General features: G+C 38.0%; 1 long non-coding RNA gene across 1 annotated transcript; it reads right to left on the bottom strand.

Moving 5' to 3' along the window:
• Positions 1-46,218: 46,218 nt before the first annotated feature.
• LOC131902304 (uncharacterized) lies at positions 46,219-115,819 on the bottom strand. Its single transcript, XR_009377057.1, has 3 exons — positions 115,708-115,819; positions 111,514-111,579; positions 46,219-46,542 (listed from the first exon to the last, which is right to left on the bottom strand). It is a non-coding gene; the product is annotated as an uncharacterized LOC131902304 (long non-coding RNA).
• Positions 115,820-144,179: the final 28,360 nt, after the last annotated feature.

The raw sequence follows: 144,179 nt of genomic DNA, 5'->3' as shown, positions 1-144,179 counted from the left end.
TCCCCTCTCTCCTTTCCACCCCTTTCCTCCCTCTCTACCCCCTCAGACTCCCATCTACCCCCTTCCCCATTCACTTCTCCACAGTCTAAATTCAGAAAGGGGCAGAAATACCATAGGCTCGAACAAAGTATGGCACAACAAGTTGAGGCAAGACCAAGCTCCTCTCCTTGCAACAATGCTGGGCAAGGTAATCCAGCATGTTCCCAAAATCCAGCTAAGTACCAGGGACAGGTCCTGATCTCACTGCTAGGAGCCTTACAAACAGACCCAGCTATAAAACTGTTACACATATGCAAAGGGCCTAGTACCCCTGTGGGATTCTTTGGTCATGACCTTGATACTCCCCCCCCCCCCCGAGCTCTTACAATCTCTCCTCCCTTTCTTCAGCAGGACTTCCAGAGCTTGGCCCAGTGCTTGGCTGGGGATCTATGCATCTGCTTCCATCAGTTACTGGATAAAAGCTCTCTGATGACTGTAAGACAAATTACTAAAAAAAAACAAAAAACAAAAACAGAGCCATTGTGTACATGTACCACATATTGTTTATCCATTCTTCAGTTGAAGGGCATCTAGGTTGTTTCCATGTTCTGGCTATTACAAACAATGCTGATATGAACATAGCTGAACAAGTGCTCTTGTGGTATGATTGAGCATTCCTTGGATATATGCCCAAGAGTGGTATACCTGGATCTTGGGGGAGATGGATTCCCAATTTTCTAAGAAAGCGCCATATTGATTTCCAAAGTGGTTGTACAAGCTTGCATTCCCAACCAGCAGTGGAGGAGAGTTCCCCTAGCTCCACATCCTCTCCAGCATAAGGTGTCTTCAGTGTTTTTGATCTTAGCCATTCTGACAGGCATAAGGTGGTATCTCAGGAGGGTTTATATGAGTGAGAATTGTTGAGACCAAGGTCGGATAAAGCACAGGGATAAATAACCAAATGAATAGAAACACATGAACTATGAACCAGTGGCTGAGGGGTCCCCAACTGGATCAGGCCCTCTGAATGGGTGAGACAGTTGATTGGCTTGATCTGTTTGGGAGGCATCCAGGCAGTGGGACCGGGTCCTGTGCTCATTGCATGAGTTGGCTGTTTGTAACCTGGGGTCTATGCAGGGTTGCTTGGCTCGGCCTGGGAGGAGGGGACTGGACCTGCCTGGACTGAGTCTACCAGGCTGATCTCAGTCCTCGGGGGAGGCTTTGCCCTGGAGGAGGTAGGAATGTGGGGTAGGCTGGGGGAAAGGTGAGGGGGGCCAGAGGGGGGAGAACAAGGGAATCTGTGGCTGATATGTAGAACTGAATTGTATTGCAAAATAAAAATAAAATTAAAATTAAAAAAAAAACAGAGCCAGATATTGGGGTGAAAGCTGAGAGATCAGATGAACAGAACAAGTCACAGCCACAAGTTCTTACCCTAGGAAATCTTAAGCCCAAAAGAGAGTTACTTCCTGTATACCTATGCCTATATGCCTTTCTGTCCTTACCATCTTACTTCCTCTCTCTGCACAGCTACATCCCTTCCTCTTTCTGCCCAACTCTGTCACTTCCTGTCTGTCTGTACAGACCTCCAGACCTTTATGGTTAACTAGTATTGGAATTTAAAGGCATGTGACACCACTTTGAACTCACAGAGACCCTCCTGCCTCTGCCTCTTGAGTGCTGGGATTAAAGTTACGTGCTTATTGTAATTTATTATGCCATGTTTGGTTGATATTCTTGGGATACCTGCTCTTTTCTGAAGGGAAACAGAGAAGAAGTGGACCTGGGGCAGAGGGATGGGGGTGGTGAGAGGGACTTGGAGGAGAGTAGAGAAAAGAAACTGCAGTTGGGATGTAAAGTATGAGAGAAGAATATTGGAAAAAGAAAAAAAAAAGCTCCTTCAAAGAGTAGCTGGATTACTTGAACCTGTGGGATTTGACAATGCATAGGACAGCAGACTTCAAAACATAAATAAATTACATGGTATGAGTTCAAGGGCAGCCTGGTCTACAGAGAGATTTCCAGGACAGCCAGGGCTACACAGATAAACACTGAATCAAAAAACTGAAATATATATATATATATATATATATATATATATATATATATATATATATATATCTCATCAAAAATCTCTACAAATAGATGGATGTCAGAAGGGCATGGTGGCTCCAGTATATATTCTAGTACTTCCTTGGGAAACAGAGTTGCAATGATTATAAGTTCAATTACAATTTAATCTGTATAGCAAATTACAGAGCATCTTGGGCCTCATGACAGATATCATGCACTTTGCTATTTTGGTTCATAAATGTGGCTGGATAGAACTAGTAATGACTTCCCTCCCTTGTCAGTCAGAATGATATTTTCTAATACCATGAACACTGGAGCTCAGGAAGAAAGCTTTCCTATAATATCCAGATCTATCATCTATTGTATAATATTATTTCAAGGTGTGTTATATTTGTTTATGCTATGGAACATTTGTTTAATGATACAAAGATGTATTGCATTCTTTTATGTTGCATTTGTTTAACTCTGTGAAGCTGTGTTACTTTGCCTGTCTAAATCACCTGGTTGGTCTAATAAAGAGTTCAATGTCCAATAGCAAGGAAGCAGAAAGGATAGGAAGGGTTGGCAGGCTGAGAGAATAAGTAGAAGGAGAAAAGGTGAAGAGGGAGGAACAAGAAAAGGAGGAGAGGAGGATGCTAGGGGCATCCATCCAGCATTATCTATTTGGATTTTCAAAGTGGCTATACCAATTTATATTCCTAATGTTAGTGAATGAGTGTTTACCTTTTCACAACCTCCCCACAATCATTAGCCAGTTGTTTTATTGAACTTAGCTGTTACATACTGGGGTAAAATGAAATCTCCAAGTTGTTTTAATTTGCATCTTCCTCCTTACTAAGGATGAACATTTTTGGGGGATGTTTCTTGGCAATTTTTTGTTATTTTCATTGAGAACTCTGTTTAAAAGCCAACCCATTTTTGATTTTGTCATTTGTTACTTGACTGTTTTTTTTGAGTTCTTTGTGTATCTGGCTATTAGTCCTGTCAGATGTATAACTTGTAAATATTCTCTCCCATTCTATGGATTTATTCTTCACTTGATGATTGTTTCCTGACACAGAAGCTTGTTTTAGATTTATGAGGTCCCACTTGTCATTTGTTGCCTTTGGTTCCTAGGCAAAGGGAATCTTGTTCAGAAAGTCCTTTTCTATATCTATATCTTATATGGTACTGCTTATATTTTCTTCTAGCAGTTTAGTGTTTCAGGTTTCAAATTGAGGTCTTGGATCAACTTATGTCTAATTTTTGTGCAAGGTGATAGTTATAAGTCTTATTTCACTCTTGTGTATATGGCCTTCCAGTTTCTTCAGCACTGGAAGATGTTGCCTTTCCTCCAGGATGTGTCATTCTCTCTTTTCAGTTATCAGATGGCTGTATTTATGAGTACTCTGGTTGTACTCATATTGTCTTCTGATTGCTTCTGATTGCTTCTGTTGTTCTACCTGTCTGATTTTATGCCACTACCATATTCTTTGTGCTACAATAGCTCTATAATACATTTTGACATCTAGAAGAGCAATGCTTCAAGTATTCTTTTTGTTCAGGATTGCTTTGAATATCTAGGAACTTTTCTGGTTCCATATGAATTTTAGTTTTTTTTTTCTATTTCTGTGAAGAATGTTGTAGGTGTTTTTTATTTTGATCTTATTGAATCTGAACATTGCTTTTGGTAGAATATCATTTTCACAATGTTAAATCTACTCTTCCATGAACATGGGATGTCTTCCCATTCTCTAATGTCTTTCTTTAGAAAGTGAATAAATAAATACTGAAACATATATTCAACTAGCAAATATATGTGTGTGATACATATATATCCATCAAAAGATATATGCTATTTGTCTTTTTAAAATGTTGTGGCACATCTTACCTGTGAAGGTAAGCCACTGATCAATTTGAAGCAGAAAAAGATGGCATTTGATTTTTTTTTTAGAGAAGTATGACATGACAAATGATTGCACAAAAAAGAAAATGATGTATTAGTTGGAGAAGTGCAAATTAAAAGCAGAATAAGATACCACTTTATAGTGTTTTAGAAACTTAAAACAAAATAGTTGATGTATTAGCAAGTGCATACACTGGTATCTACCTACATGTAGTGACAGAAATACAAAAGTTGAAGTCACTCTATAAGGCAATCAAGTAAGTCCTTCAAATGATGAATAGATAGTAAAAATGTGGTGCATACATGCAACTGAATTCTACTCAGCTACAAAGATAAATGAAATTATGCATCCATAAGTAGACCAGCCTCTGTTGTTAACTATATTGTAACGTGTTAAAACAATGAGCAAGAAGAGAAGCAGTTGAACCTCAGCCAAAGCCCTCAAATCAGGGAGCCATTGTAACTGGGCGGCATGACCTGAGGTTCAAAAACTTGATTCCAGACACTTGTTCTTTTCATTAAAACAGAGACTAAACGAAACTGTCAGATTGTAGCTACCACTCTTCCTGCTGTAAAGTCAAAGGAGGAGAGAGGGAGAGGGGGAAATTGCTGTCCAGCTGTGAGCACCAAGAGTAAAGGATATCACAGGTGGCAGGAGCTGGTAACATGGGAATGGCAAATATGGTAAGAAGTACCCAGCATTAAGTTCTGCTCCCAACAAGAACAGCTGACACTTGCACAGCTACCATTATGAGAGAGAACACCAAGAAAGACAGCATTTCTCACGCGTGTACTCCTTCTGCCTTTCTTCACAATTCACTTACTTTCCACATAGTAGGAAGAAACTCAGTAAAATATCTTTCCCACCCAAACATCACTCTCTTCTATTAAAGAATAGCAACAATGTATCTTTTAAAATAAATTTCATTTTTGAGATTTCATAAAGCTACACCATTTCTCCCCTTTGTTTTCCTCACTCTAAGCCTTCCCATATAACCCCTCTTTCTGTTTAATTGTTGCTACACACACACACACACACACACACACACACACACACACACACTACAGATTGCTTAGTCCATATAATGTCACCTACACACATATATTTTCGGGGCTAAATATTTGAATGGATAACCAATGGTGTGTGCTTCCCTGTGAAATATTTTTTTCTCCTGCTCTCAGAATTCCTTAGTTGACTGTAGTTATTTGTTTGGAGTTGAGACCTTGTGAACTTTCCCGCTTCCGCATGGGCATGTCTATAGATGTCATCTTTATTTGAGTCATGTTTAGGCAGCCATGTTGGTGAAATGTCATCTGACCTGAAAGCCTGCTCCCCTAAAGACTAAGTTTCATGGTGCCAGACATAGTCATACAAGCCTCCACCGGAAGGAAACAACCAACAATCCTACCCAGCTATGATGCCTATGGATTATCTTTTGAGTGAATAATTGAATAAAGAAAGAAAAGAAATAAATGAATGGAAAACTTGAAGTTTAGAACAAGAAATGCCCTCTCACAACAAGGGGAATAGATGTTAGGGATTTAAGACTTAAGGAATCAAGTATGACAACTCTCCAACTAGTGGGTTCTTGTAAATCCACAGTAGAGACAAATGGCAGTTTCTACAAGGACAGATTTTGTTAATGGGTATAATGTTAAATAACTCTAAATTCGAAATATTCAAATACTTTTATCAGACATAAAGGAAATGAATAAGCTAAATATTTAAATGTTAGTTATGTTTTAATCATTAGGTGTTTAAATTTCCTCTAAATGAATTAATATTGTGTTTTTAATTATTTTTCTTCATCATTTGTTTATTTAGGAGATTTTCATTGTCATCACCATTGTTGCTGTTTGAGAGAGGTTCTCATTTTATAGCCCTAGCTGGGCTCAACCACACTCTGGAGCCCAGGCTGGTCTTGACTTTATCGCACTCTTCTTGCCTCAGACTCCTGAGTGCTAGGACTACAGGGACCAGCCACCGTGCTTAGCTAGTCTCTCTCTCCATCTCTTTTAAGATATATTTGTGTGTGTGTGTGTGTGTGTGTGTGTGTGTGTGTGTGTGTGTGTGTGTGTCTGTGTGTGTGTGCACATGTGTATGCAATTGCATGTGCCTGTGGGTTCAGAGGCACCCTAAAACAGGAGTTACAGGCAGTTGTAGGCAGCCTTAACTGGGTGCTGGAAACAGAACTGTGGTCCTCTGGAGGAGCAGCAAGCACTCTTAACCTTGAAGCCACCTCTCTATGTCCTAGTCTCTTCATTTTTAAGTGTTATTCACAGCACGGATAAATACACAAGGGCATAGACCTCCTCCTTCTTAAAACAATGATTGCATTTGCACTCCTGGTTACTACTTCTTAAAAAAAAAAAGTAGCTGTGTTAGTGCAGGAGATGTCACCTGTTTTATTTATTTTTCCCCATTCCTAAGAAGAATTAGAGATGAAGTGAGCTTCCTTGTGGAAGAATATTCTCTTTGTCATCAAGCTGGCATTAATTTCCTGTTCAAAAGGGGCTACATTGTCAATGTGACACTTTAATCAGCCACCAATGTGACTGGGAAACAGCGACTTCACAATCAATGTCAATGTATTCCATGTCGTCCCACTACCTCTTGTCATTCTGCTTCAGAAGCGTGTGGAGGGTCAATACGTTTCATTAGTTTGTTTCATCTAGAGGAGAGCACAACATGAGAACTTTGATTATATTATAAGAATCGCCTTAATGTGACACCAATTCTCTGATTGTGTGATCCTAGGCATTCAAGTGCTGGAGGGCAACCAAATTATCCTTCACCCAACTGCTCATGGAGCTGCCAGCTGCAAAATGTGCTGCAAATGAAAGAGGGAAAGAAAACCCAGCTCAGGCCACACAGTAGAGTAGATACATGTTGCACTGTCATAAACCCAACACCCAACAGAATCACAGAGGTTAACTTTGAAGGCCACCAGTGAAAAGTCATAATTCCTTCCCAGTGTCTAATTATAGTAGTACACATATTTATGACTCTGAATTATGATAGCTATTTTCATAGGACTGCTATATAATTAACTGCAATAGAATGTTTATGTGATTTTTTTCCCTCAATGGGTTTATAGCTTCATGAGCATGAAAGAAACTCAAAGTAAATGCTGTCTTTCCTTCTAAACCTTCATCTTAGACTTCTTCCACATTGCTTTCATGCAACATTGGCTGTGTGCTCTTTCCTGGGATGTCCCACTAAGGTGAAGAGGCTTCAACTCCATTTCTGGGTAGCAGATCTTTCTGAACACTTATTCATTTTGACTTTCATTATAATGATAATTTTGAAATTTATTTAATTACATTTGTCATGGATTTTTTTGCTTGTCATTTTGCTTTATTTTTGTAATAGTTTCAGCATTTTGGAGAGCAGTATAGAGTCCAGGATTTAGGAATTATCAATGAAGCACATTTCTCTTGTTAGGTCCATTTCTGTATCAAGATGTATCTTCTACTCAGAATGTGTTATTATTGCAACTCTGTAGGGGGAAGTTTCTGTCCCACCACTTACACAACTTGGCATATTCAGTGGCCAGCTACTCACCTATAGTTGGAAAACTCACACAGTGAACATTCATGATCCACGTTCTCCTTTCTGGCCCATTCTCCCACTAGTCTGATCTCAGCTGGCCTCTCTCCTCTCCTCTCAGAATTCTGAGCCCCTTGTCCTTCACGATTTGTGATGTTTGTTGTGCAGTTTGAATAATTCTTCTCCCAGAGACTTGGCTACAGTTTGTCCTGTCAGCTCTCCTTGCTTTTGCCATTTGCTGGACAGCACCTAGCCACAATTTCTGATCCAAACCACTATTCAATATTTTTCAGAGACTTGATGTTGAGAAGACAAAACTCAGTTGTACTTTTGCTAAAATCACATTTGTCTTTCTTGAGGAAGAAAAAGAAGCAATTTCTCTAAAATACTAAATGAAACCTATAAATGCACTGCATATTGCACATATTGATGCATAAATATTGCAAAATATGACTTTATATAACCACATGCCATTAAGGTATTTTCTGACTAGTCACTTTCATAAATAAAATCAGCATTTTTGTGAAGAAATGGGGACTATTATAGAAAAATAACATTTTATGTAATAATACTTTATGTCATCTAAATATAATTATATATTATAGAGTCTGTTATGAGAGTCTTTAGTGTATGGCTAATGATGATTGTTTATATTTGGCTACTGAGACTAAATACAAACATCATTCACTGATGATCAGAATTCAGTGTAACTAGCCAAGTGTGGTGGTTTAAAAGCAAATGGCCCCCAAATGAAGTGACACTATTAGGAGGTGTGGCCTTGTTGGAGGATGTGTTTCACTGTGGGGTGGGCTTTGAGGTCTTCTATGCTCAAGCTACACTGGGCGAGACAATTCATTTCCTGTGGATCAAGATGTAGCTTCTTCTCCACTCTCAGCTCCTTCTCCAGCATCATGTCTACTTGCATGCTGCCATGTCCCACCATGTCCCTCCATGATGATGATGGACTAAACCTCTGAAACTGTAAGTCAATTAATTAGATGCCTTCCTTTATAAGAGTTGCTGTGATCATGATCTGTCCTTACAACAATAGAAACCCTAACTAAAATACCAAGTATTTTATCTTATTTTTTAGATTTATTCATTTTGTTTTATGTCTATGGGTATTTTTTGCATGTAAGTATGAGCACCACGTATGTGCTTCATGCCCTCAGAGGTAAGAAGAGAGCATCAGATACTCCAGAACTGAACTAGAGTTATGGGTAGTTGTGTGCCAAAAGTGGGTGCAGGATACTGAACCTGGGTCCTCCAAAAGAGCAATAACAAATGTCTTTAAATGTTGAGTCATCTCCCCAGCCCAAAATTTTAACACAGAAGTCACGAAAGTTGTGGGTTAGTCACAAAGTATAGAGCTACAACACTGATGTACACCTGTATGGATGGTGTTTACCTTCCCCAAATATTCAGAGGGTAACTACTTAGTCTTCTATGCATAGAACCTAGTTGTGTGTCAGAGGTCCCAACAGGGCTGCTAAATGTCTACATTTAACACACTGCAAGAATTCTCTAGGTAAGTGTCCTTGGTATGCACTGAGGTAGAGGACAACTGTTCCTCTCTTTGCTTGGGCCTGCCTTTTGAGCTTCTGCCCCAGGAAGATTCAAGAAGTCCCCCACACAATGCATCATCATACACCCCTGTTCATCCTTCCTTTTTTGTAGAAGTATTTTCATTCTCAGATTCTCCTGAAAGACATTCTTTCATAGGGACCCACTCAAACAGCTGGCCCTTGCTCAGATGATACTGAAGTAGAATAGCTAGATTTTTCTATTTCTATCGTTAAACAAAGAAATAAGAAAGACACCATTAGGTAGACAATAAACAGCACATTCAACAAAATAAAAGTTTATGCTTAGTAAGTATGATTCTATGAATAAAATGTAAGCATTGACTTATGATATGTAGGGTAATATTCTCTTCAAAGATAAACACAATTAGAATCTTAAGAAAATTGAATTTAGGGCAGGAGAACATTAAGTGGAACAAACTAAATCACTTTAAAATAATGAAATTATACAATGCAATGCTTTGTCAACTTTAAAAAGAATTAGACAAATATCTAAAGTGAAGACTTACAGGGAAAATTCTCCAAATTAAATGTTTGTGATTATACACTCACGTATTATTGAAAACTATATAATGCTTGGAAGTATTTATATAAACTTATGCTTACAAATGCACTGGAAGTTCCTCAAAAATTATAGGAGAGACCTGCAACAGCACTTGGATCTAGATACATTAGACTCTAGATGCTGCTAAGTATAGAAAGACATTTGTTTTCTCTTTGTAATGTTCTGTGCATTCTGAATTTGATACTGTATAACCATACCATCTATAAACATGCAGTTAATTTCTGAGTACACAAATATAGATAAGAAACAAATATTATTGGTATACATATCGTCAGCGTATGGTAAAGTGAGAGAGAAAAGACATGTAACAGTAACAGGAAGGAAGCCTGCAGCTTCGTACTGTACAAAATCAGAGTAGGAGGCAACCTTAGCTATGTCTAGGTCTCAATGATAGAAATGTAGTATTATCCCATGTGTCCTTTGAATGAATAAGTGGCCTAGAACTGATTAATGGGGTATTTCTTTCTTGACCTCCCTTTCTGCGGAAGGCAACCCCACTATAAACTTGTTATATCATGATGTTAGCATCAGTAGAGACAACAACTCTCAGATACAAGATCACACACAACTTTTTCCCACCAAGAAGAATTTAAAGCCAGTATGAAGATTCTGCCAAGGAACTTGATCTCCATTCAAAGTTTGAATAGTTATTTCACCAAGGAACCCTGGGACTTTGGCATTATTTTAGCAGTTTAAACAAAGGAAATAAAAAGTACTCTACGTCCTCACCCACTGGGAACACACTCCCAGGGCAAGATCTGATATCATAAAATAGTCTCAACAACTTCATTCCATTTTACTTTTGTACAGTGTGTTCTGATCATATTCACCACCTCCACTTTTCTTCCAAATATAACTTTGTGTCCCATTTTTTTTCAGTCCTCAAATCTAATATATACTTTGCTTATATTCTTGGATGCACAGCTGCCCACTGGAGCTTGGTTGACTTGCATGTGACAGATGTTTTAGTGCATCAAAACTATACTTAGTGATAGCTACAAAACATAATGAAATGAGAATGTAAAATGACTATTTTTTATTGCTTCTCAAATGCTGATTGTTCAGCTGCAAAACTCACTCATTCCCCTCTTCAGTTCTCAATTCGTTATTGTTAACATAACTTCATTTCTACTTAGCTTCTCTAAGGTCAGCAGTCTCTTGAATCTCGAGAAAAAAAATCCTTTGGTTTCTGGGGCTTCACAAAAGTAATTTAATTGACTTAAAACTTGACCTCAAACTAAAGCAGTGAGATGAAATTGAAGAGAAGTACAAACCATGTGAAATTCCCTCAGTCCTCCACAGAAACCAGGTTTGCTGGTACCCATGCCCTGGGTGAGTGTTCTCCTTCCTGATGAATGTGAGGGATTGTTGAGTAGCTTTAACAAGTCACCAGGCACAATGTGCTCATTACAGTAATATCATCCATCTGAGCCAATGGGTTTGTTTCTTCAGCTAAGAGGATGATGGGAATCTTCTTCCTGGAAAGACTTGAAAGTTGTTACATGCTCTAGAGAAAATTAGATTTATTATTTATTAATAGGCTGAAACTTATGATGAATGAGAGTAATTAATATGCTCTTCTGGTTGGAATGAAGGCCAGGGAGAATTAAGCAAGAGGTTACAAAACAAAAGCTTGCCTGTGTGTAGTAACTCAGGAAAAATCTTTACTTTTATTCTGCCTCAATATAATTTCACAAATGAAGTGTAACTTTTGGATAACAAATAACTATATCCTTTATATTTATTTTGTCTTGATAGGAACATTATTTGTATCATATGGATTATATATTTATTATTTTAGACAGGGTCTCAAAATGTAGCCCTACCATTCTGGAATTTGCTGTGTAGACTGAGTTGCTCTCACATTCACAGAGCCTCACCTACCTTTGTCTCTTAGGTGCTAACATTAATAATGTGTGTCACCACACTCAGCTTATAGATTTGTTAATAGAATGATCTGCCTAGCATATGATTTTTTATTTAAAACAATTTTATTCATTTTACATACCAACCACAGATCTGCTTCTCATCCCTTCTCCTGCTCCCCCCACCTCCAACTCACCCCTCATCCCCTCCTCCAAAAGGGTAAGTTTTCCCATGGGGGGACAGAAAAGCCTGGTACATTCACTTGAGGCAGGACCAAGCCCCTCCATCCTACCTCAAGGATGAGCAAGGTGTCAGACCACAGGTAATGGGATCCAGAAAGCCAGCTCATGCATCATGAATAGATCCCAATTCCACTGCCAGGGGCCCCTCAAACAGACCCAGCTACACAATTGTCTCCCAAATGCAGAGAGTCTAGTCCTGTCCCTTGGAGGTTCCATAGCTGTTGGTCTAAAGTTCATGAGTTCCTATGAGATTGGTTCAGTTGTCTCTGTAGATTTCCCCATCATGATCTTGACCCTCCCTGCTCCTTGCTCATAGAATCCCTCTTTCCTCTCTTCAACTGGACTCCTGGAGCTTGGCCTGGTACTTGGTTATGGATCTCTGCATCTGCTTCCATCAGTTACTGGATGAAGGCTCTATGATTACAATTAGTATATTCACCAATCTGATTACCAGGCTAGGCCAGTTCAGGTACCCTCACCACTATTGCTAATAGTCAAATCTAGAGTTATCCTTGTGGATTCCTGGGAATTTCCTTTGCACCCAGGTTTCTTCCTTACCCCATAATGTCTCCCTCTATCAAGATATCTCTTTCATTGCTCTCCCATTCCATCCTTCCCCCAGTCGGCCATCCCAGTTCCCTCATGTTCTTATCCCCCATCCCTTCCCTTCTATTGCCCGGCTTCATCCCCAGTTTACTCATGGAGATCTCCTCTTTTTCTCCTTCCCAAGGTGATCTGTATGTCTCTCTTAGGATATTTTTGAACACCAAGGAATTAAGTGCATTGATATAAAGGCTACTGCTGAGCGTAGGAGTGAAAGAGCCTTGTGCTAATTCATAGAGCATCTTGGTATTAATAATCATTAGTTGTCTTGACCTACTCTGAACATGAGTCCCCTAGTTTAAGTCTCCCTGGCTCATCACTACTATTTGGGATTATTTTCATGAGGGAATTCTGCACTCTGTAGAGGAATGGCACCTTATAAAGTCAAGGTCAGGTTTTATTGTATTTGTTATTACTGTAAATCCAGCCATCCCGGATAGTTTAGTTAAATTGAATTTTCTTCCAAAATGCCTTTAAAAATCTTTTGTTTAGGCCTATATTATCTGCATTAATATCTTTCTGGTCATAGAATTAAAGACAAAAAAAAAACCTCCAAAGTTTTTAATTACTCGTTATTTTATAAAAGCTTTTTTTTTTCTTCTGGAATAAATAGCATTAAGGAGAGAAAGGGAATAGAAACAGAAGACTGATTTATCCTTACTGTGCTAATGACTTGTCCTATGACCTTGACTCTCCTGTCCTGTGACTCTACATGTTCTGTGGCAGAGAGGGCAGCACATATCTTACTCATCTTCCCAGATTGCATTGGACACCACATCTGCAAGGGAAAGTGCTTGTACATTGGTGCACACAAAGCACAACTGGAGTATTAAGGATTCTGTGGTTAGAGAAAACCAATGAGCTAAATATATACCAACCTAGATTATAGCCTGAGGGTGCTCGTGTTTGATTCATTTTAGAGTTTTGCTATCATATTAAAATTTAATAAGTTACATCTGTAGCCTAAAAGGCCGATTTGAAACTCATATCTGCCAATAATCAAAGTTTTACCTTAGGTTCTAGGGTTTTTTTTTATTCTGATAGATGCCACATAGCAAAGACCTTTCATATACTAAATGTCACATTACACAAACTACAGTCCTCATTCTCATAAAGATATCAGCAAAAACGCCAGCTTATTGCTTCTTCCTAATGATTCAGAACTTTCTTCTTGTTTTACACTTGTACCGGGGAGATGTGTAAGCCCCTTTAAAGTTAATATTTCCTTTTTTCCTTTTCTCTTCTAGAAACCATTTTAGCCTATCAATTTTATTGTAGTAATAAACAAACACTGATGATAGAGTTTAATTTTAAAAGGGAAGATGAACTCTGATCATAACTCTGGTTATGATCAGACATGAGTTCGATCAATGAAGATAAAAATGAAATTCATATCGTTTACGTAGCTGAGTTTTGCCATGAGGAGAAAAATGAGAGAATAAGTAAACAGAAGATTATGAACAAATAGTTCTGTCAGAGTTGTGAGCATTCTACTCACATATCACACACACACACACACACACACACACAAAAAAAAAAAAAAAAAAAAAAAACTGGCAAAGTCAGCCTGCAGCAGTGTGGAAAAATATATCTGAAGGATGCAATGACATTTGGCAGTTGAGAAAAGTGGGGACACATTTTGTTTCATGTGGGTGGAAGAATGTCCATGAAGATATGAATGTATATTCTCCTTATTTTTCCAGTTTTTGAAACACTCCATGTACGTGTATGTGTGTGTTTGTGTGTGTGTGTGTGTGTGTGTGTGTGTGTGTGTGTGTGTGAAGAAAAGAGAAATGATTCCTACAAGTTGTCCTCTGGCCTCCCAAGGATCAAATTCAGGTCATCAGTTCGGCAGCAGTTCCCATCACACACTGCACCATCTTGACAGCCTGTGAATGACTTTTCAAGAGGATGCTTCTCAGAGCTGTGGAGATGAAAGAGATGAAAGATGCTCTGGAATACGGTGTGAAACACATTTTATGACACTCTCTCAAGTACAGTTTAATAAGATAATGGCCATAAAAAACTTTCAAGACTTGAAGGAGGAGAATGATATGACACGCTTCAGAGATTTGGTTTGTATGTGCAATTGACAGTTAAGATGGAGAAATAACCCTACCAATAGAAAACTTTCAGAATCAGTGTCCGGTTAAGTGAGCCTGAAGTCTAAATTAAAAAGTTAATGCCCATGGTCTAAATAAGCCAATTAAAAATTACATATTTCAGAATGGATAAAAGCAACATTTAATTATATGTGACCTACAAGATCCATAATAAAAACAGGCGAAAGTTAAAGGATGGAGGAACATGCAGTAGCTAAGTTTAATAAAAAAAAAAAAAGAAGCTGGGGTATTTATATTAAGTTCAGAAAAAACAATTTTAAGAGGAGGGAAATTGGGGGATAGTGATAAAGGGGTTGGTATGACAAGAAGACACTAGTCCTCGGAGTGTATACAACTAAAAATAGTAGAACATTAAAATACCTAAAGCCAAAAAGCACTTGAGCTACGAGGAAAGCTGAATAAATCCATTATTAAACATGGGGACTTTTAAACTCCTTTAAACAAATGAAGCAGCCCTTAGAGACCAAAATTTATTAAAGATATCATTGAAATCAGCTTGCATAATCAACACCTATAGGTTATTTCACATAATAACCACTAATTACATATTTGTCTTGGAATAGTCGCCAAGATAAGCCATAAAAATAGTCCTAACCAGTTTCAAAAACTGGAAATCAGACAGTTTCTGCTCTCACCACACAACAGAATTAAGTAGCAGCCAAAATTGAAGAGGAAGAGGGAAAAGAACATATTTCTATTTAACACATGGACAAGAGAATAAGTCTCAGATCATAAGAAGCATATTTTCTTTCTTTCTTTCTTTCTTTCTTTCTTTCTTTCTTTCTTTCTTTCTTTCTTTCTTTCTTTCTTTCTTTCTTTCTTTCTTTCATTCTGAGGCAAGGTTTCTCTGTGTAGTTTTGATGCCTGTCCTGGATCTCGCTCTGGAGACCAGGCTGGCCTTGAACTCATAGAAATCTGCCTGTCTCTGCCTCCTGAGTTCTGGGATTAAAGGCGTGCACCACCACTGCCCAGCAAAGCATATTTTCTAAGTATTCCCTACAAAATCATACTCAAGGAAACAGAGTTGACCAATGATTGTCTAGAGTTAGCAAAGATGTCTGTACTGTGGAAGAAATGGGGATAAAGTCAAAGGGTATACTTCCAGTCATAAAATGAGTAACAGCAAATTCACTTACAGACTGTTGACTGTAGTAAAGGACAAAGTAGTGAATACTTTGAAATTTGAGAAGAAAGAAGATCTTGAGTATCCAGGTACACTCACATACAAAAGAAAACTACGAGTAGTATTGGACTTGCAATTAGCTTTACATAGGGAATCATTTCAAAATATACATGCACCAAATTGTTATTGTTCACAAGTTATATATCAATAAATCTGGAGAATACTGTAATATATTTTGAACCAATATAAAAAAAATGCAACTAATCAAAAATTGTCTGAGGCAATGAATTCAGTATTTATGGAGAAATAACATTCAGTGCTTTTTATAAGAACAAGGAAATGTTGAAGATCAATAGCTTAAGTTTCAACTAAGGTAACTAGACAAGGAAACCACAGTAATGAAACTTCAAATGGCGTGCAGATACAACTCACTGAATGGAAGAAGAGATATGAAAACCGCATACCTGACAGGGATTCTTTAATGTAAGAAACTCCAAAAATTCTCTCTCTGTATAAAAAAATGGGATTACCATTAAATAGTCGTATGTCTCCAAAGGAGACAGTGTTCACTAACAATCAAATACATGCATATCAAAGCCCTAATAAGCTAAGCTTCCAGCCCCTTAAAAAGCAGCCATTATCAAAACCACAAAGAAATCAATTGCTAGCAATGATACATAGAAAAAACTTAATACTTGTCCAACTTTTTTCTTATTGTAAATTATTAGAGCCATTAGGCAGAACAAGGTAGAATAGACTTCAAAAGACTAAAAACACAATTGCCATATGGTCCAGCAAGTTCACTGTTGGGCAAGTATCAGAAACAGAAGCCTGAGTGTGGCAATACGGCACATACAGGCTCATGTGCATGCAGCGCTAGTCTAAGTATTCAAGAAACAGAAGCAATGGAAAGTGTGCCAAGATGTGGGTGGTGCAGATCATGTGGCTTCCCATTTAGTCAGAAGAGAACAAAACCTTGTCCTCTGAAGCAACATGGACATTGCGTTAAGGGAAATAAGTAGGCACAATAAATGAAGAACCATGGGATTTTACTTGTATGTGCAGTCTGAAAATAATAAATGAATGATCATAGCTGTCGAAATAGAAACAGTGATTATCAGAGAGTGAGGGGAGAGATGGGAGTTTGAGGCCCAAGGGAAAGTTGATCAATATGTCCTAAGTTGTTGAGGAAGGAACAATTGTGGCATTTTATCAGTCACCACAAAGTGACTACAGAGAACAATATTGTACTGTATGATTTAAGATTCTAGATAAAAACTCTCTGAGCTTTTAATGTAAAGAACTGATAAATGTGTGAGAAGATAAATGTATTTAACATGATTTAAATGTATATTATTTGCATGTATTGAAATATCACATGATAAACTAAGAGTAAACAGGCAAACCTTCATATTTCTTATGTGCCAGTTACATTTTTAAAAACCCAAACACTACCCCAAACTAAATCTAAATTAATCAGAAGGAAACAGAAAAAAAATGCAGAAACCAATGACATTTTTTTGAGGAAAACAGAAAATCCACTTAGTTAAAAGCTTCCTCTTTGGAAAGATTAATAAAGTCAATAAGCTTCAAGTTGGATGGTAATGATAGACAGACAGACAAATTATTGATACCAGAAGTGAAAGGATATGCCAACAAAGATTTTATAGACATTAGAACATAATCAAGAAATATTATGAGTGAACTTAGGTTAAAAATTTATAATAAGATAATATGAACCAAATTACTTGAAAAACACAATCTACAAAGATTTTCATGAGAATTATAGATAAACTTAATAGAGCTATATTTATTAAAAAATTCAATTAAAATATAAACTTCTAAACAGAAAGCACCCAAAGATTATGTGAACAAAGAATATTGTAAGTTTTCATATTTTGTGATTATGAAATAAAGGTTCAACAAAATATAAGCATGTTTAATCTAATAATGCATAATTATTTACAGCTGTTCATTATAATTATTTATCCCAAGTATGTAGGCTAATTAAACATTTAGAAGTCAATTATGTAACTAATTATCAACAGACCAGAGAATTTAAAAAGGTCAAGAATCTGGTCAATAGATACACAAAAGCAATGAGAAAGAAGGAATAGAAGTGTCTTTGTCCATAGCTGGTGTGATCATGAATATAGAAAATCTGAAAACACACACACACACACACACACACACACACACACACACACACACACCTAGTATTTATAAGCATTAGTAAAATTGCAGAATGCAAAATTCATATCCAATTTTTTTCCTGTGTATCAACAGTGAAGAGATGGAACTAGAATTTAAAACAGTATCATTTTGGTTTGTACCATAAAATAAAATAGCTATAAATCTATCAAGATATGTACGACAGTTTTTAAAATTTATTTGTTTTAGTGTTTTTGTCTACATATATGTATGATCCCCAAATGTGTGCCTGGTGCCTGTGGAGGCCAGCAGAAAATGTCAGATCCTCTGAAAATGACATTACAGTCTACTGGGAGCCACTGTGTGGGTTCAAAGAATTAAACTTGGGTTCTCTGTAAGAGCAGCAAGTGTTCTTAAACACTGAGACTTTTTTTTCCAGCTCCCATACATGTACAACCAATTTTTCTGGGAGAGTTCCAAACTTTGATGAAAGTTATCAAAGAATAAGTATAGTCCTTGACTAAAAATTTAGTTTTATGATCAACACAAACACACACACACACACACACACACACACACACACACACACACACACACACGTGTGCACGCATGTGGAAAAGATATGCATTCCACTGAAACCTTGCTTCAAACACTGAATATGATTTTGTCACTGAGCTAATAATATATGTCATGAGACTCTGGGACAGTGCTGGACCATGTCAGGAAGCTGCAGCTTCAGTCAGCTACAATATCTACTCCACACTCTTCCTACGATGTGAGGTTCTTGGGTTGATAGAGTATACATATTAAACTCATTTTCAACTTGCATTTTCATTACTAAGATGCAAGTCAAGAGCATTTTTATGGTGAGAGAGCCTGTATTCATGGATATTTAGAGTCATTTTTGTCAAAGATGTTGGTTCTCCCCAGTTAGATCTACATATTCAACACAGGTCCCATCAAAATCTCTGCAAATTTCTAAGTTCATTGTTGTTCAAAATGTTCAGAATAAGTGACCGTGGAGTGCTCAGCCCTAAATGGAAGACCTCTATCATTGCCTCTAAGGCTCAGAAAAGATCTCAGAAGAGGGGGTGAAAGGAATTTAAGAACAGTAGTCACGGATTTAGTGTTGTGAAATGCTGTCTTCAGGGTATGGCAAGGTCATCACACATTTAAACCATATAAGCTATAATTACCTGCACAATGCCCACACTATGTTGGAGCCTCCAACATTCCTTCCTGAAAGTGAGAGAAATTCATAAGACTCAAGCCATCCCTTAGATGATATTGTCAGTTCATAGTTTCTAGGAAAGAGGAAAAATTTTCTTTTCAGTGTTCTAGCCACTGGAAATTGTCCGTGTTGTGGTAAATACTCAACCCCACACTCATGTAAGCAATCATGATGAAATTCATGAAATACATGAATGTATAAGGGGGAATAGTTAAGAAGAAGAAGAAGAAGGAATTCATTGAGGAGACAATGATCCCATGATCAAAATATATTATATACTGTATTAAATTGTTCAAAACTAAATAATTCAATAAAAATTAAATTTTAAAAAACTACAAATTTTTTTCTCGATTTTGCGTATTCCAGAGTTCATACAGAGAGAGCAAGTACCCAGAATAACTGAATCAGTAGGAATGCAAAAGCAGTACTGGATGACTGACACTACCTGGCTCCATAACATATTGTGAAACTCCAGTAATCAACAGAATGCCCTACTGGGGGAAAAACAGGTGGATGGAATAATAGAGTCCAGAAATAGTCCCAAATATAGATAAGTGGCCTTTGAGGAAGAGCAGAGACAATGTGACAGAGGAAGGCTTTTCAATGACCAGTGCTAGAACAACTGGACACTTATGCATTCAAAGAGTATGATAATAAAAAGAATTCAGACCCAGACCTTATACCTCTCACAAGAATCACCTCAAAACAGAGCACAAATGTCAGCTAAACTACAAAGCTATAGAAGTGTTGGAAAGGAAACTTTACTTGAGCTTGGCATGGTGGTGATTCTTATAGAAGTAATAGCAAAGATACAAGAAAGAAGCAATTGACGATTTGGGAATTTAAAAATAATAAGATAAATTGTAGACTGGACACAACTATTTTGTAAAGCTATCTGATAAGGGACAATTGCTTGAAATGCACAAAAAGCTCTTAAATTTCTATAATAATCCAAAAAAATGAAAACATGGAAGGGATATGCTCAGTTGTTGCACCAACAAAGATACATAGGTGATCAGTGAGAGTCTGAAAATATGTTCCACAGCATAGACCATTAAAGAATTGTAAATAAAAATTAAAAAGAGATACCACTTCACTTCACACCCGTGAGAAGGGTCTATATCCAAACCACATCCTTTCTAAATGCTGGAGAGAATGGGAACCAATATTCATCCTCTTTCATTTTTTTTTTTGGCAGAAATGAAAAATTGTATGGTCACAATTGAAGATATTTTGGTAATTCCCTACATAATTAACCATAATCTTACCTTAAAATCTAGGAGTCATGCTTCTTGATATAAGCTCAAATGAAAGGAAAACGTATGTTCACACAAAGAGCCATGCCTGGATGGATGTTCGTAACAGCTTTATTCATAATTATCATGGGTTGATTGCAGCCAAGGTGCTCTTGAGGAGGCAAATGATGGGCCATCTTACAGTGGCACACTTAAACTACTCAACAGTAAAAAGAAATGAGTTATCAAACCAAGACCAGAGATGGTTGGAATCCCAAATGCCTTGTTAAGTTTAAAAAAAATAAAATAAAACCTAATTTGATAAATGTACAAACTGTGAAGTTCCAGCTTGAGAAATGATCAATGTCTCCTGGCAGGAGGAGTGTTAGAGTACAGAACATGTCTGAGACAATAAAATGTTGATTCATATACTGTTGTGGTTATATTCATTGTAGATTTGTCCAAACCCATAGGAAGTACACCACTAAGTACAAAGCCTGCTAAATCCTTCAGGCGCAGTCATTAGTAATATGTCAGCAGTAGTTCAATTGTAATAAATGTGCCATTGTGGTGCGGGATGTCAATACTAAGAGAGGTTATGAAAGTGTTGGGCATGTGGCATACTGGATCTCACTATACATTCTGTTCACTTTTTCCTATGGTCCTAAATCTACTCAAAAATCAAGTTAGTAAATGATAAAAGATCATTGATGTTGTTTTATGTGTGTTAGTACTTTGCAGGCTACCAAAAGAGAAAGGTAGAAACTAACCCAGCCACAAAACCTTTGACCTACAATCTGTCCTGCATGCAAAATATGGTAGGGAAATGGTGGCAACTTGTGGGAGTAGCCATCTAGTATCTGATTTGGCTTAAGGCCACTCCACGAAATGGAACCCAGGCTCAACACCAAGACCCAGAGATTAGATAGCCCAGAGACCTAGGGTAAAACCAAATATTACAGGTCTAAAAAAAGTATCAATAAATTGACTTCTAATGATATTCTGCTGTACTCATAGATCAATGCCTTATCCAGTCATCATCAGAGACGCTTCATCCAGGAACAGATGGGAACAAATACAGAGACAACACACAGCCAGACATTGCATGGAGAGAGAGTTTAAATGGAATGTCTCCATTAAATCTCTCCCCTCAGAGCTCAGGGAATGCATGAAAGAGGAAGCAGAAGGATTGTAAGAGTCAGAAGGGATGGAGTATACCAGGAGGCCAAGGCTCACTGAATCAGCTAAGCAAGGTGCATATGAACTCACAGAGACTGAAGCAGCAAACACAGGGCTTACATGGATCTGCACCAGGTCCTCTGTGTACACATTGTAGCTATTAACTTAGTATTTTTATGAGATCCTAACTGTGAGAACAAGTGGGTCTCTGTCTCCTTGGCCTGCTCTTGGAACTATTTTTCTCTTGCTGGGTTGCCTTGTCCAACTTTGACATGATAGTTTTGGCTTCATCTAAACTGTATTTTATTTTCTCATGTTTGTTATCTCTTAGAAGTCTGTTCTTTTCTAATGAGAGACAGAAAAGAGACAGAAAATGGATCCAGAGGGGAGGGGAGGTGGCAAGGAACTGGAAGGAGTAGAATGAGGGAAACTATAACCAGGATATATTGCATGAGAAAAGAATCTCTTTTCAATAAAGCAAAAAAAAAAAAAAATGAAAAAGAAGAAGAGACACAGATAAGGGCCAAATACAGAGAGAATCTTCAGTCATAACTTCTCACATCTCCTTCTGAGCTCAAAGTCTAATAAGAATGATACTTTAATGAGGTATAGATATAGATAATCAGTCACTCCCCAAACTCTTAGTATTAGCACCTTCCTCCAATTAGAGGACTCTAAGGCAACTGGTTCCCAAAAGCCGCACAGCGAAAACAGTCAATATGAGTTCAACAGACTCTAACACATGTGTCCCAAATTGATGGATTTACTCAGCTTATTTTCCCAGGCAGCTAATTTTCCCCTTTGAAGTGCTCACCAAAGGTCAGAAGCAGTTTAAGCATCAAAGCTTTATGAATTAAACAGTTTCCTCATGAAAGAGGAAGTCGCCTTGCCTGAAGAAACACTATTGTGAGCTAGTCTGGCTAACCTTCAACTAGGGTGTGTTCCACACTGAAGAGATCAATACTACCCACTATCCCAGCACTGACCCAAGACACTGTATAAAGCAGACCTTTTCTAAATAAAATGCTCACTTTCCTAATTCAGTAGTACTGAGAATTCCAACTGTTTCACTCTGCTTACTGGCGATCCTGGAAGATGAATAAAGTGAGGGGATGAAGAAAAGTTCCCAGGGATATGGACCTGAGGCTGTTTTCTTAAATAGCTAAACACATACGTTGTAAAGTCCTATGAAATCTATTGTGTTCATTCTTTATGACAGAATCAGTTCAGCACAACGTATCCTCCTTCACACTACAGCAAACAGTATCTCCAATGTGAGCCTTGTTTTGGCTTGGTAAATATCCTAGAGTATTACATAGCGTTTAATAAGTGCAGGCGGCTTTGTCCATATTCTGGAGATAATAGATTAAAAGTCAATGTTTTATCGTTCTTAATTAAATGTTAATATCTCTACTGACCATTAATATTTTGATCATACAAGAAAATTAATTCTTTAGTATAAAATAGTTTGTTTTTCTTCTGTTTTAGCCTTAGATTGGAGCCCATGATAAATCTCTTTCCCAGCTTAGGTAATCTTTTCTCAAGCTTTCCAAGATATACTTTGGTATTTTCTCTTTCCACGTAACTCCTTCGTCTTCAATCAGCCTTTCTTCTTAGGTATTTCTTGAGGCACTCATCACCGAAGACAGCCACTAAATAGCAAGGCATTGGATTTGAGACATAAATGGTTTCCATTCTCACAATATTCTTTTTGGGTAGCCCCAGGCAAGTCTCTGGTGCTCAGGGGTCTGGTTTCTTTATCTCTTAAGTGGAGTGCTGTGAAGATTAAATTAGATGAAGAACACCATATTGCTCAATGGATATTATCATTATTATCATCTAGTTTAGCCCTTATCAAAGTCTTTAATCTACTCTTCAAAATCTCTAGCAAATGTTTCCCTTACTGTAATTGGATTGCCTGCACTGTTCAGTTACCCCCAAAGCAGTTCATAGTAATTTGAAAAGATTTTCTTTCTCACCAGGAGAGAAATCATGTCTGGTACTGGAAACCTAGCCAACTCTTCAGGGCCAGTGAGGTGGTGGATCTTAAAGGAGAACCTACTATTGCCACTTCACGACACCACCATCATTCTAACTACATCTTAAATACTTACCCTTATACCCATAGATAAGTGTACCTCTCACCACTCATCAAAGGAGCTTCTCTTTGTGCAAGATGGAGACAATTACAGAAAACCACAGCTGGTCCAGCTGCAGAGAATAAGTGAACGTGTGGAATACAGCCCCAGTACGTACATCTGCAACATAGCTCCTGCAAATAACACTCACAAACATCCTGGAAGAGGGGGCAGAAAGGTGGTAACTGTCAGAGAAACAGGAGACCTGATGGGAGCTTGCATCTTCTAGAAATGACAGGGAAGCTTCACTCATGATACTTTAACAGTATGGCTGCTTAAAAGGACATGAACAAAGGCAATAACAATGAATGTGTGCTAATGTGGAAGGGGAAATGTCATGGTTGCTCCACTCCTAGACAAGGGACTTCAGACAACCAAAGATACTGAGAGAGAGAGAGAGAGAGAGAGAGAGAGAGAGAGAGAGAGAGAGAGAGAGAGAGAGAGAATTGGTTTTCCCTAGGGAAAACTAGTTGGTTATATAATACCACTTAGTCCTGAAATATATGCATACAAGTAAAACTAAATAGGCTCAACATATATATATATGTATATATATATATATATACATATATATATGAATATGAAAACTAAGCCATGAGTTTGAGAGGGAGCTAGGAAATGTTTGACATGAGAGAGGATGGAAGGAGAATCAGAAGGGGTGTAAACAATGTAGTCATATTTTACTTTAAAAATACAAGACATTGAATAAACATTCTAGTTTGCTTAGTTGTATGCAGAGGAGAGGTGGGTACAAAGGCTCATCCCTAGCAAGGGTGTTATTGGCGATTGGTATAGCTGCTGAGAAAGGTAAAATTGGTTTTGTTTAAGGCTATCATCCCTGGTAACTAGACCATGCTCCCAGTGGATAGATACCCACCAAAGAATATATGAATGACACAAATTGGACTTTATGGGGGGAAAAAGAAAAGAGACACAGAGTTGTGGGGGAGGTGGTGTTGTGGGTCTGGGAGGAAGTGAGGGAGGGAAGTGAATACGGAAAAAAATGAGGGGTTGTAGAGACGGCTTAGGAGTCAAGAGCACCGGCTGCTCTTCCAGAGGACTCAGTTTTGAATCTTAGAACCAACACGGGAACTGAAACTGTCTATAACTCTAGTTCCTGGGAATCTGATATCTCCTCTGGCTTCCACAGGCACCACCCGTGCAAGTGATGTAAATACAATCATGAGGGTAAAGCATCCCCACACATAAAATAAGATTAAAGGACACTGTATGAAATTCTCATGAAACTAACAGCAAATTCAAAACCAAATGAAACTAAATAATGTTTAGCTTAGTATAAGATTCAGAAAAAAGACCTTGTAATGACATTACAGAATTTTACTGTTTGGCCTACTGTTAAGAGGTTACTCTGGTGCGTTTGTAAGAACTAATGAATTATGCTTGCTGTGTTACTGCCAAAGAAAGTCTAGCTTTTATAGATTATCTTGGCTTTTAACTAAAGAGATTTGTTTCCATTCTGTAATCTCATCTGTGATATCATGTTACATTTATGCTTGATCATTTTTGGTTTTCCTGCAGCTGTGAATTTCTTTTTTTTTTTTAAGTTGGGGTAACAGTAACACTTTTGAGTAGTGCTTATCAGGGATTTGATAGAAGGACACTCATGAGTTGTTTCTTTTTTAATGAGTACAGAGGTGTGCTGGATAGTTTTGTGTCAACTTGACACAAGCTAAAATTATCTGAAAGGAGAGAACCTCAGTTAAGAAAATGCCTCCATAAGACTGGGGTGTAGGCAAGCCAATAGGACATTTTCTTAATTAGTGATTAATGGAAGAGGGCCTGGGGTGTGTGGTACCATCCATGAGCTGGTGGTTCTGGGTTCTATAGGAAAGCAGGTGCAGCAAGCCAGTAAGCAGCACCCCTCCATGACTTCTGCATTAGCTCCTGCCTGTCTCCATATTTCTAGCCTGCTTGAGTTCCTGCCCTGATTTCCTTCAGTGATGACTACAACGTGGAACTGTAAGCCAAATAAACCCTTTCTTCCTGATGTTGCTTTGTTCATGGTGTTTCATCAAAGCAATTATAACCCTAACTAAAAGAGATAAAGCAACTCTTTCATCATATTATATCAAGCATGGGCTATGAGTACAACTTCTAACTAGATGCTGGGCTTACTCACAAGGGTGCAGTTTCCCATTTGCAACTGCATTTTTTCTTTGTTCATAAAATTTACTCTTTGGAGAAGTTAATACAGTTTAGAGTTTAGGGGCAAATGTCTACAGAGGTTATTTGATATTCTCTATGAAGGGTCTCCTTAGTTATTTACTTGAGCATGTGAGTGGTCATATCTTTCCTTGCCTTTACTTTGCTTGCCTCCCGTGCAGTTAGTAGCTCTTGCTCTTAATCTATGGTTTGCCAGGGGATTTTCCTAGTTCTGTTGACCATGAATAGTTAGCTGCTCTTGTAGGTTTCAGAGAATAATGTGGGAGACAAATACCTTTATTTCATTATTCTTCATTATTTTCTTGATTAGTAACAATTTTGGTTGTTATTTATTTATTTATTTATTTATTTATTTATTTATTTATTTATTTATTTATTTATTGAGACAAGGTTTCTCTGTGTAGCTTTGGAGCCTGTCCTGGAACTCACTCTGTAGTCCAGGCTGGAAGAAATCTCTCAAATGCAAAAACATGTAAATTACTGTTCTAGATGACATTATGGCAACGATGAACCTTGGACTCACATTGCTAGGTGGGTGGGTTTGGGTAGAATGTTTGAAATCAGAACACCTCTCTTGTTTGCAAAGTGAAACAGATAGATGTGAACACTCAAAGACACTCATTACATGATTGGACTAACTGTGTGGAAGACCCAGATGCTAGTGAGCTCCAGTTTGTGCAAAAGTCGGGGTTATGTATGGTCTTAAATGTGAGACAAGTACATCCCACCAGGATAATCATACTTTCACAGCTGCAGAGACCATTCTAAATAATACCCTGTCTCAGATGTGTTTCCTTGGTGAGATGAATAGGATGAATAGATCTATTATAGAAATGGTAATGATCAATGGTTTTTTTTCATTAAACATTTGAAATGGTTTTCTGACCTGAATATAAATTTTCTTTCAAAATAATTAGCTCACAATTTACATAGTATCATATGTTTATTTTATCTGTGAAAAAATTTACCTGAGATGTGTTCTGATGCATTATAAACAGAAGTCTCACTTTTGGATCCTTTGGCTAATAGTTTATTTTATAAATGCAATTTAATTTATCATATCTCTTACTGATGATTCTTTTGGATACCTTCCAAGTATTTTTCCATTATAAACATGTAAAATATAGCTTTGTAATATATTTTTAAATTAGGATTAATTCTTAGGCATGGAAGGGCACACACATTTTGAAATTTATCTTCTTGAAATTGAATTGTACTAAACTGACCCCAAACTATAAATGAGAGTAAATATCAATTACCCCATGCTTTTCCCCCAATATAGTGTGTAATTAGTATTAGTATAGTATAGTAAAACACTATAGGTTGCTACCTTTATTATCATCATATATTATAGATGTCATTACACATTCTCTTCACATATTCATTGGCTGTATTTAACTTTTCCCCTTTGGGTTATCTGTTCAGAAACATAAGTCACCTAGCACAAAACCATCCAACTGTATATTTTACCTTATTTGCAAAAACATCCAAGCATATCTAATTAAATTGGGGGTTGTGGAATGTGATTGTATCCTGAAGTATCCAGGGGTAGTCAGGTCCATTATGATAAGGAGCTAGCTTTGGAGTGGATTCACAAACATAACACAAAGAGAACAGAAAACAGAGGTGGGGAAGGGGAGAAGGCAACAGTCAACAAATCCTGGTAGCCAGCAGGAGGTAGAAGAGGCAAGGACCGGATTTCCCACTGTCTTGTCTAGGGCAGCACAACTATGAATCTGTGCTGACAACCTGATGCCTAATGATATTGATTTTGAGTTTTGAGAGTATCTAAAACTGTGAAAGAATAAATTTGTCTTGTTTCAAGTCATCAAGTTTTTGCTATTTTTTTCCTTTTATGTACACTGAGTAAAACAATAAACCATAATGTAGACATTCAATGGAACATAATTTAATACTATAATGGTAAAAAAAATCCTAATAAATTGAATGGATCAAAAAGGCATTATGCTAAATAAAGAAAATTAGTCTAATAAGGTAACATGCTGTATAGTTCTATTTTTAGTTTCATTTTTAAAAAATATTCTTTGAAAATTTCATAGTTGTATAAAATGTATTCTGATCATCTCCACCTCCCAAATCCACGCCCCAAATCACTCAGTTTGATTCTTCTTAGGCTCCCATTTTACACATCTCCCCCCCAAATCAAATATTTCTTTGGATATACTTCACTGAGTCAAATTAGATCTTCTTGCATGTGCAAAGGCATAGGGTCATCTACTGAGGCATGAGCAACAAGCTGGTGGCCATCCCAGACAAAGTAAAGTGACTCTCCTACCCTAGTAGCCACCAACTGCCAATCGCTAGGATGGAGTTTCAAGACCCTCTCCTCACTCTGGGCTGGAATTTTTGATTAGCTTGATAATTTTTCAAGGCTTGGGCAGGGAACCACAGCTGCTGTGAGTCATATGTACACCAGGTGCATCATGTTCAGAGGACAGCTTTTCTAGCACTCTTTCCGAGCACTGGACTCTTACATTCTTCCTACTCCTTTGTCTATGATGTTCTCTGACTTTGAGATGCAGGAGCAGATGTAGATAGCCTGTCTGTGGATAGCACTCCAGGTCACTTCTCAGCCCTGTTAACAACTATGAATCATGACATTAACCACTATCCACAGCAATAAAAAGATTCTCTGACAGATGTTGTTAGCCACACAAATCTATGGATACAGCCATAAAGGTTTAGAGGGCAGTTTGACAACATGGCCATTTAACAAAACAACATCATTACGTTCTCCTTTTGGGCCCATGACTACCGTAGGCATGGATTTTGACCATGTTTTTGGTACCCGGTATCAATTTCCTCCGGTGGATAGTCTTGCCACAGTTGCACCAGTGGCCACATCTTACCTGATAGGCTGATTCTGTAGCTGTCTGTAAAGTGTGAAATTACAGTGATAGAAAAACATGTTAGCTGTGTTAAGAATAAGAGTTGTATGGACTATATGACAAAATTTTATCATCTGAGGAAGGATCTCAGGGTCAAGAGCAACTTTCATTTTGATTTAGCTGATGCTTACACAAATCTATGAATGTGATGATATTTCACAAAACTATATATACTGAAAATTATATTAGATGTAATAAAATTCAATAAAATATTCAGCTTCTGGGTCTGATGATTACACAGCTGCTGTTGTCGGAACAGACTAAGGCTGGTGGGAAGCACAGGAGCTTACTTTGCAGCTTCATTGTTATTCTAACATTATTTCAAAATAGAATTTGAAATATAAACTAACTATAATGGATATCTTTGAGGGTTTTCTATGTGCAGATAATTTGCCAAATGCATTAGCACATTTAATTTTTATAGCCTACAGATAAGTTTGCCACAAATCTGTAACAACAATGGACTAAAGCGAGGCCATGAATTTGAGAGAGAGGAAGCATGGAGGGTATCCACGGGCTAGTTTGGAGAGAGGGCAGGGAAGGAGGAGTGATGTAACTTTGCTTTAGTTTAAATATATGCATATATAACATATAAACTATAACTTCATTAAATATACACTAAATCTAATGAAGTTACATTCTTTCTCTTATTGAAAATAGATATTTTTCACACAATATATTCTGAGGATTGTTTTCCCTCCCCTAACTCCTCCCAGTTCCTTCCTACCTCTTCTCTGATCCAGATCCATATCCTTTCTTTCTCTCATTTGAGAACAAACAGACCGCTAAGGGATGATAATAAAATAAAATAAGATGAAACAAAAATGAACAAGTTGGAATAATACAAAACAAACAAAAAGGAAAAAAAGAGCCAAAGGAAAAGCATAAGAAACATATGTAAACATACACAGGAATCCCACCCAAACACCAAACAAACAGACAAAACAGCCCTGACACAACACTATGACACAACCAACACCCAAAGATACCATTGAGTTGGTTTTGTGTTGGCCATCTACTTCTGGGCCTGGGGCCTACCTTACGAGTGTTTTGTTTCACTAGTGAGACTCCCACGGGGATAACAATTTTTATTTGCAAGTGGTTATCAATTGGAGCTAGTTTCTGCGTTAGGGATAGGGATGTGTGTCCACTTCTTGTCTCAGCTCTAGGACTCCTTCTGTTACAGACCCATGCAAGGGCAACTGCCTGCTTCCAGTCTTCTGAGTTCATATATGTATCAGCCCTGATGTGTCTAGAAGGCTTTGATTCTTTGGTATCCTCCATCCCCTCTGGCTCTTACTCTCTTTCCACCTCCTCTTCTGCAAGGTTCCCTGAGTCCTGAAGGGAGGTATTTGATAGAGCCATCCCTTTTAGGAATGAGTGTTCCCAGGTCTCTCACACTCGGCATACTGTTTGTCTGTGGGTCTCTGTATTTTTTCCTGTCTGCTGCAGGAAGAAGCTTATATGATGAGAAGCTTATATGATGATGGCTGAGAAAGGCACTGATATATGAATATAGCAGAATTTCTTTAGGAGTGATTTTGTTGCTATATTTTTTAGTAGAGCAATATAAAAATACCTTAAACATGAAATAAAATAAAAATATTTAAAAAATCACAAGTGAACCTATAGGTAGGTCAGGGCAGAGTCTGAGATATAGAGTAGCTGGCAGGCTCAGAATTATAAATCAGAATGATTGTGTATATTTGAAAACCAGCTCCAAGTTGGATCCATTCAGCTTGGGAATGTTCATCCCCCAGATGCAAGTTTCTAGGAGAGGAAATGTGGCCAACTGATTATTTGACCTTGAAAGACAGAATCCTGCAAGTATGTTGCATATGAGTGGCAGCTCAGGAGTGTTTTTAAGTTCAGTGGCTTTTAAGTTTTTAAGTTCACCTGCACAGCATAACCAAGACCCTAGTTTCAATCCCCAGCAAACAGCACAGGTTGGGTTTTTTTTTTTTTTTTTTTTTTTTTTTTTTTTTTTTTTTTGGTTTTTCGAGACAGGGTTTCTCTGTGTAGCTTTGCGCCTTTTCCTGGAACTCACTTGGCAGCCCAGGCTGGCCTCGAACTCACAGAGATCCGCCTGGCTCTGCCTCCCGAGTGCTGGGATTAAAGGCATGCGCCACCACCGCCCAGCTAGCACAGGTTTTTTTAAGGCTAGTTTGTTAATATTTCTCTATATAAGAATACATGAACATATACACATATGTCATAGCATGATAATACTATCAGGAAGAAATATTTTAAATAAACATAAATATATAATGCAAATAGGCAAGGAAATTGCTCTTACATCTTCTGTCTCTATCATTTAATGATCTATTATCTATTGTCTCTGTTTATATTGTGTATCTATTTATCATTTGTGATAGGTAGAATCATGCCCTGACAAAGGGAAACTTTGAAGTCCTGATTCCTACTATCCTCAGAGCTTGATGTCATGTGGAGACATAGACTTTTTTTATTGTCTTAGAATTTCATATATAAGCAGTGTAAATATAGTGTTAAAGAGATAAAGAAGTTAATCTGGTATGACTGGCAATCATACAAATGCAGAAACTTGAACAACAAAATGTGCCTTGTGGAAGGAAGATGAAATGAGACATGAACACACAGAGAGAAGACAGATCTGAACTTGAGTTCTATAAGCCAACGAAATCTGATACAGCTTTCTGGAGGCAATGCTTACAGCTTGGACATTGTAAAAGGAAAATTCTGCCATTAAAAAATGCCAAAGAGAGCAAAGAGAGGTGCTCTCTCTTTGACCTTGGTTAACACCTTGGTTCTAACACATTGGTTTCAGGAATCCAGCTTTGAGACAATAGACATATGCCACTGAGTTTGTGATATTTGGTTAAAACATCCCAGGAAAGTAGTGTATCTTCATACCCATTATCTATCTATCTATCTATCTATCTATCTATCTATCTATCTATCTATCTATCTCTGCCATCTTCTTTCTATATTTTTTCATTTCTATTCTTTATTTACTTAAAGATAAATATAAAATGTCTTATTTAATGTCTTTCAATTTTGTATCAGTGACATGAACATATAGAAAGAAACATACACATATACACACATACCAGAGACAGACAGACAGACAGACAGACAGATAGATAATAGTACAATATTTGTCTAACTTTTTACACTATCTGAGTAGTGTCTTTGGGGGTTAGAGCTCTTAGTATGTGACTCCCAGAATTTTTAGGCCTAGCAGATAACACACTGCTTTAAACTCTATACAGTACAAGGTTGGCATTTACAAGATGAAGATCAAATCTGGTTATGATAACGTCACTCTTTATATTGTTGGAAATCATTATGAAATGTACTTGTAGTAAACCATGGTGACATTGTGGCTTGAGGACCACCCCGGGACTAGTGAATTCTGCAGAGCATGCCTCCTGGAATGTGGGAGGGATGGAACGTTTGCACTCACAAGGAGCCACTCAGTGCTCCATAATATGAAGAGTTTTGTTACCATGACTGTGACAAGGCCAACTGCATTATTACAAAAACACCTGTATTCACAGAACATCCTAGAAATTCAAAAAAACAAAATCGATCAAACTTTGTGAAACATTTCTATGAACTATAGTGAAACAGAGTATGTGTTTGCTTTCAGCAGGGCCAATATATATAACACAAAGTTATGAAATCAAAAGATTGTGGGGTTGGGAAAGGATAGTTATATGACAAATATTTTTTTTTAAAATGCAAAGCCATAATCAACCTGAGATTTATCAATGTGCGTCAATCAAGTCACATAAGCAAAAGAATGTAGCCTTGTAGCCTATCTCACTGACATGCTCATTTTGTGACAAATAAGGACTCCAACATCACAGCACTTCAATATTCTTTCTGCTCTTTGTAGGAATCAATCCATCAGTACAATAAATACTAAAGTAGTATTGTGTGTGTGTGTCTGTGTGTGTGTGTGACACAAAATATTTCATAAAGAACAATGATAGCCTTACTATGAATTTGGTATTAAAACTGCTCAAACTTAAGTGTGTGTGTGTGTGTGTGTGTGTGTGTGTGTGTGTGTGTGTTCACACACAAAGTGAGGTCAGGGTGCTGTGCATCTGTTTATATCAAATGGGAATATTACCTTTTATACAAATGGGAAAGCCTGTAAAACTAAGGCCAAAAGCAATGAAGACATTTGCAATCTCAGAAAGCTCCTGCAAGATACAAGTACCACAAGGCCCCTCCCTAAGTTTATAAAAGCAACAAGTGAGTGCTGGGGAGAGAAGACTGTGAGCAGCCGAGTTGTTCAGGGAGCTCCATTCACACAGATTTTGCAAGGAGTATCAATTCCCATGCTGTGATGGGCTTTTCAGTGAAGCGTGTGTCTTTGACTCACCAATGTTCCTGGAAGTAACTCCATACCTATCCTGTGTAAATAACCTTAGTATAAAACTGGGTAACAAAGTATGACATGCAAAGAATCATTTCTTTGGTCTGTGACTGGTACCCTGTCTGTGGTGACCAGGTGCTTATTCACATCTTCCCAGGAAAAGCATGCAACACAGAGGAAGTATGAATTCCTCTTAAAAAGGAGCCAGGAAGATCATTGACCTTTGCCTTGGAAGGCAAGGGGGATTGCTCATACTAAAATGAAAAAAGCGCACCCAGCCTGTGCATAAGGGATAACTCTTGGGACACTGTCAGGAAACAGGAACTACACTATGGCTGGTGCATGGGAGATGGACCAGGAAGAAGACTGGAGATGGAAAATCAAATCATGATTACTGGGTAACAAGAATATTTTTGAAATTTCAGAAGACCCAGGATGTCTTCTTCATGGCATATTTTTTGAGGGAGCAATGGCTCTGGTCTGGTCTTAAAGGATTAAAGGACACAGAGTGCCAAGACAAATAGTAAAGGTTATTTGAGAGTGGTCATGGATAACAGAGCATTATTTAATCTCACAGCAGCGGTGTGATGTTGTTCTCCCTGCCTCCATACCACAACCCATAAAGGAAGAGGTTCAGCCAGTATTTCACTTGAACTCCCATATAATCAGGAAAGTCATGGATGATAAAACCTGGGTGAGTTTTGTGGAGTCTTGTTGGCTGGTATTTTCACTGTTTTCATTTCTTAACCACACGTTTAAATGACCTACGAGTCAAATGAAAGCCTCATGAGGGACATAGTTTGGTGACCTTGCTTATCTGTGGTGAGTATTTTGGAGTGAGTCATGCATTCAATTTTGTTTTTGTTGCTGCGGATATGTGTCAAATATTCTGAAGTGTTGACATTTGGAACCTTATGTACTTAAGCATTGGCTCTTGGTAATGTCAGAATAACACACGTGGAATTACTAAAATGACCTATAGCTGATGAGAAGTAACTACTCATACACACCCATTGCCAACTGCTTATACCTATGTGTGGTTTTAATGTATGCTGAAGAATTACAAAGCAAAAATAATAATAATATAAGACAAAAAGAGTACCTATGTGAAAATCTCTATTGTTTAAGTACAGCTTTATCTGGGTTACTGTCTATTAACTAGTGAATGCTAAAAGCAAATGTGGCATGTATACATAGTGGGATACTATTTCGCCGTGAGAAAGAGGAGACTGTCCTTACAGGAGTGTGATTAAACTGGAAATATACTAAGGGAGATCAGCCAAGCAGAGATGGGCAAGCACTGCACGACACCTGTGCTATTCAAAATGGTTGATCTCGTGGACATTGAAAGCACAACTTTAATCACCATCAGTTCAGGGAGGGATGGGGAAAGGATTGTCAAGAAGTACCAAGTTACAGTCCACAGCAAGACTTTCTGTGTGCTAGTGCATAGTAGGAAGACTACAGGTGACAGACTCAAAAAAATAAAGTAAAGAGTATGAGACATCACACTATTGAAAATGATAAATATTAAATGAGATGCATATTTTTAATTTAAGCATCACCCAATGCATGTATGTACTTAAACATCATGTGGGTAGCATTAATATGCCTAGCAAACAAAATACATTGCAATATTTTCTTACTGGAAGATTGTCAATAGTTGATTCTTCTCATTCATGGATGTTTAAGAAAGAGTCCCAGGTCTAACACAAATAATTTATTTAATAAGGCTAATTATCACATTTATTTATTTTTAATCAAATTTATTTTAATTGATACACTGAGAACATAAAAAAAGTTATTCATCTTAATGTTAACCACATGATGTTTAGCTACATGTACACATTGGGTAATGCCTCAAAGCTGTCATTGGAGGGCAGATTTCCCACTGTAACTCAGCAACACCCACATTCTGAGACACATGGTGCATCCTTAGAAATTGCTAGGCGTTAACTGATTTGGGACTTTTCTTAGTTTTGATACAAAAAATTACATAAGAAAACCTGATCATTTTGGGGCCACCTGAACTGTGGAAGCAAATTGCACAAGCCAAACTACATAAAACCACCCACCATGTGCCTCCAAGCTTGTGCACGTTCAAGTTCCTGTTAGACCTGGCCCTTAGCCTGGCTTCTGGCATTGTGCTTGCTTTCCAGGCTTCTACTTTCTGTTTTAACTTTTCAGTTCTCACTTCACACTGCAAGAACCCATTTCAGCTAGATATGAGTGCCCTGAAAGTCAGCCAGTGTTTGGAGGGACTTTTTAAAGTGGACTTAAAACTTAATCATCTTTGTCCAGGGGTAGAAAGGCTTTGGCTCAAATAAATAAAATTAGGAATTGCTGTACACTCGCTTCTCCTCAGAGATTTGTGAGTCCAAAACATACAGATGAGAAATTCTCTAGTGAAGCAAATTATTTAATTTGTTTAAACCACGGTCCCAAAGGCACTAACCATGGACCCTTTGAACAGAGTACCTGCCCGGGCCCCAGGGCATGGGAACCAAGAGCAGCAACTATGTGCCTTACCTTTCTTTCATGGACACTTGTAGGTGTTTGGTTAGTGGGATTGATGAGACTGCATCTTTCCCCAGGCAGAGTCAGAAACTGTGTTAGAAAACAGTTGACAAGCGATCAATGGGTTATGCAAGTGAAAACTTTGGAAGAGGCAGAGAATATGTGAAAAACAGCAAAAGTGATAGCAGAAAGGTGTAATTCCACTTGGCCAAAGCATACACTTTGTAGGAGGTCCCTGCTGATGGAGCTAGGTGTGATCCATCAGGGATGAATGTTTATATTTTTTAAAACTCCCCACTATTAGCATCTTTCTAAGGATGAGCTAAAGGATCCATTCCTCTTGATTCTCACACACCCAGCCTTTTCTGCTGCCTCTCTTCATATTTTCTGTCTCCATTTCAAAACTGAGAATAGTATAAAAAGATATAAGTGGGTACAAAAGGTAGAACCCCTGCTGGCCTGTGACTTCTGACCTGTCCTCTTACCTTCAACAGGTTGAAGAGTCTTGGGTACCACCACATCTAGGTCTTTTTACTTTGTTTTTCAATATAAGATAATTTTATACAGATTTTCTCTTATTTCATAAAACCAGACTGATTATCTACTAATAGAAAAAAAAATTGAAGTAAAAAATTCATAAACCAAAAACTGTACTGTTAATGTTGTATTCCCTTCATTATGAACAACTTCAGCTTAACTGAACAATAACTTAGGCATGAATGCATCTTACATTTTTAAATTAAGGATGGAGACACCATTTATAAAAATTAAGAAATCCTCAAAAACTTTGTAACAACTGCTCGCTTTTCATTCTCATGCTTGTTCTTTGTTGAACATTACACTTCCAGTGGTGATATTTTATTTGTATTAAAATGTTAATTTGTATGTTAATAAATAAAGTTGCCCGGGGTCAGAGCTATTAGCAAGCCATAGGAAAGCAGGGCAGTGGTGGCCTACGCTTCAAATCCCAGCACTTGGTAGGCAGAGCTAGGTAAGTCTCTGTGTGTTCAGGGATACAGCCATTATTGGATACACATGCCTTTAATCTCAATACCAATCATGGAAAACCTGGAGGTCTATACAGACAGGCCGTGACAAGGCGGTCATGTGGTTGGGTTTACAACCACTGAGAAGGCAGAACAGAAATTTTATATAAGGACTTTAACACAGAAAGCAGCTCTGGTTCGGAGAGGTAGGACCACCTTAGGAGGAAGAGTAAGGTTTTAGCTCTTAGCTCTGATCTCTTGGCTTTCTTCTTTGCATTGGTTCTATGTTTCTTATTTAATAAGAACGTTGGTTACATCTACACTTCCAGTTTAGACAGAGTTATTCAATAGTATGTCATTATGTATATATAATAATAGTTTTGAACCAACATCTTTAGGACAAGAAGTGCTATTTTCCACTTAAGTGGTCATCTTTACTTTTGTTTTGTTGTCAGATTCCTAGAATTTGTAGGCCATGGGTAAAGAAGAGATTAAATCAAACCATATTAAGTTTTTTGTTTGTTTGTTTGTTTGTTTGTTTTAGGAGACATAGCATATTTACTTACTAGCAGTTACATAGAGTGATGTACACACAGACTTTCTTTTTCTTAATAGTTGACTGGCTTCCCTAACAGAAATGGATCCAGTGGAAAGAGATAAGCCAGTAACAGAACCGAATCCAAACTGAGTCCAAGCTGTGCAACTGAAGGTGATGTATAGCTTCATAGATCTCCAGGTATTTTTTTTTTCTTTGCATTTGCCAAAATCCTGCTTAAGGGAGTCCAGCTTGCACAGCTTCCTAGTTCTCAGTCATAGAGTAGCTGATGATCACACAAAATTTTCTGGGCTCCTCCCTGTGCTCTAGGCAGTGGGGTATCTGGCTATCCATTTGGTGAGGACCTGGCTGTCTTCTACATCTCATGTGTCTACAAGTCTTGCTTCCTACTTCAGAGCCTGCTCGTACCAGTTCTTCTTCCCACAACAGGGACCTCCTCTTGTCTTCAACACCAACTCTTCTGGTTTATTTGCTATTTCGTGGGACTACCCACAGCTCCAGAGTTACAGTAGCCTTTGCTCCCTGTTTAATTGTGCAGGTTTTTTTTTTTTTTATCAACATAGAGGTTCTATCTTCAAAAGGCCATGATTAAGTTGAAAATACTGCAATTGAAAATTCATTTCCTGCCAGGCGGTGGTGGCGCACGCCTTTAATCCCAGCACTCGGGAGGCAGAGCCAGGTGGATCTTTGTGAGTTTGAGGCCAGCCTGGGCTACCGAGTGAGTTCCAGGAAAGGCACAAAGCTACACAGAGAGACCCTGCCTCGAAAAACTAAAAAAAAAAAAGAAAAAGAAAAGAAAAGAAAATTCATTTCCTACACCTAATCTATCAAGCATCCTGCCTTTGCCCCATCTACCACAAGCTCACCGGTATTATGAGTCTGCAGGTGGGGCAAAAGCAAAATCCTTTCACACTAAAACCAGTTTACAGTACAGCATTGAATGACTCACACAATTTATTGGATATGGTACTGAAAATATAAGAGCAGAATGGTTGTATGGATGTGTTTTCACACTACTGTAAAGCAGGAAAATCTTAAGTATAACCATATGAAGCTAGAGAACCTTCTGTGCCTGTCTTGTGATGTAATACTTAGCAGCACTGTTTTGGATAAAGTTTCCTTCCTGTAGACTTTGAAATTAGCAGTCATCTCTCATTCATCTGTGTACTTGCACCACAAGGAATGAGGATTCTTTTTGTTAAATGAATGAATGAACGCAGTACAGGCAATGGCAAACCATGGCTCCACAGTGGTAGATGCCTTCACATCTTTCTGTGTTCTGACACTTTGGGACAGTGTTCTGAGCAGCCCCAAATGACATCAATGATAAGAAAAATAAATAAAAAGACAACAAAGAGTGTGCACGCTGCCAAAACCCACAGATGAGCAGAGCTGAGGGCTAACCCCTCCCGTGGCCGGGGTGCATGAACTTGCCTGAACTGTTGTAGCCCATCTCCAACGAAAATCTAATGGAAATCATAAATTACCGAAACAGGTCCACAGGTGCTGGAATTTACTACTGTGTTGACTGCTGGCAAGGGCTGAAACGCAGAACAATGCACGGTGTGCTACAAAAATGAAATATTTATTACATTCATATTCTCCCTCAAGCTTTTTTTAAAGCCCTTTTCTCGGTGGCAAAATAACAAAGCACCAGAATTTGAGACAAACCAATTTGCACTGGCATTTTTAGAAATTTTGTTAAATAATTCTCTTTAATGGTTCAAAGCTTTTTAGTACAGATACAACTTCATGAATTCTAAATAAACCTTAAAGCCAAAGGGAGAGGGGGGAAAATGTTCTTTCTCACAAATGAATCTGCCCTTTACTCTCACCAGATTCTGCAAACGACTTCTTCAAACCTCACCAGTTCCTAACCTCTCAGAGCCAAATGAGTCACCAAGGAATTGCTGTACTTGGTTGCAGGGCCACCTTAATGAACATGTGAGAAGCCAATGTCCTGAACTCGTGCACAAAAGAAGGAATATCATTTGGCTTAGGACAAGATTGCCAAGAAGGCTTTAAAGCAAAATGTGGAAAGAATATCAGATATTGCCACCTGTAAATGGAGAGTGCAGGTTTGTGACGACACAGACGTAGAAACTTCCATTCCGGATGTCTCCTTCAGTTATGGAAGTCCAAGCATAACCAACTTCCTTGACTGAAACAGAATTAATGCCATCATTCCCACAGTGCAGAATGCTGATGCAATAACTGTAATGTAAGTGTTGGAAATTAGCACTCAGATGCCACCCTAAACCACTGGCTGGAAAGAAATGATCAAATCACACATATCCCATTATATGAGTTATCAAAAATTAATAAAAAGGAAAAAGAGAAGATTCGGTTTGATATCATTCTGTTAGATAATTATTTTCCCTATTGCTTTATATTTTTAAGAAATAAATGGGAACCCTAGACTCAGATTTGGGCCTGGCAAAATATATGGTTTAAACTTAGACTCTTTCCTTTGAATTCATGGCAATTTTCATAGCTACATTTTCCCACTTACATAATAGTAACCACTGTCCATTTCATTATTTCACCAAGTTTTTAATGTTTTAAAATATTTTTAAATAACTTCATTCCTCATATGGATACAAACAGTTAAGAAGAATCTAAGTAGTAATGATCCAGCAATATTGAAGCTTGCACAATACTAATCTGGTGAATACATCTGTGTCTGCTCTCCAGTCAAGGACAGCAGGCTGGGCTGAGAAAACACCAGGTAACAGCCTGCCACCTGTGAGCCGGTAAGTGGAGCCAGTCAGGTTCCAATTTCCTGAACTGGGTCAAGATTGGAGACATAATCACATCCCAGACTTATACCTGAGCCCCAACTCCCAGTTGAGGGTCAGAGTCTTCTAAAGCACTCAGTTAGCCCTACTGTGAACTAGACCTCAGTGACATTATTCACAAGCAGTAGATGGAAACCACATGGGAAGCAGAAGAATAATAAAGTAGAGTGTCAAGATGTCGATGGCCCTTCATTCTCTATCGCCTCATGTACACCTCTTTGTTCAGATTTTCACAAGAATTCTTTCTATTTCACCATTATTTTTAATCTTGCTGATGTCACCTAGTTTGTTATTAGCACTGGTGTGTATATATTGGTGAGAAAATGCAATAGAAGTGAAGAAAAATGACCATCTAAAATAGAAGAAGAGGTAAAGTGAACGTTTAAGGAAGATGAATGGATAGTTTAAAAGATGCCATCAGAAACTTATTTAACCAAGTATTTAAGATATAAATGTTAAGAATTATATGGGATTTTAAGATAACATCTATAAAAGTGCTGTGGATATCACTCTGTATAAATAAAATGCTGATTTGCCACTAACCAGGCCGGAAGTATAGGCGAGACAAACAAAGAAGAGAATTCTGGGAACAGGAAGGCTGAGTCAGGAGATGCCAGCCTGCCATCAAGGGAGCAGCATGTAAAGCAACAGGTAAAGCCACAGAACACATGGCGACATATAGATTAACAGAAATGGGCTAAGTTTAAGTGAAAGAGCTAGTCAGTGGTAGACCTGAGCTAATGGCCGAGCAGTTTAATTAATATAAGCTTCTGAGTGATTATTTTGTAAGCAGTTGCGGGGGTCCGTGGGGCTGGGCAGGACTGGAGAAAACTTCAGCTACATAGGAGAAGTAGAAATAAAGGTGAAATGAACAGTCTTGTGACAGGTTCTTTTAACTTCTTGATCTGAATGAGCTTACATGCTGAGGAGGGAAAACCCTGGTATAAAGTTAAGATTAGCTCATTTGAAAAATTATTTGAGTGAAAACTGAAGTAACAAAGTGGAAATTTTTATATTCTGGCCAATGATATCAGGAATGGTGTAGAGAAATTGAGGACCAAAGATGAAAATGGAGATAATGTAACACCTTTTAAAGTACCATTGTTTAAATGTGAGACATTACTACTATACCTTTTAGTGCTATAGGGAGAATGATCTTCATAGAAAAAAAAAATTACTTCAGCCACTTGGAATGATTAAAATGAATTTTAAAAACACACATCAGCCCAGGAAAAGGTAAGTGTCAGTGTTAAAATAAGGTCCCCAATGTGTAGATCACCTGAGTGAGTGGAGACTCACACAACACTATTACTTTGTTTATTTCATTTTGGCTATGGTGTTGACTTCTAAGTACCAGTACATACAATTTGAGAGGATCTGAGGTCAGAAAACAAAGTTAGAGCAGGAGCACACAGACTAATAAAAAACAAACTAGCAAACTTCTCTAATTTGAAACTATCCTTTCAAAAATGAGCAAAATGCATTACCTGCCATTAGTTTAAGGGGCTCACAGATTCTCTCACAATGCTGTTCAGTGAAAGTTTTCTGTTGTGCAAAGCCAGAGGATGTAAAGATTAAGAGAAGTAGCTATTTTTAGTGAAAAATTAATTATTATGAGACATCTGAAGAAACTGTCAATGTAGTCAATAAAAGGAATAAACTAAATTTTCAAAAGCGCCTGGCTCTAAAGAAATGGACACCAATGAACTACATGACAGGGCCATTAAAACAATTGTATTAAAGAAACACAACACATTGCAAAATGCCAGAAAGACAACTAGATGACATCAAGACAATGATTCATAAACAAAATGAGAGCATCAGCAAAGATACAAATATTTAAGTAAATGGAGATATCCTGGAGCTGAAGACTAAAAAAAATTACAGTGAAATTTCTTAATTTAAAATATCGTGAAACCAAAAGAATGGATAAAAATTTATAGACTGACACATAGACATCAAAGAGTTAATTAATACACACGTTATTTGAGTCTCAGAAGAAGAGAGAAATATCAAGGCATAGAGTATATCTGAAGATACAGCAACCAAAGACCTCTCAACTCTGAGGAGCGTGATAGTTACACAGATAGAAGACGGACAAAGGACTCAGGTAAGGGGGAAGCAGAGAGCTGGTCCCCACCAAAACATTACTATCAAAATGAAAGTAGTCTAAAGAGAGAATCTAAAATTCAGAGATTCAGATAAATGTTACCTTTGGACATTATCAATGAAATTATTAAATTTATATGATGAAATTGGGTGATTTATTCCAAGTTTTAAAGTAAACAAAATAAACAAAAATCCTGACAACTCAAGAGTATCTACAAAAACTCTTACATAAATGAAGAATAAAGACATTACCTAATAAATAAAAGCAGAAGGAATTCACCCTTAAGAAAACACAAAGTAACAAAGTAAGAAAATAGTAGAGTAATCAAAATCTAAGGCTATAAAAAATATAAGAAAATTGGCAGTGGTAAATCTTTTCATGTAAGTAATCACTTTAAATATAAATGCAGGTTAAATCTGATGGTTCTGGAATATGTGTATCACTTTCTTTAGGGATGTAGCTACTAGCAAGTTTCTCATGTTTCAGCTATTAGCCTCCTTCCCATGATCATAATGAAAATAACCACAATTGAACTCAGTTGGTTATACAAACAAACAAAATAAATAAATTTTAAAGGCACATACAAATAGGAAGGAGCTTGCTAGGAAAAAAGGGTTCCAGTGATTAGGCATCAATGAACAATGAGTAAGGATAATAGAGGCAGAGTAACGCTGAAATGTCAATATATACATGTGGAAAATTTTTATAGCATTGCTGTGGATGATTGATTGATAAATAAAGTGCTGATTGGCCAGTAGCCAGGCAGGAAGTATAGGTGGGACAAGGAGAGAGGAGAATTCTGGGAAGTGGAAGACTGAGGCAGAGAGACGCTGTCAGCCGCCATGATGAGAAGCAGATTTTAAGATACCGGTAAGCCACGAGCCACATGGCAACTTATAGATTAATAGAAATTGGTTAATTTAAGATATAAGAACAGTTAGCAAGAAGCCTGCCATGGTCATGCAGTTTATAAGTAATATAAGTCTCTGTGTGTTTACTTGGTTGGGTCTGTCTGAGTGGCTGCAGGACTGGCAGGTGAGAGAGATTTGTCCTGACCATGGGCCAGGCAGGACCAGGAAAACTACATAGCATGGTCATTATAAAACCACAAAATACAACAAAATGCAACTATTTGCTAACGGGTACCATATTTATAAGTGTGTAAAATATTTTCATTCCTATGGAGAACAGTAATATTACTTTATAGACAATTAACATAAAATGTCATAGTATCAAGCAATCCCAGTATGGGCATATATTTCAGATGAATTGAAAACATGACCTTACATAATTGTTTACATATCCATATGCTCATCACAGATTCCAAAAAGTGGATAGAATAAATGCCTGTCAAGAGATGAATGTAAAAGAAAAATTGTATTTAAAATGGAATGTTATTATCCATAAAGGAGATCCTGGAAGATCCGTAAAGGAGATTCTGAAGGAACTCTAAAGACATTAATTTAAGGAAAATAAACACACAACAAAAATTTAAAAAAAAAAAACTGCATGATTGCACTTAAAACTTGACTCCAACTGTTCATACTTAAGACAGAATGGTGGTTCTCACAAGGCCAAGAAGAGGCCAAATGGGAGTTGTTGTTCAATAAAAATTGCTTCACATGCAAGGCAAGTTTCCTAGGCACCACTGGAAAACAGTGAGAATAACTACGCAGTTAAAGTGGCCAAAATGGTATATTTTATGCCATGTTCTGACACAAAAACATCCATAAAAATCACTACTTTATTAAGTAGAAATGTATTTTCTGCACTGTGTACCCTGAAACTAGACATTATAGAAAAAAAAGACAAGACTATAGGTGTGTGAATTATACCATGCAGAATTCTTTAAGGCTTTCCTGAATGTTTAATTATCATTAAACACTGGGAGAAAGTTGAAGAGCTTTGTGAAAACTAGTGAGTTAGTTGCAGTATGTGGTCTAAATAGGTTTGGGATCAGGTTGAGATCAAACCTGACAGATTTGGTAATCAAACAATTCACAAGAAATGCAAATGAAAAAAATGAAACCGAAGGGAAAGGAGTGGGGACAATCTCCAACAGTGACTGAAAAATAAATCAACATCTGTGTTGATTTCAACACAGATGAAATATTCAATGGTATAGACACAGATTCTCTCTATTAACCAGTCATTGAATTCCTGACCACAGCACGTATCTCCCTGTTATTGTCTCACCTGGCATCACTACTGCCACCGTGACCCCGTACGGTGTTACCTTCTCACATAAAATAGCTGAGAAAATGCAAAGCATTTAGCTGATGTCCATATTGATGCCCCCATGACTTAGGTTTCTATCAGGACAGTTGTCAATGTCATGTTTCTACCTTCAAAGCTTCTTCTGTTGCTACAGCATGATGATCTCTCTCACCTAGGTTGGTCTTTGTCTTCTCAGAGGAGAGACTTCAGATGAGAGACACAGACAGTTTACACAAAAGTTTGGCAAAGGAAAGTACACTCTAGAGAAAGTCTGGAACTGTCCTGAAAGTGTGTGGGTGAAGGGTGGGTGGCTATTCATTGGCCTCTGAACTGTAACTGTTAAACATCTTTTAATGGATATAAAGTAGGATATATATTCACAAGATAAGGTGACTTTTTGTTCCTTCTAGGATTGAGGTGGGCTAGATCTTCCTTTAGGATAATCTTTCTCATTATCCTTTTGAAAAGCCATGGAGGTGTGTCAAAATCACAATATATGATGTTATAATGAATCCTAAGGTAGTGGGTGTTTCCTTTATGGTTATGCCTTGCACTGGGGAAGAGCCTGGTACCCCGGTTTCTAAAGTGGTGGGAAGAATCTGCCTGCAGCTTTAAGGATGTTTAACCATGATAATGTTTTCTGACTTGCAGAAGACATAGTTTCTAAGGAATAGCTGGGGTTTCTTTGATTATCTCATGTGTAACTCCTTATCTACTGGTCTATACGTTCCTACTTTGGGAAGCAATGTGTTTGGAGGACTCAGACCTTTTATCAAGAGTCATTCAGCCTTCTGAATTTGCCATGCATTGAGTGTGCTAATTTGTAACAGCCATGGCTATCCGCTATTAACTCTTACTAGTGGGTTCTCTATCCTTGAATTATAGATGACAGAAAGCCACAAGCTTTCATCCTACTTTCCTCAATACAAATTAGGTCTCTACAACAAAATGGAAACTGATGCCACTTACCAGATAAATGCCATGCTTTTGCTTCACTGTTAAGCAAACATACAGGAAAATAAGCTTCATTTTTCTTTCCGTCAGTGGTACTGATGCTCTGTGTTCAGCTTCCATGGTAGCCAAGATGGTTGTGGCCAGATAGATGCTAACGTCTTTTGGGGAACTGCATAATAACTTTTGCTGTGTGCTACTGGCTTTCCTATTTCTAAAAACAATGTCTAAATTTCTACCTTCCTTATGAAGCTAAGATTTGTAGCCTTCCTATTACACAAAGACTTTCTGGGAGCCTGTAACATTGTTCCCACTGAGAATGTGCTTCTAGCCATTCCAGCAGTTTCTAAGGCCTCCAGTCCTCTTCTTAAAATACTCAGAATTTGTATTTCTTATGTGAAAATATCATGTTTAGGCTCTATATAAGCATCGTCACTTGAAAGTTTAAACAATGCACACTCCGACTGAGTCAGCATGTAAGGCGTTCTGTGGACTCCAGCTGTCAGTTGTATACATTGTACATAATCTTTCCCAAGATGACTTATTTTGTAGTACTTTCTAAATCTGAACACATGTTATACTTACCCCCGTTACTTTAAAATGTATACAACTCATAATACTTGCCAGCCAACAGTTGCATAGATGTTTACAAATCATTTTAAGGCATAGGTATTTTTAAAAACTGTTAGTAAACGTTTCACATTGAAATTGCTCCATGGTCAAGTTTTAAAATGAGCAAATAATACCCACACCTTCCAGATTATATAATAACAAAGGGTTCTGAGAGTTTGTCCAGAAAGAAAAACTTATATTGATGCTCAGCTTACCATATGTACTTTGTTTTAAATTATAAATGACTAAATGTTAATACATTAAAGGTGATCTAGTGGCACAATGCTATCACTGATTTAATATTTGACTTAATGATGTCTTCATTGGGAAGTGCTGATTTACTATGTGGGCCTAACAGGCAAGTGAATTGGAACCTGAGAAATGCATCACCACTTTTTTAGTTATTTAGATAAAGTGTTGCCAAGGACAAAAAGAAAATCAGCAGAGTTCTTATAAATGGTTTAAATTTTTAATCAAAGAGGGAAGGTAGATATAGTATTGACTTAGCGGGTCCTTTTTTCATAGCAAAGAGTTCATAAAGACATATTCAATTTATATCTTCAAAGAAAACCGGCAGCATAAGGAATCATTTGGATGCAAGAGTCTCTCGTTTTGATTGTGTGGTTTTCAATCTGGATCTTTAAAGTCATCACCCAGTGACTCTTACGTGTAACTGCCATTCTTGTGCATCCATCTTCATTCAGTTGCCTTGATCAATGCAGGAAAACCTGCCATCAACAGGGTTGCTGAGCTTCGTTGGTATTTGACTTTCAGAAAATGCCTTCATCTCTAATTTTTGTTTATTCAGAACTTTATATATAAAAGAAGAGAATGGAAAATGAATAACTTTAGGAGATTATAATGATAATAATGTAGGTGACTAATGATGAATCTGTCTACTTTGATCACAAACACACGAGAATCTCTGTGTTATGACTTTTTTTCTGCATATTATTATTATTATTATTATTATTACAGAGGATTTATTTATTTCTATTTTATATGCATAAGTGTTTACCTGCATGTATGTCTGTGCACCATATGCATGTCTGGTGCCCACAGATTCCAGAAGACTGTGTTGGTTCCCCTGAATCTGGAGTTACAGATGGTTGCAAGTCACCAACTAGGTGTTGGGAATTGAACCAGGGTCATCTAAAAGAGCAGCCAGTATTCTTAACTGCTGAGCCATCTCGCCAGCCTCTCTGTACATTATTTTCAATTAGAGGAAGACAATGTAAGGGCAAAGGGCAAGATGGGATTTGTTATTTTCATCTTGAAAGCACTTAATAGAACAAACTTCTAAAGGGTAAAGTGTGCATGACGTTTTAGACAATGTTTGGAGAATGCTGGCTTATTGTGACCATTATAGGCAAGAGAATAAGGATTTGTATTTCAGAATCATTTCTTAGCCAGTCCTATGAGCTTGAACATATGACTTAGTCCTTTCATGTTTCATTTCCTCCTATGTATAATGGAATGAAGTTATCTACTTCACTTATACAATAGTTGCAAGTACTAGATGGGACAAACATTTAAATATTTGCTAAAATGCCCAGTATGTATTTGCTTCTGCTAGTTCTTACTAATTCTCATCACTGAAACAAGGAGAGAAATGTGCTTGTGAACCTCACCCTTAACCAGATGTGGACTGAATAGCAGTTATCAAGAGCAAGGGCTGGTGGCAATGGATAGTGTTCAAAACTAGTTTTATCTAATCCCAGCTAAGCCTGGGTCTAGTTAACTAACTCCAATGTACAGACTCATAAGATCTTGCAAACTACTCAAACTCTTTATGAATTTCTCTTTTAACTGATAAAGTCAGGCTAAGCATGACATTTGTTCTGAGGGTATAATGAGGAGTACATATGCAAATGTATGCTTATAACCATGCCTGCCATGTTCAGGCACTCTATTAGATTTTGAGTTTTAGTGAACGTCAATATGGCTCAATACTTGATAATATCTTTAAAGTAAAACCTTAAACTTCTTTTTTATACTCTTGAGAACCCTTCAAAATCTCCATGGGAAATTCAGTATTCAGAAAATTAAGTTCTAGTGAGTGTGTGTGTGTGTGTGTGGGGGGTGTAGTCAGGAGCCTTTAGAATCCAGAACTGGAAGTATTAATTAAAGGCGACAAATGTCTGCACGTCCCCATGACAGCCCTTGCTGTCCTCTGGGCTCACACTTCCTGCTTCTTCTTGGGAGATGCCATATGTGCTCAGAAACCTTCGAGAGTCTTTGCTTAGCGATCTACACTGGCTTCTTTACTTCTCTCTCCTTGATACTCAGCAAGATTAAAATATCAGCCCAATACCCTCATCAAACCTGCAAAGCGTGGGTTATTTCCAACCACAGTGTTTGGATGAAGTCCAGCGATCGAGCACTACAAAGCACATGCTTGCTGATGATATAAACCAAGGAGGAAGCACATAGTATTTGTTTTGACAAGTCTGGCCCCACAGTGTTTGAGAATATGCTACTCTTGCTGTCTCGGCCTTGGAGATTGGAACTATCATTAACACAGTAGTAGAAACCATTGTCCCTTGCAAAGAGTTTTGGTGGCTTTTCATTGCCTACCGAGTAAAAATCTGTCTTAATCCAATATTTAAATATTCCTGTCCGTTGGTTCTAATTTCCCTTCTTTTCTGCAGAAACATTTGCTACGCTTTTATTAGCTGTTCCTGACAGGGTGTCCATAAAACTCTTAAAATTCTGAGGTCAAATTAGTTTAGGAGACACATCTGTTATGTCTCTCTAATTTATGCACTTATCCTTTGAGATACAATAGGCTCTGAAAAGGCTTGCCTTAAAGGAACTCCTCTCATTTTATATAACAAACTCATCCAACAACCAAGCCCCAACTAAACAGAAGCCAAACAAAACCTCTCATGCCTTTTTAAGTATAAGCAGGGGGAGGGAACTTGTTTTAAAAGAAAAACATATTCTCTGAGATTAGTCCAGAACTTTTGACCTACCTAAGAACAAGTAACCATTCTTCATCGACTCCTTGAATGAGGATTGTTGTGGGAACCAGTGTGTGTGTGTGTGTGTGTGTGTGTGTGTGTGTGTGTGTGTGTGTGTTTCCTCAGCCTCATTAAATTCCTAATCCTGGCCTGCATTCTCCCCTCTATCTTGCCAAAAACAACTTGTTCCATTACATCTCCTCCCAGTGGCTCCTCCACCACATTTAGAAGAATATAACTTGATTTTTTTTAAAAAATCCCTTTCTGAGATATACATGATAGATATAGATATATCTTCTGTATCTACTACTTATACTTGGAATCAAATTGCATCATTTATCTTTTACAAATGCAAGTGAAGTGTCTCTATTTCTCGAAATCAATTATCCTTGCTCAGCTTTAAAAAGTGAAATATTGTCTTTGAGTCAAGGCGGTGGATGAGGCACCCTGTCCCTGTTGTGCCACACTAGTGTCTTCTCTTTCACAAAGCCTATCTTCTCAAGATCTTTTGCCATCACCCAGACATTCCTCATAGATTCACTCTCCCTGGGCAGGATACTGCATTTGTAGTTTCTTGCATAGAGAAGACACCAATAGGCAGCGTTATTCTTGTGCTCTCCCTCACTCCCATGATGCTTAGCCTTTTTACAGCTACTGAATGATTTTAGTCATTGGTTTAATTAATGTAGTGAAACCGCTTGCTCTCTGAAAACTTCTTCAGCTTCTGTTATCCCATCTGTAATGTACCGAGCAGGAGGCACAGGCAACAGAGTGGTGCTCAGAATGTGCAGAGCATGTGGTGGGAAGGAGACGGGGCCAGAGCTCTGGAACTGGAGCTGAGGGTGGAGAGGGCAGAGAGCAGGTGGGTCAGCCCACAAAGAGCTCTGAGGGTGAGCCTTACTTGGTTCCACATGGCTCTCAGCTGTCTCTCAACCCACCACAAACATCTCTTTTCCTGGTTTACGGTGGCTCTCCCTCTTGATCTGACATGCTTGAGAGTTGATGTTACATCAGTCAGGCAAATGGGAATGATGATCGATTCTAAAAGGAATAACATGTCCTACAATTCTAATAGCTCGGATAATCACCCTCACAGCCCAACGCAGAATCTTGGTGAGAAAATAGTGGCCTTCATTAACGTGCGGCCGACAGACTCCCCATTGTTTTTACTTGTGCTATTTCTTTGCGCAGGGATATAGAAGCAATAAATTTCCAGGGAAATGAAACTCACTTATCAGATTTCCCAGCATCAAGTTTCATATTAGGAATGAAAAAATCAGTCTAACTGGACTCAATATAGCTGTAAACCAATATATGCAAGCCGTATCAGACATTAAGCCTTTATCGCTGCATGTATAAGCTTCCCATTTCAGTCTGGAAGGAATAACGATTTTCCTAGCTGATATTTAATGATGCAAAATATTCCTTAAAATAACAAATCAATTCAGGCACCATTCAAATAGCCAAATAGTGTTTGTTCTCTTTGGAAAAAAAAAAAAAAAGCATGAATCAAATGAGCACTTTTGTCCTAAAAAGGCACGAATTTTCATGGCAATGGTATTTTTATTGTCTATAGAATGAAAGTAGAAATGCTACAGAACAGTTTATGAGGGGATTTAACTTTGTTTAGAAAAAAAATGTTTTTAATTCTCCCTTCACTCTGTAAGATTTAAAATCAGGTTTTAACCAGTATAATTCACTTAACAGTACTTCAGATTGCTGATATGTCCTCCCATATTTCCAAGAAAATACTTACAGTTTTGTATTGATTCTAAAAAAGCAAATATGTGTTGTTATGAAAAGAAACAGCAATTCCCAGAAATGAATTAGTGTTTAACATCGCCCCTCTAGTTTGGAGAATGAGGAGTTCATCATCAGTATCTCTGTTTTATGTCTGAGTTTTCATAAGTATAAATACATAAGCACAGATGCGCACCACGAGTACATGCTCAAGTTATTGTATATATGATGCACGGTTAAAATTCTAATTAAAGCAGTTAGCTATGATTCTCCATTTAGCAGCATGCAAAGCGAGTAATTATACTTGTTGAGAGAATCTACTAAGCATAGTGCTAGCTTTTGTACAAGAGTGGCCCATGAGCCTTGGAATAAACACCTTTAAAACACGAAAAAGTTGGCAGGGAGGAAAATCAGCATAAATAAATAAATAAATAAATAAATAAATAAATAAATAAATAATTGTGCCTCCTCACCATTACACTGCTCTGTGATATATCGTTCATGAGTAACGTTTCAAATTCATAGTGCAAAAGGTCCAATGCCCTTCCCGTGTCATGCACATGCCTCCAGAATTATTTTAGCCAGTCAGTTTTAAAGCAATATGTGATTACTCTTACATAAGGTGAGAATCTTCAACCCCGAAGCATCTGCATAGTGTTTAAATGGAATGTTCGTACAATCAGTTTCAATTTTGAAGTCCTGTTTAAAAAAAAACTTTGTTGGGGGGGGGGAAACAAAACTTCAAAACTACATTGATTGCACAAAAATGATCATGGTCACTGGGATGTATGAACTCCTAGCGTAAAAGAATGCTTTTAGCTCACAGATAAATTAAAATATTTTGCAAAGTGGAAGGACGGAAAAGAAAAATAAGAACATACAACCAAAGACAAATCCCCCAGTGTAGGAAAAAAAGCAGGAAAAAGAATGGACCTCACAATGTGCTTCGCACTTGCGACTCACCTTCGTTGGATAATCTGGATAATTTGCCCCAAGAACTTTCCTCGGCTCCATTTTCTCAGACAAATTTGCGATTTCTGATCTTCCATTGTCACCACCCTACCCTGTCAGAGAGCACTTAAAGAATATATTATTTATTATTACATTTTAACTTAGCACGTTTTTCCAGTAATGATTGTTTTTTGATTAATAATTAGGTTTGGATTTACACTTTTGTTTCCTTTATATAAAGACAGTGAACCTCACAATCTATCCAGATCCCCAAATTAACCTAGGGAGAAAAGCTTGCAAATTCTCAGTTCAGTTATGGCCCTTTCTCGTGTCCGCCACTAGGAGGCACTGCAGCCTGCCTTATGAGGGGACTGAAATCCGGTGAAGAGTGTTGCACACAGCCACTGCTCCAGTGTCATTCCCTATTTAATGGCTGTCAGTGAGGGGGAAAGACAACGTGGCGGGTAATTAAAACCAAATTGCAGGCAGGAGATGACTGCACAAGAATGATATTGTCATTAATACTGATTTAACATGCACCTGGGTAAGGTGAGGGAGCGCGGCAAGGGAATTCACACTGAAGCCAGGGTTGCCTGATTTAAAGATGTAGTGTTTCCAGCTGAAGCATGTTTAAAAACTGAATAAAACCATCATATTATGACAGTAGAAATAAAACAGAAACAAATGTTCTACATATGTCTGAGGAAAGAAAAAAAAAAAAAACACAAAAAACCCTTCCATTTCTTCCAGCTCCGTGGACTGAGTGTTTCTTGTCTCCTCTGAAGTTCAAAAGTATTTTTGCAGGCCGAGTTGGTTTCTGTCATCATTGGCTCGTCATGTGTGGGATTTTGATCTGTCCCTGGAGTTTTGTTTGCACTATGGAAAAGGGCCATTGAGGCAAACATCACTGTTTTGTGCACACACAAACCACAAATATGTTATAAGAAAGGCGTTCAGTCCTATGAACATTTTAGGGTATTTACACGGTGTATTCACATATTTTCCACTTATAATGAACACCCAATTGTCGTGGAGGTCTAGAGCTGAATCCTCAAAAAAGAAAAAAATAATTCAATCTTCTTTTAGTACAAGGCATTTCTTGAGCTGAACCCTCAAACAGGAAAGAGGCTCAGTTCCATTCAAACCTTAAAATAACTTACTTTTTAGTTTTAAAATGATATTTAAAAATCTCAGAAAACAGTCGCTAATCAGAGGCTCAATAAAGCGTTTAATTTAAGACAAGTGGAGTGATCGGGTAGTTATTAGGATGCTTTGGACCATTTATTTCCATGGTGTAGCTCAGGTGAAAATGTACAAACTCTCCCTCGGCAGAAGAAAAAGCCCAGTTGTTCAGACCATACACAAATTAAAACCTCTCATTATAGAGTTATGGGGCATTACAGGCAGAAAGCACACCAGAGTTAAACGTGTTTATGGAAGGGGATAAATGGTTATAGTTTAGCCTGCGCCTGGAAAGGCTGTGCGGACTGATAAATCTCTCTTCCGGTTTCACCTTAAACGAAACGCGTGCATTATGGAAGTGGCTATCCTTCTGCCTGGTGCCAAAAGAGATGAATCATTAGGGATGTCACAGAGATTTATAATCACACCATAAAGAAAGTAAATTCAAAGAGCATTCCTTCAGCAATAAAGAACATATTATAGAGAGAGAGAGCTTACTGGACAAGGTCAGATAGGAAAAATGATCAAATGGCATGGCTGCTCGATCTAGACAATAAGACTTGTTTTAATATCCTAATCATGATTTTTTTCCCACACTGCTTTGCTATTAACACTTTTAATGGGTTTCACATTGGCAGACCTTTTCTTTCTATATTTATTTGTTGGTTTGCTGTTTCATTCCTTCATTCTGAGCCATGATAATGAGATTGCAAAGCCCGTAATCATGCAAAGAGCAAGATAGCCTCATAATACTGCAAAAATTATGTGTGTGTGTGTGCGTGTGTATGTGTGTGTATACATCTCTATATTACATATAGATTATTATATATAGAGATGTATATACACACACACGCATATATATATACACACACACATACATATATACATATATATATATATATATATATATATATATATATATATATATATATATATATATATATATATATATAGGAGCTGTCACCTTTTTACAGGACTATTCCTGCACTGTTGCAAGATTAGATCCACTGTTGGTGGCTGGTTTTTAGAGGATAAAGTGAAAGATGCAGCCAAAAAGAACTTTATTTCACTTGCCCTTTAGAAAATGTCAAAGAAATTCTCCAATAAGGAGGCTTTCTGTAACTGGGACTTTTGCTGGATGGTGACCCAGCTCGGGCCAGGTGCTCTTTGACATCCCACCTCCAGGCAGGAGAAGCTGCCCTTTGCATGCCAGATGGAAATTCGTTTTCAAAGTCTGTCTGCACATCTGAACTGCAAACCTCTGCAAAGCCTATCTCCACGCGAGTCTGAATTATCTGGGATCAGTGGCTTTTATGAGTGAGGGAAAAGGCCCGCCTGGTCTCTGAGGAGAAATTTGGAGACAAGGAGTGTCCTTCCGTTTCAGGCAGTATAGCGAGAGCAGAACATCTCAAAGCCCGGTTGTTAAGGAGCCTCGCCGACATGAGTGAGAGGGGGAATTGTTTGAAGGGATGGGATGCTCTGTGGTAATGAATACTGACTCAGGAACGGCTCTGGCCCGCAGGTCCTCATGTTCGACGTGGTCTGCTCCAGGGCGCATGTGTTGGGGACATGCACCATAACTACAGCTTGCCTTCCGATTTTCACCCCATTTACTTTGCGATGGAACCTGGCATTCACCATCTTCTGAATGGTTTTCCCAGGTTGCTGTGTAACAAATATAATTTTTCAGCAAGATGGCTGCTGCCACAAGCAGGCTTAGAAATGTCCGTTTTAATTAAACATTTTACTTTCAATTACATTTCACAGTTTACACATGGTGACACAGGCTTTCATCATATGGGCTTGCAAGCAGCTGTATTACTACTGTTTGCCCAGGCAGGGGAAGTTCTGTTAGGGGGAAATGACTCACATATGAAAAACCCAAGTTTTCTTTAACTTGATCTGTGTGAGGCTAATTTAAAAGGGGGAAAAGGAGGGAGAAGAGGAGGAGGGGGAGGAGGAGCGGAGGAAAAAGAAAAGAATGGTAGTCCTATGTTCTGACTTCTGACCAGACTTGGGTTTTTAGTGCCATAAGTCCTCACAGACCTAAAGCGAAAGTAGTGGATGACTGTCACGTGAGTCCCGTACAATTGTCAGTGAGGAAGATGCCATCAAACTCTGTGAACGTTATCCTGCTCAAGTAAAATATATATAATGTTAATTAAAGTCAATCCCCTAAGTACATAGTATGTAGTATATCCCCTAGGTAAATCAGACAGGCTTGGTCCCTGTTCCCAATAGCAGAAGGCCCATATTCACATGGATGAACATCTCTCAAAATGATCCAGGAGCATATATTTCAAGAACCTTTTTTAGATGTTTCCATATTAGGAAAATATCTGGAATACACAGAGTGAGGATGCTCATTCATGGCTTTCTCTGAAGCACAAACTCAAATAATTTCCCATTCTTGGAGCGAGGAAGGGAAATGTTTGTGGGTTCTTGGTACATGATTTAATTTACGAATAAAATTGGGGAATGGTGTGGCCCAGGGCATCCGTTTTTTAAAAGGGAGTCCGAGAGGGCATTCCTGAAGAGGGATTAGTGTGTAAGTCGTAATTTATGATATTTAAAATTAAATATCATGGGCAATTATACCCCAAACAGACATCTGCATTGACACCAAACTGAATTTGCCTTATGCCAATGTTCTCCAGTCTGATGCCCCTACAAATATCTTCTGTGTCAACTCGACAATTTAAGTAGATCTGGCAGGGAATTATGTACAGGTATGGGAGGTTTAATCTGTGTCTTTTAGCTCCACTATTTAACACTTTATCGTTTTCCTTAATTATTATTACAACAATATTATGTGCATTTGTCCTCCTTCCCAGCCCCTCCTTCACCCTTCTTTCCTTCCTTCCTGCATCAGGGAGGGATATGTATGATTGCATTTAATTCTTAGAGCAATACTTTAAGGAAATATCTTCAAATAATTTAGGTTCCTACAATCAGAGAAGCATGGAAAGAAATTATCAGTGTAATCAGTGAATGGGACTGGTGTTAAGATTCACATCTGACCTTCGACATGAAACACATTTTCAAAATTGACTTTAACAAATAAAAAGACTCCCTAAAAAAGCATGTGAGTCAACCAGACAAAGCATCCTCCTGAGGATACAGCACGTACTTGGAAAATGGTCCCCTAGGGAAACCATGGAAAACACACCGTGCACCCATCTAGCATTGTGGGAAGACACCTGCAGGTCTGTGACTATGTTTAGAAAGTGGAAAACGTCTTTGGAAATGATTACCCAGTTTTGAAATTAACTCATCCATCAAAAGATGAACTTCTGGTAACCTAATAAATAGGTTTTCTCCTTATCATTATCATTATTAATGTCTTCATTGTTGTTATTATACCATTCTGGTTGCTGAGAGATGGGTTCTGGTAACAGAAATCTAGGATCCAAGTGCTTTTCCATCATTTAGCCACAGAGGACCTGGGCAAGTAAGCTGCTCCTTCAGTCTTTATTTCCTCCCCTATAATATTTTGATTACCATAGTAACTGGTCTGTGGAGTTATACAAGAATTAAATAAGTGGATGCATATAAAGTACTGCACCCAGGCCTTAGCAAGCAGTTAACACTCAATAAAGGTCAGCTAATTGTTATTCTTATACAGAAGCAAAGCAACATTGCAGCTGCTAAGGGCATGCACATATTGTAGACCTGCTGATTTATGAACCAACAGTTATGAAACTAGACTATGCACCAGCTCCAAAGTTTGACATGAGAAAGCTTTCAATTGAAAATTTTGAGTTAATTAAATACTGTTCTTGATCTTGCCTCAGACTGCTGATGTTATTATCCAGGCTAAGGATTGCAATCAATATCCAATTTACATCTTTATAGCTTTGTAAAAGTATGATAGGAAGTCCTTCTCCAAGATGTTTTCTAGTTTGCCAGTTACTTTGATGACTAGTGATGCTATAAATATTTGTGGTCATGCCATTGAAATGAGAAATCCAGGAACTGAATTTCCATGTGATCTGAGAACTTTTTAAGAACTTCCCAAAGAAGTTTCAGCAGTTGTTATGCCATTCAACATTTGTATAAGAGATGTACGAGTGTTCTACTTTCTGCACATTCTCATCAACACTTGCTACTATCTAATTTTTTAATAAAAGTAATTTGAAGGGCATACAGTGGTGTCATATTGTGGTTATAACCATATTTCTCTAATAATGCCTAATGATGGTAAATATCTTTTCATGATCTCTTGGATCTCTGGTGAAATATTTATTGCTAAGTTACTATTAGATTTTATTTCATTTTTGAATCATGAAGGATTTTTATATGTTTTAGAACAACTTTTTAAAAGTCAGACATATAATTTTAAAATAGTTGTTGCTAAGATATGGATAATATCTCCTTTTGTTTATTCTTTATTGTCTTTTTTGAAGTAGAAAATCTGAAATTCAGTGAAGCCTATTTTAACAAGTCTATGTTTCAGAAACTTATATAATTGAACAGAAAGTGTTTTCTCACAAGTTTTTAATTTAAACTTTTATTTCTCAACACTTTTTTTAAGCCTATGGTCCATTTTGAGCTGGGTATTGTGAGTTAATTGTCTACATGCAGTGTTTACTTGTCTTTGCATCATCTATTAAAAAGGCAATCCTTTTTTAAATTGACGTTTTGTTGAAAAGAATATCAATTGACCCTAAATGTAAACATTTGTTTAAAGAATGCCCCATCTGTTCTATTCATCTAAATCTGTATGCACGATCAACCTTACTGATTAATCTGGATTTATAACAATCTTTCTGTAAGGTAATCAGAATCCTAGAGTGGTGTACTAGATTCTCTATCCTAATCCTAGGGACTAGGACCATGATGAAATGTCATGCTTTTGCTAGGTTACTTGACAATAGTGATATTGGACATGCAATTAAGACCATTAATCTGTGGGCTTGATCAAAAAGCAACCCCTGAAACTCACACGACTCTAATCCGGTTCCATGCATGCCTCAAGACTAGCGTTTTATTGACGTACAGTGGAAGAGGATGTTCTAGAATGTTTCCTGTATGAGAAAGATGTGCCACACTGTTAGTTCTGCAAGGAAGTGGGCAGTCATGTGACAGGAAATGAAGTGGGATCACAAAGCAGAGGGTAGCCTTCCACCAACAGGCGACACAGTAGCGGAGACATCATCTCTACAACCACACAAATGGGAACTCCTCCAAGAGCAGCAATGAGCTCTGAAGAGAACCCTGCGAAAGATGAGAACCAAGCCACTGAGACCTCTGTTTGCTAAGCACAGAAGCCAGCTCTGCAATATTGGGCTTCTTCTGTAGAACACTGTGAGCAGCTAAATGTGTTTTATTTTTTGAAACTGTTGAATTTGTGTCAATTTGTTGTATGACAAAAGTAAGTTGGAAATTAACTTGGTTTATATTTTACAATTAGTAAAACAATTAAAAATAAGTAATTATTGAAAAGATTAAAAATTACAAAAAATTATTATTGGATTAAACAGATGCTTGCTCTGAACTTTATCCTCATGATTTCAAATCATATTCCAAATTCTATATTGTCTTTCAATCAAGATTCATAAACCATTGTTGGACTTTAGATTTTCTACAACCATTTCAGGGGCTGGACAGAACTAAAAAATTCATTTATTTTCTCTATCCTTTTAGATACAGTGAATGTGTAAAGTCTGTCAAATAACCAAAATATAATGCTTGAAAATTTTAAAAGTAACGTTAAAAGGCAATATAACTTCTCCACATCAGTTAATTATATTTTTTAATTTCAGAATCAATGCACAATCTAAGCACTTTTTATTTCCTTTTGCAGGCTGAGTTGGATGTATCGAATTCTATGAGAGGTGCACAACATTAAACTGAATTGTTGTGGCATTGGTTAAAGTTGCCATTGACAATATTGAATCTTTCTGTTTATGGTATCGGCTGTGTCTCCATTGGTTCAATGTTTTTCAGATTCTTTTCAGCAAACTTTTCTTTTAATATATAGATCTTCAGTATATTTTGAAATAAATTCTTAAAAATATTTTACATCCTCTGGTTTCATAATTAGAGTTTTGGATGTTATTTGTCAGTATGAAAAAAAAATGCCATTGATTTTGACTAACATGACTGTATCTTCTACTCTACTTAAATATGTTTATCACCACTTGTAGATTAAAGAGAGATTTCTTAGGAGAATTTGTGTACAGGATTTAGGATTTAGTCAGGTACGAAAAAGTGACCTGGAGTTTAATCCTCCATTCTGAACTTTGTGTCTTTAATTTGTTGTTGTTGTTATGGTTATTGTCCTTACTTGATTTTCCAAAAATGTTTCCAATGGAAGTGGTGTCCACAAAATGGTGCAGTAGATAAGCGTCTTTGCCATGAAGGCCTGTGAACGGAATTTGATCCCTTGTATCCCATGTGAAAGAAAGAGAAAATTAACTCCTGTAAGTTACCCTCTAACTTTCTTCCACTTCAGTTTTTTAATGCCTTTATGAAACTTAGAAATACAATTATTTTCTCAATCTGTTCATATTTAATTCTGTTGTGTATTAATTTCTGCAAGATGCTATATATATATATATATTGGTGTGAGTGATGTTAAGCTTCTTCATTCCATGATGATAGTCCTTCCTGTGTCCTGGGATGGAAAGAGAGCCTCATTCATGAAGCCCAGCACTCGACCACTAGCCTACTACTCTGAACCTGTTTGAACTCTTACTGTCTTCCTAGAATAAACACCAGCTGTTATGATATATGATGCCTTTTATATCCTTCTGGATTCATTTCAGAAATGCTTTATCAAAGATAATTCTCAGAACATAGGTGTCTGTAATAAAATATCAGTGAATGGAGTCCACATTTGCGCTGATGTCAGTCAAAAATTGAAAGCAGAATGGAACTTCCTAATACCATTAAAAACATCTATAAAATCCCTCGAGCTTAATGGTTTAATACTGAATCTGTTCCTCACAAAATGTAGAGGCAGAGCAAGGATTTGCACTCTTAGCACATCTTCTTTATACATCTGCACAACTTTAGTTGAGTAAGATTATGAACATTTGGATCTTCCCTTATCTTCATGCTATATAGCAGTAAAGACAGCCAGAACTGTGTTTGATGAATCAACTAACCTAAGTCTCAAACTAACAGAACCACTAATCCCTCTTGCTCACGTACCGCGCAGATTGCTTCTTCAATGAGAATGGTGCTGAGTCTGTGGTTCAACAACCATTTCAGGTGGCATGAGCCTGTTTTCACTATGGCAGAGACTTGCACATCCTTCAGGTCTGTCCCGCTCCTTCAAAATATCCGGACCCAAGGAATTGGAATACACACAGCTCTAGGTAAGGACCTGGGATTCAAACTGCCTTTATCTAAAAATTTATAAAGCATACATGCTTTATGTGTTACTGTCTGATACTGGTGATTTGTGGATGCTAATTGTTTCATTTATTTATTCTGTTGTTGTTGTGCACATTTATTCACCATTGTATTTATTTTGGAATAGAAGAAGTGGATGACTTCCCACTTGTCTGTAGTAAGAAGTCTAATTAGCAGATACATATTATGAATTTAAAATATGAAATATCAGTGCATTTTAAAAATAAAAGAATTGGGGTATTTGGCAAAGAAACTAAGGGAATATGTCTTAAATTAAGCAAATTCTAAAACATCTTTGCAAAACTGAAAAGTAATGAGATAAATTAAAAATAATATGATTTGTTGAAAATATTGGGGTAAAGGGAGAAGATAAAAATCCAAGAGTTAAATAAAATTGTCCAAACCAACCAGAGTACAAACCTCACAGTTAGAGAATATAAAATAATATTGATTGAGTTAAAATCAACAGCTTTTACAGTAAAAAAAAACTATAACTTTATAAATGTTTAAACAATTTAAAAATTTCTATGTAGAAATATAGTAGACATTAAGCCTACACATACAAATTCAATATAAAAAATCAGGGCTAGAATATCAAAAGATACATTAGAACCAAACTACATACTGACTCTATGTTTAGAACATTGATTGTATTAGTTATAAAATATTTTATGTGGAGCTAGATGGTGGTGGCACGTGCCTTTAATCCCAGCACTTGGGAGGCAGAGGCAGGCAGATCTCTGTGAGTTTGAGACCAGTATGGTCTACAGAGCGAGTTCTAGTACAGCCAGAGCCACATAGGGAAACCCTGTCTCAAAAACCATTCACACACACACACACACACACACACACACACACACACACACACACACACAGAGAGAGAGAGAGAGAGAGAGAGAGAGAGAGAGAGAGAGAGAGAGAGAGAGAGAGACGCACATATTAATCCATTCTCTATATATGAATTGGTTAATTGTGTAACTAAAGAACTCAGGAAATACCTTGAAGAGGCACATAAAATGAAAAGGAAAATTTTAATTAAGGAAATAAAGAAAAGATAATATAACTCAATAATATTGAATACTTAATTCAAAAGTGAGTTCATACAAAAGCAATGCCCTACAAGCCTTATCATTTCAATATAATTACCATTAGAATCTAATATAAAACTATCATTATAATGGCAAAACTCTAAATTTTTCAAGTGAACAAATAATGAAGATATACACCACTATGTTAGAGAAGAGGAATGAAGGAATACTTGCAGTAACTGATTTCAAAGTATATTGTATCATGAAATCATCATTTCCAAATGGTGGTAATATTGTAGAGGTATGTTTAATAGAGGTGTGTGCGTGTGTGTGTGTGTGTGTGTGTGTGTGTGTGTGTGTGTTCAAGTATATGGAGGTCAGAAGTGAACCCAGATATCATTCTTCAGAAGTTATCTACCTTACTTTGTGAGGTAAAGTTTTATCATTATAAATTGGGGCTTACCAATTAACCCAGAAAGGTTATCCATCAAGCTCCAGGGATCCTTGTGTCTAGGCTTCCCCATCACCAGGCATACAGATTTGTGCCACTACACCCTACATTTTCTGTATGTTCTGAGAAGCAAACTCAAGTTCTCATGCTTGCACACCAAGCCTTTTACTGACTAAACTGTCTTCTCAGTCACAGAAGGAGATATTTAAAAATGTTTCCGAAATAAAACAATCATATATGTAAATCTAATGCATAATAAAAAAAAAAGAAAGGTAGAAGCTGAGGAGATAGCTCAGCCATGAAGACCACTGGTGTCCAGTATGCCACAACTGCTTATACCACCACCTCCAAGAGATCTGACACCCTCTTCTGGCCTCTGCAGTAACTGCATAGAAACACACATGTTCATACTTTAAAAATAAGTCTATTAAAATGTTATACAAAATATCTGAAGAAGATGCAGTCAATGACTGGAAAAGTTTTCCTTCGATGTAATTTAACATACTTTTTGTTTGCAAGTAATAGGTGTCACAACTTAAGAAAACCAAAATTGAGAAATAATCCCATGTACCACATGGAATAATATTAGAACTATTTATCCTAATCTGTAAATATATTGCACTAATCAATCAATCAATCAATAAGTTACCATGGGAAATATAGAGAAAGGCATATGAAATGTTTCACATTTAATTGTTTTTTTTTTTTTTTTTTTTTTTTTTTTTTTTTGGTTTTTCGAGACAGGGTTTCTCTGTGTAGCTTTGCGCCTTTCCTGGAACTCACTTGGTAGCCCAGGCTGGCCTTGAACTCACAGAGATCCGCCTGGCTCTGCCTCCCGGGTGCTGGGATTAAAGGGGTGCGCCACCACCGCCCGGCATTTGATTGTTTTTATTTTTAGTTGCACATTAAATACTCACACATTAGGTATCAGTAATGTCCTAGAAAGACGGTTACCACACATTGAGAAATATACATTCTAATAACAGCTTTAAGTGAGTAAAATTCTGCAACAGAGATGGCAACCTAGTTAATTTTGTTGATCACAATTTAAAGCATGTACTCTATTGTGCAGCAATCCCACTTGTAGGACATCATCAATGTCAATCTTCACACATTCTTCCAGAAAGCAAAAGCAAAGAAATGCTCCTCCCTAACCTGTTTAACCAGACCATCAGAACTCTATCAGTCTCTTTTGTCATTACAATGGCAGAATAACCAAGGGAGACAATTAAGGAAGGGTTTGTTTTGGTTCACAGTTTGAAGGTCTAGTGCCCCTAGTGGACAAGTCGCAGTAGAAGGAGAATGAGGAAACCAGCCACACTGCACCTGAAGTCAGGAGCATGGAACTATGAGTGCTGATCCACACTCGCTCCCATTTATTCAGTCATGGGCCCAGCCCAGAGAATGGTACTGCTCACGTTTAGGGTTGATCTTCCTTCCTACTTTAGTATACCAGTTCTCGAAACTCCTTCACAGATATGCTCAGAGGTTTCCTCTCTATGTTATGGATCTTAGGATCATCATAAATTCCATAAATTTAATAATCAAGCTAACCATCACAAGTCTACCGTTGCTGTCCACTTGACACACAAATGTATCATTTTAAACATAATTTTCTCTATATTTCTCTCATAGGCTTATGGTCATCTCATATTGTAAAAGCATTTAGGCCACTTTCAAAAGTCCCAATAATTTTTAAAAGCCTTCTAATTATTCAAAAGTTCAAAGTACAAGGAGTCTTCTGAAATTCAAGACAATCTCTTAAGTATGAGATCCTATTTTAGAAAAATTTAAAATCCTGTTTTCGTTCTCATTCTAAGAGGGAGAAGCAGGATATAACAAGGAAGAATTTGACTGAAGAAAACTGAGACACAAAATCCTACAGCTCCATGTTCCTCCTCCGTGGCTCCTGTGGCTCCTGGTGGAATCTCCATAGTGCTTAGTTAGCTCTGTCTCTCTAGCTTGTTGTCTGCAATACACATAGACCCTCTGTGAGCCAACACCATTACATGTATGCACCTTTCTGAATATATGCCTCACAGTTCCAACATCTCTGGCATCCCTTGCAATTAAGATTTTACCTTTGCACATTCAACGGTCTCTCTGGACGACTGATTCTGTCAAACACTGTCTTGCCTCAGTGGATCTCTGAATTGTGGTACAAGATTTCATGACACCTTTAATCTTACACATTTCACACTTGAAAAACCAGCGATGTGTGGAAAATACTGCAAAGTTCTATTGCCAACTAAGGGTGGAGCATGTCCCATAGTACCATCGTAGCATTGACATTTTTGAGCTGACCTGGAGAAACACTTCCCTGGGTGGATTATTTGAGCAAGAAATACCTTTAAAGATAGTCTCAGTTTATACTCTCTCCTTCATATTAATTTTCAATTTCACAAGATGAAGTCATTGATAGGAAGGTTCTTACACTCAAGGGTAAGTCCTTGTGCAGAACATCAGGTTTGTCTTTAATGGGAGTAATCTTTTTAGCAATTGCAGCTGCTTTTGATACTGCCTTGTGATAGTAAACTCCATTCTTTTATTTACAAAACTTTACATTTTTTTTTTTTAGTCTTCCTGCTCCACTTTTGGCTCTCTTCTTGTTGTAGAACTAGATGAAACAGTAGCCACACCACACTCTGAATATTATCCTGTCTTGGCATTTCCTTCTCTAAACAATTTACCCCTTACTCCTTAGCCAGCCTCACTCAAGTCCTCAAGACACAGGCAGAATGCATCCAGATTCTCTGCCTGAGCATAACCCTAATGGATGCAAGCCAACTTTCTGATAGAGTCCTTGCTCTCTAGAACCTGGTGGGCTCCACTGTCAGCACTACTTTTGACATTCTGGTATTCAAAATTCCTGCAAGGAAGGTACATTAAACTCTGTACCTTATATTATTCAAGGTATTTTTGAGTTCATCATTTTAAATTCTTCCATATTTTTCCACAGACTATTTGGTCTGGGAATTGTACAGTTTGGTTTTTCACAATAACCACCTCATTATTGATAACAATGTTCTGTATTAGTTGCAGTTTCATTGTTTTGACAAAAGAAACAAGAAAAGAGGGATTTATTTTGGTTCACAGTTTGAGAACACAGCTCATGATGGCTTGGAAAACATGGTTGTAGGAACACAAAACAGCTATTCCTATTGCATCTGTCTGTGGTCAAGAAGCAAAAAGTAACACTCATCTTGATTTTATGTAGTTATGTAGTATAGACTCTCTTCCTATGGAATGATACCACCCACATGTAAGTTGGAACTTCCCACCTTATAATGTAACAAAGAAACCCCCTCACAGACATGCCCATAGGATTGTTTCTATGACGATTCTAAATATTATCAAGTTTAACCATGACAGTATCTTTGAGTAAATGTATGGTAGGAACATTTTAAAAACTGCACATTCTTAACCAGTCATCATAAAACTAGAATCAAAAAAATCAAAGTAAAATATTTGTAATTTAAACAGTACAAATAAAGAGTAAACAAAACTGAGTTTATTCTAGAGATGCAAGGTTTGCTAAACGCTTAACATTTAGCAACCTTCTAATAAAATTGATCTAAACAAGAAGTAAAAGAAATTATACTATATAGTGACCCTATTAAAAGATTTGATAGTATTAAAAATCCAATTTATAAAAGTCATTTGCAATGGCTGGATGGTGGTGGCACATGCCTTTAATCCTACCACTTGGGAGGCAGAGGCAGGCAGATCTCCAAGTTTGAGGCCAGCCTGGTCTGCAGGGTGAGTTCCAGGGCAGCCAGGGTTACTCAAAGAAACCCTGCCTCGAACATCCTCCCCTAAAAGCCATATGCAAGCTAGAAAAGACACTTTCTAAGCTTGATCAATGATATCTATGAAACCTAAAATAAATACACACAGTGATTGTGTAATAAAGCTTCCCACTGGAACTGGAGTTATAGATGAGGGACTGTGAAAGGATGACTGTGTTTACTGCATTTATGAAACATCACACTGGAGGTCCTACACAGAGATAAGTTAATTTGTAGCAAAGGTTGAAAAACAGTATTTGTAGATTTGAGCTAACTATATAAATGGCAGAAAGTAGACATGATAGCTCATAGGGAATATTCCATTTGTTGGCTTATGTCACTGTGACAAAATACCTGGGACTGACCTGCCATTTAGAAGAAATGAAGGCTGACTTGGGTTCATGATTTCAAAGTTCAGTCCATGTTCTCTTGGTCTTGTTCTGTTTGGTTCTAAGGCAGCCCAGTATATCATGTCAGAGCATGTAGCGTAGGAAAAGTTCACTTCATAGCAACCTAAAAGGCCAAATTAGAGAGCAGAAAGTGCCAATAACCCCTTCAAGATCGAGCTCCCAAAGATTTAACTTCCTCCAAATAGGTCTGAGGCCCCAAAATTTCTACTACTCCTGGAGTAGTAGAAACTTCTTGTGAACAATACCCTAGCACATGACCTACTGAAGGAAACTCCATACTCAAATCACAACATATATAAGGTATCCTAGCAAATAGTAGGATTCTATGAAATGAATACTATGACACTAGAAATACATAATGATACAGGTTAGTTGGTCAAAAAGAAATATAAATACACACACACACACACACACACACACACACACACACACACGCTTACTGTGTGCTTCCTCTCAGAAAAAAATATATATAGAAAACAAGTTCCACTTTTATGTGAATTCTCTTACTTTCGGGTAAAAGGGCAATGTTTAACTCTTTATGTTTTCTAAATCTTGACTGTAATAGCAATGTCAGAAAAATCTTCCTTTCTACTTAAATAAAGAGGCAACAATTTCAATTCTATACCTGGTGTGCAATAGTGGATACAAAGATGGTTTGTACATCCCACATTCCCAGCCTGGGTCCCTGGGAAGCAAAGACTAATGTCTTTTTCTTCATTATTTTTATTTAAGAGTAAGAGATGTAAAGGACAGTGTGAAGAGGTAAACACAGTAATAATCATCATCACTTTTAAATGAACAATGCGTATGCTAATACCCATGCTAGTTTCCTGAAACATGAGGCTGATTTCTAGCTCTTAACAGCTCACCTCATGTCCCTGGACAAAACAAAGGACTACATGCCCATTCTGTTGCAAGAGAAGGTGGCACTTTATGGATTCTCTCCTTTTGTAGAGTCACCCCAAAACAGAAGACATTGGATTGGCTTGTAGACTTGAATGAGAATTCCCCTTGAACATTGAAATGGACTTAACTCATTTCCTTCTGTGTAGCTGATGCATTTTCTAAACAGAACATGGAGATTTCCTGTTATATCATTTTTAGTCCGATTGTTAACTTCAGGCTGAGCTAAATTCCTGATCCAAAATAAACCGTGGGTTACTTTCTATGTAGAAAAATATTTCAAATAAGAATAAATTAATATAAGGTTTTTTATAATGTACATTAGATGTATATTTTAAAATTCTCTGAACATTAAGAAATGAATGTTTCAGAGTTAAAGAAAACAATAAATTTATTTCAGGAGACATTAAAATTGTCTCTGCATTCATGATGATATGGACTACATCTTGGACCATGCCACCTGACTTATAGACATGATTGGGGCCAGAAATATCTCTAGTTTAATTATAATGAGAATGGTATTCCAGTCAAAAAGGGTGCTCTGTCAGGAGCCCTAGAATTATGACTACAAAAGATGTTTTTAATCTTATAAAAAACCTATTTTCTCAAATGTTCATAGAAATTTGAATTATAATCTATTATTTATATTTTCATATTATTCCCTAATTTTTATTACCAGATGCTCAAGCCTTATTAAACTGAACAGCATGAGGTTAGCATTCAAGTTTTAGGCAGAAAAGCTTAATTCTAAAACATTGTACTATAGTTTAGCTATTTATCTATAATCAAATATATAGTAATTAGATAAAATGCAATAGTATTTTATATCCATCACTCAAAGTAATCTAATTTATATTTATGACTTCATAATTATATTAAGTGGCAATGATGACTAGAATCTTATATATTGAGAATGAGCAATTGATAAAAGATAGACTTTTATCTTTTCCTTGGTTATTCAATCTCACTAATTACACATTTAATAATGATCAATTACACATTAATGCACATAATTGTTTTATTAAATCTAAACCATAGTTAAATGCTTATTTAATAATCTAAGTTAGCATTGCCCTTTAATCTCTGTCAGTAAATTAGAATTGCATTCACCCACCTAAATTTTAAATTATATCTTGTTCTCCTCTCTGCCTTCTTGTCTTGTATTTTAGGGAAAATCAACCTACTTTATTTGAGCTAACAAAACAAAGTGAAGAAGATTGCATTTTAGACCTCAAATGATTGAGTATATTTGAGTTTTTTTGGTTGTTTGAATGCTAGTATCTAAGAGATAGAGTTAATACTTTTTTAAAACATAAACTGATAGAGTAATAATTTTTAAAATAGATAATTTTCAGTTATCTAAGCTCTTTAGCACCATATATGACTTAATCTTCAAGCAATACTGAAGATTTGGATTATTAGAAATATTCTGAGGGAGATAGGAAACTGAAAAGAGGAAGAAGTTTCAAGGGACATTTGTAGGTAGTTACTGAGTGAAGATCACAGTCCTCATCTCCAGAACTTAGCCTCAGTTTCTCTTCCTCCCCAGACTCATCCATTGGCACTGACTTTCACTGACAGATAAAGGAAAAGAGGTGGAAATGTGAATAGGAAGCTGCGTATCACCACCTTTAATTAATCCAGGTGAGAGGAAGGTTTTCCATTCACTAAACCACACAGGAGTTTTGAGTTCTACTTGAGATCCACTATAAACTCACCAGAGTTTATTTATTTGCATTGAAATAAAACTAGGAGATCAAAGAAAGTTCATTTTACAGGATTGAAGCAGATGTCTTTAGTAAGAATGAATATAGACAAAACAGCAGCAGGAAAAACAGAGAGGCATTCCAAACACCTAGGTACACATGTGTGCACAGCTACACATAAGAAGAACACCAGGGAATGCCTCTCTAAACTTTTAGAGTGTTAATTATAGTGATAGAGTAAAAATACATCATAATATCCCTTCTTAAGAATGAAATCTTGCCTGGATGCCTCCCAAACAGATCAGGCCAATCAACTGTCTCACCCACTCAGAGGGCCTGATCCAGTTGGTGACCCCTCAGCCATTGGTTCATATTTCATGTGTTTCCGTTTGTTTGGCTATTTGTCTCTGTGCTTTATCCGACCTTGGTCTCAACAATTCTCTCTCATATAAACCCTCCTCATTCTCGCTAATTGGACTCCCAGAGATCCACCTGGGGCCTAGTCATGGATCTCTGCCTCCAGATCCATCAGTAGTTGGATGAGGTTTCTAGCACGACAATTAGGGTGTTTGGCCATCCCATCACCAGAGTAGGTCAGTTCGGATTGTCTCTCGACCATTGCCAGCAGTCTGTGATCTGTGGGGAAGGCTTTGCCCTGGAGGAGATTGGAATGGGGGGCGGGCTGGGGGGAAGTTGAGGGGGGCGGGAGGGGGGAGAACAAGGGAATCTGTGGCTGATATGTAGAACTGAATTGTATTGCAAAATAAAAATTAAAAAAAAAAAAGAATGAAATCTTGCAAGCTACAGAAAAGAAAGCCAAAATGTATGCATTCTTAAACAAATCCTATGCATGGCATCATGCTTACACTCTTGTCTAAAATCCACGATGGTACAGTGACAGCAATATCATAGCATTTTAAAGTGAAAAGATCTCACACATGCTCAAATATACTAGTAAGAAAGTGGTATGCCCTGTTGGAACCCAATATCATTTACTCAGCATCCCCCCTTATCTGTTTTTCCCACTTCCTCATCTAATAATCTTACAGACTCAAAAATATTTCAGACTAGAAAAGTACAGAAGGAGCTTCATTTCTGTTTGAGGGCCCTTCATGCCCTAAGCATAGTATATATTTATACTGAATAGGGTATACAAGTACGTGGGCAATTGTAGAGCACTCATGCATTTAGTTGTAATATAAAACAATAAATGCCTGTGAACATCAATGATTTATGAGCCACAAAACTGTTCTTCAAAGCTAGTCGATTTTTAAAATAACATTTCAAAGGCATCTGATTATTTCTTTAGATAACATCTAATGTGTGAGCATTAGGATCTAAATGTTACCAACAGTTCTTTTAAATTTTTACAGTTTGAGTTGGCCCCAGAGTCAAATTGGTTGATTTTGGTTAAGCTGTCAAAAAAAGTATTGCATCATCATATAATTTTATTTTATTTTTTTAACTTTTAAAATGGTCACTGCACTTCTCAAAAGAAGAATATACGGCTATAAGTTCTATTTGAGGTGCTCACACAAGAGAATCATTCACGTTCACTACAGGCAAACATTTATTTAATTTTTTTTTTTTTCATAACCAACAAGCTTGGATTTATACCAGCTTGCTTCAAAGCAATGTCTTCCAGCCAGCTCTTGACTGGACAGAAGAATTCATTTCACCCCTCGGGACTGGAGACCTGGCCCCAATGAGATACATTGCCTCATTTTGCTTCCTCGCTTAGTGTCTCCTGTAGGTGGTGGACTGGTGAGGTGGTATCTGGAAGGTGATTTGGTGAAAATGGTGGTAATTTAGCAGCAATTTTTGTGGCTACTCTACCCCAGTGGGAGCCATTCTACTTCTTCGATAGTAAGAGCTTTGATCAAGGATCCAAGGAGGGAGGCTTGTGTGCTCAACATGGAGTTAAGTTGAAGAAATGGGTAAAACACACAGAGCTGATTCTAGCCTGACAGGCACACTCCACGCAAGATGTGCTGTGGGCACACAGAAATGCAGCACCGTAGGGAGGGCTCAGATTAAATCACACCCGCTGCCGCCATCAGTATTCTTGCTTGTCGTGGCTTTTCTATTTGGGGAGAGCTTATCACCAGACATGAGTTCAGAATGATGAGTGAGACAAGTGATAAACAAAGACGGAGAAAATGAAGCTAAGCCCTCTTTCATGTCTTTTCTCATTGTTCTTAGTCAAAAAGCAGAAGCGCATGGGCGCCCGGCTTGTCACCCTGGGACGTCCGCGGTTTTGTTCTGTGATTATAACAACTTTTAAAAAATATATTGCTTTGGAGAGGAAATGGGAAAAACATTTTTCTTCACCTGTCTTGAAACACATGTTGAAGAAATATATAAACTTTCCTGAACACACATTTCCAAATGAGATTCTTTTTCTTAAATATTAGATTCACTAATTAATTTCTATAAGACAAATTTCAGTTTTCCTAGTGAGACTGAAGTCTCATTCATAAAACAACAGTGAACAGAGCTAGACTTAGCAAAGTCCTGGAGAATTTTAAGGGTCAGGGCTACCATTCTTGTGGTTTTTTACCATTATGTATCCTGTGCCTAAGCCTTAGGATAGGCCTTGGTATTTTTTGTACAGCCATTTCTTACCAAACATATGAAATACATTTCAACTGAATGTTTTTAATATATCTCTAGCACATACATTGGCCCCTCAGATACATTTCCAGTACCTGCTGAATCACCAGAGTCACTTCAGGCATTTGGGACCTATTAGAGGGAAGTTTAATCTCAGGTTCATTTAGATTTAGATAGTGTATAACACACACACACACACACACACACACACACACACACACACACACACACACTTTTGCTCTGGGAGTGTCTTTCTTTAGAAATGGTAGATATGAAATTTCTACATTCCTTTTTATAGCTCACCAACACCATTACACAAAGACAGTCCACAGCCCAATTCTTATTATAACCATATTTTGTAGTACTTTAAATGTGTAGCTATAACCTTATCATAATTTGAAGTACACAAACTCAGAAATTAACAATAATCTAAACACTAGACATATAGAAACATTATGGGTGAGTTTTACCTTCAGAACATAACTTTGTTTTTTCTTTGTTTTTTACAATTACATAATTGACAATACAGTATGTATAATAGTTATACATTATTATAAGAAAGATTATTTTAGAGAATATTTTCATTAAAAAAGGACAACAGAATGTTGTGTTTATGTTTATAGGATTAGATCCTAGAGCAGGACTCCTCTGTGAAAACCTGTAGATTTGTACATGAAATAAACTTAGGAGAGTCTTGCCCCTGTTGACTACACTGCCAAATATTCTAAGGTCTGACCAAGAGCAATTTGAAAGGCTTTATTTAAACCACAGAAGCCAATTATTGGTAAAACATTGTATAAAATGTATAAATTATTTCTTGGTTTTCCTTGCAAAACACAATATTTCTACATGGTTGACATATGAAGACATGATTAAATCAAATACAGCCAAAAGGAAAGAAAGCTCTATCACAGATATATGTCAGAAAGCAGCTTATAAGTATATTCCAGTTTTTAGAGTTTTATGTCTCCTCTGACTCTTTAAATTCACAATTTGGTACAGTTCTGTTTTCTGTTTGGAGGAAATATTCACTTTTGTACCAAGTTTTGAATTCATCATTTTAGATTCTTGCCCTTTAATACATCCTTTCAAATATGTTCTTTCTTACAGGCCCAAATTATTAGAAGGAAAAAATATGCATAGGCATGAAATCAAAAAATATTTTCTCTTATTGCAGCAAGATAGAAAAGAACATCACCAAACTCACTGCTCCTGTCTAGGACAGGGTCTTGAAAGACATGTATTTTAAGGAAGAAATATCATGGGATCCCACCAGAAGACAAGGAACTACTAGCATCTAACAACTGCTGAGGGTGGGAGAATAAGCCTTTTCCAGACATGATTCTCCAAATTGGCCAGCCTTGGAATCATATCTGCACAAGTATGATCAATGGACTCAATATTGTGTTATATATATATATATATATATATATATATATATATATATATATATATATATATATATATATATATATATATATTAAAAAGGAGACCAACAACCAGACAGAATGAGAGGGGTGGATGGGAATTGGAAGATGAGGAACATAGGAATGGGATAATTAGGGGCAGGACAATGGGAATGACACAATTATGGGTAGGAACATGGAAATGTGAAGATGGGGACATGGATATAGGAAGATGGAGGCATGAGAACGGGAAGACAGGGGCGTGGAGATGGGGAGGTAGAGGGCATAGGAATGGGAATATTTAGGGTATAGGGAAGGTGGGAGGGAAGACAGGAAAGAGGAGGTGGTATAACTATATTTTTAATTCTTTAAATTTAGTAAAAGAGACTCATATTTCTATGTTGCAAAGTCTATTATCGAGATCATGAACAATCTACAGTAGTAATACCACACTGTTCCTCAGATATCTCTTCTACTCATAAAGCTTAAGTCATGACTCAACACTCAATCTAGAAGGAAGACTTAGTTGATAAAATTATTGTTATGTATCAAGTAATGATCACATGAAATAATAAACACTTGATGACTGTGTTTCTTTTTTGTATAATTATTTGAATAACATTTTGATGACTGTGTTTCTTTTTTGTATAATTATTTGAATAACATTTAGTAGCTATGTGAATATTAATTTAAAAATACCAAGACTGGTGTGCTCATGTGTCTGTTTCTGTGACCTTTCCTAAGTAGTCAGTTTTTAAGGGGACAAAGTTTGTTTTGATCTGGTTTAAGACAAAAACTCAAATGGCAAACAGAAGAAATCATCAGACTTTGTCATTAGAAAAGAAACTTTGAAAGTGGAAGAAAAGTGAGAAGAAGACCCCCCAAAGGAGTAATGTACTAGAGACTTATAGGGTACTATTGACAGACGTGATGTGTTGAAGTGCAGAAAAAATATCAACTAATCTTCATAAAATCATGGGTCAAAAAATTCAAATAATTATAAAGATACAAAATAGCAAACTCAATGCCTGAGTAAAATCCAGTCAGAAGAAACAAAGTAAAAACTATAGCATTTCTCAATGCTGAAGTCTAGACATCGAAAGATAAATAGAAAGCATATTGGATATAAGGGAAGAGTCCTCATACTCAGCATTGACTTTCCATCAGATATAGGAATAGTGGGTAAGTAAGGTATATTGAAAAAAAAAGTGAATTCCAACCCAGACTCTATACCAAACACTAACATCTTCTAGAAAGAAAGGTACAATAATTACATTTAAGTGGAATAATAAACTAAGGGGGTGCCTTGCCAGAAGATTTGACACTAGTTTCTGGTGCCTGCTAAAGTTCTTCATTATGGAGGAAAAGAAGTTGATGGATACCAGATATTCTTTACAAATGAAAGGGCTTCTGAAATGGAAATAATTAGACAATTAATAAAAATAGCTTTACGTTAAACACCCTAGGAGAATGTAAGGGTCTTCTAAATGCCTTTATAACCACATTTTCGTACATTGCTCACACTAATCAAGGAAATGTTTTTGCATAAGACAAAGGCTATTACAAAGAAGCACAGCTTATCAAAGTGTAGAGAAGAAGTAACTGTGGACTACTCATTCCCAGATTGGACATCTGTAACATAACCTCTAGAATAAGGGTCAGGGACATTTTGGAGAGGTGGCAGAGAGACAGTGAGAATAATATGACTAGAAGGGCTGCTCTGAAATAGTGTGCTCAGAACAGGAAGGGGTTGTTGCACCCATGAAATCTCAATAGTTATGGTCACCAACCTAAGACCTGCAGGAGACAATTTTAGGCAACATTCCAGCATAGGTGGAAGAGGGAATCACAATGCCCCACCTTTCCTGGAACAGCTAAAGCCAAAGATTACTGAAGGAGAAAAAGTCAATTTTCTTCTCTGTTTGGTTTACAATATCCAAGTAATTAGCCTAAACCCATGTGCATATATGCAACATAGATAGGTCTAACTAGGAGATATATATATATATGTGTGTGTGTGTGTGTGTGTGTGTGTGTGTGTGTGTGTGTGTATAGGATATGTATATATGTGTGTATACATATACATATAATCACATTTATAAATTATTAAAGAGGAAGATACAAATATAAATAAATGAATTTGAGGCAGTGGATGCAGGAGGGACATGGGAGGAGGTGGAGGAGTCAGGGAGAAATATATATATATATATATATATATATATATATATATATATATATATATAATCAAAATGTATTCATTTTATATATGAAGTTCTCAGATACTAAAAAAAGAATCAAAAGAGAAAATTTCCTAATTTGTGTGGGAAGGGTGAATTGCATGTGTATAGGGGAGTGCAAGCTGTGGATGAACTTCAGGAAGCCTCTTCTATTTCTATCTGCGTTATGCCCTGCTAGAAGTCTCTCTCTGAACCTGAAGCTTGCTGGTTTCTGGATACACTGCTGACGACCAAGCCCCAGCAGCTCTGTCTCTGAGCCCCCGACCCTCACAAAGCGCTGGAATTGTGTATGCCTGCAGCTATGACCAGCTATTTCTAATTTTGATACAGTCCAATTTATTTTTTGTTTTGTAGTTTGTTTTTTTGCTGTGCTAACAAAAACTCCATTGTCAAACACTAAGTAACACAGATTTATTCTTTACTCTGTGAGCTGCATGGATCTCTCTCTTGTGCTCAGATATATGACCTATTTTGTATGACCTATTTTGAGTTAATTGTCAAAGGTGACATTAAATTTCTACTCAACTTCATTTTTTTCCATATGGGTATCTCAGTTATTTCTGTACAATTGAAGACCTATTTCTCTGTTAAGTTGACTTAATAGTCATTGAAAAAAATCAATGTGAGGGTTTATTTGTGAACATCAATCCCATCCTATCAAAGTCTAGATCTACCCTTCAACCAATATCATGCTTTTGGATGAGTTTTACAAAGAGGAAGCATGAATACTCTAACTTTAAACTTCTTTTCAAAAGTATCTTGGCTCATTTCTTATCCTTTTTATTTCAATATGAAGTTTATAAACATGTTATTAACTTATATAAAAATATAACTTGTAAGCAGTTATAAAGGATGTGTGAATCAATTGTCTTCTGAATCATGAACTTGGAGTACCTACTCATTTACCCTTTTACAGATTATATATCTTTTGATAATTTGTTTTGTGTAATTTAATTCTTTTTGGTGCCTTGTAAGCAAAATAAATTTTATGATTTCAATTTTGGATTGTTTATTTCTAATATATAGAAAAAAACCCTGATTTTTGCTTAGTTTTGTTTTGTTGGACTTCATTTATTCTAATACTTTTTGTGGGCTCATTATAATTTTCTATGTAAAATATAATGTCATTTATGAATAGGAAGAAAGTTGTTCTTTTTTTATCTGTGAGACCCCAATTGACATCAAAATGCATAGATTAAGATCCTTATATAAAATATACTATTCACATATTACATATGTAATAAACTTCAAATATTTTCTAGACTTCTCATCAAACAGAGTAACACCATAATGGGATAAATACTTAAAAAATCTATACATATTCAAAATAAGTATTTTTTTCTCTAGAAAAATAATGTTGGTTGTAAAGTACAATATGGAATTAACAGACAAGTAGTTTATTTATTCCTTTATAATTTAAATGCATATTTTTTCTATATCATCCCATATAGATGCTATGTCCCAGACTCACCACCACAGTATTGAATAAAGTATGTGGTGGCTTATTATTTTAGGAAGTCTTTCAAATTTTACCAATAATCTTATTTTTATTTTTGGGGGGAGTGTAGCTGGAAGTTTTCCTGTGTCCTGCCCTGTCCTGCAGCCTCTCAGACCCAGGTAAACACATAGAGGCTTATATCAATTATGAACTGGATAGACTATGGCTCAAGCTTCTTGCTAGCTAGCTCTTACATATTAAATTAACCCATTTCTATTAATCTATTAAGTTGTGGGTTACCTGTATTTTCACATCTTGCTTCTACTGCCAGCAGCTTGCAGTATCTCCTTCTTCTCCTTTCTCCTCCCCCATCTCTCTTGAATTTTCCTGCCCAGGTCCATCATGCCCTGCCATAGGCCAATGCAGCTTTATTTATCAACCAATCGGAGCAACACATACTCACATCATATAGGAAGACATCTCATAGCACTTCTCCTTTTTTGTCTAATCAGAAAGGAAGGTTTTAACTTTATCCTAGTAAAATTACATATAACGAAACAGTTTTCAAGCAAGAATTACAGTTACAACATCTAGTCCTTTTATCTTTGTCAGATTCAAAGAAAATATTCTATTTATCCCATATTTGTGAGTCTAAGGTTTCATATCTAATTTATCTTTTATCATAACTAAGGAAAATTTATAATAATAACTAGTCTTCAACTACATCAAAGACCTCAGAAGGATATACTATTACCTAGGTAACCAGGAAGAGCATTGTAAGCCACCTCCAAAAATCTAAAATGACAGAGACAGCTGGCTGCCTGGACAGTCACCCAAAGTTCCTCTGTAATGTTGGGGCATCCACCTTTAGCCTATAGGACTAGAGTCTCTCAATCACTTCTCCCTGTGTCCTGTAGGATGTCGGCAGTCTCCTCTGTGAAGCAGGATCCTTAAGGACCATTTCACCTTGTTTTGGCAAATTAGGCGCCAAATGTAGCTAGAAGTTTACTAGTTAGCTATTATGTCTTAAATTAACCCATTTCTATTAACCTATAAGTTGCCACATAGTCATGGCTTACCGGTATTTTTTACATCTTGCTTCTCCTGCCAGTGGCATTCTATTTGGGGAGATAGTTTATGAAGGATACTTAAAAATTATTACTAAGTAATTAAATTTTGTTCTTTTTTTAAAAATAATTTATTTATTTATTTTACATCCTGGCCACAGTTTCCTCTCCCTCCTCTCTTCCCTCCTCTACATCCGCTCTCTCTTCTCATCCCCAGTCCACTCCTCCTGTTTTTCTATTCAAGAAAAGGCAGGTCTCCCATGAGTATCAACAAAACATGGCATATCAAGTTGCAATAAGACTAAGCACTTCCCCATGTATTAAGGCTGGGCACAGCAACCCAGTATGAGAAGCAGGGTCCCAAAAGCCAGTAAAAGAGTTGAAGACAGTCCATGTTCCCACTGTTAGGGGACCCTCAAAAGGACCAAACTACATGACTGTAACCTATATGCAGAGTGCCTAGGTCAGTCCTATGCAGGTTCTTTGGTTGTCAGTTCAGTCTCTGTGATTCCCTATGAACCCAAGTTAATTAATTCTTTGAGTTTTAATCCTTTCCCCCCCTCTTCTGTAGGATTCCCCAAACTCTGCCTAATGTTTAACTGTGGGTCTGCATCTGTTTCCATCAGTTGCTGGATGAGGCCTCTCTGATGATAATTGGGATAGACACCAATCTGGTCACAGGAGATGGCCAGCTCAAGCCGTGTATTGCTATTGATAGGAGTCTTAGCTGGAGTCATCTGTGTAGATTCCTGGGAGATTGATTCCCTTTTGCCAGGTTTTTAGCTGACCTGCAAATGCCCCCATTTCTCTTTCAGTACTCTTCCCCATTCCTCTCGCAACCTGATGGCTGATGTTCCCATCTCCATCCACCCTCAGTCAACCCAAGAACTCTTTTTTATTTCCCCTTCCTAAGGACATCGAGGTGACCTGCCATGAACCCTTCTCATAACCTAGTCTCTTTGGTCTGTGGATTGTAGCATTGTTATCCTTTATTTACAGTTAATATCTACTATGAGTACATACCATGTTTGTCTTTCTCAGTCTGGGTTACCTCATTCAGCATGATTTTTTTTCTAGTTCAATCCCTTTGCCTTCAAATTTCCTGGTGTCCTAGTTTTTAGCAGCTGAGTAATACTCCATTATGTAAATGTACCACATTTTCTTTTTGTGCAGGGTAATAAGTATGGATCTATTTGCACTCTTCTACACACTAACATTCAGTTATAGCAGCACTATTTGCTGAGGATGCTTTCTTTTTTCTATAGTATTATTTGGGCTTCTTTGTTGAAAAAATTAGTTGTCCACAGGTGTGTGAATTTACTTCTGGGTCTTTGATTCCATTCCGCTGATTCACCTGTCTGTGTTTATGCCACTACCATGTGGTTTTTATTACTATAACTTTGTAGTAGAGCTTGAAATCAGGGATGGTGATACCTCCTCTGCAGGTTCTTTTATTGTACAGGATTCTTTTAGCTATCCTGGGTCTTTTGATTTTCCTTATGTAGTTGAGTGTTATTCTTTCGAGGTCTGTAAAGAATTGTGTTGGAATTTTGATGGGGATTGCACTGAATATGTAGATTGCTTTTGGTAAGATGGCCATTTCTACTGTTAATCCTACCTATCCATGAGCATAATTTTTATCTTATGATATCTTCTTTAATTTCTTTCTCTAAAGACTTGAAGTTCTTGTCATACAGGTCTTTCACTTGTTTAGTTAGAGTTACATCAGATATTTTACATTATTTGAGGCTATTGTAAAGGGTGTTTCTCTTCTTTCTTTCTCAGCCCATTTATCATTTGAACACAGCGGGGTTACTGATTTTTTTTTAAGTTAATCTTGTATCCAGCCACTTGACTAAAGGTGTTTATCAGATGTAGGAGTTCCCTGGTAGAGGTTTTGGGGTTGCTTATGTATACTATCATATCACCTGTAAATAATGATATGTTTACTTCTTCCTTTCCAATTTGTATCATTTTGACTTCCTTTAGTTTGTCTTAGTTTTCTAGCTAGAACTTCAACTACTATATTGAGTAGATAGGGAGAAAGTGGAAAATCTTGTCTTGTTCCTGATTTCAGTGGAATTGCTTTGAGTTTCTCTCCTTTTAATTTATGTTGGCAATCGGCTTGCTGTATACTGCATTTATTATATTTAGGTATGGCCCTTATATCTCTAATCTCTTCAATACTTTTATCATGAAGTGATGTTAGATTTTGTCAAAGCCTCTATCAGTATCTAATGAGATGATCATGTGGTTTTTTTTTTTTCAGTTTGTTTATATGGTGGATTACATTGACAAATTTTTGTATTTTGACTCACCCCTGAATCTCTGGGATGAAGCCTACTTGGTCATGTTGAATGATCTTTTTGACATACTCTTGGATTCACTTTTCAATTATTTTATTTAGTAGTTTTGAATCAATATTAATGAGTTAAATTGGTCTGTAATTCTCTTTCTTTGTTGAGTATATGGTTTGGGTATCAGGGTAGCTATAGCCTCCTAGGAAAAAAAATTGGCAATGCTTCTGTTTCTATTTTGTGGAACAATTTGGAGAGTATTGGTATTAGCTGTTCTTTGAAAGTCTGGTAGATTTCTGCATTAAAACCATCTGGCCCTGGGTTTTTTTTTGGGGGGGGGTAGTAGTTTGGGAGATTTTTATTGATTACTTCTATTTCCTTAGGGGTTATAGGTCTATTTAAAGTCTTTATCTGATCTTGACTTAAATTTAATAAGTGGTATCTATCAATGAATTTGTCCATTTCTTTTAGATTTTCCAATTTTGTGGAGTAGAAGTTTTTGAAGATTGACCTAAAGGTTCTCTAGATTTCGTGGAGACTGTTGTTATGCCCCTTTTTTCATTTCTGATTTTGTTGATTTGGCTATTCCCTCTGCCTTTTAGTTAGTTTGGATAAGGGTTTATTTTTTTTTTGTTGATTTTTTTGAAGAACCAACCCTTTGTTTCATTGATTCCTTGTATTGTTCTGTTTGTTTCTTTTTTATTGATTTCAGCCCTCAATTTGATTACAACCTGCTGTCTACTCCTCTTGGGTGAGTCTGCTTTTTTTTTTTTTTTTTTTTTTGGTTCTAAAGCTTTCAGGTGTACTGTTAAGTGTTAGTATAAAATCTCTCCAAATTATTCATGAAAGCACTTAGTGCTATGAAGTTTCCTCTTAGCACCACTTTCATTGGGTCCCATAAATTTGGGTATGTTTTGAATTCCTTTTCATTGAATCTAATAAGTCTTTAATTTCTTTCTTTATTTCTTCCTTGACCCAGTGGTACCTTAGTAGAGAGTTGTTCAATTTCCATGAGTTTTTAGGTTTTCTGTTGTTTTTATTGTTGTTGAAATCAAGCTTTAATCCATGGTGATCTAATAAGATTCAAGGGGTTATTTCAATTTTTTGTGTTTTTTCAGACTTGCTTTGTGGTTGAGTACATGGTCAATTTTGGAGAAGGTTCTATGTGTTGCTTAAAAGAAGGTGTATTCTTTTGTGCTGGGTGAAATGTCCTGTAGATATCTATTAGGTCTATTTTTCAAAGTCTGTTGCTATTTTATATCCCTTCATCACCTAGTTATATTGGTTTTTGTTTTAGGAATGCAGTCATTCCACGTATTTTATCAAATTTGTTGATACACAGTCTTCCAGAGTATTTCCTTTCAACTTTTGACTTACAGAAGCTTAACATCTTAATATTTACATTTGGCTTTGATTTGAGATTTTATTTTTTCATAGAAAATCTAATTAATTCCTTGCCAGTTATACTTACCTTTTCTCAAATACGTAACTATTAGTCTTATTGATTATACTGTTTTGGTTTTCCCCATGTTTGCCTTATTATTTTATTATTTTTGCTTATTCTCTATTAAGTTTATTATTGGCTTTATATTTTCTGAAAGATATAAGTCTAAGTTAATACTTTGAGCTCTTCACTTTTATTTAATTTTTTATAAATATATTTTGATCCTGTTTCCCTATTCCCAACACCTCCCACAACCTTTCATTTCCCTAATATACCCAACTTTTCTCCACCAATTCTTTCTCAAATAAACGCAAAAACGAAAATCATAATAAGCAAGTAAATACCATTTTTTAAAAAATACCCAAACAAAACAAAATGAAACAAAATGTCCACAGAAAATAAAATAATAAATGAAACTTGGACTTTGTCTTACGTTGGCAAATGCTCCTGTGTCAGGGCCCTGACCTGGATACTCCATTGGACAAATTTATTTTCCCTTTCCCATTAGGAATCATTTGCAGACAACTTCTTGGTCAGGAGTGGGATTATGTGTCTACTTCTCTTCTCAGTGCTGGGATACCATCTGACTTGCCACTGGTAGGTTTGGAGTGTGCTATCACAGTCTCTGTGAGTTCATATCAGTCCTGTTGTATCTGGAGATACTGTTCCCCTGGAGTCATCCATCACATCTGGTTTTACTATCTTCTGCCTCTTCTTCTACATAGATTCATAAGGCTTGAGGATCAGGTCTTGATAAAAACATCCTATTTAGGACTGATGTTCCAAAGTCTCTCGCTCTCTGTACATTGTCCAGTTGTGGGTCTGTTGTACAATATTTGATCACATTGTTAACACCTAGATTGTGTTTTTTTACTGGACCAACCTGTTGTGGCATGGTTCAGTGCCATCATACCCCTTTAAAAGGTTAAATCAAATCAGCCATAGATCAAGAGGCAGGGCAAGCAATGAGTTGACAGGAAAAAAAAAACATAAGGAGTAGGAAGAATTCAGGAAGATGGATAGAGGGACTCACAGGAAGTACTAGGGAGGGATTTTGAGTTTGGTGGCCCCTTTTGGTTTGGGACAGTGGAAGAGAAGTTCTCTTTGTGGGATAGTGGCAATAGAGGAAGAAGCAGCCTGTTTTCTCTGTCTCTCAGAGCTAGCAGGTTTTTACCCCAGCATCTGGCTCCCAAGTCTTTATTGATAAGATAAAATAATAGTGACTTAGTTAAAACATTTTTCTCCTTAAAGAGAGGTGGCTGAAGAGGCAGCAGGACACAAAGGACCCCATGTCCAAGGCATACCCAACAAAGTGACAGCAGCTGTGGAGACGCAATCAGCAGCTAGAGAGTGGTAACATCAGGCATAGTCATTATGTAGAACTGATAAAAAGCAAGATGGATCTCCGTGTTAATTCCCCTGTACTGTAAGAAGAAACTTCTCTGATTCAGGCTGAGCCAAGAACTAGGTATCTATGGATATAGTAGTATGACATTTGAAGTCAACCTGGTACTATGGCCCATTAGGAGAAGATTAGTCTTGTTTTTCTTTTTCCCTGGCCCATGACCTATCCAGTCTCATGTTCTTGGTCACATTTGAAGTGTCAGGTATGAAGGTAGAGGTCCCATCTCATAGAGTGGGAATTTAATCCAATCAAATAATAGCCGGTTATTCCCATCACATTTGTGCAACTATTGCCCCAGTGTATCCTGCAAGCAGGTCACTGCATTTTTAGAGATGTAATGTTTTTTTTTTTGTTTTGTTTTTTTAATTTTTATTTTGCAATACAATTCAGTTCTACATATCAGCCACAGATTCCCTTGTTCTCCCCCCTCCCGCCCCCCTCACCTTCCCCCCAGCCCGCCCCCCATTCCAATCTCCTCCAGATGTAATGTTGATGATTATCTTTCTCCACTGGTGGTGTACATAGTACCCTTCAGGACTATGGATACTACTCAGTAGAGGTGATGCTTCTAGTTGGCCAGCAGCTTGGTTTCTCCATGTTCAATGGCATAACTAAGTGGTATCTTTAGCCGGAGGCTCTTACCATAATTTGTGAAGAACAATCAGTAGACTAGGCAACATGTTATGTTTAGGGGAGTGGGGGAGTTTCCATAGGATCCTTTGACACAAAGACTCAACAAAATGTAACCTTTTACTGCCCCTGGAGGTTTTACTTGGTGGTATGAGAGGCCTAGTTGAAGCTTTGTCTCCCCCAATTTATGGTGACTCCATTTAGATTATACACATAGTTTCTGCAGTAGTAGATTTCCATATGGTTTTTTCAAACACCTTTTAGGGTTAGTTGTCTCTCTTTCATCCTTTTCTCTCATGTCCTACCCCATTTAATCCTCCTATTCCAATTTTCCTTTTATCTCTATGGAGATATGGAGATCTCTTTGGAGATCCTCTTCCTCCAGTCTCTTACTGGGGATCTAATAGCTGTGTTTATTCAGATTGTAGCACATATATGGAAAGCTTAAAAGCTAACATCCACATATGAGAGACAACATATATTTGTCTTTTGGGGTCTGGGTCACCTTACTTAGACTTTTTTTTTAGATCTATCTACCTAACTTTAAATTTCATAATTTCATTTTTTCTTAATAGTTGAATAATATTCCATTGTATAAATATACATTGTTATTACTCATTCATCAGTGACCTATTTCTGAGTTATTCTTTTTAATATAATTATTTGGTCATATAAAGTCACCTCTAAGTACTGCTTTATCTGTATCTCATAGGTTGATTTGGTGGTTTGAATGAGAATGGTCCCCATATATTCATATATTTGAATACTTGCTCCCCTGTTTGTGAAAATATTTGGGAAAGACTAGGAGGTGTGGCCTTATTAAAGGAGATATGTAACTAGAGGTGGCTATGCCCTCTTGTTGTGTTCCAATATGTCAGCTTTCAGGTACTGTTCCAGAACTATTCTTGTCTGCCTGTCACCATGCTCTCCCTCCCCTCCCCCTGCCATGTGGTCATGGAACACTATCTCTTTAAAACTGTAAATCTTAAACAAACTCTTTCTTCTATAACTTGTCTTGGTCATGATGTCTTGTCATAGCAATAGAAAAGTAAATAAGACAGGTTGATAATGTGATATGTAGTGTTTTCTTCATTTCAAAAGTTTGCAATGCCCTTTATGATTTTTCTTTTATCTGCTTATTACTTAAGAGTGTACTGTGGAAATCAATATGGCAGCGTCTCAGAAAATTGGGAATTAATCTACCTCAAGACCTAGCTGTTCCACTCCTGGGCATATACCCAAAGGGCACTTCATCATACCACCAGGACACTTGATACACTATGTTCATAGCAGCTTCCTTCATAACATCAAGAAAGCCGGAAACAATTTAAATGTCCCTCTACTGAAGAATGGCTAAAGAAATTGTGGTACATTTACACAATGAAGTATTATCCATCTGGTAAAAACAATAACATCATAAAATTTGCTGGCAACTAGATGGAACTAGAAAAGATCATCCTGAATGAGGTAACCCAGTCTTAGAAGACAAACATGGTATGTACTCACTCATAAGTGGATATTAGCTGTAAAGTAAAGGCAAACCATACTACAATCCACAGACCCATAGAAGCTAAGTAACGAGGAAAACTCAAGGGGGGCGGTGCATGAATCTCATTATGAAGGGGAAATAGAATGGACATTGCCAGTGGAAGTGGTAAGGGGCTAGAAGAGGGAATTAGGCTGAGAACAGGAGGGATCAGGTATGGAGAGGATGGAGGGAGAAAGTACTGGGAGAGACAACTGGAATCTGAGGGCATCTTTGGGATAAGCTAGAAACCTAGAGCAATGAAAACACCCTGGAATCTGTGAGGGTGAGCCTAGCTAAGACTGTTAGCAATAAGAAAGAGGGAGCCTGAACCAGTCATCTCCTATAATGAGACAAGACTTCCAGTGGAGGGACTGGGACACCGACCCAGCCACAAACACTTCGACCTATGATATTTCCTGCCTACAAGATGTTCTGGTGTAAACACGGCACAGACATTGTGAGAGTGACCAACTGATGACTAGCACAGCTGGAGACCCATACCCTGAGGGGGAACTCACTCCTGAGGGCCAGAACCTAGAAGTGGGATACCTCAGAGACATAGGAGAGATCCAAATATGACTACTAAAAAATAAAAATAAAAGAGTCAATGAAATGATTCCTAATGATATTCTGCTATACTAGTAGATTGATACCTAGCCCAAATGTTATCAGAGAGGCTTCACCCAGCAACTGATGGGTGAAGCAGAGACCCACAACCAAACATTAGGCAGAGCTTGAAGAATTCTGTGAAAGGGTGGAAGAAGGATTGTAGGAGTCAGTGGGGTCAAAGACACTGCAAGAAAACCCATAGAGTCAACTAACCTGGTGTCTCAGGGGCTCACAGAGACTGAGCCAACAAACAGAGAACCTGCATGGGACTGACCTAAGCCCTCTACATATATGCTACAATTTTGTAGCTGGGTCTTCTTTTGAAACTCCTCACAGAGAGAGCAAGGGCTGTCTCTGATTCTGGTGCCTGTATTTGAGACCCATTCCTCCTACTGGATTGCTTCACTCAGCCTTAATAGGAGAGGAGGTATCTAGTCTCACTGCAACCTGATATTTCATGGCTGGTTGGTATTCATGGGAGGCCAGTTTCAGAAGAGAAGCAGAGGAGAAGGAGAGGATGGGAAGGGAGGGGAGGTGGGGATGAATGGAATTGGGAGGAGAGGAGGAAGGGGGAACTTTGGTTGGTATGTAAAAACAAAAAAAATAAATAAACAAAAACAAAAAGAAGAGTGTAATATTTAATTTTCCCATACCCACAAAGCTTTCAGTTCTCTTATTCATTCATTTCTAATTTTAACCCACTATAACTTTGATAAAGTTAATTTCTTAAGACTTTTTTTTGGGAGGTTAATGGAATGGAATAACATGTATTGGTGTGTAAAAGTACTAAGGATTTCTGCTAGATCAGATTCTTTCACAGTGTTCCTCAGTCCTTGTGCTCGGTGATTCTTCAGCTGTCTGATTGTCAACCTGCCAATAAAAGCAAGTGTCTTAGATTCTATTACTGTTGGATTGCTCTGTTCCTTCAGTTCTGTCATCTCATGTGTTTGGGTCTCTACTGATGTGTGCATATAATTGTTTACAATTGGTAAGTATTCCTGATGGATGACAGTTCTATCATTATAGAACAGAACAATTTCCTTCAAAGTCTATTTTGTTGTTAGTATAAACATTCTTGATAGTGTGAATTTGGTGTGAAATTTTCTTAAGTAGAATCCAGAGGACAATTGCTGTGATCAAAATAGTAAATTAAATGTTTTTCTCATCAGAAGACATTAAGGAAATGAATCAGATTTATAGACTGAAACTACTTACAAAACATAACTGTCAAAGACTTGCTTTTGGTTTTGTTTGGTGAGACAGGGTCTCTCTGTGTAGCCTAAGCTGACACTGAATTTTCAGTCTTTCTGCTTTGTTCATCATGGGCTGAGATTATAGGAAAGTACCAAAAAAGCTGGATATAAGACTCACTTTTGAGGTTGTGTTGCCTTATTTGTGTAATAATAATAGTAAATAATGCATCTTAGCAAAAAAATGCTGAAAAATATCTCATAAAGAATGATGCATACATTAGGTAACAAGTTGATTGGCATTATTCCTTAGGGTATAAATCTATAAAGATATTTGAGTGCAATCATAACTTCCACATTAAGAAAAGGCTTGAAACTCCAAATTATGGTAAACAGAACAAAGAACTCTCATACACAATGCTCAAATTGTAGAACACTTTGAATTAAATCTAAAACAACATTTATCTACACCTATGACCAACATTCCCCTTCTGGGCTATTTATAAGAGAGAAAAGGAAAAGAAAACATGTTGCTGTGAAAAACATTTTTTAAGAAAGTTCATGTCAGTTTTATTCAAATCAGCTATAAGTTGAAATAGTACAAGTCTCCACCAAATAGAAGAATGAGCATCCTATGTTCTATATACATACAATATCATGCTATTATTCTGGGACAAATGGAATGTGCTGGCATAAGCAACATGAAACAACACAGATATGTCAGAAAAATGTGATTCAGTGAAAACGCAGAAGTAAACAGATTCTTCATGATGTATGATATTTGGGAACTGTGTGTACATTCATTTCTGATGGGGAAGCAGAAGAGCACTTTTCTCTGATGGTGATGGGAAGTGGCAGGAGGAAAATTTCTTAGGTGACAATATTCTGTATCAGAGATTGATTTGCACAGGTGAACACATTAGTCGGAACTCATCATATGGCATATTTAAGATTTATGGGTTTTAATATATGTGATTTTACCTCAAACGAAAAGAATCTTAAACAAATATTGAATCCCAGTTATTTTTATGTCTCAGGTGAAGCTTACTGATCTAAGGCTTACTTTGATATGCATGAAAACCATCAGATGGATTGATGGATGGAATGGCAGATGGATAGATGCATAAACATGTGTCAAAGTAAATATGTTAAAATGACAAATGCAGAAGCACATTGGGGTATATGGGTATGAGTTATGAAATTCATTCAACTTTTCTTAAAAATTTTATAGTAAGTCTTTCGGGTATGAAACCAAATCCAGACCAGGATTAGATAAATTTGCAGTCTAGAAAGATATTCAAGAACACACACATCTGATACAATGATGAGGGTGTGCATTGCACAACGGTGACACAGAGGAGAAAGTCGTGCCACTAATGAGACATGTCAGGTTGGAGATGAGTTGAGGTCAGAGATGGGCTAAGAAACTTTGACTACAGTGTTGAGTGTTGTGGAAAGTGGGAAAGTTCAGATTTTTGATGTGAAAATTCAACCTAAGGTCCATGTATTAATGGCATCATCACATCCTGTGGTGCTCTTGGAAAATGGTAGAATCTTTAAGAGGAAGCTAAGTGGGAGAAAGTTTGGTCACTTGAGCAAACCTTTAAAGGTAATATTGGGGTGTTGGCCCCTTGCTATCTCTCCCTTTAATTTGGCAATCATGGGAGCCAATAGGACTTCTCTACAACAAGATCACTCTATGTTGTATTATGCCATCAAAGGTCTACAGCAATGTGGCCAAATAATCATGGCTTAGAATTTCTAAAACTGTGAGTCAAGTATATCTGGCTTCTTTGTAAGTTGACCTGTCTTGGGTGTTTTATTATAACAATGGAAACATAACAACAAATGGAAATGTATTTTCAGCGTTCTCTTTCCTACATGGACTAGACTATTTGGAAAGATGGAAACTTCATTAGGAGATTAGAATGAGTGTTGCCCAGTAGCTATCTTGGGGTTTCTCAAAATGATTGGTTTACTCTGCTTGAAATATTTTAGACCACACTTCCTGTAAAATAATGTTTGCCAACATTACCAACTTGTGGCACTTCATCAGGATTGTGAGATAAACTACCACTTGCACGAAACACAGAGTAGTTGACATAGTTCAGATAATAAGAGTTGTTTCTTTTTTTTTTTAAGACAGGGTTTCTCTGTGTAGCTGTGGCTATCCTGGAACTTGCTTTGTAGACCAGGCTTGCCTCAAACTCACAGAAATCTGCTTTCCTCTGCCTCCTGAGTGCTGGCATTAAAGGCTTACATTACCACTGCCCAGCATTATTTAGTTTTATACCTTTGAAGTTATCACTTTTATACCAAATGTTTCCAGGATAGCTTACTAATAACCTTTTTAAAAACATATGAGGAAAATTAACTTAAATGAGTACTAATAATTTGGGATACAACACTGGAATTAGTTTTTCCAGTGTGATCCTTTTACATGTACCTGCAGTCAGGACTGAATTAGGATCACGTGTCATGGATGATACTTGCTAAATATTTGAACAAATTCATAAAGTAAACATGATTCTTTTGCCAGATTACTTGAGTCAAAAGGCAAATTTGTGAATGACAATATAGCAATGTTGGATACACTGTTTGAACGTGATTTATTCAGATTCTGGGGGTGCCTATATACTCAAGTATAAGTAAGAGCAAGATGAAGTACCTGTTAAGAAAATCCTGCTGTTTGGAAGCTCACACTTAAGACAGGATATAAAGACACTGAAAACGCAGAAAGAAGCAGTGAGCCGAGTAGCTCATTTTAAGATGACAAAATGAAATGACACAGGGACATATCTCAGGAAATATCTTGCTATGCAATGCTATGATTAAGCAAGTTCCCCACACCTAAATTACAAAAGGGAACAAATTATTTTACAGTCCCAAATTATCAGCAGTATTAGTAATTAGCTTTGAAGATTAACCTCTATGGGAACTACATTCATTGTATTATTGTGAGTCTTACCGCACTTTTCAAAGTCCTTATTCAGTTTTCAAATGAATCTATTACTATAGAACGTATAAAATTAACAATTAGAATCAATTATTTAGTTAATCTTCATTATCTCTGAAGCAAGTATGCATTTCCAAAAATAGGGAATTCAACTGCCCTTTCAACCATAGAAGGGATCTGAAGAATAGTTAGCCTGTGGATACCTGAGTATGCACTCGATGGACAGGAGTATTGCAAGCCACATAAGCATTTGCCTTAGAAATGCATCTTTGCCTGTGGGCTGATTCCTATATCCATACTGAGGAGTTAATAATTTGCCATTGGCAGAAAAAAATGCAGCCATTTTCACACTGACATATAGTGTCTACAGCTCTATAGATTTTTCAAAGGAAATAGATTCAAGCTCTATCAGACTGAAGGCTTAGGAAATAATAATCACATACTCTTCTCTTTAGAGCCATTTGTCCTCTGGCTCCTGATTTTCATCAATTCTCTGTAATTTTCACCCACTCTGTCTCAGGATCATGAGTTATCATTGGTTGCCACTGGAACACTCCAGAGTAATTTGTCTTATTGAAACATGGGCTGGCCTCACGGCTGTGAATAATCATTCACTCTCTAATATATCACATATTCTCTAAAATTCTTTTCTCTACTTAGGGAGACATAATGCTGTCATTGAACTGATGAGAATGGGAATTAATTGTTTTCTTGCAGTTTAAAAAGGGCTGCCGTTATTTTAACATGTCCGTTTTAGAAATCTGCAGCCAATGGAAGGTACTTCCTGAAAACCAAATTGTTAACTGTGCCCTCGCACACAAGCAAGAGTCACTTTGCCTTAGGAATAAACTGGGCTCAGAACCAGAGTCAATAAAGCTTCCGTATAGCACACTGCCTTTCCCACTGTATTGACTAGGTACAGTTTTGCTGAGAGTGAGTCTATTTATAAGACTACAGCTCTGTTGATTCTATAAGGATACAACCTGATTCCTCTTCTTACAAAGATTTTTATATTTAAAAATGATGCATGAGGGATTTAAATATATTTGAAAAATGCACAGTATGTGGTGCCAATCGCAATTCCAATTTTAATAAGTCTAATCAGTCACTGGGGTGACCACAGCCAAGTTTGAGGTCTCCTGTAGACTTTAATTCATTTCCTTAGGCCATGGCATTTTAAAATGGAAAACACTTCTAAAATTGTATGTAGAGGACTTTATGATAGGAATATAATTCCTGCCAAGTGGTAACTTAGGAAATTATATGTGATCATGTCATAGACACATGGATTGAATATTTTTAAAGTACATATAAACTTTAGAATTAAAGTGGCTAGAATTTGACAAATTTAGTCTCAGCATTTGCCTAACACAAAATACTTGGAAAGAGGTTTGATAGCAACATTAATTATCAGGTGTAAAGAGTAATGTCCATTTTGATGGACTACACTACCAGACTCAAAAAGGATAAACATTGTCCCAACACAGGATCCAGATGGGCATTGGATTTGTTAGATTCAACTGCCAATAGGATTTCATAACCACAGTAATCAAGTAATATGCACCAAAAAGAAACAGCTAACAGTTCTCATACCTTGAAGGTCCTCAGAGGACTACTACAGACTCACATTGGGGAACCAATTCCAGGCGTTTGAATATCCACACCATTGTGACTACTCTCAGATTGGATTTACTAAGGAAAAAACCAAACATAAAGTTCCTTTATAGAGAGTATTGTGGTTGCTGTTATATAGCATTAAGCCTTTTAAACATTGATTTATGAAGTCTTAATATTGCTATGAAATACACTGAACAAGATTTACTTTCTGGCATTGTACCAAAGTAAAGAATCAGATTCCCTACTTTTTGGCTCTGGACCGTCTTCTGCAAGTTGCTCAATCTGTATGATTTTTATAACTTATCAGATGATGCTAATAAGCTCTGTAGGACATAGCTGTGCATGGCTTAGTGATGGCATGAGCTGTGCCTGATACAGTGATGAGGCATGGAGATGGTCCTCAGTCAATTATTTGTGCCGTTTGACTAATTCATTTTCTATATGTTTAAAATGAACAGACTGAGGTCAAATTACTTAAATTGAACATGATTGTGATGAGTACTCATTAATAATAACCAATTTTTACCCCCATTGATTACCAATGAAACATTAGAAATGGTTAATTGTATTGCATTGATTATTACAATGTAATGTTTAACATATTAAAATTGTTCAAATGTTATTACAATGACTCTCTAATAAGAACTTTTTTTAGATTGTCAATGGTTTTTAAGCATGTCCCATGAGAATGGGATGTTTTCTCTGGAGCTAAGAGGGGGCCAAGGTTTTTATGTTTTCAAATATTAGTGTAGCTATCATTATACATTTTCTTTGGATTCTCCATATGGTTATACCATATAAAGACACACTGGGAAAGCATCAGTTCAAATATGTCCTTAGTCTCCCGTGCAATAAAGGCAACACACACACACACACACACACACACACACACACACACACACACCCCACTACACAAATTGAGCTTCATTTATTTCTTTTATGGTATATGCTGATATTCTAATTAAACAGTTGTTGCAGGAGTTTACAACGTGCTTGAGCCAAGGGGTAGAGAAAATGTGTTTTTCTTCCTGTCATCAGCATTCACATGACTCCTCCCATATTATTGTAATCTTCCTTCCTCAGAAGTAGCTAAAGAAGTTTGCAGAGAATGCTTGACGTTCGGGGGTTTATGCCTGAGTTGTGCTGAGTTTGTCATTCACTCTTTTCCCAGCTGAAATGTCCTGGTCAACAACAAAGTTTGGATCCAAGGTGGCTAATTTATACTCTTGAAAAGAGGAGAAAATCAGTGAGTGAAATGACAACTTCACATTGTTTTGCATTCACTCAATTGGGAACCAATTGATTCAGATGCAATTGAACTGAATACACAAATGAACTGGGCCTAACATGGCTTATAGGAGCACATTTAAAAAAAAAATGTGTCTCAGTGTATTGAAAACCTTTTAGTGCAAGGTAGGGGGTTCTCGGCCTTTTTCAAACCATGACCCTACATTCAGGCACACTCAACCAGCCGTCTTCAGATGTGCCGAAGAATCTTTTGTTCTCCCTGCTCTTCGAAAGATCTGCTCACAGAATCCTACAGTGAGACACAGGGGATGTCATGGGAATTAGCACAAAGGTTACAGGGTGCTCCTGACACATGAAGAGGTCCTCACTGAACGTGACAGAACAAATCCACTTCAACAGAGGCGAGGTCAGCTCCTGGGAATGGGTTCCAGCCCCGTAACACCTTGTGCCCTGGCAAGTTGCACCCCAAGGACCCTGAGATTGAGAATCCTGATGTCAGTGGCATCGGCTCCCAGGCTCTGGCCCTTGTGATGGTCCCACAGCATGGGTTTAATTGCTGTTCAAGCAACACTTTGCAGCTGGCAACCCAAAGTGTCTGGGAAGAGTCTCCATTCTTCCATGTCAACTCGAGCTTTTGAAGGCACACAGGATTGGCAATTAGTGACCGATGCCTCTATGTGTATCAGATGGAAACAGTCTGGGCATTTGTTTTGTCTTCCCGCCTCCCTCTCTTCATTAATGTATTTATTTATGCATTTTCTTTTTAAATAGGATTTCTTCTGAGAATTAAGTCTAGCACCTGCAACATCTCAGCATTTCAACACAGTATGTGGGAGTGAGCAGGGCCTGGGCAGTGGGAGCGAAAGGTCAGCTCTGAATGCTTTTCTTACAGACCGACTGGATATAAGATCACCCTAGGTTGCATCTCCACAGCACTTATCTGAGACTCAATTATTTTCTTTTCTTGATATTAACAGTATTTATAAAGGTGTTAAAGAACATGTCTTCCTGTAAGCCAGGACTTACGGTGCAGAACGCCAGGCTTGAATTCATTCCGTTATATTTAAAGTAAACTCTCTCCTGGCAGCTGAAACAATCTCATTTCTCATATAGTTAGTAAGGCACAGGGATTCTCTCCCACTTTATTTTTATGGTCACCAGTTATCCCTAACAGCCTGTAAGAACTGAGGCTAAAAACTCATGTGCCTAGTTTTAGTTTTTACTTGCACACCTTTTCACAAATTATTATTTCTTCATATATTGTTGTTGTTGAAATGTCTCTACAGTAATATGTTTTGAAAATAAGATAGCAACCAAAACCTATTTAAAAACTTCATTGAATTATCACTTTCTTAAGGGTGACAAGAATATTAATTAATAAAGACAGCAATGATGTGTATAAAAATCACCTCCATCTGTAACCAAGATCACTTGGGAAATGAATAAGATGCACCTAAGGCCACTGTCAAATCTCCATAATGTTGCTATCCTTATAATGGGTGACAGAGCCTTTTAAAATGTATTTTTTTGAGAATTTCACCTATGAGTACTGTTTTTCATCAGTTCTTCCATATTCTCCCCAGCCTCTTGAGAGTGTCCCATTACATTTCTTCCCAAATTCATGACCTCTTATTTTTTAACTATTTGTGTGTGTGTGTGTGTGTGTGTGTGTGTGTGTGTGTGTGTGTGTGTGTAATATAACCTCTAAGTGCATTTAGTGTTGTCCATCTGCATATATGAACACTTTAGTGCAGATCACTGGGAACTGATGAACTCCTAGGGAGTGAGGTCCCTGGAGAAGACTGAATTTCCCTCTTTCTGCCACCATTATTTATTTATAGCTCTCCATGTAAGGGTAGCCCTTGTTAGATTTTTAAGGTCTTATTTAGGCAACTATATTATTTTGTAGGTGAAACTTCAATCTCATATCTAGAATTTCATAATCTGTCTACCCCCTCTCCCTGCAATAATCTTTGAGTCTTAGATGTAGGGATTGTGTTGTAGATATATCAGCTGGGGCTGGGTACCCTATGGTCAGTTACTCTCTGCATTTTTGACAGTTGTAGCTTTCTGTAATGGTCTCTGTTCTCGGAAAAAAATAAATTTATTTGATAATGTGTGAGAGCTACATTTATCTGTGGACATAAGGTGCATTAGAATGCACTTAGAAATTATACAGGTGGGAAATAGGCATAACTACCTACCCAGGGCAAATGGCCCTGGGCGGCTAGAATCCATGAGTGTCTGTTCAGTGCCATTAGGACCAGGCAGGCAGAGATGGACACACATGCTCACCCCTGGCCATTTGCCGTAGGCAGGGAGAAGAAACCACAGGCCTGCCCTGTGCCAGGTGGTCAGACACCATTATGGTAAGCAAATATATGGTGGGGTAGGGAAGAGAGAGAGAGGAAGAATGGTTCATGGCCTATGGAGAGAAGCAGATCTGAAGAGGCAAAGGTGGTGAGGAACAGGTTGATGTGGGTGGCCTCCTTGCCACCTGGGGCCATGGTGATGTCTGGGTTTGGGTTGGTGCCAAGGGACATGTATGGATCCATGACACTTCTGTAGCCACAGTCTGTGTTGATGTGTATGGCTCCTGTTAGCATCTAACTGTCCAGGGTCTGGGCCACCACTTTGGGCCATATTGTGCGGATACATGGAGTGTGGACTCCCACCTGGTGTCATGTTGGTGTCCAAAGGTCACTCTACAGCCAGGGCCATACTGATCTGAGTGGCCTGCACTGCCACCCATTGTTGACCAGGCCAAGCTTCATCCTAGCCTTACCGCAGAGAGGGTCTGTGTTGATATCCATGGCTCTTGTCCATTAAAGGCTATGCAGATGTCTGAAGTTTGGACTGCCATCTGGGGGGGGGGGCATGCTGTTGTTCAAGGGCCACCTCGCATGCAGGGCTCTGCATTGATGTCCATGGCCTGCATTGCCACCAAAGGCCACAAGGATCCCTGGCTTCTGGAGCACCACTTGCGGCCATGTTGGGCTCTGAAGGACATGCCAAAGCTGGGACTATGCCAACCTGAGTAGCATGGACTGCCACCTAGGGTCATGACGTCTACCAGGCCTTAGCTGCTGCCGAGGACCATGTCTGGTCTGTGGCTCTACCAAGCCAGGGTCTACAATGTCTATGGGTCCTGTTACTATGGAAGGCAGTGAAGATGCCCAGGGTCTGGGTTGATACCTGGTGCTCAACGATCATGCTGCCACCTGGGCCCATGCCAATCAGGACGGCCTCCACTCCTACCCAGGGCCATTCTGATGTCTGCACCCAAGCTGTGGCTGGGGGCCATGTCTGGACCTGTAGCACTACTGCAGACAGGGTCTGTTGAAGTCTATGGCTCCTGTTACCGTAGAAGGCCATCTGAATGTCCAGGGTCTGGGCCACCTCCTGGGGGCCATGTTGGAGTCTGGGAACCATCCTGCTGCTGAGCCCCTACCAATCTGATCTGAGAGGGCTGAGCTGCTGCCCAGGGCTCATCTGGGTCCAAGCTGCTACTGCTGGCCATGTCTAGGTCCATGGTCCTGCCCTGTCTATGGTCTGTGTTGATGTCTGATGTCCATGTTACTAGAGGGACCCATGCAAACCATATGTTGATACATGTGCTGAAGTATGAAGGCTGTGCTGAGCTGGCCCTTCCCCTCAATGTCCTGAGGAGAGCTGCAATCCCTCACCAGAAATCTGACCCTGACCCTTGTTGGCCCTGGGATAATACACCCAATGATCCCCTAGAAAGCTAGCCCCACCCCTAATAGGAAAGCCTGCTCTCCTACACTTGGAAAAGCTGGCCCCACCATTTATGATGGGTGTGGGAGAGCTGGCTCTGCCTCTCACCTGAGGAGGGTGGTTACAGAGGCCCAGTCAGAGCAACCCAGGTACCACCCAGACACACCACACCCAGGGCTTTGACTTGGCACTCTCCAAAGTCCACCTCATCTATGACCTGCTAGAGCCTGTGAAGGGACTGGCCCTGCAGAACCATAGCTGAAGGATCCCCATGATTCAGACAACTAAAGGATATCTGAGAGGAGTTTCTGTGAGGGTTCAGTATTGATGGTGTACCAGAAGCCAGAGGCCTTGAACCAGACCAATGACTCATTGCAATGAATATTTGCAAATAAAGCTTTATGGACAAAAGGTTCTGCTGTGTGACATACAGCCACTCCCAATGGCACAGAAACAAATGAAGAGGTGATGGAGAGGCGGGGAAGACAGAGAAGCAAAGTCTTTGTTTGTTTTCTTACTCTTTTGTTTGTTGTTTCTTTGTTTTTTGAAAATTAATATTCTTATTTGTACTTTTTATTTTTATCCTATTTTAACATTTCTTTTTTAGTTTTCCTTTTGGGGCACTATGAGGGTAAAGGATGAATACAGAGGGACTGGGAAATGAGTGGGATTGGTGTGCACAATGCGAAGTTCCCAAAGAATCAATAAAAACAGAAATCATACTGGTTTGAGGAAGTGGCGGTAGTACGCTTTCCTCTAAAGTCCATGGTCACCCAGCCCCAGGTAGTGAGCCATGTTTGCAGTGCTGTGCGTGAATTCCCTGCTATTGAACAGGCTATAAATCTAATTTGATAACTGTTGGTTTTCCACAGGGTAAAAGTGCCATTAATGCTCTTTGAAGGATCACCTTGAAGTTCTGGTCATTGTGACTCAGACTTTCCAGCTGAATAGGACTGCTGATTGCTCTGCTCCCTTGGTATAGCCCCTTCAGACACTATGGAGCTAGTCCTCAAGAGAGGAGGCAACCATGTCAGTGGTTCCTCCTCCATAGATAAGCTCCTCCCCATTTCTCCCTTTATAACACCAGTGACCTAATATTCCATTCTCTAGAGTTCCTTTGGTCCTCACTCCCTATAGTCTCTTTTTACTCTTCTGGGTTCTGTGGTTCCCCCAGAGTACATACTCACATCTAAGATTTTGTCTTGAGATCTACAAATAAGAGATAATATGTAGTGTTTGTCTTTCTGGATCTGGGTTACTTCGCTCAGTAATAATAACTTCTAGTTCAACCAATTTACTTGCAAATTTTATTTATTTACAGCATTAATAGTATTCCATTGTGTATATGTACCACATTTTTATTGTCCATTCATCAGTAAAAGAACATTTAAGTTTTAAATCATAAAGATTTTAGATTTTGCATTAGGGTTTGACCCCATGAAGGAGGCTTCTTCTTCACTTGGTGGCACCAAAATACTTCTTAAATCCCATGCTATACTGATTACACAATCACATCTAAAATACTTTCTCCCGATTCTTGGCTATTTCCTAGCATGTTGGATTTTTCATCTCTTTCTTTTTCTTCCTTCCTTTCTTTCTTTCTTTCTTTCTTTCTTTCTTTCTTTCTTTCTTTCTTTCTTCCTTCCTTCCTTCCTTCCTTCCTTCCTTTCTTTCTTTCCTTCCTTTCTTTCTTTCTTTTTTCTTTCTTCCTTCCTTCCTTCCTTCCTTTCTTTTCTTCCTTCCTTTCTTTCTTTCTTTCTTTCTTTCTTTCTTTCTTTCTTTCTTTCTTTCTTTCTTTCTTTTGCTAAGAGGGATTTCCCTTTTGATCTTTCTATAATTTTAGTAGAAAATTCAGTAAATAAGTTCTGTATGCCATTAGCAACCATATCAAGTAAGGATGACGGGGTTGAGTATTGTGACATCCACTCTTCTGCACAAAGCAAGCAAGCATGGTTATTGCACTCATGACCTTACAATAGCTGTGGATACCTATGCACAAAACAAGCAAGCCAAAATTCCAGCATAGATGTGAGAGAAGCTCTCAAGGATTCATGTGTAACTGAAAAACTATTGGCTAATGAAAGAGGAAAAACCAGTTCTTTTTAGAGGTGTGGTCAAGGGTTGATGGTAGAGTACCCAGATGGTAGAGCTCTCCAGTGGAGAGCTCCAAACCCATGCACATATGTACAACCTTAACTGGACTTAGTTGTTTGTTTAAGAAAAAAGGAGGACATAAATTGGGAGAAAAAAATGTTAGATGAGATCAAGAACAGTCTAAAAGGGTAAATGGAGAATGGAAATGATGATATGTTATTCTATGCAAGTGTGAAATTCTCAAAGAAAAAACATACAGAAAGGTTTAAAGTTTAGATAATGAAAAGTGTCCCCTGCATCATCAAAACTTGGAATGGAATTATACATTAATTTGTTTATATATTTGTTATTAAGCCTAGTTTTGGCCTAAGATGACCATTTGAATATCCAGGTCATTAGATAACTGACATTATTTATTTCACTGTAGAGTTTTTTCAAGTATTTTTATTACAAGTAGTGATCTTCCCACAATGTATGTCAAAAAAGTGAGTCTTAATATATAAATTACGGCAGAACCATGTCTATTCATGATAGATCAGTTGCTTAATGCTTGGCATCAAACCATCTGCCTTACTTTCCTCTTCATTCTCATATGAGTCATGCTAAGAAGCCCTCATAGTGGGACATGGTCCACTGCTTTCTGAAATAATAGGTATGTACATATCCACCCTATAATAAGCATACAGAAAGAATAAAGTTGTTAAATATGTTGATGGTAGTCAGATACTATGATGGAGGTTTCCTTACTCAAAGCATGTGTCTTAATTAGGGTTACCATTGCTGTGAAAACAACAAACAAGCAAACAAATAAACAAACACCATGACCAAGGCAACTTATCAGGGTAAGAATTACCTGGGGGCTGACTTACAATTTCAGAGGGTTAGTACATGCTTGTCGTGGTGGGGAACATGGCATCATGTAGACAACCATGTCTCTGAAGAGCTAACATATAACAGGTTGCAGGCAGAAAGAGAGCAACATTGGGTGTGGCATGGGGTTTGGAAACCTCAAAGCCAGTGACACACCTCCTCCCCAAAGGCCACACCTCTTAATCCTTCGTAAACAGGCTACCATCTAGGACCAAATATTTAAACATCTGAGCCTATGGAGGTAATTCTAATTCAAACCACCACAGCCTGATCTTTGAGAAGAGGAGACTTTCTTAGAACTTAGAATATTTAAACTAAAAGTAAAAGTAAAATAGTAAACATGATAGTGGACCACATGAAGACGTAGAAAAGATAGGGAATGATACAATGAAAAGCCAGTGTTGCTGAAAGATTGCTCTCCTGTTGGCAATACTCACAATGTAAAATGTAAAGCCAATTATGGTGGTGTATGCCAGTATGCTGAGGAGTCAGAGGCAGGAGAATTACAATGTAGAAGCAAAACTTGCTTAGAGTCACATTTTTCCTGTGTAGTTTGTCATTTTCTTGACCTTATAACTGCATTCTTTTTAATTTTTGACCTTATAGGTTGAAACTGTGGTCATGATAAGAAAAAATGTTCTTCCCAGACTTAATTATTGTGTGGGGTTTTTGTTTTGTTTGTCTGTGTTTGTTTGTTTTTGTTTTGTTTTGTTTTTGAGACAAGGTTATATTAAACTACCCAGGCTGAATTTGAGCTTGTGAGCATCAGCCTTTCAGGTGGGGGTAGATTATTGGACCTGTATCTAATAAGGCACAGCTACATTCATATTTTTTAAATTAATACATTTATTTATTTTTTTATATGTATGTATTTATATGTGTATATATGCATGAGTACAAAGGAATTCCTGGGGTTTTTTTGTGTGTGAGATCTAAGGATCAACCTCAGGTTGTCAGTCCTGCATTCAAGTACTATTACCTGCTGAGACACCTTTACGGCCCAACATTAATATTTTTAACAATAAATTTAGTTACTATCTTACTTATGTTAGAACATAGTAAACATAATTAAGTGTCATTTATATGTGGTTGCTCTATTACAGAATTAACTAAGAAATGGATCTAATTTATGAATACGCAAAATGAATGGTGACAAAATGATAAAGTATGTCTGAGCATCATCAGGATAATGATCTTTTTTTTTCAATTTCTCATCAATTATAAAGCCCCTTTCTTTTTAATTTTTCTCCTTTAGTAATATTTTCCTTGATGAAGAATGTTTTAAGAAAGAACAAATAGGAAAAGATTGGTCATCTCTTAATGAAAAGTAAAAATTAAATGTGTCTATTTAAAATGGAAATAAAATTGTTTGGATTAATAAATTTTCAAGACTCTGGACATGAGACAAAAGAGCAGTCATGCCACAAAATGATGATGCAAGAATAGAAGCTGTGAAGTTGGGTGAGGTGCCACTTACATGTAATCTTAACACTGGGGAGGCTGGTGGGTGGACTGTGAGTGAGCCTAAGTCTCCCTGAAATAACTAATGAGATCCTATCACAGAAAGACAGACAGAGAGAAAGAAAGGAGGAAGGAAAGAAAGGACAAAGGCAGAAGGACTTCAATGACTGGCCAATTTTAACAACTTGACAGGGTTTCTGAGCCACAAACACGGATGGAAAAGAAGATTTACAGAATCAGGGCAAAATCATGGGGCGAATATTTTTCAAATTTTTGGGGCAGTCTAGAACTAAATCCTGTCATAATTTCCAAGGAAATAAATCTGCTCATAAATCCATGCAAATAATCACCCAAAGATATAAGAAAAAGCAATGCCTGGTATGTAGGCAGGGCTGGAAGAATACCTGTTTTTAGTAGTCTCATTTAGCATTGGCAAAGCCTTCTACAAGTCTTTACGCATCATGGGAAATAATTAATTCTACACTGACAAGACTCTGACCCCATGAATAAAGCTTGAGGACCAGAGTGTCAAATCATTTCTACATAATAATACTCCAGAATAAAGCTCAAGGATTTTATAAGAATACAAAGCTATCAAACATCTGTGAAGGTTCACAGTACCTGGCAGTTAAACCAGGTTTAGTGGTCATATTAAGAGGCAAGAATATTACTACAATGATCAGAAAGGCCAGTCAAGAAAGACTGATAAAGTACTCATTCAGATGTTCAATTGAACGCAATGACACAAGACAACTATTACATCTGTATTCTATCTGCTCAAAAGGTTAAGTAAAAATGTAAAAAGACCAAAATCAAACTTCTAGAGATCAAAAATACCAGTGTTCAGTTATATTTATACTAAATAGTGTCAACAATAGATTAGATGTCAGAGAAGGGATGATTAGTTAACTTGACATAGTAATATAAACAATGCAAAAATACACAAGGAAATAAAAATAGTTTTCAAGAGAGCAGAAAATTTTGAGCCAACTCAGAGCTGTTTAATTCACATATAGTTGGAGTGATTGATGGTTGGTTAATGTCAATTGTCATCTAGACACAATCTAGAATCACCTGGGAAGGAAGTTCCAATGAGTCACTCTCAAGACTAGGTGGGTCTGTTTTGTGTATGAGGGATTATTTTGATTACCTTAATTGAGATAGGAAGAGTAGCCCACTCCAGGTGGCATCATTCCCTAGGCAGAGGATTCTGAATTGTGTACGAGTGGAGAAAATGAACTGAGTGCAAGCATGTGTTTTCATTGCTCTCTGTTCCCTGTGATGTATAAGACATAGCCAGTCCTTGTTATGATGAACCACAATATGAAACTGCAAATTGAATTAAACCCTTTCTCCCCTAAGTTGCTTTTGTCAAGGTATTATATCGTAGTAATGAAAACGAGATTGAGGCACATCATAATTAATCAACAGTAGGTCCAAGAGATCTGAAGTAAGAATGACCTTGAGATCCTCATTGTGTTGAAAATTCTAAGCTTTCCAGATTTAAGAAGCTAAGTGAAAACTAAACACAGGAAATATCATATCAATCAAAGCAGATTCAAATCACTGAAAAATCTATCTAGATAAAAAGTCACTTAGTTTCACAAGCAAACCGATAAGAATTGCAATATATTCCTCTAATAGAGCTTGCAAATAAGTAGTAAATTGCAGAAAACTCTGTCAAAAATGAAATAGAACTTTAAAAACTTTTCAGTGTTCCCTCAAAGAAGCTTCCTTAAAAAAATTTCCTCACATCAAACAGTACAAGAACCTGAAGACAGAAGCTGATGCAGAGGCCATGGAGAGGTGCTGCTTACTGGCTTGCTCCACATGGCTTTCTCAACCTATTTTCTTATAGAACCTAGAACCGTTAACTCAGGCATGACCTCAACCTTGATGGGCTGCACCCCCATTACCCCCAATTAAGAAAATATCTGATAGAAGGAGACATTATGGGGTTAGGGAGAAACCTACTGTTAGGGAAATTCCCAGGAATCCACAAGAATCATCCCAGATTAAACTACTAGCAATAGTGGAGAGGGTGCCTGAACGGGCCTACCCTGGTAATCAGATTGTTGAATACCCTAACTGTCATCATAGAAACTTCATCTGGGAACTGATGGAAGCAGATGCAGAGATCCACAGCCAAGCACCAGGCTAAGCTCCAGGAGTTTAGTCAAAGAGAGGGAAGAGGGATTATATGAACACGTGGGGGAGCGGGGGTGTTGAGATATGATGGGGAAATCTACAGAGACAACTGAACCAAGCTCATAGGAACTCACAAACTTTGAACACAACTGAACCAAGCTCATAGGAACTCACAAACTTTGAACCAACAGCTGTGGAACCTGCATGGGACCAGACTAGGCGCTCTGCACATGGGAGACAGTTGTGTAGCTTGGTCTGTTTGAGGGAACCCAGCAATGGGATCAGGATCTATCCCTGGAGACTTAGCTGTCTTTCTGGAGCCCATTAACTATGGTGAGATACCTTGCTCAGCCTTGATGCAGAACAGAGGGGCTTGGTCCTGACTCAACTGAATGTATCAGGCTTTACTGACTCCCCATGGAAGCCTCTATCCTTTTGGAGAAGGGGATGGGGGGCCCAGGGGAGGGCAAGATGAGGGGGGAGTGGGAGGAAGGATGAGAGGGGGATCTGTGGCTGGTATGTAAAATGAATAAAAAACTTCCTTAAATAAAAAATGAATATGAAAAAAAAGAAGAAAAATCCCTATAGGTTTGCCTAGGGCCCAGTCTTAGGGAGGCATTTCTCAGGTGGAGTCCCCTCCTCTCAGATGATTCTAGTCTGTGTCAAGTTTATATAAAATTAGCCACTACACATGTCAATGTAGATGAGGAAATCTCATGGGGCCCTATCCTTAAAGGAACAATTATAAGCAATTAAAGAGTGCTTAGATAGGGAGAACTAGTATTTCTTGGTGATAAGCCCCAAACTGGTTATCCATTATCAAGGTATGGTGATTTGAATAGAAATGCCCCCCATAGACTCATGTGTTTGAATGCTTGGCCCATAGGGAGTGTCACTATTAGGAGGTATGTCCTTATTGGAGTAGGTGTGGCCTTGTTGGAGGAAGTATGTCACTGTTGTGGTTCACTTTGAGGTCTCATATGCCCAAGCTATGCCCAGTGGAGAACTCAGTTCACTTCCTGTTGCCTGTGGATCAAGATTTATAAGTCTCAGCTACTTCTCCAGCACCATGTCTACCTGAATGCTGCCATGTTTCTCATCATGATGATAATGGACTAAACCCCTGAAACTGTAAGTCAGTCCCAATTAAATATTTTCCTATATAAAAGTTGCTGTCATCATGGTGTCTCTTCACAAAAATAGAAACCCTAAGACACAAGGCTTCAGTACTAAAAACATACAGATGCAAGCAACACTAAAGAGAATCAGCATATATATGTATATATATATATATATATATATATATATATATATATATATATATATATATCACAGATAGCAAATAAAGAAAAAGAGACTTCAGATTGGAGAGTGATGGAGATGTCAGGGGCTGGAGAGATGAGGTGAGAGAATGATGTAATTATACTTTTAAAAATATTAGATCAATTTAAAAAAGAAAAATGCAATAAAAAAATACCTGATAGCTCAGTTTATACTTGCCACCAGACTAATTGTGTGATCTGGGTTCAATCCCTGGAGACCACATCGTGAAAGGAGAGAACTCATGCTAATTTTCTATTTCTCTCCGTGTGAGCACTGTGGCATGCCCAATGCACACACTACCTAAAATAAATAAATTTAACTTTTAAAAAATACATGATTAATGTTAAGGAAAACAATCAAAGAGAAGAAAAAAAACAATAAACAAGTCAAATAGTAAGGTAATAAATATAAACATGTCAATAATGAGATTAAATAAAAAGGGTCTAAACAACCCAATAAAAGAGAAACAATGTGTGATTGTATTAGAAAGCAAGGCCTGACTATATGCTGACTATAAGAAACACATAATTTAAATACAAACTCAAACATAGTTTAAAATTAAATAAATGAAAAAAATGCATACTATGTTAACACTGTTAATAAAAGAAAGCAGAAATAATTACATTAATATCAACCCAAACAGAGAAAAAGAGTCATCCAATAATAGAAATAAAGTCATTTATCAAAATAACACAATCTAAAACTTCTGTACCTCTCAACTGGAAATGATCATACTAAGTGAATTAAGCCAGTCTCTGAAAGACATGTGTCGCATTTTCTTTCAACTGGGGTTCCTAGGTGTCTATAAATAAACACATAGATATACAACCTTATATGCATATATGTGCATCTGCAAAATCACACCAAAATAGGAGCAAAACTTTTGTATGGCCAAAGGACAAATTTGTGTGGTAATTTTTAAATTAATAATTGATGTACGAAGGCTCAGCCCACTGTGGATGGTGCCATCCCTGGGCAGGTAGTTTTAGGATGCATAAAAAACACAAGCAGAACACACAATGAGGAGCAAATCAGCAAGCAATGTTCTTTCTTGGTTTTGCCTCTGTTCCTGTTAAAATTCCTGTCCTGACTTCCCTCGGTGATGATCTGTGAATGGGACATGTAAACCTATAAGCCCCTTCCTTCCAAGTTGCTTTTTTTCATGGTGTTTTATCACAGCAATAGAAAATAAACTTAGGCCATCTCTTAATGGATATTGGTGACAAAAATCCAGTTGCTGAAAGGAATGAATTCTCTGAGTTCCTCTTCTGCACGTGTATACTTTTAAATTGCTTATTTTTGAGCACATGCAAGTACTAGAAGTCCCTGAGAAAGATGCATTTGGGATCTGAGTTCCCACAATATGCAGAATGTACATGAAAATCCCTGGATTGTAGGTTACTTTGAAATTTCTAACTGATTAGCATTTTCCCATGAGTTACCCAATATTTAGCACACATTTCTTTGCTGTTTTTGAAACCAACAGGTAAACTCAATCAATAAACAATATTATGGCTATATTTATAATTATAAGCCTTTAATGCTAATCAAATTTGTACCTTGATCCTTGACTTACGTACATGTGTTTATTGATCATAGCTCATTTTCCAATAAATTTTATTATCAAAAAATGTGCAAATAACAAGCTGGCTTTTTGGAACCCATTACCTATGGTAGGATGCCTGGTTCAGCCTTGGTATAGTGGGGGTGGGGCTTGGAACTGCCTCAGCTGTATGTCCCAGGCTTTGCTGACATCCTATGTGAGACCTTACTGTTTTGGAGGAGGGCATGGGTGGTGCGTCTGGGAGGGAACTGGGGGAAGTAGGAGGAGGGATGAGAGGGGGATCTGTGACTGATATGTAAAATTAATAAAAAAAAAACTTCTTAAATTAAAAAAAATTTTAAATGTGCAGATAAATAAAAAGTTATACACCAAATTAACCAGAGCCAGTGTCTACACAACTTCATATACTTATATACAGTTGAACTGGGGTTCAAAGTGGAAGATATGGTATTTCACAATTCTTTCAGTATCAAATATATTTTATATACTTACCCACCACCAAAACCAAAAAGTTTACAACAGAGTTAGAACTAGAAAATGATTAGCTTTATATCCTCTATACCTCTTTATACCATCATTCATAACTCTTGTCCATTACCTAAACTCATTTCTTCCTCATCCACTCATGTTTAGCTTTCCTTATTATACTGCACCCACAATGTGGTGGTATTGTGTTCCCCAAAATACTGTGCACCCTAATAAACTTATCTCGGGTCAGAGAACAGAACAGCCGCTAGATACAGAGGCTAGAAAATGGTGGCACTCGCGCCTTTAATCCTAGCATTCCAGAGGCAGAAATCCATCTGGATCTCTGTGAGTTCAAAGCCACATTGGAAACAGCCAGGCATGGTGACACACGCCTTTAATCCCAGAAAGTCAGCCTTTAATCCCAGGAGTGAGTACAGAAAGCAGAAAGGTATATAAGGCGTGAAAACCAGGAACTAGGCTGGTTAAGTATTCAGGCTTTCGAGAAGCAGTTCAGCTGAGATCCATTTGGATGAGAACTCAGAGGTTTCCAGTCTGAGGAAACAGGATCAGCTGAGGAAATGGCAAGGTGAAGTAGCTGTGGCTTGTTCTGCTTCTCTGATCTTCCAGCATTCACCCCAATAACTGGATTCAGATTTATTCTTATTTAATAAGACCTTTTATGATTCGTGCTACATATGTGTGTGTGTGTGTGTGTGTGTGTGTGTGTGTGTGTGTGTGTGTGTGTGTCTGTGTCTGTGTTATATTCCACATAGGAGACATAACATTTAGTTTCTTTCTTTCTTTCTGATATTGTGTGACCTCACTTAATATTATGCATTCTGACTCCATCCATTTTCCTGCAGGGAATAAAACTGCCACTCAGCAAAGGAACAAATGAACTGAGTAGACTTTTTTTTTTAAAAAAAGAAGCACAAATGTCCAATGATTATTTTCTTTAAATGTTCATTATTGCCAGCAATCAGGGAAATGCAAATTAAAAGTACTTTGAGATACCCCTCATCTCAATCAGAATTGCTATCAACAGAATGGATGACAACAAATGTTGTCATTATTCACTGTTGCTAGAGGGACAAATTAATACAGTCATTGTGGAAATCAGTTTGGGGATTTCTCAAAAAGTTAAAAATAGAACTATCATATGACACAGATATTTTGCTCCATATCGTGCCACAGAAATACTGGCATCCCCATACATATGATTGTTTTTTCATTATAGCAAGGAACAACTAAGCACGACTGAGGGCATTTGTCCGTCATAAAGTATACACACTGAAGTGAAACACTATTAAACCTGTGCTGCAAGACAGAACTCATGCCTGGGACAAAACCATGTGATCTTAGTGGAAAACCTATTAACATCATTCTGCTAAATGAACACAGTATCTAACACTGACCCTGAATTCACATTTTTGTACCCATAAGGTAGTGTATCACTCATACTTCACTAGAGAGACATCTTTATAAAGTACTTGGTGACTAATACAGAGAGGCACAGCTGGGCAATGTGAAGAAAATAAGAGAATATGGAATGCTATGGTCTAGATGGGACATCTATAGCACATCCCCACCTCCTAGGGCTCAGGACCATTGCAGAACCTGGGATAGAAAATCATGAAGAACTGGAGGTAGTTGATGGACATCTTTGATGAAGCATTATTTGCCAGATAGGACAACACCATTGATTGCACAGATAGACTCACAGTGGCTATGACCACAGACACAAGACCTAAATAGGATAAAGTCAGACATAAGCACAGTATGGATGGGAGAGTGTCTCATGTAGTCCTATCCATAGCTGAGAAGTTATTGGCAACTCAAAGCTTCTTGGAGAGGGAGAGTAAGCTTTCTTCAGGGATGTGCTCTTCTAAGAGACTACCCATGCTTCAGTAGATGATCCTACACCCATATACATACAGGCGGCAGTAAGTGGAGTCAGTGGGTTTTGAGAGACAGAGAGAGAGAGAGAGAGAGAGAGAGAGAGAGAGAGAGAGAGAGAGAGGGAGAGAGAGAGAGAATGACGTTTGGAAGGGAAAGTGAAGATAGAGAAGAAACAGGTGAATAAATGGTAGGTAGATTTGACTAAACATAGTATACTTATGCATGAAAACCTCAATTTCAAAAGTACAGGAAAAATAAGATACCACAGATTGAACTTTCAAGCTCACATTTAGTAAAGCTCCACAATTCTGCATGGCGATGAATATCGTGTTGACAGTATCCCTCCAAATAACCTCCATTCGCCAGATATAACCCTAGATTACTGCTCAGAAACGGGGTGCCAAGCCATTCAATTAGCACTGAATCCATGCGCTGGACAATTAAGTTAGCACATCATGGCATGGTACCCGCCACTCATTTCACCTTCCTCTTTGATCGCCATCTGATGTATAAGGCATTGCTGACACAGGCTGCTCTGATACCAGTTTACCAAAGAGATTACAAAAATTGTTTAGAGAGTGTACACAGTTCTTCAAAGATAAATGCACACCAGAGAAAATCCTAACAGCTTTTAATTTCCATGCTTTTCAGTTTTATTGTTGTAAATGCAACTGTTTATAGGACTAATGACACAGGCTGGCTCTGTTGAGTCAATTACACCAGTAGGCAGTTGGATCGTATTCTTTACTCATGTTCCATTTACACAGTGTGGATCTCTGATATTTGACTAAATTGAATTGCACCGGAGTGCCTTGGTGCTTCCCATCCTCTGCATCTCTGCACACTTTATAGCACAATGAAATAAATGATAATATGCTGGATCCAGGGTGGTGAGTGTGCACAAGCACATGTGGCCTGAACTACACAGTGAGCAATAGTCAGCCAACAGCTTGGTTTGTTATATTAGATGGCTCAACTATGGCAGCTTTCCATGGGAAGAATCTTTTCAGCCTTATATGTGTATTTATGCCTTGACTGCGGGTTTATTACTGCTCTGCTTCTAAATTTTATAGAAGAGAAAGTGGGGTTAATGAAAACAGAAAAGGGGAGAGATTTGCGACCTTGAGTGCTCATATTTGCTATTGTAACAGGACCATCTGGACTCTGGTAGCATGCAGGCAGATGCTGCACATGATCCCCACACACTCTTAAATACCAGAGTGCTCCTTTGCTGACCCACAACTAAGCACTCAATTCTGGTAATGAGCCTCCCAGTGTGTAAAGATCTTGAGGTAATAATTTATGATACACTGTGGAAAGATGTGGAATGCAGGGAGGGCTGCCCTATGGGACTACAGTTAGCAAGCTTATTCATTTCCTTCATGGCGTATATTGTGATATTGCAATCATAAACATCAACCATACATGGTATATACATAATCTGATCTAATTCCAGTAGCACATACCAAGATTGCAGCACTGCCTACCATAATGCATAGGAACTGGAGACTCATGCTATGCTATATATGTTAGCCATAGAAAACATTATTTTTAACTTTGGTTAGGTTTTTAGAGACATGATACTCATAAAGCTTGCACTATCATTTTAAAAGAAATACAAGATTACTACACTTCTAAAACACAGTCTCAAAAGCTAACTAGTTAAAGGATAATACCATTTATCCTTAATATGGATATCACTTGGAAACAATAAGATAATCCAGCTTCAGCAAGAAACATGTAGCTTTAGAATTAAATTTCAACCATCAGTTGGGACTAATAACACTACCTGGAAGAAATCATATAAACAAATTTAGACACTTATAGTCTTAGTAAGTATCTATATTATAGAGTCAATGGATAAATGGCAAAGATTGAAAGTCTCTGTCTCAATGTTTTTATCAAGTATAATTTTCAACTTAACAACAGAGTTGGTATTTTAATTAATATATTTTAATATAAACTCAAGCACAGGAGTTTAAGAGACAGAGCAGAAAACTGTAGGGAATCAAGGCACATCTGAGAACATAAGTGTGAGTCTCCCAAAGAATATTAACAGTCAGTAAAGCTACTTAAGTGTGGGTGCAAGCTCCTTGAGGGAAAGGTGCCTAATTGCTTTAAGAATAATCAAGAGAAGTTAAGCAACATGCCTTTTTCCTATCAAAAGAAAGCATGTGACATGAACTTACTCCTTTCTTGCTTTTGTGGGAGACTTTGATAACATTCTTTCTCTAAGGGCATCACTGCTATCTTTCCGGGACCCATATTTTCCAACCACGGTATGGGAGATGAAGTGCCAAAGAGAGGAGTTTTTCAAACCAGACATATGAAGCTCAGAAAGATAACATGGTCAACCTCTGATCACTGTAAAAACACAAAACAGATTTGGAAAAGTCTATAATTTCCCTTCAGATTCAACTTCTTCCTTTTTATGTATTGAAGAAATTTGTAGAGGGTCATGGCACTAGATTTCTGTCTATGTTAGTTCATTACAGTGGTTTTTATGTGGGTGAACGCATTAGTTACTTGTCTTGTTGCTAATGAAAACAGCAACGTGAGGAAGGAAGTACTTATTTTGGCTTAACATTACAGAGTAATAATCCATCTTGGCAAGGTGGTGTGGCAGGAGTAGCAAGAAGTAGCCTGTCTTGTTGTGTGAAAAAGTAGAGAGCAGTGAATACCTGTTCAGCATGTTGAGTGTGAGACAACTCTGACTCTAAATTCTATAAAATTGACAATTGAAATTAACCATCATTGTAATCATTTTTAACAAAAGGAAAGAGTTTTCTTAAAGAGCTATAGCTCTTGCCCCACTCAGAAACTGTAGGAGTAGACTGGAAATAAGAGTGATCTCCATTCAGTTCACAAGAGCATGCAATGATGTGATTGGCTCTGAGTTACTATAATGTAAGCAATGTAAGATGAGTAGCTAAACAGGCTGGAGAGATGGCTCAGTTGTTAGAAGCCCAGCTAGCTCTGTCGGCAGAGCATGAGACTCTTCATCTCAGGGTCATTGGTTCATGCCCCATGTTGGGTGCCAGAAGTAAGACGAATTGCTAAGTGGTCTTAATAATAATAATAATAATAATAATAACCCAGAGCCAGATATTGGGGTAAAAACCGAGAGATCAGAGGAATAGAAAAAACCACAGCCAACTTCACCTTACCAACCCTCAGCCTCCAGAGCAAGCCACTTCCGGTATGCTCACGCCTACATCCTTTCTGTCCCTGACATCTCACTGCCTGTTTCTGCCCAGCTCTATCACTTCCTGTCTGTCTGTACTGACCTCCAGACATCTGTGATTAACTAGCATTGAAAATTACAGGCATGTGCCACCACGCCTGGCTCTGTTCCCCAGGGTGGCCTTGAACTCACAGAGATCTGGATGAATCTCTGCCTCCTGAATGCTAGGATTAAAGTCATATGCTACAGTTGCCTGACTTCTATGTTTAATATAGTGGCTGTTTTTTCCCTCTGATCTCCAAGTAAGCTTTATTGGGATGCACAAATAAAATATCACCACAAAGCAAAAAACTACCTTCTGAAATTTCTGGACAAAATAGATTAAACATATGTAAATTTTAATCTTCTGTGGTAAAATACTGAGAATCATTTAGCTTTGACTTACAGCGAGTGTAGCCCACACCCAACATAATCTTTGCTGATTCTTGTCAAATAAAACTATTTTAGAAAATCCCAAACTAAATAGCATAGTTGGTTAAGCAGTGCCTCAAATACATTGTGTTTAATATTTGAGTCTTGATATAAATAGTTTGGAGATTACAACAAATTGGAAAATATTAAAAAAATAATTTGGGGGCATTGTAACCATCATGAATACCAATGGTTTCAATTTCACATTTTTTAGTTCACTAAACAAAAACATGTAGGATTTCATGAGTCCTGAAAATATCGTGAATGCATGAAGGCTAAGGTATTCAGCAATGTATGTCTCATGTACACATACTCATTATATGGATCTCAAGCACACGCATGTATGGAGCTAAGTGTCCTGTCTCAATCACCCTGAAAATGAAATATTTTACCTTATTTCTCAAGTGGAGAAGCTGGCAGGAGAAAGGCATCATAGTTTTCCCAACGTCAGAAGAATACTACAAACAAGAGGAAAATTGAGTCTTTTTCATTCTCTGGTACCTGTTATCTTTGCATTGATCCTATCCACAAAGAAATATGCAACCTCCGTGTTTTCATTCAGTCAAATAATTAGCTCCTTTAAAAAAGAAAATAAATAAATTACATGATGTAAACATTCTCTTCTAGTGGATTTAAAGGGACCTCTCCAAATACTGAGTAAGATCCTGGAATACCTTAGCTTTTAGAAGTATATCGAGGAAGTAGTATGAAAGACTTAGGACTGTGAGCACTGAGTTCAGTTGGTTTCCGGTCCAGTGTAGGTTCCACTATTCATTAGCTGTGTCACAGTGGATGACTTATTTAAACTCTTATGTCTGTCCTGCCAAGTTTATAAAGCAGCTGTGTGGCTTAGATAAATTGAACTGCCCGACATAAAGAAAGTCATAGATTCTGATGAAAAGAATTAGATATATAAACTTATGTTAATTACATTTCTCATTGCTGTAACAAAATATATAAAAGAAGAATTTAAAGGAGAGCATATTTATTCTGCCTTACAGTTTCAGAAGTGTTAGTCCATCACAGAGAGAGGAAATCATGATGGAGCAAAGCAGTTTACACAGTGGCAACCAGGAAGTGGGATACAGCATATAGAAGGGGGACTGGTCATTTAATAGCCCTCAAGGACAGGCTCCCTGGTGATATAATTTCTTCGCCAGTGTCCCATCTCTTACTTTTTACTACATCCCAATAATTCCATCATATCATGAATCCATCAAGAGATTAATCCATTAACATAATTCTCTTTGGAAAGGTTTTCACAGACACACTCAGAAGGATTCTTTCATAATCTGCATGATTCTCAATCTAGACAAGTTTGAAGAACAAATTGAACCATCAGACAACACTTGAATATCAGAAGACATTGGCAATGGGAAGGTCTGGCCTCAGTATTTTCATCATCTCTACCCAGCACGTGCACGTCTGGCAGGAGTACCCTTTCTTCAGGGCTTGTCTTTGCTGATGCATCAGCCTAGTGAATTATCCAAAGGTGTAAAACAGTTTTTCAAAGTCGTTGTCAGTAGCTATTTGAGACAGGGAGTGCCAATTGCCCTTGGAAGGCACAAAGCATTATCTGACATATAATCCTAACCAGGCCACTTGACAGTACCTCAGGGCCCCAGTAGCATCAGTTCCACTGCCAGGTGAGCCGATTATTTGAGGGAATTTCACTCACCTGATCTCCTATTAGCTCTGCTTCACAAACCAGAGCATGTGTTATATTTAGTGTGATGGTGACCCTGCTGCAGAACGCAGGTACATTAAGGATACCTAATTATGGTTGATGGTCCTACTCAGTTGCTTAGGGAGTAAGACATGATAGGGATTTGTGACATTAAATTATTCAATAACAAGAGATCATGTTTTGGGTACCACTAACTAGTGAGTTAAGCAATCCAGGGATGAAAATTGAAATGTATCATTATTTTAGAAACCATTTTATGAAAGAACTAGGATTTCGTATATATTTGGCAAATTCTCAGCTCATTTGACCCAATATATTTCCAGAAACATGTCAATTAAAAATATGTCCTTTGGAAGAGAGGAGAGGAGTACAGATTCCAAGATAATAAATACTGGGAGAGGGAGGTCAGATCCCTGACTTCCAGCTGGCATGACAGAGGTGGTTATAATTGAGAAAAATAAAAACTGGAATTAGGCAGCCGTGCTATAAAGGCAAGCTGCTCCCCTTCTGCAGTGAGGCTGGTGTGCCTCAGAATCCACCTTTTTAACTATCATGTTCTCTGCAAACTCTGGAACCTCTGATACCATGCTTGTATTCTGCTGATGATTAACAGTCACTTTTCTAAGTTTAAATATGCATCACTGGTTTTTTGGGTTTTTTGTTTGTTTGTTTGTTTTTTGTTTTTAGTTCAGGAATTTGAGAACTATTCTATGTGCTTTTTGCCTAATTCTAATAGGACTGTGAAGTGGACAAGTTAAAAAACAAACACTACTCCAGTTAGATTCATGCACATATTTGAAGATGAGTACACCCTGCAGTTCTACAACAACCTGAATAGAGAAGATAGGACTCATTCTAAGTCATCATAAAGGAACACCTTTCAAAAACGCAGGTCATTATGTTTTTTGGACGCTGCTATTGTATTTGGTCCCAAAGTCTTTGTCTGAAACTTTCTGTCTCTAACCTTTCCTTGTGGACTGAGCAGTTGTCAGCACCCCCCACCCCTGCCCAGTGAGAGACAGCCACCATTGGACTGTTCTGACTGCTGAGGCACCAGCTTTAAGGACCAAATAACTAATGGGTTCTCAGCTCTCCAGCATGATTCTGCTGTTGTTACTACTCTAAAGATGGCCTATTAAGTCATTCTGTCTATCTGTCTATCTGTCTGTCTATCTATCTATCTACCTATCTATCTATCTATCTATCTATCTATCTATCTATCTATCTATCTATCTATAGATTCATCCCATTGGTTCTGTTCCTCTAGCCAATCCTGACGAATACACATTCCATTGTATTATCAGAGATTTACAGCATACAGCATAGTCACTCTCTTTAGGATCTTTATTTCTCTATGTATCTGCTTCATGAATTTCAATTTATTTGTAGACAAGAATAAAATAGAAATTTTATCTTTGCCTGTATTATTTTTAATCTAGCATCTAGTACCTGAAAACAGCTCCAGGACCATTTCCTTCTAAACCTATAAGGGTTCTTAGAAAGGATTTATTCTCACTGGTGTACTGGCCTTAGGGTCAGAGTTATCACTGGCATTGTGTTGCTCTTTGGATCTGAGTTCTCACTGGCATTTTGCTGGTCTTCTCCTCCTAACAAATCACTTTACACTTTGCCTCATTTTCCACCAGAAATTTGCTCTTTACCAAAGTAGGGAAAATCTACCATTGGAGAAATAAAGAATGATCTGCAGCTATATACAATATCTCATTGTGTCACTCAGAAAAAACAGTGACTCTGCTTGCTAAATCCTCTCCATCTTTTTTTTTTCCCTCTTGGGTTTTTGAGAAAGAATCTTGCTAAGTGGCTCAGACAAGCCTTTAGTTTATAGTCTTCCTTCTTCAGTCTCCTGAATTCTAAGACAATAGTTATGAGCCACCCATCCCAGTTTTCCATCTGTAATTTTGTCAGCCATACCTACAGCTCTCTGTGTGGTAGTACTGTACTCTTACCGTCTAAAGAAGTTACATCCTATTATTCCTTCCTGCTTTCCCCCCTCATCTTGTCTTTCTTTCTCTGTTGAATTTGTTTTGCTCTCATCCACTATGTCTTTTCATATACCCACAGCCACTTTTCCTGACCTCTTATACTTAAAATGACTTGTATGTGGGGGTTGAGGATACCCTATGGGCACAAGCAGAAATCATTCGTTTGTTATCTCAAAGAGCCAGAGACACCCATTTGTCAAGAGCTCACACATAACAATATATAAGATACTACAAGCTTCTATATATTGACTACACTGATTCTGAGGATTGAGGCACCCAGGGAAGCAAATATTTTCCCTGTCAAGTTGGATAATATACTTTCCATTTATATCTCAACTGCCTATGCTTTACTTCCTAAGCATCCTGCTCAGTTTAAAACTTGATCTGCAGATCTGTTGGGAGCAGAGATGGCACTTGCAAGTGAAACCCTGTTTATGGGACTGGAAGGAACCAAGATTACTGATTCTTTTGAAACTTGTGTTGTTTCAAGGCAGTACAATCCCCACAGAACTCTGAGAACATGTCTTCAGGGAGAAGATTTCTCTGTCAAAGTGCCATGCAGAGTGAAACTCGGGCTCTCTAATAGCACCAAGCTGTGGCTGCATTTTCAGAGGGGCAAGAAAAATACAGCCAAGATAGATCTCTTAATACATTCTTTACTTTTGTGTCTGTGTCCTGTCCTGTCCAGTACTCTCAGCCAAACCCTCCCCTTGGGGACCTGCAAGAGCTTCCTGACTGCCTGTCTTGTCTTGGGAGTCAAGAATAATCCTGAAGTCTCAACTGCAGCAAAAAGGACATACCTGAGGGGAACTGTGGCACACACATGCAGGCACACACATACAGGCACACACGTACAGGCACACATATACAGGCACACACATCCCTGAATTGCTTACATTAACAGGTGACAGGATGGGATGAGAGAGTCATTCTATTATTCTCCAGCCCAAGCTATGATCCAGGCAGGGGAGACAATCTGGTAATTTTATGGAAGACAACTACTGACTGTCTTATCGCAATCCTACACTTTTGGGATATAGTCATTTTGTTTCACAGAGTTGCAAATCTGTAACGGAAAACACTGGTATAAGCCTAAATATTAAATAAGAGGCACTAGATACATGTCTCTATGCTTTAATTTTTACAAAATTAAATTGTCAGTTCTTAAGGATAGACATTTATTAGCTTTTATCCTCAATTAGCAAAATTTCCATTAAATAAAATATTAGGGGCCAGTGGGATGGCTCAGTAGATAAAAGTCCTTGCTATCAAATATAGAGACATGAACTCTGTCCCTGGGACTCACATGGTAGACAATAAATAATCCTCCCAAATTGTCTTCTGATGTCTTCATTTGTATCACTGAAGGTGAGTGAGTGCATGTGTTCAAACACACACAAACGTAAAAAAATAAATAAATATCTAAAGTTTGTTTTACTACTATGGATGCATAAATTGGGTACATATGGTAAAAAGAATTAAAGTCAAATAGCTTTTATTAAAATATAATACTTGAATCAAATGATGAGATTTGGGGTGAGAAACTGTGAGGTAATCTTTCCAGCTAACCACATTTTGCTTTTCTCTATTTCAGAGAAGCAGCAAGGAGCAAGGAGCTTACGGCTGTTTGCTTTTTCTGGAATTCCTACTTTTCTATTTTCAACACGGCAGCTCGCACATTCATCACAATAGTAGATCAAGAGCAATTTAGTTCTAATTTCAGAAGCCAAAATTGTACACAAGGTGAGCTGTGGATTTCTGCTGTTGCTGCTAGAGTCTGTGACTCTGCTGGATAGTCACAGTGAGACACCCCCACCACCAAGCACCCAACCCTAAATCTTGGCCTTCTCCATCAGATCTATAGAACTCTGTCACCACCACCTGAAAGGGTTAATGGTACTACTGTCTGGGGGACAATTCATTCTCCTGCTAAACACAATGACAAATAACCATTATTCTTTCCAACGGCACTGATAATCGGGACAGCTTAAACATTTTCGCCAGTATAAGTGAAACCATTAATCCTCTTGGATTTCATGATAAGTGGGGACTGTGAAATAATGACTGTGTCATTGTAGGCAAGAAAAAATGTTAACAATTAAAACAAGTTAGCCATTATCTTACCGGGTGCTGAGTCGCTTTCACATTTCATTAGTAACATTGTAAATGATATGTACCTTATTAAAAAGCTCTTATTATCCAAGAAACCTAATTAGTCAAAAATTCTCAGCCACTAGTATAATTTTCTAATGATATAAAAGCTACAGTGTGTATTGAAATGTGGCAGAATCCTTCTGTTTACATACATACAATGTCCATAGTGTCTCATTGTCTCTCAAGGAATATCTGAAATGATAGCTATAATTCATATTTTCAGATATAACGATATTTTATTTAGGTGACCCATCTGGCTATTATTGAACAGAATCTAAAAATCTCTTCTTAGCTAAGAGCATTTTAACCAAACATTAAGCTATCTGCCAAACAAAATGGTAAAAGCTGAAGAAAATAACAATTGTCATTATACAATGTTTTAGAGATTTTTTCCTTATTTCCTGTTCAAATTTTGAGATTCTTATAAATGAAATGATGGGCTGACCTATGAGAATTTCTAGCTGCTTGAAAGGTAAAGCCCAAGATCAAGTTCAAATGCAATAGCTTTCTTCTGTAGACCTACACAATGATGATAATAACACAGCATTTCTGCAGAAGGAATATGGTGGTTGATACCATCTCCACACAGCAGATTTATTAGAATGAAATGATCATTATCAGTTAAGATAACCTCAAAACAATTAGAAATACAATCCTTCTCTCTGAAAGTCAAGTTAGAGATGGAGGAAGGTGATATATAGATTCACAATTATATGTTACAATATATATTTAATACTAATTGACATGATGGTTGCCGAGTACTTTCAATCCTTGTAATGTGCATGTTCAAAAAAAAAAAACTGTCAGCGATTTTAGAATCATCTGTGTGTTGGATCACCCCAGTACTATCTAAAGAAATGAATATGCATAAATTTGGGTGCATATGCACTATAATAACAGACTATTCTATTGAACTTGAAGTCATAACAGAATGGCAGATAGTGAACATGTATTCTGAAGTCAAGTTTTGAAATTCTGATTTTCAAGCTTCCACTTTTCCGAATTTTTAAATCTTACCTTATTTTCTTCTTCAGGTTAAATGAAGCATTTATTTGGGGCCTACAAGGAGACTAAATCATCCTTGGCCCTAAAGAGATGAAAGAACTGGGGAGTCCCATGAACAGCCTTGACCTTTGACTACTATCCAGTGACGTTTCCACTCTGTGTCTTGCTCTTTAAAAGTCTGTAAATGTTTGTTCAGGATATTCTTGAAATTATATATTTTTATAATTGTATGTCAAACATTCAGGATCACTGAAAGAAACAAGAAGTCTTTCCTTCCTCCCAACCAATGGTCTCTTTCTAGTTTCCTGGATTCTTCAGGTACTCCAAGTTAAACATGTAAAACTAAAGATTCTACTTTACAATCCACACATGAAAGAGAGTGTTCAAAGTTCGTCTTAAGGATAGAGGGTAGTATAGCACAGATCATGTGAAGGAGAAATAGTGACTAGTGAGGAGAAAGATGGAAGTGGGTGGAAGGGTTAGAGTTTAGAGCAGAGTAGGGGATAAAGAGAACTAGCATTAAGGATGTTTGAACACAACATATGGAAAACCATTTTAATCTTCATATTATAAATGTAATAAAATATTATATCTTATTCATAGTATATATATATGCTCTATGTTCACATATGTGAATATATAATAGATTCATAGTCATATATAATATGAAGCTATGATATATGATACTTATGTAAAATAGTTCATTAAGTTTCCTTACAGGGGAAAATCTTCCTCCAAAAAAAAACATAGATTGACAAATACAAATCCCTGTGCCAGGTGTTGGATAACTGCACTCGAATTCCTGGGAGTTCTGTAGAGGCTGTTGCCATTGCTCTTGGTTGACCACCACAACTTGACAGTAATACTCCATTGCTAAACACAACACACAATTTAGTCAAGGGACATAAAGTCATGTTGGTACTGGCCAGGAAGCTTTCCCCCAGTAGTTGGCTTTCACAGTGCCGGAAGGCTCTATATAGGCTGCTGGATCAAAACAAGTCGTCATCAGTGTGAGTCACGTGAACTACAATAATGACCAGCAGGGCAGCATATGCACAGGGGTGTAATAAAAGAACAAAATAGTTGGGGTAACCAACCCCTTCCAGAATGGGTTTACAGACCCTTCCATGGAGGAAACACATGTCTAACACTGTAAATTTCATCAAGAACTCACTGTTGGGGAGTTCACAGGCCTCAGGGGTGAAGCTACAACCATTGTTTTGTTAAATGGATGTAGCATCAATCTGCCCTCTAAATTCCTTCCTCTCTACCCATATATTAGAGCTGCATCAGTGAATTGCCTCCAGGAACAATCCTGACTGGAATAGTGAGGGAATAAGGAGAAGACTGACAGACAAGTGGACAGACACATGGGCAAAAAGCTGGTATCAGATGGCCTTGGATCTCTTCTGGAGAAACACAGCACCCTGGAAGCTCAGAGTGTTTATTATATGGAATTGAACAGAGAGGCAGGGTTATTGCATACAGCTGAGCAAGGAGGTGGAGGTTATAACAGACAGATAATTTAGGAGAAATGTTTTGTGGTATACATCTAGACCAAGGAGACAGGTTTATCTAGTTTTGATAGAAGCAGTCTTCAAGACATAAAGATGCAAGGGAAGAAAGCTACAGTAGACTCTTCTATATACACTGTCAACACTTGGACTTGGTTCCTGGGGAAGGCTTTGCCATCCTTCTGAGCCTGAGGCTATGGGGTCCTTGACATGGCCATGCCTATGTCAACAGTGCACATTCACTCAGTACTTGCTTTACTCAGGGCTTTCTCAGCTCTCTACAGGTTACTGCAGCTCTCAGACCTCATCAGGGAATTCTTTTGTGTGGGAGATGGTGGTTAACAGGGAAGCTTCTAACTGCTCAATGTGCAGAGAATCAATGTCAGTGGAATGCTCATCCACAAACAGACCATCTTCATCACACCCCTTCCTCACAAGGCTTAGGGGCCATTGTTGAGGAATGGACAGAAAGATTGTAAAATTCAGAGCCTGGAAAGACCTGTAGAAGATCAAAACAGTCTACACTATAGGATTAAATTGAGTACTTCATGCCCTCCTCCCCACATCTGTGGAGCTTTTGGCAGCTGAAAGCATCTGGGGGGATTATTGTTTTCTTTAAGGTTATAGAATTGGTTTTATTTAACATGGTTCCCTGTGGTAGGTTGATCATGCTCTACTGGATGGCATTATACCAGTTGAATACATGTACAGCACAAATTGGCCTGTATGAATTATTTTAAAAAACAGGTTACAAAACTGGGAGGTGATGTGGAAATGGGGAGTAGATCTGGGATGAGTTAGGGCGATGATTTGGGAGTTATTATTTCAAAATATAGTGTATGTGTATATAAGATCTCAAAGAAGTAATAAACTATTATATCATTTCAAGAAGAAACAATAGAAACGCTGGAGAAGGTTGAAAGGAAAATGAAAGAAGGTAAGAAGAGGATCAAAAGAGGAAAGGAAGCATGGGATGATAAGAAGGGGAACGTTTGAAGATCAAACTGTATGACTGTTCTTCGCCCATTGCTTTGATCCTCATAATGGTATGGTGTTATGTGAAATTGATATACATTGTCCTCTGGAGGCCCATCGATTGAAGACTTAGTCCATAGGTTGTAGTTTAGCACCACTTGGAAGTAGTGCTTTAAGAGGTGGAGCCTGTATTTTTGGTTGTGAGCCTAGCCTTTAAGGGCTGAGCCATTTCTCCAGTTTAGTTTTTGGGAAATCTCATCTTTTCTTCTTGGAGAAATATTTGTCCTTCAGTCAAAAGGTTTTGCCTATCAATACCATTTCTAGCTTTTGTAGGTCCATGCCACTGGCTACTTACACAAACACAGGGCACACACAGGTATATGCAGAATAATCAGCTATCAAGCAAGAAGATTGACCTTAGTTCTTCCTATTGCAAGTATTGGCCACTTCACAAGCACCATTCTGTCAAATCCATGCCATGCTGCCACCTAACGTGCCATTTGCATTGAGCACTAAGTAGTTCTGATGCTGCCTCACTTCTGGGCTGCACGTGCCTCTTGGGGATGTGTTCCTTCCTCTTGGCCACAGGGATCTGTTACTTGAACTTTGTCTCCTTGGAAGGGAGGGCATTATAAAAAGTGTTGGTAGGCCTGAGATGCCAGCAGTTAGGACCAGCATTGTAGAAAGCGGGGATTGTGAGTTATGGGCACTGCCATAGCTAGGAGTCTGGGACAGGGTCACCTTAGGTTTCAGGGCACGATCATGAAGTGTTTGCTGTGTTTGCTTGCTTTGATGGGAGGTGGTGTGGGAAGTTACCATGGAGTGTGGATTGGTATTAATGTGTGTTGTGGAAATATGACCCACAAGGTGTAATGTATTTTAGTGCTACCATCATAAATAGAATATAAAGGTCCCTGAAAAAAAAAAAAAGAGGTGGAGCCTGGTGAGAGGACATCCAGGTAGAGATGTGCCCTTGAAGATGATATTGGGAATTCATCCTTTTTTGTCTCAAACTTTATTTCCAGTCAGCCACTGAAGCAAAGAATTTCTGTCCCATAATTCCAGCATGACATACTGCCCCACCATAGAGGGGAAAACTACTAACAAACTGAACATGGGCTGACATCCTTAAAACTACTCCAAAATAAATCTTTCCTCCTGCAAAGCAAACAGATTAGCCATTTTATGACACTGACTCAAAATGATCATGGTCCACATTTAAGATGTAAACAAACACCAGTGGTGTGTGGGTTACACTGGAGATATATCTTTTAATTAGTTGGGTATTTGACTTTGCTCCTTTGGTTCCAACTGAAGGAATACTAAGGCAATGCTAGTGATAATGTTTATATCTAATGGCAGGTGTCCTAATATATTTATGGAAAGCCTGGGCTTTAGAACGGACCTGATCTCACACCACTGTGATGTTTCTAGGTGAATAATCCTGAATTTACCTTCTGAGTAAGGGGCTCTGTGGTTTCTGTCTCTTGCAACCTTTGTTCAAATTCACATTAGTTAATGGCCACAGTTTACTGCTTATTTTCTCTCTAGCTGCACCAGAATTAGCTTCCATATTTCCCTACTAAATGCTATAACCATATCCAATGATTGAACTCACTTTAGAAAAAAATTATCATTTTGAAAGCATACACAGATGCCCCAAAATGGAAAAATCTGCAACATCATATACCAAAATGGAAGAAGAAAATAATCACAACAAAACTCAAACAAAGCAGACTACAAAGCTCATAAGTGCTCCTTTGAGCTTCCTAGCATTGCACACACACATGGAACCAGGCTTCTGAGCAGCCTCAGGGAGATGGCAAAGAAGTAGAGTGTCCCAAAGCAGCTCCTGTCTCACTTGATATGTTTTGAAATGCTGTCATTTGGTATTAATAGTAAATGCAATAGGGGGAAGTCTCTACAGTCTTTCCCCCATTTTTTACCTTCTTTTCATTTAGATTGTGGTTATGATGGCCTTGCATGTACTTGAAATATAATTGTAATGGAAGTAAATATGTGCACATTTCCAAAGACAAGCTGCCTATGATGATCATCAGGACACTTTGCTATAGCAATGAAATGAGAAGTAGGGTCTTTTCGGATAGAACACTATAACCTAGATGTTAAAAAACTTCAGTCTCCATTGTGAATGTAGCTGAACTTTTAAAGGTGTGATTAAGATTAAATAAAGTCAAGCCAGGCAGTGGTGGCACATGCCTTTAATCTTAGCACTTAGAAGGCAGAGCCAGGCTGATCTCTGTGAGTTTGAGGCCAGCTTAGTCTACAGAGCGAGATCCAGAACAGGCACCAAAACTACACAAAGAAACCTTGTCTCGAAAAACCAAAAAAAAAAAAAAAAAAAAAAATTGAATAAATTCATTAGGTAGGGTGGACTCTATGACAATGTTGCTGATGTCCTTATAGGAGAAAGACAGAAGGTAGTCAGACATAGAATGAAGGTCTTGTGAGAACATAGCAGGAAGGTGGACAGCTGCGAGCTAAGGAAACAGATATTCTGCCACCTGGATCTTGCAATTCAGTCTCCAAAACAATGAAAAATGGTGTATCACCAAGACTCTCCTCCCTCATCATGGAATACTGGACAACCGTGAAGTGTGAGAAACACCGAGGAACACATGGATTCACCAAATTTATTTGTGATAATAATTTTCCTCCAAATTTGAAATATGCTATCATGCATTACAGTGAGCTATCATAAAGTTTGTTAAATTGTAAAAGCAAGTCTATTTTAGGACCATCTTCGGGTGCTTGCTCTCTCTGCAATACAATGTGCAAGTTTTGGTGTCCTGATATGAAAAAAAAAAAAGGTTTGGGAAGAATCAACAGTAGGCATGTGTGCTTATGGCATCCCTTTAAGTCCCCCACCATAATATTTTCCACTGTGTTGGCAAAAGTGTGATCTAGATACACCTTCAAGAAAAGAGAAATAAAAGACCAGAGTGTGGCTGGTGTGCCAAGTATTTACAGCGGAAATGACACTTGGAATTATCAATCTCTGCCAGGACTTAGCACCACTTAGGAGACAGGAGACACTACTCTGGTTTTGGCTCAAGAGGTTTACTTGGGCACTGTAACATTGAGTGGCACTATTTCATCGGCTGAGCATCCAGACTGAGTTAAGGGAGTGGAAGAATGATATAACCCAAAGAGCATTAACATTCACCTTTCTGTTTTCTGACTGCAGAGAGAATGTGACCAGCTAGCTGCCTCAAACTCCTGCCACCATGCCTTTACTCCCTGATGGACTATATCCTCAAACTATGAGCCAACACAAACTCTTCCTCATTAAGTTCCCCCCTCCAGATATTTTGTCATCATGGCGAGAAAAGTAGCTAACAGAGCTAAAGGAAAACATCAAGAATGTGACTTTGGAATCAGCCAGCTATGAGTGATTGACCATTTTCCATGTCATGCTTAATTCTATGTAATTGAGCACATGTAAAACCTATAAAATCAGGATGGAAATATTCTGAGCATATTAAATGTTCAAGAAGTGAGTGATATCACTGAGCATGAGGGGATGAGCAATAAGAAAAACTGCACCTAAGAGACCATAGAGCAGCCTTCCTTGGCATCCCTTCTTGGCGGTGATTCCCTGAGCACATGGTGTCAGCAAGACTCTCTGACCCAGCATGGAAAACCTAACAACTATGAATCCTGAGAAACATCTAGCGACGTGCAATTTACCAAATTTCTTTATGATAACAATTTCCAAATTTAAAATATGCTATCATGCATTAAAGTGTCTAACATGGGGATATCATAAAGTTTGTTAAATTGGAGTTTTTATTGAAAATAGATTCTTCTCTCATGCAACATATCCCAACCACTGTTTCCTCTCCCTCCACTCCTTTCAGCACCTCTCACCTCCTGTCTCCCCAAGATTCACTCCCCCTCAGTTTTCACTTCAGAAAAGAGCCGGCCTCCAAGAGATGGCAGCCAAAGAGGACAAAACAAGATACAATAAGACAAGGAAACACCTTAATATTGAGGCTGGACAAGGCAACCCAATAGAAAGAAAAGAGTCTCAAGAGCAGGAAAGAGTCAGAGATATATCTACACCCACTGTTAGGAGTGAAACCACCAAGCTAACATCAACAACATATACTCAGAGGACCTGGTGCAGACCCTTGAAGGCCCCATGCTGGCCACTTCAGCCTCTGTGAGCCCATGTGAACTCTGCTTAGTTGATTTGTTAGGCCATGTTCTGCTATTTTCCTCCATCCCCTCTGGCTACTGTAATGTTTCTTCCCCCCATCTCATGGGATTCCCTAATTTCCTGGGGAAAGACCCAATGGAGACCTCCGATTTAGACTATCTCTAGCAGAATGCATTGCTGTGAGTCTCTACACCCACTCACATCTATGCCAGAGGAAGCCTCTCTGATGATGACTGAACAAGGCACTGATTTAGGACTATAGCAGAATATCATTAGGAATTATCTCATTGACTGTTTATGCATGTCTTCTTAGCCTAGGTGGATAGCCAAGGTCTCTGAGCTATCCATTCTCTGGTTTCTGGTCATCCAGGCAGTGTAGGGCATGGACTCCCTCTCATGGTGTGACCCTCAAGTTAAATCAAACATTTGGTGGTTACTCCCACAAGTTCTGGGACACCATTGCCCCAGCACATCTTGCAGGCAGGACAGATTGTAGGTCGAGGTTTTTGTGGCTGGGTTGGTGTGTAAATTTCTCTGAATATACCTGCAGAGTATCTTCATGTGACAGAGACTAGACAGTATGGCTGAAGGCTCCATGAAGGCACCAACTTAACCTCTCTAAGTTTGTTCAATGAGCTGTGTGGATATTATCCTCAGCACTGAAGCTCCACTGTCAGTTTTCAGTGTGGTCCTTTGTCCTTGCATCAGCCTGGGTTGTTTGGGGATCTTGACAGTACCTCCTTGACCAGCAACTCAACTGAATGCAACCCAGTCCCACCATTGGAAGCCTTGCCTTACTACAAAAGATGACCAATTCAGACTCCATACCCTAAAAGTCCTTGCTAGGGTTACCCTTATGGATTCCAGGAATTACCTGCTCCACTAGGTTTCAACATCCCCCAATACTCCCCAGTTCCAGCTGTCTCTCCCCACACTCTCTCCCTCTATCCCTCCACCTGTTGTAAGTGAAAGTTTGTTTAAGATCTAGAATCTGTTGGATTCTAGTCTGTGCATTCATAAATTGAAAATTAAAGTTAGTTCTTGTAAAAGACATATATGGATTCCCATTGGTTATATACATTTTTCATTTGATTTGTTTTTCTTGGAGTTCCCCCATGTAGGTAATCCTTTTCTAAACTTACAGTCTGTAATGAGAATTTTAAAGGGTCTTATTAATAAAAACAAACCCAGGATCCAGGTATTGGGGTAAATTCTGAAAGATCATAGAGACAGAACCAGCCAAAGCTAATCTCACCTCACCAATTCCTCAGCTGATCTGGTTTCCTCAAACTGGAAGCCTCTGTGTCCTCATCCGAATGGACCTCAGCTGAACTGCTGCTCAAAATCCTAAAATTTAACAGACTCTAGTTCCTGGTACTCACACTTTAATTACCTTTCTGCTTCCTGACATCACTTCCTGGGATTAAAGGTGTGTGTCACCATGCCTGGCTGTTTCCAGTGTGGCTTTGAATTCACAGAGATCCAGATGGATCTCTGCCTCCAGAATGCTAGGATTAAAGGTGTGTGTGTGTGTGTGTGTGTGTGTGTGTGTGTGTGTGTGTGTGTGTGTGTGTGTGTCTGCCACCGTTTTTTGTCGTCTATGTCTATCTAGTGGCTGTTCTGTTCTCTGGCCCCAGATAAGTTTATTAGGATGCACAATATATTGGGGAACACAATATCACCACAACAATCCTTCTACCTTTTACCTATAAAGTGATGGGATCACAGTCATGTGCTGAAATAACCAGCTCATGTGGAGGCGTTTTGATAGATTGAGCAGGGACAATATGTAGAAAGTTCACGTTTTGTCCTTTTTCTTGCCTCCATAACCTTCTACCTGCTTTGTTCTTTCTGTCTAGAAATGTTCTTCTCTTGATAGCTGACCACCTCTTACTCTGCTTCATCTATTATAATCCTCACCTCTTTTCTGAGACACTCCACTGCTCTCTAAGCAATCTGGTCCTCATGCTGTTTGCCTCACAAGATCCCTTTTATGAAAACTGTCATTTCTTCTGTCTCTCCAGCCTGGGATGACATGACCATGGTTAAGACACCAGAACCTGCCTCATGCTGCAGGTCCCCCCACCAGCTCTACACACAATCTCTGAGCACTGCACATACATGGGGTTTGGATTTTATTTTGGTCTTGAATTGCAATACATTTTAAAATCTTTTGAGTGCCAATCATATATATCATTTTTACATCAAAATGATCAATATGAGTTACTAAATGAAAATAACAGGTGCAAGGCATGGACTACCTCCCTACAAGTTACAGGTCAGGGAGACCCAGAGGCATGTGAAACAGCACAGGCTACTTCCATTGCACTTGGTTATGCAAAAACAACTATATGGTAAGACTCAGCTGCAGGACATAGAAAAAAATCAATCTCAAACCAAACAGGAAATTTTCTGTTGGATATCTAGCTTTCATAATGCCATAAAGTACTGTGCAGACTATTTGGCTGAGAAAATACACTAATGGTCTTGAGAAAATACACTAATGGTCTTACCCAGCGCTAGAACCTATGTGCCACAATACCACTGGTATAAGAGTAACATGACTGTGATGGCATAACTAACTGCTTTCTCGTTGGATTTGAGGCCTTTTCCACAGCAGGGAATATCATGCCTGCTACTTTCATCCTGTTCAAGGGTAGACCTAGGGTAGAACCCGATGTTGCTATTTTGCAAAATGATCACACTATCAAATTGCCTTTTAAATATTAACATTTACACCCATGCACATGGGCTGCTCCAAGTCTTGGTCAGAGAACCTTCTTTCTGCAAGCAACAACAATCAATGCAGAGATATATAATTGACTGAAGTCCCGAGAATAAATAACTGAATGCTTTGTCTAAATGGGACATCTTTATCAAGGACTGTTCCCTTCCTGGCCAAGGCTCAAGGAGTGTCATGGGAGATGAGGCAAGAAGAATGTAAGAACCAAAGGCTAATGGCTAGCAAAGAGTGCAGTGAAATGCTTGCTGCCTTCTGGGTACTGTTATACTCATGAACTCACAGTAGCTATGGATACCTGTACAAGACCTGTACATGATCATGTCAGCCAAAATTCAGGCAGAGTTTGGAGAAACATTCCCTAGGCCTCAGCACTTAAAGAGACACTATTGGTAGTTAGTAGATCCTGGGGAAGAAGAGTCATTTCTTTATTGAGGATGCTCCTACTGATAACCTTCCTGTGACCTAGTGAGATGACCTCATACCCATTCACACATGGGTAGCAGTCATTGCATGTAGTGGATTAGCAAAAAAGAGGAGAAGGGGCATGAGGTTGGGATAGGGACATGTTGGGGGAATATGGGAGTAATTGAAGGGTGAAAATATGTAGTGGGTACAATTATTTTTCCTTGTATGTGAGTATGAAATTCTCAAGTGTAAAGAAAAAATTATAATTTAAAGAAAAATATCAACAGGTTTTATTGTAGTACAGATTAAAATAATTATATTTTCAAACCCCAAGTGAGAACATGTAATTTTTATATGCCCAAGTATCTGGGTGAGCTTTCTTTCAATACTTCATATAATTAAACAGAGTTTGTTACATGGATAATGATAGCCCGTTGTAATGAATAACCTGTGTGAAATCAGACTTGTCTTGAGTAGCCATTCATGTGATGTATGACTACATCACCCTTCATCATGGTTCTGACCTTGCCCTGTTGACAGCACATTCTCTTGTTATCTGGAGGAACATGGTGGGAAGTTTCTGAAATAAAAATAGAGTGCAGTGGGGCCTCTGAAGGAAATGGGCTTGGAAGGTTAACAGCGATCAAGTATTTCCCTGATATCCACATTCACCACGAAACCATTTTTTTTTCTTAGCTGTGTCTTGTAATTTAAAGGGTCTGAGATCATGCAGTTGTCTAGGCATAAATCCTACTAATGGCTCTAACCCTAGAAGGTTGCTGCAGCGTTTGCCCTGGGAATGCTTCTTTGTCTGTTCCCACCCAGTTTTCTTGAACCATAAAGTTTCTTGCAGGCTTGCCTGGAAGGTGTCTCCCTCCAGTCTTAGGTGGGAGCTATGACTGTAATATGAAGAGGAATTGGTCCCCAGCATGGGAGGATGGCTGAGTTGACAAAATGTTTGTCATAAGGACCTGATTTTGGATCCCCAGAAGTAAGCTAGAAAGCTAGGTGCAATGGCACACATGTATATTCCCTGAATTTTGTAGGTGGAAAAGGAAGAATCCATAAAGCTTACTGAACAGGCAGACTAGACAAACTGATGGGCTCCTGATTCCATGAGAGAAGGGTCTCAGAAAGCAGTGCATGATTGGGGAAGAAACTTGGTACAGACCTGTGTGTGGCCTCCACACACATGCATATGTATCTCCTTCACACTTGTACAAAAATACTCATGAGACACACACAGAATTGGTTCAATAACACTGTTTCCACTAATGCTAATCATAAATGCACAATGCCCAACACCTGCTACAGTGGGTATTAATTACATGTTCTTGTCTGACCATCAGGCAGAACCCCTCTCAGGAAATATCCCATCTTTCAAATCACAAATCTTTTTTTTGATAATTTTAGACTCAGGTGCAAAATAAGTGTTGATTGTTTTGCTAATTTTAATTTTGGTTTCATTTTATTTTTATAATAGTCTAATGTTATTTGAGGGTTTACTTTATTTAGAATTGATACATAATACATGTACAAATTTATAAGGTATACTCTTATGGATTGTGCACATGGACGCATTGTGTAATGTTCAGATGAATATACTTATTAAATTATCACCTCAAATATTTGCCTTTTCTTAGTGGTAAAATGGTCTGCTCAGCATTTGCCAGCTATTTTGAAATATACACTATCGAGATCAGGGAAATGACTAAGCAGGTAAAGCATTTGCTCTGTAATCATGAAGACTGTAGTTCAGATCCGAAGCAGCTATGCACATGCAGAGTGAGTGTGGTGGCCCTCCTGTGATGCCAGTAAAGGAATGATATCCTTGGTCAAGCTGCTACCTAGACTCGCAGTCTACAAGCAAGCTGTGGGTTCAGAGGAGAGACTCTCTCTCTCTCATACAAGGTGAAGAGCAACCGAGGACAACAGCTGCTGTAATCCTCCAGCCTACACACATACGACACATATGTGCATGCATGCCTGAACACATGTGTGCACCCACATATATGAGGCATGCACCTTTCCATACTGCACACACAAACTAACACCACCCCGCCCTGCAAAGGCACACCAAATCTTATTTCTCCCACCCAAGCGTGAGTCTGTGGATATGAGCCATCTCTGCTTCTCTGTCTTCCTCCTTCACCACTCCAACCACTTGTAAGCTGTTTTTCCTTTTGTATTTTGTCCTCATAACATTTTTAGAAAATCTGTAATTCTTCTCACGCCTAATAACTTTTAGATAATAATATTCTTTCATATCTACTCCTCATACAGTGCTCTTGACAGGGTATGAAAATTATTCCATTGACAAGGAAAACAAGAAATAAAAGAGCTCAAGATAGCGGTCAAAACGATGTGCTGGTAAAGGAGACCTTCAATATAAACTCAGCATCTTGGCTTTACAGACAAGTTCAAGGGCGAATCTGCAAAAGCATACTGGCAGAGACTCCTGTTGAAGGATGCCCCCATTGACTCATTTGCTTGGGAAGTTCTCCCATCTCGTCTTAAAAGGAGCTGTGAAATGAAGAAGATCACAACTGCTCTTTTTGCTTCTCTGATAACTCCCATACCCAAACCATCAATTAGTGTGGGTAGCTTAAATCCTAAGACCCTGGCAGAGAAGCAAACATCAGTTGTAAGGGTTTCTTGCCAAGACTATGTCAGATTCTGAGCCTGTACATGAGAAGCTATGTACAATCCTAAATGTATTTAACACTGCTGTTTGAGCCTAGTGGACATGGAGATAGTCTACAAAGGACACAGGAACTGATGGGCTTGTATGAGAAGGTAATTTCCTTCAAATTTCTTTAACTCACATCTGTTTGGGAAATGGCGTGTTACAAAGTGTCTGATCTTTGTAACATCCAAAGGAAAAATTTGATAGATTTTTTTCAGACCTCAGCCCAGCCGGGAAACAAAAACAATTCAATTGGTTTTTAGTTTTGGCTTTTTTTTATAAAATTTCTTAAGAGTGAGTAATACCTACAGGTAAGTTTTTCCTTGAGACTAGACTGCTCAAAAACAAGCAGAAACTCACCAAAGCAGCTCCCAGCAGATGCCTTAGGGAAGGAAGGACAATAATCTTCTTGGTGCTGTGCATGGCAAACTGAGTCAACATGGCTTCGGGGATGGGTGAAGTACAGGAAGAGGCAGACCTTGGATTGGCTTGGAGTCACAAGTTTATCAGAGGCTGCCTGAGGTCATTATTCCAGAGGTGACCATCATGTGGCTAAGGAGATACTACAGGCAAGCAGGGCCTGTCTTGTTCCATCTCCTCTCTGGGCCTCAGCCTGTGTCTGCAGGTGTTTCTCTGTATTGAAACTCCCTGGGGAATCCTTGGCTTCACAGCAAAAGCCGGCTGAAGTGAAAGTGATTTGATTTGGATCCTATTACAGGCACTTTGCCTCTTCTATTTCCGTGATAATAGCAGATTGGAGTCGATTATTGTACTGGGAGGGGAGTTAATGTGATGTCGAGAAACATTGGGGAAACTGGCACAGGCAGAGAGGGATAGATAAAAAGTTAAGCGCAGATTGAAATCTGCAGCACGGGCTGATGCAGCCACCAGCATAGCGTCCACCATCAGTCGGGATAGTGACGTGCCAGGAGTCCGGATCACTTCCGTTATTGGTACTGGTGATGGACAGAGAGCATCATGGCTACTCAGTCTAACTGAAACACCACTTAAGGTCCTTCTGAGCCTTTGTGCTTCCTCTAAAGCTCTTGGCAGGCTGTCCAGCTTCTCACTCAATCCAGAGACTGCGGTGCTCACAAGCACCAGTGGCTTCCGGGTCTTTTTTGTAGGAGGGAAAAACATGTCAGCTTAACCAACCCATACAAGATTTAAGGGAAGTCAGAGAAGGCATAAATAATCTAGGTTTGTTTTATAAGAACTGCTTTATGTGTTTAACAAGAGAGACAGAAATCACTGAGAACTTATGAAGCATCCTTATTATGGCACTAGGTCTTGTCTGCAGAAATGTCTGTGTTTCTTCTTTGCCTGTAGTCTCCAAATCATACATCCAGTAGGAAAACAAATCATACCACCCTCAGGTAGAAAATCATGACATGGCAGATAAGAGATTGCTAATAGAGTGGAAGGACATTATTCTCCATGATCCAGGAAGTAAGCAAAATCACAAAAATGGTTAGTCCTTTGAAGTCCATTACCTGTACCTACTTACCCTTGGCATTGCAATGGATTTTCCTATAACTAAAATAGTGCATACGCCGGGGGGGTGGTGGTGGCACACGCCTTTAATCCCAGCACTCGGGAGGCAGAGGCAGGCGGATCTCTGTGAGTTCGAGGCCAGCCTGGGCTACCAAGTGAGTCCCAGGAAAGGCGCAAAGCTACACAGAGAAACCCTGTCTCGAAAAACCAAAAATAAATAAATAAATAAATAAATAAAATAAAATGGTGCATACTACTAAATGTACTGTCTTTTACCAGAATTCCACTTGTGAAATGTAGCCATTTTGTATTCTTGCTTTCAAGCATGCTATCATGAGATGCTTATACATTTGCGGTTAGATTTTTGTTTTTGCTGCAGGTTACAAACTAGGTAGGCAGAATGTCATTTGACTGGATGATATAGCTCATACAAGAAAAATTCCTTTTGGCCTTTGTCTCTATGTAACTTTAAGAGAACATGACGTAAGCAGATATAAATAAAGCATGTCTCGATTCAGAAGGGAAGCTAGACAAGCATGCTAAAGCCACCCTTGTAGCTTCTTGTCTGTGTCTGGCTCCCTGCACACACCATTATGTTTATGAGTTCCACACACAATATAATGGTGAATTGCTCATTCTTGTTTTCACATGGTCTGTTTGAGAATATACCAGATTGCCCATTTACTTAAGCATCGCAAATGTTTGAGGCATTTGGAGAGTATCCCTCTTCCAGCTTATATATATATATATATATATATATATATATATATATATATATATTCCTATCTCATATTTTAGATGTGTAATTGCTCTGTTCATGTGTAGCCACATGTGTGGTGGATTCAGTAACTGCTACAGAACAGTTATCCAGAGACACTGCGCATACAATCCCACTAACCTTGTGTGCTAGAGACCCTTGGTCTACATCATCATCAATATTTAATGATTTGTTGCTTTATAAAGTTTGTCATTATACTTAGTGTATAGGTATCGCCTATGGGTTAACTCCGTTTACTTGACTGCTAAGATACTGAGTAACATTGTATCTATATAGTAGCCATTTGAGTATTTTTTTGTGAAATATATATTTAGTATACATGTAGTTTGCCCATGTTTTATACTTGGTTGCCTCTTCAGTGTTTTATACAAATTCCACACCTATTTTGGAAGCAAAGAAGGTTTTTCATATATGTGTGTGTATACATACTGACTATATAACCCCACTCTTTGAGCTTCATTTTTATATATTTAATGGGTGGTTTTCAACAATGGGTATTTTTAATTCTAACATAACCTGTTTTTTTTTTTTTCCATTGGCGCTAAACTTTGCACTTCACTGGAAGGGAGCACACCAAAGAGAGGCATCCAGAGTAGAGAATTGAACACAGATCCTGTCATAAAATCTGCTTTACCTCTAGCCCTGTTCTAACTTCACTTCAAGTTATAGATTTAACAATGTGAACCTCTCTGATACTTGATAAGCCTCGACATGATTAGAATAACAAAAGCAACCACCCCAGTGGGCTGCTATATAAGCTAAACGAGAAAAAGCATTTCACTAAACACAGCCTCTTGTTAGAGTGGAAAGTCTTCTGTCATCAAGGAACTTTACCCTACTGAAGACTGACTGAGCGTTAAAGGTTGGAAGGAGGTATGTGTTCTTACCTACTTCCAAGACAAACAGACGAACAGACAATACTTAAATAGGGAACATAGGTCTGAAAAGATGAAAGGATATTCAGTAGTTAGCCAAGATTGATGGAAAACCTCAGTGAGACTTGTCAAGGATCAAGGACATGTCCAGGTGAAAGGCAGGCAAGCAGGAAGCAGAATGCAAGCGGGAAGCATGGAAATCAGGAGGCCACATATGGAATGATTGGCCATGACAAAGAAGGCTAGGGATGAAGCTTTGATATTTCAGTCGGTGAAGATGGGAAGATTTCTTTGGAAGGAAAAACCAGGCTGTAGTGGTAAGAAAGACTACAGAGTCATAAGTCTGTTCTGAAATAGACCAATTCAGATGCACTTGTAATAGTCTAGGCAGCAGAGTTTATAGTGGGAGCTTTGCAGATGGTGAAAGTGTGGGTGTATACTGAAGGTGCTAACAACAGAATTTATAGAGGTCTTGGTATGGGATGTGAGAGAGGGAGAGAGAGCCCAGAGACAACTGGAAGAAGTTCCATCTGACCAGGAGCAGTGGTAAGGAAGCTTGTGGGAAAATGGGTTAGGAAAGATCAGGAGACCATCTTTATGATGCTTACTTTGTGCTCCATGGAATAATTTTGAGTTTTTCTTTCTAACTAATCTCTTAAAAAATTTTTTTATTCTACATCCTGAATGATTCTCTTGCATCCCAATGTGAAAATACTTTGTCCCTAGTAGACAAAGCCACATTCCCAATAAGAAGCTACTATTAATGTTCAACACTACAACACTGACATGTTTCTTTCATTATTCATTTGTGGGTATGATAATGTAGGTAATAATGTCTTATGTAGATGAATAATGACAGATTACAGATATAAGAGTTAATGAAAAACATTGAAATAGACTATTGAGAGAAATGTCTCCAATATGACACAGTCCAAGTTGATTATAACACTTTTCTATTGTAACAGCCTTCTCACTATCTAACTATAGAAGAAAAGCACAAATAGCATGATGTTCACTTCTAAAAACATACTATAAATCAGTATTTTTGCAGTTTTAGGTTAAGTCTCATCCTGGAGATATGCCATCTATTTGCTGGCATATTTTAACTCAATAATGCCTATGGAAATGCATCAAGGAAATGAAATGTTCCTCTGCTATTGGCATCCATAAAATCTTCTCCAGTAGGATAGAAGAAAGAGTGATATAATAACAATGTAATGCTGGTTGTGCTATTTCTCTATATGTGTTATTGTTGAGAGGTTTTTTCCTGACTGAAATAATTACAGTTAGAGACTGTAACACAGTCTTCTTTGATTATCACCATACTTTGATCCTTCTCCACTCTCCTAGGACACACAGATGGTTCTTCATAGTTTCTCAGGAAGGTGAGTTACACCATGAAATAGTTCTGACCAGGGATGTTGGAACAATAAACACGCATCCCTTGTGTTTTTCCATTCAACAGAGAGTGTGGGCCATTGTGTTTGAACCAGACCCTGCAAATACATGATTGGGTATATTTGCCCTATTCTGGAGGTCCATGATTCTAAAGCATCAGTCTAGACACACTTTATAGATAGAATGTTTGCTCCTGTGCGGCACTGGCTATGCTATAAGCACCTAAAGAGAAATAACTCATCTTTCTTTTTGCATATAGAATTGGAGAAACAAATGGAATTACAGAACATAAAGAAGATATCATACAAAAGTACTTGAAAGGTGGCCACTGAACAAAGGAGACTTTGCAGGTAGAGAAATGGGTGTATGAAAAAAAAACCCAATAATGCAAGTAGTATGGGGTGAGCCACTCTAATAGAGCTTTGTGGGTGCTAATCATTTAAGCCATTATCTCTTGATTTCCAATAGTTCTTCCTATCTTCTGTTCTTTCATAGGGAAGTGGAGAATTGACTTTTTCTCTGTCATAGACTTTCTGTTAGATTTTGATAACTCACGAACATATAAGGACTAGGAAGAGGGAAAGGAGTCTCTTTTCTATGAGCTACTGCTTATTGTTAGAATTATAACAGTGACCCATGACTGTGACAGCACCACCTTATTCAGTCCACAGCTACTTTGTTGTGCTGCAGATCCATTCATTTTGGGGGGCCACCAGCAACAACAACAACAAAATCTTCTTCACCTAGAACTCTATCCCAGTTCGATGGGTTTCCTCCATCCTCCGTCATGGCAAGCTATCCTTGATATTTCTTCCCCAGTATCAATTCCAAGTGATAGATTTTCTTCCTATTGGTATGTGTGGGTTATTTCATATTTGTGTTTCTTTCAACCCCCAGTCCCTGGGTAAATAATATTGAATCTTGTAGAAGCGTTAAATGTGATCTCTGTTTTCCTGTCTGCACACAGTGATGCCATGATTTGTATTTTTTTTTTTTTTTTTGGTTTTTCGAGACAGTGTTTCTCTGTGTAGCTTTGCGCCTTTCCTGGAACTCACTTGGTAGTCCAGGCTGGCCTCGAACTCACAGAGATCCGCCTGGCTCTGCCTCCCGAGTGCTGGGATTAAAGGCGTGCGCCACCACCGCCCGGCCGATTTGTATTTTTGAAATGACTTAGACATCATCTATATAATGAAAAAACAAACAAACAATGAGTTTAGAGAATTCTGATCTAGGACTGGAAGGGGATAGTCAAAGTGTGGGATTGAGACAGGAAGTAGTGATTCCAATGGTTTCATTTTGAGGTAAAACTTGGGAGCAAAATCAACTATTTTCTGTTAAATAGGTACAACTGCATTTACAGAAAATGTGAGGAAAAAAGTCAGAGTGAGCTATTGACGAATGTGATAATGTTAAAATTTGTGCAGAAGGCAGGCCTGGCTTGAGATATTTGGGAAAATTGTTAACACGTCTCTGTTGCTGTTCCTCCATGGGTTTCCTGGAGGAGAGAGCAATGGTCACCAGGAGAGTCAATGAAGGGACATGGTTAGAACATGGAACCACTCAAGGACAATTCATCATTAGGAGACAATTAAAAGGACAAGTTGGCAAATGCCTATAAAGTGCTTTGCTATGCTCCTGAGATAATGAATGGCTAAGGATGACTCCATGGGACTTTGTAAAATTAATTCAGCTGTCAAGAAGGAATCAGAGTGATGTAAGCTGTAGGACTGAGGTAATTTATGCGATTTTGGAGAGTTTTTAGCTTGATTTTTCAGTAATATTTGTAGCAAGGTCAAGGACAAAAACTCCATACATGTAATTTTTAAAATTAAATGGTTTCTTAAAAAGGCAGATGGGTATGGTTGCTATAAATCAGCTAAGTAGCATATTGGCATGATGTGGGGTACTGTTGAGGGCACACAAATAAATTTACTGAAAAGCATGCTTAAATTCTTCCTGAATGCAATGAGATGTGACGGCATTAAAATAAAGACAATGCTTAACAAGGAACTTTACAAATTTTCTCACTATTTATGTCTTTTTATCTAATAAATGCATACCTTTAATGTGTGAGACACTGTGATGATTTTTATAAACATTACATTCTACAACAGCAAGACAGAACAAATGGCCAAGATGGCACATTTCTAAGCATTTACTGCCATTATAACCAAAGTTAAAAGTCCTGTGATAAGGCTGTAATAACATTTTCAATATGAGAGACTGTTTCATGAAAAATGTCAACATTAGAACTTATAGTTTCTGGAGTTGAGGAAGGAGATAAGAAAAGGGAAAATACATTTATTTGCACTTGCATTCCTTTGCTTTGCTTTGATCTTCATCATCAACTTGTCCAAGTTTCCAAAATTAAAATGTTAATGACTATATTAAGAATAGTTCAGAAATAGCAACATATTGTAAATATCCAAGGAGACACACTGCCTTTGGATTTGAGAATGACTAACATACTTGCATATGGAAGGAGGAATGGGGTAGATATGATCAAGATATATTGTACACATTTGTGAAATTCTCAAAGAATAAATAAATATTTCAAGTAATAAACGATTAAAGAACAAGGTCCAAGAAACAAGCCTGCTGTAATCAGAAAAGAGTCTTGTGAAGTATAGATGTATCCCTGGTTGGCCAAGAAGAGCCTGTTACAGAAGTAAATCCATGCTGGTCCTGACTTCTAGTGATCCCAGCTGACCACAAGAGTGATAAACATGAGTTTGGGTACAGTAGTAGCCATGACTCAAAGGACATAGGCTTTATATTTCTTCCTGCACACAATATGGACTATAAAGAATAAGAAGAGGACAGAAGAAAACCAAACCATCTTTTCTAAAGCTACTAGATGAATCTTTATGCTAATTACTGAGATATACTTAAGGGTAAATTCCCACCTCATGGGAATCAAAAACTCAAGAATGCATTTGTAGCAACACCCAAGGGATAGATAAAGATGTTGGATGGACTTTTAGATTCCAGGTGCAACACAAAGAAGTACAGTGCCAGAGGAAGAACCTGAGGGTCATAATCTTGTAGAAAACACTTGAGTTATGGGGAAATGAGATCTCCAAGGAAAGCAGGGGCTCATGTGATCCAGGAGGCTCCAAGGTAGTGATTCTCAACCTTCCATTTATAATGCTATGACCCATTAATATAGTTCCTCCTGTTGTGGTAACTCCCAACCATAAAATTATTTTCCTTGCTATTCTATAACTATAATTTCGCTACTGTTATGAATTGTGATGTAAGTACTTTTGGAGTTAGATGTTTGCCAAAGGAGTCATGCTTCACAGGTTGAGAGCCATTGCTCTGAGGTCATGTGAAAGACAACATTAATGGTGAACCAAAAAAAAATTGAGATTATTTTTTTGTAAACAAAGGAAACTCCATAACATCACAGATACTATTTTACCCTAGTGCTGCATGTAGAATTAACTGAGAAGTCAGGTGTCCAAAATAGTAAATAGCATGGTCAATGTAGTACAAATAACCCTCAAGCAAGCATCTTTGTTCTGACTCCTTTACACTACAGGCAATGGACTGACTCATATTTCAGACACAGAAAACAAAATCTAGACCAGAGAAGGCAATGATGGGGCCTTAAAAGAAAAGAATTTAAATATAATAAAAGTATAGAGATTTATTCCCAAATCCTGGCTTTAAATATATCCATTAAGAATCTGTAATGAATTCCTTAGTGAGCTAGGACAAGACTTTTGTCAATGATAACTGAAATCAACATACTTGTGTAAGATAATCCTAGGAGCTATCTTTCTAGATTGCTCCATTGATGAGTTGTGTTCATCATTGTGTGTTGGGAGTCCTTGAGCATCCTTCAATACACTATGCTAAAAGTGAAATTACTCAGTGGCCACAGAATGCAGGCAATTTCAAATTCTTTATTTTTCCAGACATGTAAAAACCTACATTATAGAACCTACACGAATGTAAATAAAGATAAAATAAATTAGCCACATAGACAATAATTAGTTCCAAATACAGTTGCCATTTAAATGCCAAAGGTGAGGGGGAACTAGAGAAATGGTTCAATGGTTAAAAGCAATTGTTGCTTTTGCAGAGGACCCAGATTTGTTTCCTAGCACCAACCCTGTGGCTCACAACCATTTGCAACTACAATTCCTTGAGATCCAACCCTCATTTCTGGCCTCTGCCATCACTACATGTACGAAGTATACAGGTAATGTGCAGACAAAGCACCCATACACACTGATAAATATTAATATTTAAACATTTTGTAATAAAGAAAAGAAATTCCAAGGAAGCCCAGTGCTCAATAGGCTGAGGCAGGAGGGCTGCAGAGACTTTAAAGGCAGCCTGCACTACATAAGCAATCACCAGGCCAGCCAGCATTAATTACATAACAAAACTTTATCTCAATGCAACTTAACACACAAACAATACCAAAGCAGGATACTTGGTGTCAAACAAGTTAATAACTTTTCAGAGATATATCCAATAACGGAGGTTGCAGGACAAATGCCCGTTTCTAAACCTAGAAAGAATAAGACACTTGTATGGAGATGCAGGTGAGGAGCCTCCCAATAGGAACTCTTTAAAATGAAAGGAGAGTGAAATATCTAATGGGGGATTCTGTACAATGGAAGAGCTATGGGATGTGCATTAAAGGACTTCTCATGAACTGACGGCATGGGAGAATGATATATCTGCAGTGTGCAATGCAGGTCGCAGCTCAAATGGGCAAAGGACACCATCTGCCTCTAGATGTTAAGACCTGAGAACACTACACCTCCTGTAAAATATTCTAAATACATTATTTAATTTTATTTGTTAATTGCATGTATATATGTGAGGCTTGAGGGGGTTGAGTACCTAAGCCCAGGTGCCCACAGAGACTAAATCAGATCTGCAGTTATAAAGCTGCAGTTATAGGTAGTTATGTGATACCTGATGTGGGAGCAGGGAACTGGACTCATGTCTGTGCATTCTAACTGCTGAGCCATCTCTAGAGACTTCTATTCTAACTGCAAATGAATATCCTGTAACTGACCATCAGAAAACATACAGAGTCTAGATGCAAAATATTCCATCTCCAAATCTACTTGTCAAATTTAACTAGAAATTAGAATAAAACCATAAGTGTTTTAATAATTTTACTAAATATATGCTTTTGTCTCCTAGTGTAGAGAGGAATATAAAGGTCAATTTAAATTAATTCACCCTTCATGTTAGGGGAAATAATGTAAATGTATAAATTTTGAATTCTTTAAATTTTATTCTACCAAGGACTTTATGATCTATTGTAATGTAACATGTCAAACCAACATAAATGCATTAAAGAAGAGAATAAGTGGGGATCCTTCTATTTAGCAGAAGCTTTTTTGTCCCACCCTGAGTTAACAATAACGTTTTCCCATGTTCAATTGTTTGTTTCTTTCACATATAGGAGGATGCATTTGGGAAAGCTGGGGTTAAAAATCCCATGGCAAATTCTCATTTCAACTAGCAGGAGGAAAGAGGATGGATATAGCACAAATCACTATGTACAATTTATGGAAGAAGTAAAGGTAATTTAATATTATTATGAAAAATACCTGTATAATGGAATCATTTGGGCTATTACATAATATAAAATAACGTGAAGAGAAAGTGACCCACTGTTGCAACCTTACCTTCCAGAGACAGTATTGTGCACCAACCAATTGCTTTTGGTCTAGCTAAATTTTAATAGTCATTTAGAGATAATGTATTCACTAATCACAATGGATAAATAGGCATAAAGCAAAATGACTAAGCAGCAGCTACCAACTGGATTTATTAAAATAGGATATTTCTAAAAAAATAAAATAAAATAGGATATTCCTTTGTATTACTGTGCAATTCAATGGCCTACCATTGGACCTTTTTACATATTTTAAAACATGTTTGCAAGAGTTTATGTGATAGGAGAACTGTATCTCTAAGATGCCATAAAAAGAAACGGTTTTCTGTAAATTCTAATGTCATTAATTTCTCCTAAAACAATATCCTTTAGAAAATTTATGTAAGTAATCTTCCACAGGAAACACACCTATATTCAAATGGACAAGCCAATGTGCTTATATATATATATATATATATATATATATATATATATATATGAAATGTAGAATATTTATCAATATCAGTGATTAATTAAAAGCCTTGAGATGTGCATCTCTTCTTTTAGGCTGTGAGAATGTTTCACAATAGTTCCTTCTTTTAATCATTCTTTGATAGATGTACAAACATTGCTTCGCTTTTTGAGATACTGCATAATTTACAGCCACCTGGGAGAAATGGATTTGCCCATGGTGTTCTGGGATTGGCTTGCTTCCAGATCAGTGTGCATCAACAGGGGAGCCTGGGTAAGATTGCTGGCAGTCTCCTCCCTACCTTCCAGGCAAGGAAGATTCCAGAGCTCTGCAGGAGGTCCCTGCGAGGTCCAGTTTCTCAGGTTGTTATGGGAACTGTTTCTCACAAAGGAAACCTAGAAATGACAGTTTCTGAATTCAAAGAGAGGGATATATACTGTTTGTCAGCCAGGTACAGACATTTGCTTATGGCCTCACATGTAATTGGAAGATACTTGCGGAGGAGAGAAGCACTCATTTCCCATGAAGAAAGGCAAGAGGGTCAGTGGGGAGTCAAAATGGGGCCATTTCTTTGCTCCCCACACAGAACTACGAATGAATAATTTATAGCAGTAACATGGGGTAATGCACAACGTATTGCTCAGAAGGGCGTTATGGACTTGGGAATTTTTCACCAAATTTCTGCCCGAGACTGACTTTCTTGTTTGATTTCCCATCAGATTCCCTTCCCTGCCATTTCCTGGGCTCCTCTTCACTTGTAGAGTAATCTCCCCCAACCAATTATTATGTTCATTTCATTTTTTCTTTTCATCCTGACCTCAAATCACAACTGTTACAGAGTTTGTGACAACAGAAAGTAGAAATGAATCCAGACACACGGACACACACATGGAGACACACACAAGCACTGCTGCAAACACACACACACACACACACACATACACACACAAGCACACACAGAGAGACAATCCTGCAAGCTTGCTGGCTCTCTCTCTCTCTCTCTCTCTCTCTCTCTCTCTCTCTCTCTCTCTCTCTCTCTCTCACACACACACACACACACACACACACACACACACTCAAATGACTCTTTCCTAATCAACTTACTTACCTTATTTGTATGAATATTTTCCTGGTATGGCCATTTTTGTTTTCTGCAGGGCATCTAATGATTTTGTTTCTATCCAAATCTATTAAATCATAATGTTTATAGTTTGGGAAAGGATGGATTTGCTTCGTCAGGTTAGGCAACAATGTTTAGTTAGGGGAATGCATGAGGAAAAATTGAATTCCTTAATAATCAAACATTACCTCTCCAACAATGGAGACTGTGACAGCCTTCAAATTCGAGTTGAGAACCAGTAGTCTGCTCTTATTTATTGAACATCACCTTTTGAACTTTTTTCTGATAAACTGATTATGAGAATGCATACTACTGAACCCCAAAATATGATAATTTTCAACTAAGTCCATGTGAACAGACATATTTCTACAACTTTCTACAGCCATATTCACAATTTTTACTACTAACTTTCTGTAAAGATGAAATTATTGATTGATCCCATCAATAGGCCTGCCAAGGTTTAGTTCATTATAATGTTAGCCCTGGGATTTATCTATTTAAAACTTACTTAATGAGCCACAACTATCTGCAATACATTGCAGAAAGCATTGAAAATATAATTATCTGTCTTGGCACTTAGATATTCATGGGAGGAAATATAGAACAATAATGAATATTTATATAAGGGTTCAGTAAATGATTAGTGCCTGTGCTGTGGAAGAAAAAGTCTGCGGAGTGAGTGGCAGTGGCCAGGTGAGTGGTGGAGCTATTGTATATGGGCGTGTTATATTATATTTATACGGGTGTGTTTGGAGATAACTATAAGTTCTTCCACTGTCTGTGGAGAGCTGCAGATGAGAATGACAATGAGAAATAAGGAGTAATACTGCAGTTGCCAAGACACGAGCTCTCTCCAGCATAACCGCAGTATCTTTCAGAGGGGGTGGTGAGAAGAGATCAGTATCTAGACAGGTCCATAAAAGGTCAAAAAGGGCTGGGCAGTGGTGATGCACGCCTTTCATCCCAGCACTTAGGAAACAGAGCCAGGCAGATCTCTGTGAGTTCGAGACCAGCCTGGTCTACAGAGTGAGATCCAGGACAGGCACCAAAACTACACAGAGAAACTCTTGTCTCAAAAAAACAAAAACAATCCCCCCCAAAAAAAATCAAAAAGGATTCATGTAATGATTGCATATAGAAAGAAAAAAGAATTCCAGAAAATGCCAAGGTATTTTTATCCAGATGATCTCTGGCAGAACAGGAGAGAGAAGACTATGAAAAGAGAAAACTGGATTTCTATTTGTGTATGGAATGTTTGAGCTGCCCATCCGAGAACTGGGAAGATGTATGGATCTTTGTAGGTTTAGTAACTACTTCGGTGGGCGGGACTGAGGGCAGGGTGGCAAAGCAAAGCTTATCTATCCCTTTGCTCCCATGGACTTGCATAACAAAACTGCCATTTTGCAAACCTGAGATCCCAGCTGGCAAAGGATTTTTCCTGCCAAGAACTGGTGGTACAAACTCAAAGTCCAAACATCATATACATAAAGAGTGGATGCTTTCCAGAGCATCAGAAATAAATTTCAGGACCCGTAGATAACAATAAAAATCATGATCGTGCTGAAGAGGTGGCTTGTTGGATAAGAGTACTGATTCTTTCAGAGCACCTAGATTTGATTTCTTCACCAACACGGTAGCTCACAATCATTTGTTACTCCAAACTCAGGGGATCTTACATCCTCTTTGACTTCTGAAAGCACTAGGCACACACACGCAGTATAGGCAAAACACCCATACACATTAAATACTAAAACAAAAAGTTCAAGAAAACTATCATAAAGCCATAGGTGGTGACACACACCTTTAATCCCAACTCTCAGAAGGCTGAGGCAGGCAGGTCTCTGTGAGTTCAAGGCTAGCCTAGTCTATCTAGCAAGCTTAGACCAGGCCAGCTTAGACTACACAGTTCAATGGGGTGTCAAAACATTTTTTGA

This window comes from Peromyscus eremicus, chromosome 1, assembly GCF_949786415.1.
Source record: "Peromyscus eremicus chromosome 1, PerEre_H2_v1, whole genome shotgun sequence".
Classification (NCBI taxonomy): domain Eukaryota; kingdom Metazoa; phylum Chordata; class Mammalia; order Rodentia; family Cricetidae; genus Peromyscus; species Peromyscus eremicus.
Note: the sequence above shows the minus strand (reverse complement) of the source record. Positions and strands in the feature narration are given on the sequence as shown.